This window comes from Onychomys torridus, unplaced genomic scaffold (assembly GCF_903995425.1).
Source record: "Onychomys torridus unplaced genomic scaffold, mOncTor1.1, whole genome shotgun sequence".
Taxonomy (NCBI): Eukaryota; Metazoa; Chordata; class Mammalia; order Rodentia; family Cricetidae; genus Onychomys; species Onychomys torridus.
Window position 1 is genome coordinate 2620127 of NW_023414046.1, and position 144179 is coordinate 2764305.

The window sequence follows — 144179 nt, forward strand, 5'->3', positions numbered from 1 at the left end:
GGGATTGTGAAAATGAAAATGCTTAGCTGGCATGCTACTGTTAACAAATGGAGGTCAGTGATCTTCAGGGTTATCCTTAATCTCCAAGGTGTCTGGGTGACACGTTCTCAAACATACTGAAAAAGCAATTACCATACATTACCTTCTGGAGAATCCATCCGCATGGCTGCAGTTCCTAGGCTTATGCTAATGCTTGCCAAAGCTGGCCATATTGGGCTTTCAATCCCCATTGGCATAGGAAAGGAAGAGTTTTTCCTGAAGACTCAATAGGTCTCTGCCATGTTGGGCTTCAGCTGCTGCCACAGGGCCCACATAGCACTCAGAAACCCAATGAGGAATCTCATTGTCCTGAGGAAAGACATAAGCAGAACTCCTGGCCCACATCAACACCAGACTGGTTCCCCTCCAAGTGTCAGTAGAAATGTCCTTCCATTGCTCCAGAGCGTGATTTGTAACAGGAGCCCTCCAGTGCTTATCTGTAGTGGATACTCCAACAGAATCCATTGATAAAAAATTTAAAATAGATAAAACAAGGGAAAGAATAGAATGTGGAGAGGAATGATGAGCACCTAATTTCCCCTTTTTGCTGTAGCAAAATATGTTTGTTTGGTTTTTTTTTTAATAGTTCAAATTTTTCTTTTTTTCTTTTTTAAATTCATAATTAATTTATTTCTCTATTATTAGGTTGATACAACATAATTTATTATCTTAATAGTGTAATGTTTCATTGAGGGTTGCTCAGTAATTGAGTAAAACCAAATCTTATTATAAGCAACAGTCATCCTAGGGTCCCCCATGCCATATATATAGCCTCCATGGTTCTGTGGGCTGCAATCTGATTGTTCTTTGTTTTATATCTAGAATCCCCTTATGAGTGAGTACATACCATGTTTGTCCTTCTAGGTTTGGGTTACCTCACTCAGGATGATTTTTTTTTCTAGTTCCATCCATTTGCCTGCAAATTCCATGCTGTCCTTGTTTTTCTCTGCTGAGTAGTACTCCATTGTGTATATATACCACAATTTTTTAATCCATTCTTCAGTTGAGGGACATCTGGGTTGTTTCCAATTTCTAGCTATTACAAATAAGGCTGCTATGAACATAGTTGAACATGTATCTTTGTGGTATGGTTGAGCATTCCTTGCATATATGCCCAAGAGTGGTATAGCTGGGTCTTGAGGTAGTTCAATTCCCAATTTTCTGAGAAACCGCCATACTGATTTCAATAGTGGTTGTACAAGTTTGCATTTCCACCAACAGTGGAGGAGAGTTTTCTTGCTCCACATCCTCTTCAACATTGACTGTCATTAGTGTTTTTGATCTTAGCCATTCTAACAGGTGTTAGGTGGAATCTCAGGGTCGTCTTGAGTTGCATTTCTCTGATGATTAAGGATGTTGAACATTTCTTCAAATGTCTTTCAGCCATTTGTGATTCTTCTTTTGTGAATTCTAGGTTTAGCTCTTTAGCCCATTTTGTAATTGGATTGTTCAGTATTTTGATGTCTAATTTCTTGAGTTCTTTATATATTGTGGAGATCAATCCTCTGTCAGATGTGGGGTTGTTGAAGACCTTTTCCCATTCTGTAGGCTGTCTTTTTGTCTTATTGACCGTATCCTTTGCCCTACAAAAGCTTCTCAGTTTCAAGAGGTCCCATTTATTAATTGTTGTGTTCAGTGTTTGTGCTGTTGGTGTTATATTTAGGAAGTGATCTCCTGTGCCAATGCGTTCAAGAATAATTCCTACTTTCTCTTCTATTAAGTTTAGTGTAACTGGATTTATGTTGAAGTCTTTGATCCACTTGGACTTGGCTACAGGAATGTGCATTGCTCCAAGCAGATCACTTGTAGAACATGTGCAAGTCCCTGGGTTCAATCCCTAGCACCTCAAAACAAAAATACACTAAAAATACAACAGAGAATTTTTCCTTTCCCTGTTTTGAAATCCTGACAGGCAGGAATATGCTTGGCTACTCTTTTTGAGAAAATTTTATTTTCTAAAATTTAGAAGTAAATGTTGCCTGGAGTGCTGGAGAAATGACTCAGTGGTTAAGATAATCTTGCAGATAATCTAATTGATTCCCAGTGCCCATAACCATCTGAAACTCCAGTTTGATGGGATCCAAACCCTTTTCTGACCTCTAAGCACACTGTACTCATATGGTGCATTGTCATACATGCAGACAAAATATTCCTTGAAAGAAAATATTGCCATGGAGCATTTTCTCCATATGTGGGTTTTGTGTGTGTGTGTGTGTGTGTGTGTGTGTGTGTGTGTGTGTGTGTTTTGTATGTGATGCATGTTTGTATGTATATTTTTGTATATGTGTGGGAATGTGCATGCACATTCCAAAGACCAGTTCAGCAGTGTTCATGTACATGGTGTTCTGTAAACATATTGATAGGGGATATGGATGAGCAAGATCTCTGTAATAAGATATGAAGTCCTTTGGTTATATACCAGGAGTGGTATATCTGGGTTCTATTTTATATTTTGTGAAACCTTTAATCTGATTTCCACAAAGGCTGCTCTAGTTGATACTCTCATTAATGTCAATGAGATTTCCTTTTTCCTTACATCCATGCCAAAGTTTGTTGTCATTTGTATTCCTGCTGATGGCCATTGGACATTTGAAATAGCTTCAAACTCATTTCTCTAGTGGCTAAAAATCATGCATATACACACATGCAGACATACACATATACATAAGTAAAAAAAAATTTTTTGAGCTAAGGATTGAACCCAGGACCTTGCACTTGCTAGGCAAGCGCTCTACCACTGAGCTAAATCCCCAACCTGTAAAAAAAAAATCTTTTTTAAATAAAAAATGGAAAGCTGTCAATTTCAGAAAAAGGATGCATTGAAAATAAGCTAAGAAACAGAAGTGTTGTGTATTCTTTCTCTCACAGCGGAGGTTAAAATAAAAACAATGAATGAAAATGAGGACATGGCCACTCCTAGATATGGTTGAAAAGAAGATTTTGATTGTAGATATGAGGGAGAATTCAGCCAAAGTAGAGAAGGTGGCAGATTGAATATGGCCTGTAGAAGAGACCAGGTCATGAGAGGAGAGAGGGTTAGGAAGAGCAAGAGAGGGAGAAAAAACAATGAGACAAAAAGGACAAAGACAAGAAACAAGATGGTGCATGGCCAACATGGTTGGGTTATATGAGAAGAGAAGCTGGGAGAAGGGAAACAAACCTCGGGAAGAGGAAGGGTTTTGGGTAGGGATGAGGGTAGAAGTGATGAGAGGTGCCAGGACTCTAAAAACAAGAACTCTTGATACTGAGAAGTCTGGAGGTTTGGTGTGTTAAATAGGCACCCCAGCCGTTTGTCCTGTGTTTCTTTGTGACCTGACAAACAACACCTGAAAATACTGGAGCCTTTCCTAGGCCAGGATAAGGGTGGCAGGGAGAAGACAGTACAATAGAGAGTAGTAGTGTGTGCAAATGATCATGTGAAATAATATAAACTATACATAAATAACTACCCTCTACAACTTAATGGCAAGACCCTGTTGGTGAAGCTGTCACATACTTAGGGACAGAACATATGGCGGAGACAGAGAATGGAGCTCTATAATAGCTTAGAGTGAAATCACAGAGCAGGAATGTATAATTTGGTTGTGGAATGGGAGGTCAATGTAGAGAAGGCAATACAGACAGGAATAACTAACACTACAGATCTCTTTAAAAAGTCTTATGAAGACCTAGACTATAGATGCTTCCCAAAATACATACACATATATACATATAAAAATATTTAAAAGTGAGTTACTCTGTAGCATGATAACAAAGCCCCTACTATACAGTACAGTCTAGAATTAATCAAAATTTCTTGAGTATTATAACAGGACCCCAGACTTTAGTAGGCCCCCAGCTTACAATTAACTTCATGATAGAAGTACCATTCAGGCTGTAAAACTCAGAACACAGACACCACCACCTTCCAGAACTAAAACAATGTCCTAATCCATTAAAGTCCATATAGTTCTGGGAAAGTCTCAAAATGTACTAACCTTACTTGTTAGCTTCTGCAGTTCTGCTTCTGGCTAACTGTTCTTGTTAACTAAAGTATGTCAACACAGAACATAGTTTTTATGCTTAAAATTTCACCCTGAGAAAGGTTCCATGCTATGCTGGGATCCCAAATACCCAGTGTGGTTGCCAGCAGGCTAATGAAGACTCTCTATTGGCTAAAACCCATGTCCAAGCATTCTTCTCTGATGAATAGTCCTTAACAGTATAATACAACATGTCACTAACTTCTTCCTTCTGTATTTCCTCTTTGCATTGATTATTCATCCTTTCTTTGTGACCTATGATAATTTGAAAAGACTCAAGCATATGTTGGCTGCTTCCCACATCTTAAAGTTCCACTTAAATATTTGCATTTAACACAGTTTTAATTTGAAGCTTAAGTATAGAAACATAGAGTGAAAATACATCCTAAAGGATCTTCATGTTCTCACAATAACTGACAATTGGGAAATCATTTTTAGATTTTCTCTTACATTTTCTCTTTATCTTTTGAACAAAATCCTACATTAGGAAGTTCATGGGCCTCTACAAATCTATTGAGTGCTATGTGTGTATTTGTAACACAAGTACCACATTTGAGATCGGTGTGATGTCTATTTTTTTTTCTTGGAATGTCATATTTTAAGACTATGCAAACTTTTGCTTCTGTTTTTAAAAACATTCCATGGGGCCTGGAGAGATGACTCAGCAGTAAAGAACACTTGATGCTGTCACAGAAGACCCATGTGGTGGCTTATAACTATCCACAATCCTGGTTTCAGGGGGATTGATGACCTCTTCTGTCTTTGCAAGGCAGTAAGGGTGCACATAGTGCACATGGATATATGCAAGCAAAACAGTTACACATATGAAATTACACAAATTTAAAATATAAAATAAACTTTTATCTAAAATGTTTGTTTTCTGAAAAGACTCCCTTTTCTTTTTCTGATAGCCAAAATTTACCCTTTAAATCCATGTCTCTTGTGTACTACAGCCTTGTCTCCATTCTGTTTTCCCCTGTTTCTTTCTGTAAGGGCAAATGTTATCCATGAACTTAAGACCTATAATTTGGAAAAGTTTAACACTCTGGCCAATGATAAATAAATATGCCAATACCCAATTACTGTAAAGAATGGATCTGTGTCTTCATGAGTGAGGCCTCATGTGACATGTAGGTTCAAGTGGAGGGTCTGTCAGGTGCCCAGAAACTGTTCTGTTTAATCTCACATAACTCTGGATGGGAATCATTGAGAAATTTGTGGAAAGGTAGAGTTAGGAAAGACCTACTCTCTTGCCTCCTAGTACTGACTACTTAAGCTTTCTAGGGAGCACAGAAATTGACAGACATATATGACTTGATCATGTCACAAAAAAGATATTTTTGTAAGTAGATTCAGATCACAGTTTGTTTCTTTTTTTGACCTTTATTGTCATGAAAGTGATAATGTGCCCATGTGTTTGTTGACATCTGGTATCTATTCGTCTCAGAAGAATTGCTGCTCTTACCATTCACTTGGTTAAGATATTCAGATGTAATTTACCAAATTAGAGAGGTCATTAGGTGATTTTTTTTTCTTTTAGGGGGGTGATGGGGTTGTCCTACTCCATCCTCTAACTCTTTATGTAGCATTATGTTGAATCTTTAAGTACTAATTTTCTTGAGGGCATGGACTGAGTGATGTACATAAGACATCACATTTCATGGAGTCCCTGTTAATTACATTCTTTTTTTATCTCTGTATAGAAGGAAGTCTTTCCTTATTTTACAGGTGGAGGTTCTGAAAATGGGCTTTTATTAATAGGTTCACATATCCATTTCTCTTCAATGGCACACATAAACATTTAACATTGCTTCTTTATATTTTCAGATATATGAAACAAGAATAATATATAATACTTCTATATGTAACATAAATTTGTGTTAGAGAATAGCCTAATTACTAAATAAAATAGAACAAAACTAACATAAATAATAAAATTATTATATTTGGACTTAATAGTTTGATTTGTCTCTTGAGCCATTCTGTTTTATAAGATTCATTTATTTTTAATTTCTCCATTTTTTTTCTTTTTTCTTTTTTTGCCTGCATATTTGTCCATGCTTCATGTATGTGTCACTGCCCATGGAGCATTATACCTCTGGAACTGGAGTGTGAGCAGCTATATGGGTACATAATTGAAACCAGGTCCTCTGGAAGAGTAGAATGTGTTCCTAACTACTGAGCTATCTCTCCAGCCCCCTTTGAGCCATTGTTATAAACAATGTAAAATTTGCAAAGCAATGTAGTGAAACTAGAATTCTCACATAATTTAATCTATTCAATTTATTCATAGAAAATTTTCTATTTTACACTTGAATGAGTCCATACTCACTTCATTTCATGGTTACATGTTTATTTGATTTTTTTTGTGAATGCCCTCATTTTATTTTCAATTCTTCACTAATGACATCATCTGAGAAATTTCTGAAATTGTTATTTGTCTATGTGTGTTGTGCATACATTTAGGGAAGAATTGGATAATCAATTGGATATAACGCTCACTTGTTATGTATTTAAAACTAGCCCAAATATTATAATAGAATAATTTCATGGACCATTTGATTTCATATGCTAATGTTTGTAGAGATGACAACATGCACTGTGGTTACCCTTTTTGTTACTATGGAAAAAACAAGAAAGAAAGAAAGAAAGAAAGAAAGAAAGAAAGAAAGAAAGAAAGAAAGAAAGAAAGAAAGAAAGGAAGAAAAGAAGGAAGGAAGGAAGAAGGGAAGGAAGAGAGAGAGAGAGGGGGGGAAGGAAAGAAGGAAGGAAGGAAGGAAGGAAGGAAGGAAGGAAGGAATTAAGGAGAGCAAGTAGGTGGATATACATGTGAAGGTTTGCAGGGAGGAAATTATATAATAATATTATAATTTCAAAATAAAATTTAACGATAGCAATATTTTTCTAGTTAAACGTAAAAAGTAATGATGTATTTCAAATGTAGAAACCTGAAGAATGTGACCAGACCCTTAAATAATCGTTCAATATCATTGTGCATCATAAAAATTCATGATTGAAACAAATCATGTAATTCTACACCATAATGCGATCTTTGTATCTATTTGTCAAATCTTTTATCTAGTGCTTAAATTGCAGACATGATAGAATGTTGATCCTGAAGAAAAACCTGAGGAAATCCTTCAGTCAAGACTCACCGGTTATAGGCAGGCAGCAGCAGTAGCTACACCTTTAAAGCCAGCACTGAAGAGGCAGAGACAGACAGACCTCTGCGACTGTAAGGGCAGCCTGATCCACAGAGTGAGTTCCAGGACAGCCAGTGCTAGACAGAGAAATCCTGTCTCAGGAAAAAAGAAAAAAGACTCCCCTTTTACTCACATTCAAAATAGTCATCCTCAAGCCAAACTGTACAACTTTAACAAGGATGTGAGAAACTTTATAGAGACAACTTGTGAATGTGACAGCACATGCCTGAGCATGCACAGCCAAGAGTTTCCCAATTACATGCTGAAAAATCATATTTAATTAGTCAAGAAAATAAGAGTAGTCTTTTGCCTACCTCCAAAGCACTAGGATAGACTGATACTAAAAATATTACACCACAAGATTTAAACACATTAGACAGGATGGTGCCCTATAGTGAGCAAAACCAAACTAATACATGGATTTGACATATATTTCATTGGAAGAGAATACTTATATTGGAGTAAATATAAAAATAATCTTTGGAAAATAATTTTTAATTTCAGGATTGGAGTTTGTTGATATGTGAAACAATTGGTTGTTTTGATCTGAAATAAACAGGTGCTGTGTTTTTTCCAAATGATTCTATATTAACTTTTATCCATTGTTGCCACATCAGAGCTGATGAAAATAAGACAGGATACAGGTAGTTATGGACTGGTCCCTAACCATCTGAGGACTCCAACCATCATGAGAGAGTTCTCATTTGCTTCATGGATGAAGGCCTCTTTGCCTGATGGATGATGATGATGGTTGTATGTGTATGGATGCTTTGCCTGCACATGTCTGTGCACCACGTGTTCTTGGTATCCACAGAGGCCAGAAAATAGTGTCATATCCCCCAAGACTGGAGTTACAAACAGTTGTGATCTTCCATGTTGGTACTAGGAATAGAATCTGGGTCCTCTGGAAGAGCAGTCAGTGCTCTTAACTGTTAAAACACCACTATATCCCATGGTTTCTATTTTTGAGACAAATTCTCTCTATATATAGCCCAGGCAATCCTAGAATTTACTTTGTAAATGAGTCTGGCCTTAAACATGGAGAGATATACCTACCTCTGCCTCCTTAGTACTGGGATTAATGTGCCACCATGACTAGCTCCTGCTAGGTCCATTCCAAAACCATTAAATATTAGAGTATTAAAACTAAGACAAAACACCCTTGACTCAAAGGACAAACCACAGCAATATCTCTTAAGGAAAGCAATTTAAATGATGCCCAAGATGTGTACAATTTTCTGCACCTGATACTAGGTTTCTCTGCTGACACAATAAGCATGAGCAAGCATTACTGAAAAAGCATAGCAGGTTTATTTGAGCAAAGCACTCCCAGGTAGGTTCTCTAGACCCAGAAATTAAAGCATGAAGAACCATGCTCACTAACCAAAGCAGGGAGACTTTATAGGTTGCAGATGAGCAGTGACGATGCATCAGCCACAAGCTGGGTTTGTGCCCAAATATGGTCAAAGGTTGAGCACTTCAGGCAGGGACTTGGGCAGCTGGCAACTTCAGCTGGCAACTTCAGTGAAGAAAACTGCAGTAGACACCAAGATACATAAATGGGCTTTTGGGCCCATTTCCTTTCTTTAGTGACATTATGAGTGGGTGGAGTGTAGAAAGAGAAAGAAATGGGGCTTTCCTGATCATGCAGGGGCAGCTGGATGTTCCAACTGAACAATAGGGAACTCAAAAACCAGAGTCATGTTAATGGATATCAAAGCATTTATACCATCTGAATCAATTCAAGGGAACAGGAACAAAATGATACCTAGGCAAGAAAACATTAGCAAATGATGGGTGGAGATGAGGACAATGTAGGATGTGAAAATTGGATTCAATAACAAGTTAGAAACACCAAAGAAATCTCAAACTGAAGTTAAAGAGGAAATGAAAAATACAATGAACCTAATAATAACTGAATCGGATTGTGTAAGAGAGAGAATATCAGGGGTTGAAGACAAGGTAGAGGAGCTGGATGGCTCAGTCAATGAAAATTGTGGATTAAAAGAAAATGCTCCATGTAAGTAGTACAGTTAAAGGTAAAAGGAAAGTTCCATCTGTATGTTCTTTTCTTATACTAGATATTCTATATTTTAGAACAGTAGCTCACTCTGAAGAGCTTTCTTGAGAAGCTGTATAAACACTTCATCACTACGTAAATGAAATACTACTGAGAATTCATCTTTATCATTCCCTCTCAGACCTCCATTATCACCAGTCAATTTCCAGAATTGCAATGTTAGCAATGTTGGCACAGGGGAAGACATGTCAGGAACTCAGGATTTGGGAAGGAAGTAGGTGTCTGAGGAAGTCCATGGTCAGTCAGATCATTGCTAAGAACCTGGTGTGAATTCATCCTGTGCCTTAACCCTTTCACCACTAGTTTGCTATAGTTGAGATTTACTCACTAAGAAACAGGCTTGTCTTCTGGGAGGCATGCTAAAGGTGCTTTGTCTTGTATAATATTTGAGGGACCAGCCTTTAATATTATACATCCCAGGGGCTCAGGAGAGAGAACTACAAACAGCAAGGACTATTTTCAGGAAATAGAATCTCATCACAACGAACTCTATAGTCCACTTGTTTTACTTATTTTATTTATTTATTTATTTTTGGAGCCGAGGATCGAACCCAGGGCCTTGTGCTTGCTAAGCAAGCGCTCTACCACTGAGCTAAATCCCCAACCCTAGTCCACTTGCTTTAATTCCTCTGGCATAACATCCTATTTACACAGCTTCAGTTCTGTTCTCGTGCCTAGCTCCTTTCTTGCCTGATTTCTCTCTATATTTATCTATTGCTCCCTCTAAGTTCTATCTTAATTCTCTCGTCTTAATTCTGCCTCATCTAGGTCCTTTTCATCTCGTTCTTACCCATCTAGTACTTCCCCATCTGACTTTTCATCATCTTCCATCTCGTCTACACGTTCTCTCTGGTCAAAATCCTCCTTATCCCTCTCCATTCTCCATCTCTTAGTTCTTCCCAAGTCTCTCAGGAGTTCATTATAAACCTAAGCAATAGCAATCCCCTGGTCAAGCAAGGTCACCAGGCTTGAACTCTACGGGGTCATAAAGGTAGTTAAGAGTTTTCCTCAGGCAGTGACCACCAGGCTTTCTTTTAAAATCCAAAATGGGGGTGATTAAAAAAAGAGGTCAACTGAGTGCTAATGACTGGTTAGTATATCAAAAAGTGTTCTATGTGCTCAATCTACATTCTGAGAAGTGGTTAGGTAAGAAGCTAGAGGTCTGTAAAGTTAGTAAGGCTGTAAGAAAGGAGGGTCCGAGCTGAATTGTGTAAAGCTATTATTTAAGGTCAACCTGACCTAGGCAGTGTCTCCTTGTGGAATTTACCTTAAATCAGGACACTACCATGTGATGGTCTGGACTGTTATTTCTGTTAGTCCTTAAAAGTGGCTAAGGGAGATATCGGATTCCAGTTCTGAAAGGGGAGAAACAGATGGGCTGGAGGGGAAAGAAGCATTTCCTGAGGCTGTTCTGCAAAAACCTTGAATGTATATGTCCAGAGAGTGATCAGTCCACACTGTTAGCACTTCTTAGGGAAAAATCAATTGGGAAAACTATGAGGGCACACATGATTGTCATAACAGAAGACAGCTGATATAGAACAAACCAAATAACACCATAAGGTCCTTGGAATTTGGCTTTCTCTGAAGGAATTCCTTGATCTCTTCAGGTAGTGGCTTTGCCATAACCAGCTGAGTTTTTATAATATTTTCCTGTGGCCTATAGCAGCTTTGAAGAAAGTTATGAAAAGATACATGTCATCTACTAAAACATCATGGCAAATCTTAATTAGAACAAACTATACATAGATGAATAGTAGAGAAATTATCCCTGCAAAGGAAAATTACAGACCACTTTCCAGGATGAAAATATGCAAAGAGATTTTTGTCTGTTATGCAGAAAAATAATTCAAGTCAATTTAATGTAATAGAGCAGTGGAAGAGCAATGAAAGATATCTTGATGGAGGGAGACATTATGGGGTAAGGGGAAAACCTAGTGCTAGGGAAATTCTTAGGAATCCACAAGGATTGCCTCATATTAGCAAGAATGGAGAGGGTGCCAGAACTGGCGAATACCTAACTGTCATCATTGAGCTTTCATCCAGTAACTGATGGATACATATGCAAAGATCCTCAGTTTGCTCTGGGAGTCCAATCATAGAGAGGGAAGAGGGATTTCATGAGCATGCTGGAGAAATCTACAGACAGAACCAAGCTCAAAGGAACTCTCAAACTTTAGACTGACAGCTGTGGAGTCTACATGGCATCACACTAGGCTCCCTGGAGTGGAATAAGGATCTATCCCTTATGCATAATCTGGCTTTCTGGAGCCCACTGCCTATGGTCAGATGCCATGTTCACCCTTGATGCAGTGGGGGAGGCTTGGTCCTGCCTCAACTGAATGTACCAGGCTTTGCTGACTCCCCACGGAAGGCCTTACACTTTTGGAGGAGGGGATAGGGGTGAGTCAGGCTGAGAGAATGCTAGGGGAAGCAGGAAAGGAATGAGAGGGATATCTGTGGTTGGTATGTAAAATGAATTTAAATTTTTTTAAAGAGAAAAAGAAAGTTATGAAAATACACATGTCATCTACTAAAGCATCATGGAAGATCATAATTAGAGCAAACTATTCATAGAATAATACAAGAGAAATTATCCATGTAAAGGAGAATCACAGAACAGGTTTCAGGATGAAAATGTCTAGACTCAGAGATGTTGTCTATGTTACACAGACACACAATTCAAGCTGATTTAATACAATAGATGTAAACTTGTTTCAACACATAAAAACAATTCAATATGTCATTACATATCTAGGCTCAATGAAAGAAGAAACATGACCATGCCAATAAATTCATCAAAATCCTGTGGGAAAATAACACATTATCCAGTATAAAAGCTCTAAAGGGGAAAACAGAAGGAATATGCTTCAGCATAATAAAGATAATGTGAAGAAATCCTAAAGATAACATTCCACAAAATTAGAAAAGGGGAATAGTGTCATGCTAGTCAAAAGAAAGACAATGGTGTCAACTCCCTCTACAGTAACTTATCAAAAGGCATCAGCTAATGCCCAGAGTTTAAAAAAAAAAAAGAAAAAAGATAGTTTTTAAGGGACATATTCAGGAATGTCAAAAGGATAGTTATACCAAATAAAATCACACAATTCAAAACATATAAATATGTCAGTGACGGTCATATATGTCTTTAGTCCCAGAACTCAAGAGGCAGATACAGGCTCTGTGAAGTGAAGCCCGCTTGGTCTACATAGCATGGCGTCTAAGGCACATCAATAAGAACATCCCCCCCCAAAAAAAACTGAAAGAAAATATAAATATCTCATGAGAAAGCTCAGATCTGATGACTATATTGAGAACATATAAAATTTCTATACAATATCATTTGGTATTTTATTTATTTATTTTTGATTTTTCAAGACAGGGTTTCCCTGTATAGCTTTGCGCCTTTTCCTGGAGCTCACTTGGTAGCCCAGGCTGGCCTCGAACTCACAGAGATCTGTCTGGCTCTGCCTCCCAAGTGCTGGGATTAAAGGCATGTGCCACCACTGCCCGACTCATTTGGTGTTTTAAATATGAACAAAAAGATGCTGAGAACTCAGCAGACCACTCCATTTTCTCAAAGTACAATGGACTCATTAGCAAGGGATTCACACTTGAAATATGGCTCTGCAGGCTGCTGAGACAGAACAATCACCAATGGCCTTATCAGATGCTGACCATGCATATTACAATACAAACCTTCCAGGCAAGGTATGTGTACTGCTGTAACAATGCCAAGACTATTGCATGGATTATGAACTTTGGCATTATGGATAACAAAGAATATAGTTACCTTTCCTAGAATTTGTCAATTAACCCAAATTTTTTTTTCAGAATAAAGACAACTTCGCCCATACCCAGCAGGAAGCAATTTTAAGAATACGACGCCTACATTCCCAAAGGGGTGGTGTGGGGTGGGTGGTTTTTTGGTCTTTTTATGGGTTTTGGATCTGGATAGTTTTCATTGTTTAGGAGGGTTGGTTACAAGTTGATGTTAAGGGTTATGAAAAGGGCTAGGCAAAAGGTGCTTGTTTAAAAAAAAAGAAAAAGAAAAAGACAATTACTAGTTTTAAATACTTTTAAAAAAAGGTGGGGGGGGGGCTGGAGAGATGGCTCAGAGGTTAAGAGCACTGGCTGTTCTTCCTAGAGGTCCTGAGTTCAGCTCACAACCATCTACAATATGAGATCTGAAAGAAAAAAAAAAGGTGAGATAGTTGTGGCTTATTCTGCTTCTCTGATCTTCCAGCATTCACCCCAATAACTGGTCTCAGGTTTGTTCTTATTAATAAGAACTCTCTTAGATTCGTACTATATCTGGTGCCCAAAGTTCAAGGTACGAATTCTCGAAAAAGCCTCTTGCCTGTGGCCTTGTGAGCCCCTGCTCAGACCTGAGCTATCCTCAGCCAGTTGTGGTGAAGCACACTGGTTGGATTTACTGAAGAAGGCAGAGGCAGGAGGATCCTGAGTTTGAGGCCAACCTAGGAGAAGCTGCGGCCAGGACCCAGCCACAGTGTCAGTGGGACCATGGAGGCAGTGGCTGCTGCTTTGAGTTGCCGGCTTCTTCTCATCATGTTGGTGACTTTGGTGATGCTGCTACCTGGAACGAAGAGTTTACTGCTGCTTGTTCAGAGAAGAATTGCCAGGGCCAGTGTGTTACAAGAAAGCATTGGCAAAGGTCAGTTTGGAAACGTTTGGCAAGACAAATGCTGGGGAGAAATTGCTGTGAAGATTTTCTCTTCTAGGGAAGAACGTTCATGGTTCCGAAAGACAGACAGACACGAGATTGTGATTGCTCCAAACCACAGAGGAGGCACACACACACAAAAAAATCTAAAGGGAACCATGATCATGCCTAACAGTGACTTTGAAATCTTCAAAAGGATGATGGGACTCCACAATGATGATGCCACATGGACTATGGTAAAGCCATTAGCACCACGGAAAGATCAACTTTGGACTACAAACTGCTCAGGACAATTTCGAGATGACTGGCTGAGATGATCCAGCCTGACAGACTACTTGAACAAGGACTTGAAACAAGCCCTGCACTTTATCATTATGCAACGGCTGGACAAATGATACAGGACTTGACAATTTAACCCAAAAATAGAGTTGAGGTTTAAAAAAAGAAAGGAAGGAAGGAAGGAAGGAAGGAAGAAAAAGGAGAATATAGATATGAGGTAGATCACTGAATCTACTCTGAGAAAAAAGATAAATAATAGGATAAATGGGTAGATCATTGAATCTACTCTAAAAAGAGAAAGAGAAAGATGACAAAAGGTAGATTATTGAATCTATTATGCAAAGAGAGAATATGGATATGATAAGATAAAAAGGGAGATTATAGAATCTTTTTTTAAAAGGAACTATTTGTTTTAAATAGCATAAGTAATGAAAATTTTTTTTGCCTGAGTTTATCAAATGTTACTGGACTGGACATTGTTAATATATATAATGGAGTTTTTATCTGAAATTTGTCAAATGTTAATGGACTAGACATTGTTAATGTAATTCTTGACTGTATATATTGTATATACTTATTGGATATGATTTTTCGTGTATTAGTTATAACCTTTTTTTAGTTTCAGACAAAAACAGGGGAAATGTTTTGGGTATTGTGTTCCCTGAAATATTGTGTGTTCCCTGAAATAACCATATCTGGGGTCAGAGAACAGACAGCCACTAGAACAGAGCCAAAAATGGTGGCTAGAAAATGGGTCAGAGTAAGCCCTAACAGAAGTTGGGCGGTGGTGGTGCACACCTTTAATCCCAGCACTTGGGAGGCAGAGCCAGGTGGATCTCTGAGTTCAAGGCCACTTTAGAAACAGCTAAGCATGGTGACCCACACCTTTAATCCCAGAAACCCAACCTTTAATCTCAGGGAGTGGGGGCAGAAAGAGAAAGGTATATAAGGCATGAGGGACCAGGAACTAAGGAGTAAAGCATGTAGTTAGTTAAGCATTTGGTTGGTTAAGCGTTCAGGCTTTGGAGCAACACAGTTCAGTTGCGATTCGTGTGGAGGAGGACTCAGAAGTTTCCAGCCTGAGGAAACAGGATCACCTGTGGAACTAACAAGGTGAGATAGTCGTGGCTTGTTCTGCTTCTCTGATCTTCCAGCATTCACCCCAATAACTGGTCTCAGGTTTGTTCTTATTAATAAGAACTCTCTTAAATTTGTACTACATCTTACAGGCTTTCTGGTTGGATGCACAGCTAGCTCCACAAAGTAAACACAGGCATGCCACTTGAAGTCTGGATAAAATTCTATGAATGGAAAGGTCAAAGCCTCTAGGAGGAAAGTCATTACTGATATTTTGTTACATGTACAAATTACTCAAAGTCTCTTTACATGGTTCTCTTCATAGCCCAGCCTAGAACTGCTTTCACCCAAAGTCAGAGAAACTTGTCACAATGTACAAGACTTTTTCAGAGATTCTTCATTAGTCCAAAATAGATAATAAGTAACTGCTGACTGCACAGCCTATAACGAGAATATCACATCAACACATTCAAACCACAGTGGACATACAGAAAAGACAACAAAAGACTGTAGAAGCTGGAAGTTGGAGAGTTGACCAATGCCAATGTGGGGGCTAAATTTGTTATTTTCAATATAACTCAGTAATTAGAATGGCCTCACAATGTTTTTAATGCTTGGTTTATTATTAAAATGAAACTGTAAACATAAACTATTTTTGTAAGGAAAAGAAAAAAGAAAGCAGAAGACCTCTAAAATGAAAGGTTTTGTTGACAAAAGGAATGAAAGATGAACTGCAAGCTGAAAAGTAGTCCCATACTTATGTAATACTGACACATTGATTGCATATATTCATTCAGAGAAGATAATGTAAAAGGAAGTATGAGTTCTGTAAATATGTGAAACAATTCCTATGAAAGTCCTCCATGTATTTTGTGAAGAAACAGCCAAAATAATCTGCAAATGATATAAAAATGTAAAAAAACAGAAAGCACTTAGAAACCCTGAGAGTAAGATCAAACCCATACATGACATGAAAATATATTACAATAATGTCATGAAAGGAACAGCAGGTATTCAATGGAAGATAAGGTACATAGGGTTATACTCTATGGAGTTACAATGCAATTCTTTTCAACTTAATTCTAAGAGAATCTGTAATAAAATAAAAATGTGCCAAAAAACTGACAGTTGGAAAAACTTGAGTGCAGCAAATTTTCAAAGTTTATACACCTATCAGCAGACTAATGGCAACCAGTCAACATTGTTATGAAGACATGGCCAGTGATATGAATGGAATGATGACAGCCTCATTCCTATGCAGTCAAAAGGATATTTCCTCCTAATATTAACTCTTATAGAGTATGTCTTCTACAACAATTCTCAATAGAACTCTCCAGAATCACTCCAAATGAAGCAGAATGTCACAAAACTGATTTCATGTCTGGTTTACAATGTCACTTTAACCCCTAAATACTGTTGCCTCAATGCTGCCAACATATCTGGATCTTTTGTTACTGTCTCCTCTCAATTCACAACCCACTGTTTTTTGTTTTTTTGGTTTTTTTTTGTTTTTGTTCTACTCAGAGAAAAGCGAGCCTGAGTCAGAAGTGTGAGAAAGGCATATGGAAAAGACATTCTTCAGAATGCACCTAGATTCACTAATGTAGAACTGTGCTCAGCAGATAAAAATTAAAAAAAAAATAAGAGGGTTCTAAAAATGATTTCTTACCAGACATATAGTTTGAAAAGACCAAAATTTATGAAGCATTTTAACCTTGGATATCTTGAGGCCCACTTCTAACTGAAAATCACTCAAAACTCAAGGGCATAAAGGAAATATCAGATTGTGATAATAATACTATACCTACTGAGTTTCTGAATTAATCATGAAACAAAAACAAAAGGAACCTAACACCTGACAAAAGACACACAAGACAGAGAATGCTTCATGAAGAGGTTCCTTGTCCTTTGAGAATTTGACTGTATTGGATGACACATGAGACTCACACACAGCTCATGCATATGTACATATGTAAAGTATTTGAAAGGGAACCCTGTGGAAGAACACAAAAGGTGGTGCACTCTGAAGACAGAGGCAGCCAAGGACAGCATGGTCTACATATTGAGTTACAGCAAATGGAGGGCTGTGTAAAGAGCAACGGTCTGAAAAGATAAGAAATGAAGAAAAAATGGGCACTTTATTGCTGGGCATAGTTGTGCATGCTTTTAATCCCAGTACTCAGGAGGCAGAAGCAGGTGGATTTCTTAGTTCAAGGCTAGCTGGATCTTCAAAGTGAGCTCCAGGACATCTTTGACTCTCACAAAAAGAAATCCTGTCTTGAAAAACCAAAAACAGCACTTTATTTGCAATATAATGGGCATACAACTTATGTAGAGCATCGAGCCTTGTGCACTGGAGAAGCCAGAAAGCTTAACACACAGCTTGCCTCTTCAACAGAATGAGTTGTGAAGCTGCTATTCCTAGAACACTAGGAATGATGTTGTTTTACAACCTGGTGATCCTTTGCTGTCTGATGAGACAGCCTCTGCCTTACCACAGAATATATGTTTTTACTTATCCAAGACCTTTCCCCTAAATCTTCAGCATTGATTTTAGACCATAAAACCCACTGTTATGAGTGAGGTCACTAGTGCTTTACAGTAGTGTAACTTCTATGTTATCTTAGGGTCAGGCCAATCGTAACGGCCATAGGACAGTTGTACTTTATAAGGTATCTCAATGTAAACATGTCTTAAATTTTTGAGCACTTGGGACTGAGTTAATTGTTATCTGAATACTTTTTTCAAATATTGTGCTGTGCTTAAATATGACTAAAGCAAAATGATCTGGGTCAGACTGTAGAAGTCCTGTTCCAGCACGAGTTACAATAAAATTGGGCTGAGCCCTGTTTTCATTCTTGTTTCTTTGTTGATCAGTTTTTCCATCCTGGTGTAAAGCCTGCAGGGGAATCACCACAGCTGGCACAATGTGGGACAGACAATCCTCAGAGAAGGTAAGAAAAGTTTTCTTTAAAAAGAAATTAGGGATTTAGGAAATTCACATCTCTCACCCAAGGTGTCGTGACCATAAATGAGAAAGTGAAAATTAACGGGTTCTTCACAGTCCTTTGAAACAAAGCATTTTGTTCAATTATAAAAATATTTTAGATCCAAAGGAACAAAATATTCAAAGCAAAAACTCTACAACTTTATAGCATATTCCATGAAAAGAGAGATAAAGTCCATGTTAATTATTTTACAAGTTGGAGTACAATAATGTATTGTTTGCAGCTACTCAGAAAAAAAGGGAGAGATGGAATTTTTCAGCCACAGATATGGGAAGGTCTTGGTAGGATGTGCCACAGTAGACTCCAGATGCTCAGGCTTCCCAAAAGTCACAGAGCCATAACACTCATTGAGTGATCTTGCTAGAACTCAAAGCCCTCGAACCTCCAGCTTTTATGACTGCCAGGGTTTGATGGAGCACAGTGAGTTCCAAGGAACGACCCACAGAACTCCAACACCACAACATGAGCTAGCTTGGCTGCCTCAGAACTTAATGTATTTATTTGAATGATTTGTTTCTCATAGCTGAAATAACTCAAAGTTAAAGGTCCTTTTATGGGAAATGTTTTATTTTTCACTCATAGTGGGAATAACTAATTTCCAATGGTCCCTTCATGGGAGAAAAAAACAAAGCCTAAATTACAATGTAGAAATAATTGCAATCAGGGAACAAAAAAGCACTAAGTCAATGAATGCTGTTTGAATTTCTAAGGGTATTATTCATATAATAATGGAGTATATTATCTTTTCTTGATCATCTAATTAATGCTTAAGTAAGTGCTTAACTTTCATGGTAAAAGCAAAAATTTTAAATTGAGTCTTATTATTAGGAATGCTCTTATCTGTTTAGTACTACTAGAGATTTGTCTCTGTTCTTTATGTTGCTTTCTGAACATTCTCAGTTAAATTCTATAACAAATGTACCATTTAAAACAGAACAGGCTATTAACTTATTAAATAATACAGTTGCCAAAGAGGTAATTCAAAATAGTCCCTTAAAGATAAATAGCCCATGGAAATCATTGTGCTGCTAGAAAAAAAATGAAGATCTTTTATTTGTTACACACTGATAGTAATTGAAGGGGTTACATTAACATGTTACTGGGATTCTATAAAAACTTATCCAAAATTTTCCCTGTTAGAATTTTGAAAATGACCCATAGGTATTGCAAAAAATATCTAAAAACTCTGTAGATTTGGGATTTTTATTTTATTTTTATTATTTATTTATTTATTTGTTTGTTTTTCGAGACAGGGTTTCTCTGTAGCTTTGGAGTCTGTCCTGGACTAGCTCTGTAGACCAGGTTGGCCTTGAACTCAGAGATCCACCTGCCTTTGCCTCCCGAGTGCTGGGATTACAGGTGTGCACCACCACTGCCCGGCAGATTTGGGATTTTTTAATCTAAAAGATACTGTTTTTAATGCTTTTTATAGATGACCCATTAAAGCGATAAGAACATATTCTTATTTAAATTCCACATATTTCTCAAAGATTGTTCCCATTCCAAGTGATATAGCTAAAAAGACTAAGCTTGCTACAATCAATCAGTTAAACTAGATGTTTCTCAGTGATTAAAAGTTTTAACTGACTTTGCTATCTCTTTAAATGTAGATGATTGTTTATTGGATGGACTAAGAATAATCAGTCTTATAGTCATAATGAGTAGTGTTGGATCCCCAGTTTATACATCTTCACCCAAAATGGGTATCTTAAAAAGATTAAGGTGCAATACTAACTGACCTCATGTATAAATTAGCACATAGAGGAGAGAGTTATCTCTCTGTCCTATAGACTCTTTATCTCAAAATTTATAAGTTCATTGGATATAGTTAAAAAATCTGTAACAAAAATTTAGCATAAAACATAACAAAAAGCTGAAAATTAAATCAATATATAGGTAATTTTAATTTACTATAATGAATATATATGTATGATTCCACTCATTTTTTAAAAAACTATTGGCCTACATCTTAACATATAATATTTTTTCATAACAGCCACATGGTTTGTCTTCATCTTAGCTGATGCCTAATCAGGATAAAAAGACTAAGTGCCTGCTAGCCATCTTTACTAAGGTTCAAAAATATATGCCATGTAATTTACCACCATCTTAATTTGACCACGTGGTATAAAACAGGTAACACAATACTCTTTTTTTGTTTTTGTTTTGTTTTGTTTTTCGAGACAGGGTTTCTCTGTAGCTTTGGAGCCTGTCCTGGACTAGCTCGGTAGACCAGGCTGGCTTCGAACTCACAGAGATCCACCTGCCTCTGCCTCCCAAGTCCTGGGATTACAAGTGTGTGCAACCATTGCCCAGCGACAATACTCTTAAAACTTAGTCTTACTAAGCCTTCTGTTTATGATATCTTTCTTTTTGAATAAAAATACAATGAAAAATCTCCAAGACATTTTGGATTAGAATGGATTTTTCTATGATAAATTCCTAAGGGTGTTGTACTCAGAAGTTTTCCTGGGTCCTGCAGGCACTTGATCCCAACTAAACACATACATGTTTATATATTAATTACAAACTTTCCAGTGTATGGCTCAGGCTAACAGTCAACTAGCTCTTTCATCTTAAATTCACCCATTTCTATTAATCTATGTATCACCACGTGTCTCCTGGCTGTCCCTGTGTTCCATTATATCTTGCTCCCTTGTCAGCACTCAGTGTCTCTCCTGACTCTGCCTTCCTTCTGCCTGTACCTTTGCTTTGATTTCCTGCCTGGCTATAAAATGTCTTGCCATAGGCCAGAGCAGCTTCTTTATTAACCAATGATAGCAATACATATTCACAGCATACAGAAAGACCATCCTACAGCACTTCACCTTTTCTGTCTAAAAAGAAAGATTTTCATTTTAACATACTAAAATTACATATAACGTAAGAGTTATCAAGGAAGAATTACAGTTACAATACCTAGTCTATTTGTATTTGGTAAAATTAAAGAGAATATCATCTATCCTACTTTTGTGAGTCTAAAGTTTCATATCTAATTTATCTTTTATCATAGCTAAGTAAAATTATAACTATCTAGTCTTCAACTACATCAAAGGCCCAGAGGCATATAAAATTATCTGAGTAAACAGGAAGTGCATTGGAAGCAACTTCTAAAATTCTAGAAATGACAGATATCTGGCTGCCTGGACAATCAACCAAAGTTCCTCTGTAATGTTGGGCATCTCTCTTCAGCCTACAGGCCTACAATCTCTGGAATACCTTTCAGTGAAGCAGGAAATTTGAAGGACTATTCTGCCTAATGGCAAGGTTTGTCAGTCACTTTCCTCTTTACTGCAGAATGTATGGCAGTTTCTTCTGCAAAGGAGGAAGTTTAAGGACAAGTCCACCTTGCTTTGGCAAAGTTCAGTGGTCAATTTCCTATGAGTCTTGCTTATTCAGTTTATACAACATACTGCAAGCAGTCCAAAAAAAGTGCAGTTTCTTACCCAAATGAATAGCCTTTTCCACATTTCAAGCAAACTCCATAAAAAGTTTTTTCAATATCCATCATCCTCTTTAAAATAACTGTTGCTGCCAGGAGTAGATGTGTCTCATTGTCTGGAAGTCTAAGTTCTTAAAAACATTTTAAATGTCCCACTCTGTAGGTCTTTGAAGTGTTTAAAGATGACCTAACTAATTGAAATATATCTTTGTATACCTAGAAAACTAATATGACTGTATGGTTATCATAGATAACTAAATATTAATCTGTATTATTTAATGATACAATTTTAAATGTGTTGCATAAACATAACTTAAACAAGAGTAGAAATATACATAGAGCATAACAAAATTTACCTTAAATTTGTATCAATACACTAAAATCCATATCAATGTATTTTAAGATTAAGAGTTGATTGATTGGAATTAAAGAAGATCCAATAATCTATTGTTCACCACTTCTATAACATATCCATCTTTTTTATTTAGAAAGAGATTGAGTATGACCATTAGGCATATATGATCAACCTCCTCTAAATGAAAACAAACTGTCATAAACAATACTTTGAGAATTTGAGTGCAGCTTTCCATACTACTTCCTACTGATTGGGGGTGCTGGCAAACTTATGGGGCTCCTGAGAAAATTTAGAATTATAGTTAAATCTTGGCTGTAGTAGTCTGTGAGGCTGTACTATTTCAACCAATTCCCTTGAAGATGTTCTAGATGTTGGATCCTCTGGGCCATGGTTGTCATCAGAGACCTTTCAGGGGGTCTTGCTTGATCAAACCATATAAACCGGGAAGCAATCCATAGGTTCTCATTATCTGTGGAAACCAAAACAGAACCTCTTTTCCAAAGCAACATATCTTTAGATTCAAATTTCAAAGACGACATACCTTTAAAATACATGTGTTGGTTTGACTTAGTAGGTCGCACAATCAAATGTCTCTCTGTAGTTAAAAATCCCAAAGTAAATGCCTATAACCCAGCAATAGAATTGGGAGAGCACTCCATAAAAATAGTGATGATTCTTTGCATCTAATAGATCCTCTAATTATTGCAGCCACTTCAGCCCTTTCATTGCCTATTCCAGAATGAATTTTGGAACTCATAGAGAAGTATCTAAATTGGTCTGTATGATTAGTAAAAATAAGTAAAACTACAAATATAACTAGAAAACTATTAGTAAAAAGTCAACCAAGATGAGTGAACTGGGGGCAACAGTATTATAATATAGTTATAGATTATTTGTTACTTAAAAATGATGTTGGTTGTCAACAATTACCTGGCATGTGTTGCTTTAATGTATCAGATTTTCTCATACTATTGATAGTCAAATCAATACCCTGTACAAGGAGATAGATAAAAAAAATCCCTAAAGTGACTTTTATAAGCCCCTTGTGACTAAGAACCTTTCCTGTTTCCTTGGTTCTGTTGGCTATTCTTATAATTCTCTTATGCTTGTATTAATTAGACTTCACAGAGTCAATGCATTCAACCAGAGCCTCTATTATGGCTGACATTTTTTCTTCAAAAACTTAGAAATGGGGAAATGTAGACAGAGCAATGTTTTGCACCCAGTGGACAATCAAGGAAAGTTAAACACATAGCATACCTCTTCAATGGACAGGCTCTGTCTTATCTCCCAGAATTTGTTTTGACTTATCTGTAGTAGAGGCTGGGCCCATAGGGTCGAGGAAATTGACTCTGATTGATTGCCAGGGCACGCACATGATGTACTTCCTTACGACCCAATTTGGAGTCTGCCTGAGGTATTAGCAACATGCACTGTTCCTGACCATACCTAGCCAATGAGGGACAACCATGCAATGCCACAAGATATATAAGGCGTTCTGTGTTATTAAATAAATAAGTTTGCTGTTTGCCTTCAACTGACTCCCAGTGTCTGTGTTGTTGATGCTGTGCCTTCACACACCCTATCCTTAGGGAGGAGTTAGGGTCCAGTAGCATCTGGCACCCAAAGTGGAGCTTCTGTTACTCTTTTCTGGGACAGATTCTTATTGTCTCCCTCCCTTCACTCATGGTGCTTGACAGCCAGCCCCCAAGATGGTGTGTTTCAGTTGAAGGGTCCTCAGTGTTGTGATCTTTTGGTCCGTTCAGCAAGGAAGCATTGGGACTCCCATATCTTTCCTTCTTTCATGTTGTCTGTCATGTTTGCCTGCCTGTCCTATTAGGGAGGCAATTTTTTTTTTCTGTTTGCTTTCACCCAGAACCTCACAAAATGACTTGACAATCCATAAATGGTGCCTGGAGACACCTTGTGGGCATAAGGCCTGAGGACTAAAAAGCTACAGAAGTGCCCCACAAGACAAGGGTGTGATACAAATTTTCACCCTTGTTAAAGGTCATCTTCTCTCTGTTGTTTGCTTCTTGTTTCTCTATAAAAGATGGATAATCTTTTCTATACAAACACCACTTCTACAACATCCAATTGTGAGGGGCCCTACAAAATTCATAAAGAAAAAAGCAGCTGTAATTAAGTCATGTACTGTTTCCCTCTCTGGTCTGCAGGCACCTATGCCACCATCAAGATATTCTTGGGGTGAGATACCTCACTACATGCCTCCCTCAGGAGGTGGATAGTCTTCCACAGGGCCAAGAGTCTTACAGGCCTCACAGCCTGTACCACTATCAGGCCATAGGCCCATAAAAGCCTTCCCAGTCAAGGTGGACAGCTAACACATGAAATTTTCCCATTAATTCAGAAAAGGACAGAGGTTATGGCCTTTGACTCTTTATTTCTTGAAAGGGTTTGACATGACATAAAAAGACTGTTAGATCCCTTCTGGATTTTAACTCATGTTTTGATTGGCAGGGTGGTGATTTTAATCTTTCTCCTTTTTAACAGTCTCTTATAGCACATCTGGCAATGGGCAGACACTAAAGCGACTCTACAAGTGTTAATGGCTCTTACACATTCAAATCACAGCCCTCCACTGCCGGTTGTACACTGCCTAGCTTTCTGAAATGGATAAGGCTGCTGACTGATGCTCCCCACTTGGGGAGACTCCCCAGGGATGAACACTCTTTGAGGGCTGATAGTCAAAGACAGGTAAGTGCTTGTTTGGCAAGCCAATCTAAGACAGGCACAATCTAATTGCTGAGCATCCAAGGTAAGGTAAAGATAGCCAGAGCATAGAACTCTGACTGCTGCTAAGCACACATGTAATAAATAAAAGTGTAGATATGTAGTGGGGCAGGCTCATTGGGTCGAGGAAATTGGCTCAAACCAGTTACCAAAGCAAGCACATAGTGTACTTCCTCATGGGCCCACCTGGATTCAGCTTGAGGGCCTAGTAACTGACACTGTTTCTTATATTTTATATATTGGTAAGGTCTCTTGTGCAAGAATACTCTGTCTTCTAAGACATGGGGGAACTGATAAAGAATTTTTGACATGTAGTACACATGAAGGGTTTCTCTCCTATATGGAATCTCTGATGTTTTCTATGAACTGAGCAACTGATAAAAGATCTGTCACATTCCCTACATTGGTAAGGTTTCTCAACTGTATGGGTTTGCTAATGAGGTCTAAGATGGCCTTTCTTGCTAAAAGATATGTCACATTCACTGAATTTCTAAGATTTCTCTCTTGTATGAATTTTCTGGTGACTTCTAAGATGGTCTTTCCGGGGAAAGGATTTGTCACATTCACTACATTTGTAAGGTTTCTCTCCTGTATGAAATCTCTGATGAGATCTGAGGTTGTGTTTATGGAAAAAGGATTTGTCACATTCACTACATTTATAAGGTCTCTCTCCTGTATGAATTCTCTGATGAATTCTAAGTTGTGAGGCGCTGGTAAAGGATTTGTCACATTCAATACATTTGTAAGGTTTTTCTCCTGTATGCGTTCTCTGGTGAACTGTAAGACGGTCTCTTTGTGTAAAGGATTTATCACATTCACTGCATTTGTAAGGTGTCTCTAATGTATGAGTTCTCTGATGAGCTCTAAGATGGCCATTCCGAGCAAAGGATTTGTCACAGTCACTACATTTGTAAGGTTTTTCTCCTCTATGGCGTCTTTGATGAATTCTAAGACTGAATAGCCTGGTAAAGTATTTGTCACACTCATCGCACTTGTAAGGTTTCTCTCCTGTATGTATCATTTGGTGAGTCCTAAGATAGTCTTTATGAATAAAGGATTTGTCACATTCACTGCATTTGTAAGGTTTCTCTCCCGTGTGAATTCTCTGATGCGTTCTAAGGTAGTCTTTGTGGACAAAGGATTTGTCACATTCACTGCATTTGTAAGGTTTTTCTCCTGTATGAATTGCCTGATGAATTCTAATATTGCTTTTATGGGAAAAGGATTTGTCACATTCCTTGCATTTATAAGGTTTCTCGCCTGTATGAATTCTCTGATGACTTCTAAGATGGTCTTTTGTGGTAAAAGATTTGTCACATTCACTGCATTTGTAAGGTTTCTCTCCTGTATGAATTCTCTGATGAATTATAAGAAAAGATTTATGGAAAAAGGATTTGTTACATTCAATACATTTGTAAAGTTGCTCTCCTGTATGCATGCTCTGATGAGCTCTAAGACTGACTCTGTGTGTAAAGGATTTATCACATTCACTGCATTTGTAAGGTTTCTCTCCTGTATGAATACACTGATGCAATTTAAAAGATGAGCCACTGGTAAAAGATTTGTCACACTCACTACATTTGTAAGGTTTCTCTCCTATATGAATTCTCTGGTGAGTTCTAAGATTGGCTTTCTGGGTAAATGATTTGTCACATTCACTACATTTGTAAGGTTTGTCACCTGTATGAATTCTCTGATGAGTTCTTAGATGTGAGGAAGTGGTAAAAGTTTTGTCACATTCAATACACTTGTAAGGTTTCTCTCCTGTATGTATTCGTTGATGAACTCTAAGACTGTTTCTCTGTTTATAGGATTTATCACATTCACTGCATTTGTAAGGTGTCTCTCCTGTATGAATTCTATGATGAGCTCTAAGATGTTTTTGCCGATGAAAGGATTTGTCACATTCACTATATTTGTAAGTATTCTCTCCAGAATGTATTCTGCAATGTCTTTTAAATTCTGATGTCTGGTAAAAGCACTTAGTACAGTCTGTACATTCGTTGGGTTTTTCTCCACAATGGAATTTGCAATGTACTTGGAGTTGTGACAAACATGTAAAGGATTTACTACATTTTGTACATTTATAGGATTTCTGTCTAGTATGAGCTCTCTGATGTCTACTAAGGCTTGGGTCTGTCTTGAAGCAGTTTCCAAATTTCCAGCTTTCGTGTGGTTTCTTTTCACTATTGGTTCTTTTCAGTGTGAGTCCATGTTCAGAGTCAAAAGATTTATCAAGCTCTGTATTTTTGTGTTCTTTCTTTCCTGTGTGGACTCTTTGATTTTTACCTGGAAAATTGTCACAATGAAGGAAAACAGGGGTTAAAGCATGTGTCAGAGATTTAATGATTGATTACCTTAAGTTTTCTATCACATATAAACTTCCAATTCTCAGGGATAGAGCTCTCCATAGAGGTCTATTCTGTCTCACATCATTACATGGATGTTCCAGTCTGACCTATGTCAAACCAAAAGGACCAATAGTGGCCTTCTCCTTCATATCTAAACTGTGTTCCTTGCAGAACACAAGACAAATAAGTGATCAAGCAATAATTAGAGGAGCTCCCTGAAGGATCATATGAATAATGTTTATCTATTTTCCTATATGTTTTTGAGACACAGCCAGACTGGATAGCTTTAATCAGCTAAGAACACATTATGTAACCCAGGCAGGTATGGAACACAACATATCCTTTTGCTTCTGCATCCCCATGGCTAGGAATAAAATCATGCTTTCTCAGGGCTAAACATAGAGAACACATTTCAAAAACTGAATAAATAAACAAAACAAACAAAAACCCATGGTAACTTCCAACAGCTCAATTTTTATTTAAAACCTCCTGAACTGTAAAAATCAGAAACAGGTGAACAGTTAAATCCAACAAGAAAATCAAACTATTCAAATTTTTGTGCATAATGCAATATTTCCATGTTCTGAACAGTCAATCTCCTTTGAACTATGAAGTTTTCTTTAAAAACTAGAGGAGTACTGGAGAGATCACTCAGAATATAGCATTGTTTATGCTTCTATGCAACACAGCAAAATGTAAAGGAAGGCACCATGAAAGAACTATGCTGATAACCAGAATTTCCCTTATTTCTGGGAGTGTCTAGACAGTTCAGAGAGATTACATATAAGTAAAATAGGTAAATAAAAAGGATGAATCATGAATTCTATAGAAGTGCATTCTTACCTAGAAAGACCAGATTGTTGTAATTCTCCAACATTACATCCATGTACAATGCCTTCTGAGCACAATCTAGACATTCCCATTCTTCCTGAGAGAGGTCCACAGCCACTTCCTTGAATGATAACAGACTCTGTAATGGGAAGTTACATATATATCATGTGCTGCTGGACAAAATGCTTTCCTAGGTAAAATAGACTAAAGAATTAGAGACACTTCTGTGACATAGATGAGGGATGGTAGTTGTTCAAAGAGTTTTCTAGCAGGGATATAGGAATGTGTTAGAGGTTAATCACTGCTACTCTTCATACACAATTTAATGAAAGATTTATTACATTGCTTCCATTCTTAAGGTCTCTATCTTTCATGAATTTGCTGATATTTTCTAAGACCTGAGCAGCAGATAAAGGATTTGCCACAACCGCTACATTTGAAAATGGTCTCTGCTGTTTGGATTCTGTAATGACTTTTAACGTCCTTTAAAAAGTAGTTTGGTTCAAAGCACCCTTGTGGCACTATACAACAGATTTTAACCCCAATTCCACGGGATCCCATGCTCACCTCTGAACTATACAGAAAAAAGGTACACAGTACACAATCACATGTTCAGGCAACAATACCCATATACATAAAATAAAACTAAAATTTAATTACAGTAAAACAGTAAAATGGTCATGTCTGTACTATATTTCCTATCCCTATAAAATGAGGATGACATTAATAGTATCACAGTCAGCAAACTTTTAGGGAATATAACACACATGTGAGTACTACATGCAGAAATTTACCTTTATGGTGTATGTGTTAATATCAAATAGGATCCCTAGGTCAATCTCAGGTGGTTAACTATAATGAGCAAAACTGAAATGTGCTTCCAAATTCTACAACTGTTGACCTCACTCAACTATAGGCATTGTATTTATCCTATCTGTAGCTGGGACACATCACACTAAATTCTACCATGGTCAATTGAGATCCTGAAGCCTAGGTGCAATGTTGCACCCTTTGTAAACCCAAGATATAGAATATGGAATGCAGAATCCATATATGAATTAAAACCACATTGTTTTCTTTAAATAGTAAGGAGTGTAACAGCAGCGTGTACATCCAATTTTCCAAACACATAAACTCAAATACTTTGTCCAATTATTTTGACAATATTTCAAAATGACCAAGTAAATAATCAGAAATAGACAGAATTATTATGTAAATTTTTATAAAAGTTGAGTCAACAGCACAGATAATAGCAATTTCATGAATTCCATATGGTGTTTCACAACAGGACATTTAGAAATATGTGTAAAAAATGGAATGTGTGACAATGAATTCAGATCAGGCAGCAACATTTTGTGATTGAAACATACGTATTTAGCTTTGTGAGAATCATACTAATTCTTCATTAATGGTGGATACATTACTACTCATGAGATTGGCTCAATTGAAAACTCAAATCTTTTCATTGCAATACAAAGGTGGAGACACTGGTACTTATACCCTTTTGAAAAATGAAAACAAAAGAAAATAATCATCGGTCTATTGACAACTTACAACTGAGTATTAAGAATCTCAATGTTCTTCCTATTCCCATGGGGTCTTCATCTATTATGGAATCTTTTTCCTTGTTTTCCCTCTCTGTTCTTGATCCAGCTGGGATCTCCCGCTCCTCTAGCCCTTCATTACCCAACCTCATGTCCAGTTTGCTCATGTAGATCTCATCCATTTCTCTGTCGTTGGGAGATCCCTGTGTCTTTCTTAGCATCCTCTTTTCTAGGTAGCCTCCCTGGAGTTGTGAGTAGCAGTCTAGTATCCACCTATGAGTGAGTACATACCATGTTTGTCTTTCTGAGTCTGGGTTACCTCACTCAGGATGATTTTTTCTAGATCCATCCATTCGTGTGAAAACCTCATGAGTGCTAGAGAGGTCCCCAGAAATCCACAAAGATACCTCCACAATAGACTACTGGCAATGGTCGAGAGAAAGCCCTAACTGACCTACTCTGGTGATCTGATGGTCAAACACCCTAACTGTCGTGGTAGAACTCTCATCCAATGACCGATGGAAGCAGATGCAGAGATCCATGGCTAGGGCCCGGTTGGAGCTTCAGGAGTCCAATGGGCAAGAAAGAGGAGGGATTATATGAGCGAGAATTGTTGAGACCATGCTTGGAAAAAGCACAGGGACAAATACCCAAACTAGTGGAAACACATGAACTATGAACCAATAGCTGAGGAGGCCCCAACTGGATCAGGCCCTCTGGATAAGTGAGGCAATTGATTAGCTTGAACTGTTTGGGAGGCCCCCAGGCAGTGGGACCAAGACCTGTCCTTAGTGCATGAGCTGGCTTTTTGGAGCCTGGGGCCTATGCAGGGACACTTTGCTCAGCCTGGGTGAAAGGAGGAGGGGACTGGACCTGCCTCAATTGAATCTACCAGGCTGAGCTGAATCCCCAGGGGAGTCCTTGCCCTGAAGGAGATGGGAATGGGAGGTGGACATGGGGGAGGGGGGGGGAGGACAGAGGAATCCATGGCTGATATGTAAAATTAAATTAAATTATATATTAATAAAAAAAATAAGAATCTCAATGTTCGAGGCCACCCTGGTCTACAAAGTGAGATCCACAACAGGCACCAAAACTACACAGAGAAACCCTGTCTTGAAAAACAAAAAGAAAAGAAAAAAAAGAATACTATCAGGACTTCACAGATGAGTAGATTTCCGATAGTAACACGCCCATTATCACTGTGTGATATTACATGTCAAAGGGAGAAACAAGTATACTTCAATTTGCATGTGAGCACAAACACTTTAATTTTATGGAAGAAGCCAGCAACTTATTCCTTCCATCATCCATACTATCTAAGGTGCTGATATATTTACTACTGGGATTCAAGACAGTGAATCTTTACTAATTCTACTTTTCCATAAATGGTTCAGTGATGTCATCAAAAAAGTCCATGTATATGCATGTCCACATTCATAAGCCCAGTTCTGGAAACCTTACCTGGCACATGAGAACTTCCTCCCTCATTAATATAAAAGGATGCAGTCCATCCTATGTAGATACTGGCCACCAATATATTCTTTGAGTACCATTTGCAATATCCTCTCTTTCAGAATAACAGGTCTTCAGTCTATGAAAATTTATGTCCTCAAAGTAAAACATGGAATGAAAATATAAGGAGAAAGGGCTATACTACATATGTGAAAGATCTACAGACTTACCCTTGATTATCAGAGAAGAAAAAGATAAATCATAGAAAACAGACACTTTTGATAACATTACCAGAGGTAGAGAATTCAAGTCTTAAACAGTTTCAATAATAAAAACAAATTTCAAGAAATATAAGCATGACACTGACCTCGGGAGCGTTCACTAGAGAAGCATTCATTCTTCTTGTTGCTCTTCTCTGAGTTCCTGTCCCTGGACCAAACACTGGAATTCTTGTTGAAATTTCACATTAAGGTATCAAAAATACAAAGTTAAAATTAATAAAACACTGCTATGAACAGTGCCAAACCACATAAAAGACCCCAAAATCAAAATGATACCAGAAATCTTTTCAACATTGCTACAGACAAGAGAACACAGTAGGATATATTTAAAGTGGAGAAAGAAAATGACTGTGAACTTCATCATTGCACCCAAAAACAACTGCTCCTAAAATTAATGGAAAAGGAAGGGCACATGAAGAAGTTTATGAAGTAACAAAGGTCATCCACTTAAGGTGCACTGCAGATCATAATTGGAGGCAAATTACACATACAAATAGCAGAATGAAATTAGTCCTCATGACATAGCAAATAAAGCATTTTACACAAGAAATTGACAAATAGGAGAGCTGTAGAGTACTAGACGATGCCCACCACACAGAACCAGCAGACTGCTATTTCTACCTAAAAGGAGTACATTAATATGGGCAATGTTACCAACAACAAAGAGAGGGAGAGATGGGGGAGAGGGAGGGAGGGAGGAGAGAGGGAGAGAGGGAGGGAAGGAGGGAAGGAGGGAAGGAAGGGTGGTGAATGAATTCACACAATACCAAATCCCTGTGATAAGAAAATAGGTAGGAAAGAATGGCACCCAGGTCCTTTTTAATGATGATGTGATCATACACACTTCTCTCTACACCATGTATTTCTGGTAAATAAAACAAGCTCTCATAGTTCAGCCTTTGTTCCATATTATGGTGAGAAACGAAGAAGCCTGTTCTCTATAACTAGGTTACTGACAGGCAATTTGGTCAGATGAAGAGTCTCTGTGAATAGATAACGAGTAGGACTTGCACAGATTAGACTCAAGGATGAAATTACAAAGTGCCTGGCCTTGTTAAATCACGATCATTCAGAGACTGAATAGCCCTGTTCTTTCCCCAACATAGGCTGATAAGGAGACTCAGTTCAGTGTTCACCTGCTCTGATCCTTTAGCAATTAACAATTTGTAGGAATATTCTAACAGTTCATGAAAGAAGATACGAGGCTCAATTAACCAACTGTCTATGTTTAAGTCCTGATATTTACATGATCAACAGGAAAAAGCTGACTAACCATGTCAGAGAAAAATAGCTTTATGCCTGGTTACAGTGAGAAAGGATACATAGATGGCCAGAATTGCAGGGAGATGGCCGGGCTTCACAGCACAGAACAAGAAAGTTACAAGGTTCCCTCCATGCTCTGGCTGCAGGATAGAAAATGTATTTTTATATCTGAGACATTTCTTCTCTGCCAGCCATCCTTTGGCGAAAGCCCTGATGTGAATCAATGCTGCTTACTTCCCCTTGTGATTTACATAGGTCACCATGGTTACACGTAGACATAATTCTGTCCATTGGTTATTTGCATCTGGGCTGCAGCAGTTCTCTCCTGCTGGAAGCTCCGAAGAGAAACTGACAGCTTTGCTACAGAATGTTAGCCTGTAATGTTAAATACACTTAAGAAATGTATACCGGGCGGTGGTGGCGCACGCCATTAATCCCAGCACTCAGGAGGCAGAGGCAGCGGATCTCTGCGAGTTCCAGGCCAGCCTTGGCTAACAAGTGAGTTCCAGGAAAGGAGCAAAGCTACACAGAGAAACCCTGTCTCAAAAAAACAAAACAAAACAAAACAACCCAAACAAACAAAAAAGAAATGTAGAGTACACAATTTTCTTACTTTTTCATTAGATCTCACAATAGTTTAGCCTTTTGCCCTTGTAACCTCTTAAGCTAATCATCTTAGGAAGTTAGTGTACAGCCAAATCTCCCTCTTTTACATCCACAGCTGCAGCTGCCCACTATCAGAAGCTGGCACTTATATAAGGAATGCTTTGTGACCCCGAGAAGAGTTTTCTGAAACCTTTTTTACTGCCTAAAGTTGCTGTTAAATGTGTATATAAGCTGTGAAGAAAAAGCTGAAGCAGAATAATAAAAGAACAGGACCCAAACAGTTCGTGTGTGAATTTATTCCATTTTTCTCCCTCAGATAAAGTGCCAAATTAGTTTTCGCTACACCGTGGTTTATTCTACAAATCCTGTGTGTAGAGCCTTAGAGCTGGACTCCACGGCATACTTTATATACCCAGACTTACAGGACACAATGGAAGTGATGCTAAGAAGGAAGTTCATAGCACTAAGTGCTCACATAAAGAAATGGGACAGATCTCACACTAGCCACTTAGCAGTACACCTGAAAGCTCTAGAACAAAAAGAATAAAGTTTACTCACGAGGAGCAGATTACAGAAAACAAACTGAAGACCGAAATCGCTAAAACAAAAACAAAGAGAACATTACAAAGAATCAGTGAAACAAAAAGTTGGTACTTTAGGAAAATCAACAAGATAGACAAACCCCTAAACACACTAACTAAAAGATGGATGAAGAACGTCCAAATTAACAAAATCAGAACCTCAGAAGGGGGACATATCAATAGACAGCAAGGAAATACAAAGAATCATTGGATCATAGTTTAAAAACCCATAGTCCACAAAATTAGAAACTAAAAGAAATGGGTAAATTTCTCAATAGCTATCACTAACCAAAGTTAAGTTAGACTGTTAGTAATGAGGAAACCTTCAACCTGTAATCTACCCTGCCTGCAAGATGGGCTGGGGCAATGGCGGTGCAGAACTTGTGGGAGTGGCCACACACATGCACAGTCAAATATATTTTTTTCCTAGTATGGATGCTTATATGGGAAGCCAATAACATGTACCATTAAATAATCTAGAGAACATTTTCAGTAGAATACTCTAAAACAGATGTTGTCAACCTGTGGGTTGCAAGCCTTTCTGGGGGTGGAGTAGAAATGGGGGTGGGTGAGGAGAGGGGAGGTAGAAAGACTTTTTCACAGGGGTTGCCTAAGACAAGAAGAAAACATTTCTGATGGCCTTACGAACTGAAATATCACTGCTGCATCCATCTCATGATTCTGCAAACAGAGATAAGCCTACATGAAAGCAGCTGGAACTGACTTTAAGTGTCGCAGCATTAGGAAGGTTGAGAACCATTGCTCTAGAATCATTTCCAGAGGAACAGAACGTGGCAAAAGCATTCTCCTATCTCAGTTGCACTTTCATTGTTTTTATTTTTTTTCTTTAGATTTTGTATGTTAGCTGAAGGGTATCAATGTTTTGCAGCATGTATGTAAGTGCTCTATATTTGTGCCTGGTGTGAACTGTGGCAAGGAAAGGCAGCAGGTCTCTGAAACTGAAGTTATAAATGGTTGTCAGCCTCCACACTGGTGAAGGGAAATGAACAAGAAAGGGCCATTAACTGTTGACTCACCTCAAAACCCCTACCTCCATGCCTTTTCCACTGTCACATGAACCCCTCAAAACCTCTACCTTAATACATCCAAAATACCTGGTATATTTGGTACTGTCTAATTTCTCTCTACCTCCCAGGTATGTGGGTTCTGCATAAAAGTGAGCCATTCTGGCATATCAATGAAACTACCTGAGAAAGAGATTCTTCAGAAAGCTCCTGGATTTCAATCACAGTATTGTACGAATAAAGAGAAAATGATGTAAAGGATTTTACTAATGGTTCACTAGGTCTTATCCAGTATATGAATACTGACAACAATTAGGGACCATTATCTCTTAGCATAATTTGAGTCCTTCTTCTATTCACAGCTCAATCAAAACGCAAGGGTGGAAACGGAACTGAATGATTGTGATGACAGAATTATACATTACTGTGTTTCTGAATTTATCATAGAATAATTAAAGACTAAGGCCTCCTAAAAGGACAAACGCAAAGACTACAGTATCGTGCAAAGCACTTTTTATAAGGCCCTCGAGGCCTCCAAGTGGCCATACACACCTTAGGACCTGCAATTACGAAGCTCTACCCACAGAACACTCTAAGTGTCCTAAAGTCCAGACACAGCTCCTCCAGATACAGGCACACACACTTCTCCCACCGAGTAAAAATCCCAAGCTCTGGACTTGAAACCCCACCAATCTTCACACTGGAAATCTCCACATGGAAAGTTCCACCCCTAAGAAACGCGATATAAACCCTATCTTCTGCTCAGCTCTCTGGTGCTTCCTGTCCAAGAAGAAGCATACACTCTTGGGTTTTCCCTCCATATAAAACTGAGGTTTATTGTGTCATGTGACTCTGAAAGAATACCTTTCCTTTCAGAGCCTTAACAGTTGCATTGGGTAATCTTTCCCATGGGAGCAGAGCTGTAACACTTGCACTGGGGAATCCTTCTGCATCAAAGCTTTACAGTTCCAATTCAGGAAACTTTTCCCCTCAGAGATGTAACACATTGATGCTCTGATTGCCATAGGCTCTCCTGCTGCCTGCCCTCCTCATCTGGGTTTAAGATGCACTTGGACCCTATCCCTCATCTCAGGTCCACGTGATACAGACTCACCATCACCTTCTGGCTCACAGATTGCTGGGCAACCCATCCACCAGAAGCAATTCACTGTGTTTCCCCTTTGGCTGGTGTAAATGTTTCTGTGAATCCAACAAAGTGACAGTTGCTCACAGGGCACCCCATTAATACTCTAGGAGGAGGAGGAGGAGGCACCTTGAGTCTTCAAGGCTATGGCTTGCCCTCTTCCCCCAACCAGTTCCCCCACCCTTGGAGCTGCAGTCCTGCAGTTTCTTTAGGCCCAACTGAGATATTGCACTGCTTCCTACCCTCTTCTCCCATCTCCTCTTTGGAGGTGCCCATCATCCCTACTTCCTCTAGACCCTTGTGGCTCTTGAGACTCCATTTCCCAGCCCTTGCTGTGATGAGAGCCTCTCCTGGAGCTCCTTTCACCCACCTTCTGCACCTCTTGCCTTCTGGCCTTGAGGAAAGCCTCGGTACCAGGTGCCCCGTCTCTCCTTCAGCTTAGCCAGTCTGTGAACCCTGCTGAATGCAGTAAGTACATACAGAACGGAGTGGGTTTTCCTCCGGCCCTGAGTCCTTGAGGATACCTGACACAACAGGCTACAGTGACATTTTTCCTCCCAGACCTCTCTCATCCATGGGAAGTATCTTCCATACCCTCTCATTTCCCCATTGGGATATCTTTTAGAAAATCTCCAGTCTTTCCACTAGATGCTGGATCTAAAGTCCCCAAATTTACTTGCTTTTGTTACCAACTCTGGCCTCCATACTGTTAGAATTCTGCCCTCACTCCAGCTACATGACTGCACATGAGCAGTTAAGCAAAGGGTCTTGCATCTTACATCATCAGTGTGCGCTGGTGACTACATGCATGCTGGCATGGTCACACAATCAGCACATGTGTGGGGTAGCTCCATAAGCTCCCTTCATGGGGATCCCTTAAAAGCCCCACCCTCTCTCTCTGCTCTCTTTCCCTCCACCCCACTATCTTTCCCTTTGCTCTCCCAGTGCTTCCCCACCCCCTTCCTCCTAGTAAAACTCTGAAACTAGCTGGGCAGTGGTGGTGCATGCCTGTAATCCCAGCGCTCAGGAGGCAGAGGCAGGTGGATCTCTGTGAGTTCGAGGCCAGCTTGGTCTAAAGAGCTAGTCCAGGACAGGCTCCAAAGCTACAGAGAAACCCTGTCTCAAAAAAACAAAACAAAACAAAAAAAACAAACCCAAAAAACAAAAACAAAACCTCTGAAACCAATACTGGGTTCTATTGTGACCGTGACCTATCCACAGGGTAGCCAGCCCCGTTTACCATTTATTTCACATATCCTTAGACAATCAACCCAAAGGGCCACCTAACAGCATCCTAGAACCTAACATTATCTAGAACTATTACAAATTCTGAGAGCAATCAGGGAAACTGAAAAAGATTCCCCATTCTCTGTTTCTCTTTGCACTGCCCCAAGTCTGTTTGTATTTGTCTGGTTCCCCCCTCTTTCATCTCACAGTATATAAATGTCCTGTTTTTCATTCATTGTTAATGGAACTGTATGATGTAAGCTGGGAGCCAGAAGCCAGACCTAGCAGGAAGGGGGAAAAAATCAAAGGATCAGGACAGCTGCAATATGCCCACATCTTACACACACTTCCCTAGCTTATAGTATCTCAACTCTCTCCTACAGTATCTTCTGTCTATACTCAGGGCTCAAAATTTACCTATCTCTAAGCCTTCTTTTTGTCTCAGCTCACTGAATTCAGTTTTACAGAAATTCAGATATCTTTTTGATATGAGTGGCATTAGCCTGCTGTTTTATGCTCTCCCAAGATGTAGAATATTATTTTAAGGTGTTACATTGTTTATGTTGTAGAATATTTGTTTAATCATTCAAAGATGTATTGCATTCTTTTATGTTTCAATGTTTAACTCTGTAAAGCTGTGTTACTTTGCCTGTCTAAAACACCTGATGGTCTAATAAAGACCTGAATGGCCAATAGCAAGGCAGGAAAAAGGATAGGCAGCAGTCAGAGAGTATAAATACAAGGAAAAATCTGGGAGGTGAATAAGGAAAGACATCAAAGCCAGCCACCCAGCTGCACAAGCTGGGAAATAAGAAATAATGAAAGGTATGAAGATATAGAGAAAAGCCCAAGGTGAAAGATAGACAGGGATAATTTAAGAAAAGTGGGCAGGAAACAAGGCAAGCTAAGGCCAGGCCTTTATATTTAAGAATAAGCCCCAGTGTGTGATACAATGGGAGCTGGGTGGCAGGCCCCCTCTTGAAGATGAAGAGCAAAAAATGACCAAATAACATTTTGGCATACTAATGTGGACTAAATTTCCATGTAGGTCCTGAGAAAGCTGGAAAGAAAGAAAGAGAGAGAGAAAGAGAGAGAAGAAGAAGGAGGAGGAGGAGGAGGAGGAGGAGGAGGAGGAAGAAGAGGAGGGAGGGAGGGAAGGAAGGAAAGAAGGAAAAAAGAGAAAAGAAAGAAGGAAAGGAGGAAGGGAGGGAGGAAGGAAGGAAAGAAGGAAGGAAGGAGAGAAAGAAGGGAAAAAGAGAAAAAAAGAAAGAAGGAAAGAAGGAAGGGAGGAAGGAAGGAAGGAAAGAAGGAAAAAGAGAAAAAAGAAAGAAGGAAAGAAAGAAGAAGGAAGGGAGGAAGGAAGGAAAGAAGGAAAAAAGGAAGAAAGGATGGAAAGAAAGAAGCAAGCAAGAAAAGAAGGAACAAAAGAAGGAAAGAAGGGAAGAAAGAAAGAAAGAGGACTCAATACTGTTCAGCTGGCAACGCTTAATAAAAATGCAAGCCAAGTAAAAACCACTTGTGGCAACAAAGGTACTGGCTACATATACCTAGAATGCAGTTCCAGGTCACGCACCACCGACCAAGCCACCTAAGATTGGCTTTCATGACCCAGGAAGCAAGTGGAGTTGGATAGAGCAGTGCAGAGGCACCAGGTAGTTTAGTAGTATAAAGTTTACTCATGAAATCAAAAAAGACTAGAAGTATGCACCAAAAGAGGTCCAGATGTAAAAAACAAAACAAACCAAAACAAAAAAAACTCTAAACAGGTGACAGTGTGTTTTACAATGTGCAAAGGTTTAAAAAAGAAAATGGGTATAGACAATTACAGAAAGAAAGAAATTGTTTTTAAAAATGAGTTCTTTAAAGAGAGGGTAAAAGTAATATAAAAAAGAATAAGAGGTGTAGAGATGGGAAATACAGAGTCTGGATCCTGTATGCTATTGTATTGATTTTGCATTTTTTGATTGTTAATAAGCAAACAACTGCTGGCAGATATGGGCTTGTAAATAGGACTGCAAAATTGAACCAACCTAGATACTTTAGGGCTATCTCAATTTTTTAAAAAAGTCAAAAATAAATTTGTCAAATGGAAATAAAAAATATGTTGGAGTTTTGTTCCCACAAGAGACAAGGGGTTGTGGAATCCTTCAGGAACGATATGGTTCAGGTTGGATCAAGGAAGACCTCATGAACCATTATGGGTGAGCTCTATTAACAAAGATTACAGCTGGTCTTCCCAGGACTTGGCCATTATCTCCAATTTTCTCTCTGGGACCTTAAAGGTACTTCATCCACAGACAGCAGAAAGCAGTCTAGAGAAAACACACCTACATTTTCAACAGTTGAGAAGTGTGGGAAGCTTTTGGTGATTTGGTGGGTTATGAATGTTTGTTATAATTTAGGAGAATATAGGATAAAAAACAACTATTAACCTCAGATATGTTGCAGAACATAGATTTCAGTATATTGATACAAATTTAAGATATTGTTGTTACACTGCATGTATATATTTCTATTCTTGTTTGGGGTATTATACTTATGCAGTTCATTTAAAAATGTATAAAAATGAGGTTATGCCGGGTGGTGGTGGCGCACACCTGTAATCCCAGCACTCGGGAGGCAGAGGTGTAGTGGATAGCCATCCCAGCATTGGCCTGGAAGTTCCAACCCCCATTGAGGCTTCAGTAATGATCACGCCCACAAGGCGGGGCAGAGGAGGGAGCGGAAGACTGAGGATCAAGAGGAGGTGGCTCTCTTGGTTCGGGGACGCTGGACGCAGGAGGTAGACCGAGCAGAGTTCTCCAGAGAACACCGCCGGACTGCGCCATACCTTTGCCAGACCCTGCAACCTACCCCTTCATTTGTAAGTTACCCTACAAAATAAACCTCCCTTTTAACTACGTGGAGTGGCCTTAATAATTTCACCAATATCTGGTGCCAAAAAAAAAAAAAAAAAGGTTGAGAGATTCTTCAGTCCCATATCAGAAGAGCCCTCTGGTGTGAGACAGAAGGAAACCAATTATAAGGGACCGTTATCTTCAAGATTCTAATTCTCCCTATGTTTACTCTTGATTTCTTGGAATCCTTTCTCACATGACATGACATCTTTAAATCCAAACCTTCCATTCTGATAAAAAATAAGTTTTTTTCCAATAGCAATCTCTGAAGTATCCAGAAGGAAGATGGGGCCCCAACAACAACAACAACTCTACCCAATCCAGAATGATGCCATGGTAATCATCATCATACTACACTTCTTGCCAGAATTTCAGACAATCTTACCCATTACTCTAAGAGTTGCTGCAGAATCTACAGTTAATCTAACTGAGATTTAACTATCTGAGCTTTCTCACAATACCCAACAGAGATACCATCGCCCCCTAAACAGCAGGAAGCAATTCTAAGAACACGACGCCCCTTATCCCTTAGGTTTCATATTTCTCAGGGTTATGGATAATGGTTCTGGGGTTGGGGGTGGAAGAAATGGTTAAACTCAGTACTCTCCTTAAGGAAAGACAATATGTCTCAAAAAAAAAAAAAAAAGGGAAAAGAAGAAATGGAGTGGATACGTATAAGATATTATGGTAGACTATCATATACATTAGTAAACAAATTTAGTAATATAGCAGCCTTTGCACTGTTATGAATTCTTATATGTTGATACAAATATGAGCTTTTTATATTCCTATTTAAGATAATTTGTATATTGATACAAATGCAGAACTATGTTTGTTATATTGTACACATATTTTTACTCTTATTTGAAATATTTGTATATTGATACAAATGTGAATTTATGTCTGTCATACTGTATGTATGTTCTACTGTTTAAGATATTCTGTATACTGATATATATTTAGGATTATTATCATATTGCATATTGCACTATACATTCCTACCTCTGTTAAAGATATTTTGTGTATTGTCACAATTTGAAGTCATTGTCCTTTTACTGTACATTTGCTTACAGACTGTTTGCCTTATTTATAGGAAGCCTTAGTCCTTAGGTTGTTTAGGTAGATGAGACTTACAGAGTTATTGTCACCTATGCTTGTTATCTCTATAATTATGTTAGTTACGTTATCCAGATTTATAAACACATAGGCCAGATGGACAGGTAATCTTCAAACACTTCATGGACCTAGAGAATATGGCATTTAAATAATTTAGAATTCTGTTGACGTGAGACACAATTGCTCCTGGCAGCACCAATTTGATCCCGAGAGAATGTTGGGCTTCTAAGACATTTCCATTTGGAAGTTTGTCTTCTTGGCACAAAATGGCCTACTGGGCAAAGAACTGCTCTTGCCACCTACCCATGCCCTAGACTTCCCTGGATTTTAATATGTGTTTTTTGCTTGATATTGTTTGCACTTATTGTAATTCCAACTTATCTAAGTCATTATCCCTCATTACTCCTGGACAATATTTGATAACCATCTCTTTGTATATAGTCTTGTATTAGGTTAGAACTTTCTTATTTAGACAAAAGGGGGAGATGTAGTGGATAGCCATCCCAGCATTGGCCTGGAAGTTCCAACCCCCATTGAGGCTTCAGTAATGATCACGCCCACAAGGCGGGGCAGAGGAGGGAGCGGAAGACCGAGGATCAAGAGGAGGGCACTCTCTTGGTTCGGGGACGCTGGATGCAGGAGGTAGACCGAGCAGAGTTCTCCAGAGAACACCGCCGGACTGTGCTATACCTTTGCCAGACCCTGCAACCTACCCCTTCATTTGTAAGTTACCCTACAAAATAAACCTCCCTTTTAACTACGTAGAGTGGCCTTAATAATTTCAACAATACAGAGGCATGTGGATCTCTGTGAGTTTGAGGCCAGCCTGGTCTACAAAGCGAGTTCCAGGACAGGCTCCAAAGCTACAGAAAAACCCTGTCTCGAAAAACCAAAACAAACAAACAAAACTGAGGTTAGTTAATGTATAATAAGCAAACTTGTAGTGAAATTAGGTATGTTTTCTAGGCGAAATAGATATATTTCAGATAGATAAATGATCTTCCTAACACTTCAAAGACATACAAAATATGGCATTTAAAATGTTTTGTTAGGGCTGCAGAGATGGCTCACCGGTTAATTCATGGAGACCTGAGGATACTCTAATAGAGTGTCAGAGTGAATGACAGCTCATGAAAAAGAGTGACATGGAAGAGGGATGACAAAGATACATCCTTGACCTGGGTCTGTTCAAACCCTCATACACCATTACAGCCATTCCTAAAACACCATCAAGAGAGACAGTGGACCAATGACTGTCCTCATGTCCTTCATGGTGTGAGTACACCAATGCGAGAGCACCCTAGGGTCTGAGATTACTGTAGGGCAGAAAATGTATTCTTAGATCGGAAATGTTCCCTTTTTTATGCAGCTAGCTTTTGGTGAAAATGCTGAAATGGATCAGCACTGCTTGCTCCCTCTTTGTTTATAAAGGTTGCCATGGTTATTCACTGTACCTGATCTTACAGGGAGCTACTTCTCCGTGGCCACCAAAAGAAGGTTGTTCTCCCTGCATTTTTGACACTTTACGTTTTTACAACCATAAAACCTTAGCCTGCACTATTAGTTACATTTAAAAAAAGTAATATAATGCACGTATTATTTGCCTTTTCCTTAGATCTCTCAATGATTTAGTAGTCTTCTGCCTTTGTAACCCATGCAGCAACACCTTTAAAAGATAGCCAGAAATTTTACAACGACAGCTGCACTGATAAGCTTTTGCTATGTGTGACTTTTATTATATCTTCAAAGAATGCCTGTGTTTCTGAGATATGACCTTGTAATCTTTTATTACTAACAACTTGTTAATGAATGTATATACATATGCTTCGGAATTTGTAACTGTAGAACAATAAAGAGCACACAGAATGAAGAGCATTTGCCCATGTGATGTGTTATAGAAATCTTTTCCTTCCCTTGATCCTGGAAGTTTTTCTCTGAGGTACTCTGGGTAAAGGCTGGGAGCTGGACTGGGACCCTACAGATAGTGTTTAAGACAATGGTATTAAAGCTACACCTCTATACATTGATATATATAAGAATGTACCTCTGGCTGCAGCTCAACTGCTTTTACACAAATCAAAGAAGTTAACCTTTGGGTCACCTATTACTCTCTACACTCCCGGTTCCAGCTTCTAACATACATAAGTCTCCAAACACTACTCCCTTCTGGAGTTCTCTTGTCTTCAAGTAGCATTAGTAGAAGTTGCCATAGTTACCTTCAGCCATGCAATGTCTCAACCCGTAAAACAGACTCAAGCCGCTGATTTGACTCTCTTTAAGGTGTATACAAATCATCTGTTTCTGCTAGCTTCAACCACCCATCTTATTTGGTTCCAAATTCTAGAGTTTGCCTCATCGGATGCCTATTCCTTCCTCCTGATCTAGCCATTCATCTCTCCTCACCTCCTCAGTAATTATCCTCTCTCTGTCTCCTGGAGCTTGCTATACTTTCTGGAGCCCCACCATATGGAAAAACCTCTAGTTATTAAGATACTTGCTCCTCTCCCTCTACTGGAACCAACCTCCTTATTTCCTTGCTTCCTCCACCAAGGAAAGGTCTGCTAGGCTGCACAGCTTCCTTAAGCCTCTGCAACCTGTCCCACTGTCTCTCAGCTCCAACCTGAAGTCTCACTACTTATCTATGCCATAAATGAGGCTTTTCTCTTAACTCTCAGCTTGAACTTGGAGCATGTAAAAGCTCCTTTGGATGGAGTTTGTTTTGCAACCCTGCCTCCCTTTCTCCATGGATGTAGATTTTATTAAAACCTTGTCCTGTTACTATAGTGTGGCCTCGGTACAGTTCAATGGCCACAATGGACATGTTAGATTTTCAATAGTGATAACTGCTGTAGAGACTTCAATCAATGAAGAGTGAGACAGAATTCATGGAGGCCTCAGGACACTGTAATAGAGCGTCAGAGTGAATGACAGCTCATGAAAAGCAGTGACATGGAAGAGGGGTGACAAAGATACACTGAGAAGTTTAGGGAGCACTGGACTGTTTGTAAAAGATATTTGTCCAGGGCTGGAGAGATGGCTCAGAGGTTAAGAGCACTGGCTGCTCTTCCAGAGGTCCTGAGTTCAATTCCCAGCAACCACATGGTGGCTCACAACCATCTATAATGAGATCTGGTGCCCTCTTCTGGCCTGCAGGCATACGTGCAGGCAGAACACTGTATACATAATAAATAAATAAATCTTTAAGAAAAGATATTTGTCCATAATAATGTGGCTGAGGGCTTACAAGCATAAGAATAAGTCAATCTGAAATGGTATACAGAAAGATATTTGAAGGATTGTGTAGAATTTAATGAAAGACAGACTAGACACAAATACAATGAGTCAAGGAAACAGACTTGTTTCTGTGACTTGACAAAAGGGATGGATGAAGCATTTTTCACCTAATCCAAACTAAAAGAATGAATCCCCAAGTAACAGAACTGGAGTTGAAAAAAGGACATTGCGGCATATCCCAATAACATATCAGACTTTCCTTATGGAGTACTCTGGAAAGGCAAACACAACAAATTGGAATTGAAGAAGAAAAGGACAAGCTCCTAGAAACAAGTGAAAAATTGCTAAGGCACAAAGCTAGAAAGGCATTACACAGTGCCAAGAATAAAGCAAGAACTTCCTTAACAGTGTCTGAGGACTGGACAGACTAGAATAAAATATTCCTTTCCTACAGACAAACCTTTTACTAAGACCACAAGGAGAACATCACATAAAACAGATAAAAAGAATGGTAGGAAGCCATCATACAAAGCCAGCTTTCCCTCAACACCAAAAGCAGGTGAGGCCAAATACCCAAAGCAGATGAGCTCAAACAAACAAAATCAAAGAAAATCCATAGACCAGATTCCAGGATCAACACAGACACAGGGATTGTCTCTAAATTACATGGAAATGGAATGAGAGGTGATTTAATGCCAAGAATGCAACACTGTTTCAACACATATAAATTAATTCCTGACACCAAATATGTAGACTCAGTGAGAGAAGAAAGATGATCATGTCAACAGATCCATGACAGATCTGTGGTAAAGTATAATATCTGCCTGTTATAAAAACTCTGAAGAATGTGACAAAAAAAAGGAATATATCTTTTTTTTTGTCATAAAAAAGACAATGAGGGGCTGGGGATTTAGCTCAGTGATAGAGCGTGGGTTCAGTCCTCAGCTCCTACAAAAAGACAATGAGACACAACCCTAAACCTAGCAATACAAAAGAACAGCTGGAATCATTTTGCCCTAATCAGGACAGAAAGGGGTCACTTCCACACTCAAAACATTGCATCAATGGTCACACATTTCAAAGACATAGGAAATTTTAAGCTGGGCGGCGGTGCACGCCTTTAATCCCAGCACTCGGGAGGCAGAGCCAGGTGGATCTCTGTGAGTTCGAGGCCAGCCTGGGCTACAGAGTGAGTTCCAGGAAAGGCACAAAGCTACACAGAGAAAAAATTTAGGGCTGGAGAAATGGCTCAGAGATTAAGAGCACTGATTGCGCTTCCAGAGGTCCTGAGTTCAAGTCCCAGCAACCATATGGTGGCTCACAACCATCTGTAATGAGATCTGGTGCCCTCTTCTAGCCTGCAGGCAGAACACTGCATACATAATAAATAAATTAAATTTTTAAAAAAAGAATGAAAATTTTAAAAGTGATAATATAGTTCAGTAATAAAGAAAGGGGACCTCTTCAATAAGAAATAGGATGCTGCAATTTAAAAGTGGAAATACTCATGAGAAAGCTAAGATCTCACAGACCTCCTCATATGCTGTATAATGCACATACAACATTACTTTTTTTGTTACATACTAACAAGAAGCTGAGAATTCAGCAGACCACTCAAAGGGTCTAAAAATTTAGACTCCCCCAGTGGTAGGATTTTATAGTGTCAAAAACTGCTATGCAGGCTGGGACAGGAGAGAGAGATATCAACGGCCATACCCATATATGGATCCTGTGTGTGACAATACCAACCTGCCAGGCAAGGTGTCATAGTGGCAAAACTATTTTATGGGTAACAGAAGGCTTTGTGGTTTCATCTGAAGCCAGCTCCACAGAAAGAAATACATGGATGGTACTAGGAACCTGGCCAAAAGCCAGTAGTGGTGAAGGTCACAGACCCTAGGAGGGAATCCACTACTGACATTTTGCTACATGTACAAATATGCAAACTGCATTTTACTGATTCTGAACATACCATGGCCTGGTGTTGCTTTCAGCCTGGATCAAGGAAACTTAGTTTTCAATGAACAACAGTTATTTCAGAAACTCCTAACTCATCACATAGTGAGAACAATTGCCTGCTTACTGCCCAGGCTATAATGGGAATTTCACCTTCTCATATCTAATTTGCAGAGAACATTACAGAAGAGATAAAAGATTTTAAGAGCTGGAGGATGGGAAAGTGACATGTGAAAAATTCTCTAGCCATATGACATGCCAGTTGGAATTATGGACACATTACGGCCTGGATACTCAGCCCAAATCTGCCCAAACCATACATGAAATATGAGGAGGACAACTGGGAAGAAAACATGTCTACCCTGCAATAGGACAAAGGGTAACAAGGGGTAATGGTGAGTGAATAAACCAATGCAATCATTAAATATCAATACGTAATAATTATAAACTTTATACAAACAGAATAAAAGGAGATATCAATGTTTTATTTGGTGGTAGAACTTTTGTTTGACACTATCTGATTTTGCTTCTATTTGATTAATTAAAACTGAACAGTAATAATAATAAAAAAATAGTTTGCAGCCAGCCAGGAAAAGTCCAGCAGGCAGGCCACTCCACCAACTGACCACCACCCATTGGACTCTGTGACCTATAAGACCCACACTGCCACCCAAACCCACCGACCCAATCATCCTCCCATGGCCAATCATCCTCCCATGGTCAATCATCCTCCCATGGCCAATCATCCTCCCATGGAACATCAGCAGCTCCTAGAGACATAAAGTCCACCTATACCAGTTGGAAAAACGAACCCACTCTGCCGCCCAATCCCACCTAACCCAGCAACCTCCCTGTGAACAGCCTTCTCCAGCAACATCAACAGACCCTGTAGGAACACACCAGTTGGAAGAACAGGCACCATAGGCACAGGCACAACACAAACCAGTTAGAACAGACCCAAAAGGCAGAAGCAGAGCCCACAAGAGCCAGAAGAACTAGACAATACACTGGATCTAGGCACACAAATGAACCTCAGCTGAGACAACCCTACTCAACCTAACAACTAGCCAATCACCACAACTCCTGGCCATTCACGCCAAAAGGCAACAAAGGAAACAGGCAATAAAGGAACAAAAGACCCATCCAATAAAGATGTCAAAAGAATCAAAACCAGGGTTGGGGATTTAGCTCAGTGGTAGAGGGTTTGATCCTCAGGTCAAAAAAAAAAAAAAAAAGAATCAACACCTGCACCTATAATTATCTAAACCCAGAAGAGTAAACGGAAGTGTAAGAATACATTCAACAACATAAAGAGCAATAAGGCACCACCAGAACCTAATGGTTCTACAACAGGAGATTGGATCATTTCTTTTAGAGTTCTTACTTTAGTTCCGTGCAGTCTTTTAAGTCTGCAGGCATCAGATACGCTCTATACTCCTGTCTCCTGATTAGGCTGTGCAGTTAGCCTGGGTACTTCTCAAGCCATGTTAACAAAAAATTCTGTGTACACAGCTATCAGGGAGATACAGTCTAAATTTCCTTAAAGATTTCATCTCGCCCGTCATAATGGTCATCACTAGGATAAATAAATTATGATATGAATGTTAGAAAAGGAACACTGTTACACACTACTTGGAACTATAAACTAGAGAAGCCACTTTGGAAAGCATTCCATATTTTTCTTTAAAAAACAAAACAAAACTAGGGCTGGAGAGATGGCCCAGAGGTTAAGAGCACTGACCGCTCTTCCAGAGGTCCTGAGTTCAATTCCCAGCAACCACATGGTGGCTCATAATCACCATGTAATGAGATCCGGTGCCCTCTTCTGGATTGCAAGGACACATGCAGGCAGAACACTGTATATGTAATAAATAAATAAATCTTTAAAAAGAAAAAAAAAAAAAACTAGAAATAGAATTATCCTATATACTATACTATTTAGCCATTTATCCATCAATGCCCCTCCGATTATTACATACAATTCTTTGTGTATACCCATGCCCATCTTATAGGCAGAGGAAAAGAGACTCCAGAATTACTCCAGCTCCTTTAGAAATTCTTGCTAAGAAATAGATTTGTCATGAGTATAATGAGGATCAGGTTGCTCTGGTTGGTATGTTCTGAGGTTTAAGCTGTGCTGTCATGTTCACAAGGTATAAATAGGCATCCCAGCTCTGCATTTAAGTGAGCACACAGAAAAACAAATGCATAGGTATGGTCTGTCCTTAAAGCACAGGGTTCGTTCTGAGCCCATGGGCACCTTTCACATGACAGGACTGCTTGTTTCACATTGTGGTGAGTTCTATTGCTTCTCTCCATATGGAAAAACAATGATGTCCTATGTAATAGATTCTCCATATGTGCATGGATTAAACACATTAGTAACTTAACTCCATGTCACAAACAATGCATCCTAGCTGAGTCAAGGAAAAAATGAAAGCATTTTTCCTTAGAGTCATTGAACTAAGAACAAGTCCAGATCTGAATTCTCTACTTGAAGCTCCCTGTCCCTTCCATCTTCTGGTTGTCTGTTCCATTAGTTTGAATCTGTGTCTGCCTGAAGGTTGTCTTGTGAATCTATCCCTGTGTGTCTATCTGCTGTATGTGTCTGTCTGTCTGTGTTCTCTGTATGTGTCTGTCTACAATAACGTGTTTTTCTGTCTTTATGGCATAGAATAGAAAGCACCACGTGGAGTAGATATGAGAAATCCTTAACAGACATTAAAACCCTTGGATCTGGAATATGGATGGTTACAAGCCACCACATGAGTGTAATGAACTGACTTCTGGTCCTCTGCAAGAGTATAAAGTGTTCTTTGTTGCTGAGCCATCTATCCAATCCCCAGATAACATTATTAAAACTGGAATTTTAAAGGTTTGCATATTCTCAATATATGACCTTCCCAGAAAAAAAAAATTGACATTACACTGATCTTGAATGTATTTACTAGAGAAGCAGCCATTTCTCCTGTTGCTCTGCTCTTGAGATCGTGTCTCAGAAAGAACGACCGGATCTCTGTTTGCCCTTTCAAATCAGAGTGTCAAAAGTGCTCATCATTGGTATTGACAACAAATACTGGAGACAATACAAGAGCAAGAACATGTATGTGCACACAGTGCTAGTAGGAACTGAACGTACTGCACCTACATGCAACTCAGCATGGAGCTTTTTGGAAAATAAAACAAACAAACAAAAAATGAGGCTGGGTGTGATGGTGCACACCTTAATCCATGCATCTGAGAGGCAGGACCAGATGGAGTTCTGTGTGTTGGAGAGCATCCTGGTGTGCATGAAAAGTTACAGGCCCCCCAAGCTACACAATGACAATGGAAATTAAAGCATATATTTCCCACAAAATATTCACTTCAAATCTGACACAAAACACTAAGAGTGAAGAATTTTAAATGACAAAAAGATTTGCCTTGTAAATTGGGGGGGGGGGGTACTTAGAAAAACACAATATTGAACAATAAAGCTTTGCACACTTCAGCACTGGGACGGTCACTGATTCAAAGCACCATGGATAGCTGAATGACCACACAGAGCCTCAGTGAGGAAGATGATGAGTAAGGCGACCATCAAACAGATGATACCGATACCCATAGCCTCAGACAGGGAAAAGCCCAGGACAGACAGAAGAAGGGTTGAACCTTGGAAGACTGTTTCCTGGCATAGCCAATAACCAACCTGCCAAACATCATATCAATGCCAGCTCCTGATCCAGCCATACCAGCTGTGGCAACAAATGCACTTTGCTGTGGTGTGAGTTTTCCAGGAGAACAGGTTAAGAATTACTGTTCTGGAACCTGAGTTATAAAAAGCTGTTAAGTCACAGGGCACATAAGGGGAACTGACCCAAGAAACTGCAAGAGCATCAAGTGATCTTAACTGCTGAGCCACCTGTCTAGCTCCTGGTTTATTCCTTAATTAGCTACTGTGACGACTTAATGAACAGTGAGACAGAATTCATAGAGTATTAAGGACACTTCTTAGAGTGCCAGCTCATGAAAGACAGTGACACAGAAATGAGGTGAGATTAAGGTTTAGCAGCAATAGGTGTTGGTTGTAAAAGACATCTGTCTATAATTATGTAGTTGATAGCTTATAAGCATAAGAACAGGCAATCTGAAATATTATGTAGAAAGATATTAGAAAGGTTGTGTAGGAAATAAAGAAATAGAGACCTAAAGATAATACAGTGAGTCAAAGCAATAGACTTCTATGAATTGACAAAAGTACTGATGAAATATGTTTCACCAAATCCAAATGACAGGAGAGTGAATCCCCAAGTAATACAAGTAGAATTGAAATGGGGACATAACAGTGTATGCCAATGGCACCAGCATTACCTTATGAAGTGCTGTGAAGAGTCACACACATAGAGATTGTAATTGAAGAAGAAAATGATGAACTCCTAGAAACAAATTTTCTTTAACACTGTCTGAGGACTGGACAGATTCAGCACAGAATTCTCCTTTCCTTTAGACAAACCGTCTAATGTCAAAAGGAGAAGAGTAAATGAAACACAAAGGAAGGGAATGCTAGAAAGTCATGACAAAAAGCAGGCTTTCTTTACCTTGACAGCCAGAGCAGGTGAGCCCAAACAAATACGTACAAAGGAAAATCACAGACCAGCTGCCAGGATGGACATAGACACAGAGACTGTCTCTAAATTACATGGAAATAAAATGCAAGCTGATTTGATGCCAAGAATGCAAGACTGTTTCACACCTATGACTTAATCAATGTAAGATGCCAAGTATGTAGAATGAGTAAGAGAAGAAACTGGATGGTGTCAACAGACCCATGAAAAGCCTGTGGTAGAATATCACAATACTCAGTATAAAGCTCTGAAGAATGTGAGAACAGAAGGAAGATGCCTCAGCATAATAAAGACAATGAGACAAACCTAAACCTAACACTGCCAAAGGAGGACAACCGGAATCATTTTACTATAATCCAGACAAAGAAGGGTGCCCAGTCCCTCCATACTAACTCCACCCAAAGCATCAGTGCACAGACAGTTCAAGAAGGACAGAGAAAAACTACAAGATGCTCCAAAATTCTAAGAGCAGGAAAAACCAAGAGGCATCAATTATCTAACTAAACATTATATTAAGATTATAATAATGAAAACATTTAGTATTGATAAGACACATCAATTATACGAATGGCACAGGGACAGCATCACTCACATGAAAAACCAAACTAAATTATATTTGCCTCTGAGCATTAATTCTTACATAGAGAGTCTTCTAATACTTACAAGAGGAATATTCTGAGATTATTCTCAGTGGAATTCTCTAGAATCATTCTGAATGAAATAGAATCTGGTGAAATCAAATTCATGCTCTGTTTCTGTCACTTGAGCCCTTCCCTACTCCTTCCTCAGTCCCGACCACACACCTGGATCCTTGGCTACTGCCTCCTGTCTTCACCATTCAGGGCTCTGTTCTGCTTCACAGGTGAGCAGATCTGGCTGAGCAGAAAGCACCTGGAACTTTTCACAGACCAAAAATAAGTGATGAGTAACACCTGCCAAAGGATAAACATGAAGGAGAGAAAATGTCACCTAAAAAAATGTTTCTCACCGGGCGGTGGCGGCATACGCCTTTAATTCCAGCACTCAGGAGGCAGAGGCAGGAGGATCTCTGTGAGTTTGAGGCCAGCCTGGGCTACCAAGTGAGTCCCAGGAAAGGTGCAAAGCTACACAGAGAAACCCTGTCTCAAAAAAACAAAAAACAAACAAACAAACAAAATTTCTTTTTGTCTGAGGATTTCAGTTTACTCTGTAAGATGTGAGGCTCATTCACACACAGCTCCCACACATGCAAAGTTTTCCCAAGAAGGAAGACTTCAAGAAAACCATTCTCACCCTCAGAATCCAGACCGCTGCACTTCTCCAACAGATCTCAGCTAAAAGCCCTGAGAGCAAGATCTAGACATTCCCATTCTTCCTACAAGAAGTGCACGGTCACAACAGTGAATGTCAACAAACCATGAAATAAAATGCAACAGTTTGGCTTTTTGAGACAGGGTTTCTCTGTAGCTTTGGAACCTGTTCTGGACTAGCTCTGTAGACCAGGCTGGCCTTGAACTCACAGAGATCCACCTGCCTCTGCCTCCCGAGTGCTGGGATTACAGGCGTGCTCCACCACCGCCCGGCCACCGCCACCACCACCCGGCCGGAGTGCTTTTCTTAAACCAAGGAGACATATTTCTGATACAGAGGAGTGACCATAATTATTCAAAAGATGCATTCTAATTTTGTTTTCCTCTAAAGTGAGTTTGCTAACTAGAAAATAGTGTGGCCTGATATGCTCTCACAGCCTATATACTAGGCTTGCTTGGACCTAAGTTATAACATAAGAACACAGCATAAGAAGGCACATTTCTGAATACTGTATTTACATTCTAGACTGCAATATCTCAGATGGAAAAATAATGGGGGTAAAAACTTTGCTGAGTAAATGTTAATGTTTTCAGCCATAACTGGCAAGTTCGATAAAGTATATTTCTGATTCAATCAAATCTGCAAGGGTTTCTCATACGATTACTATCTACAAAGCTCTCTGAGGAAGCTATTCCTCAGGGGCAAAAGCCACTCTATTGAATGGGCAAGTGGTCAAACGGGAGTTAGAAAGCATGAAATAAGTGAACTCTGTTTGCAAACAATGGACACTACAGATGCTCTACTAGATTATTTTAGGAATTATTTTATGGCAGAACAGTCTGGGAACAGTAAGGTAAGTGAAAAAATCACGATAAGCCCCACTTCATAGGATCTCAACCTTACCTACAAAAGAAATATACCCACAACAGGATTTTGAAAGCTGTGCCCTGAGCAGCCTCCGCGGGCACACCCCGTCCTTCCCTCCCGCGTCCCAGCCCCGCAGCTCCTCTGACCTGGGAGGTTCCAGGGCCGCCGGGCTGCGGTTCCCGCCACTGCGCTGTGACTGTGACTTTCCCAGGCCGCCCGCGCGGAGACTGCGGCTCCGGGAGGTTTCGTGTCCCCGCGACACCCCGCCGTGTCCTCCGCACCCAGGTCTGCACCACGTGATTCCCAAGTCCAACAGGGAATGGCGGAATTTCCTGTAACTCCCCTAAACACCTCGGAGCGACTCCTCCTGGACCCTCCCACTACAAACTCCACTTCCGGGCTTGTACCTGCGGTAAAAAAAGCCTACCTCTTTTTGATGATTAGTTTCCCAGGTCCACCCCGCTGTTTCTTTTTTCCTAAAGGCCAATGATCAGGCAGGTGTCCCCGCCCTTCTAGACCCGTCCCCCCCACTGGGTCTCAGGCTGCCTTCCACACAGCTCCAGCTGTCAGCTGCCCTGGACCCGCTCTGCACAGCCTCCCCACATGCTCGCTGCCAGCCTGGACCAGAACTGGATCTGGGAGGACGCTGCACCCCGGTATCTGACCCTGTGCTCTGACCCCATCAGATACAAGCTATCCCGCCTAAGTTCTCTTCTTGAGATACCAGCTTCCTGGGTTGAAAACACATAGCAAAAGACAACAAACACTCTAAATTTTGATGCTCAAGTCCCATTCCCAGAACAAATTAAAACTAAGGAAAGCAAGTTAAATGATATCCAATACACAGAACTCAAAAACCTAAGTCATGTTCAAGATGGTCAAAATGTGTAAAGCATGTGAATCAGCTCAAAGATAGAAATGAAATGATTTGTGGGCAAGAAAATAGTAGCAAGTAGGAAGTGAAGACAATATAGGATATAAAAATTGAATTCTCCCTCCTTCAATAAATGGCATTTGGCATTCAAAAGAAGAAGAAGAAGAAGGAGAAGGAGAAGAAGAAAAAGAAGGGATCAAGATCATGATGGGGAAACCCACAGAGACAGCTGACTGGTGCTAGTTGGAGCTCACTGACACTAGACTGACAGCTCAGGAACCTGCATGGGACTGAACTGGGCCCGCTGAATGTGGGTGACAGGTGTGTGGCTTGATCTGTTTGTGGGGTCCCTGGCACCAGGGCCAGGACTTATCCCAGGTGCATTAACTGGCTTTTTGGAGCCCATTCCCTGTGGTGGGATACCTTGCTCAGCCTTCATACAATGGGGAGGGGCTAGGCTCTCCTTCAACTTGGTATGCCAGACTTTGTTGACTACCATGGGAAGCCTTACCCACTCTGAGGAGTGGATGGGAGTAGAGAGGGAGGGAACTGGGAAGCTGAATAATGGTTTCCATCACTATGCAGATGAAGTGACACTAAAAAGCCATCTTTACCCTTTCCGCACAGACCTCCACTACTGCCACTTGGAATTATACTATTAGTGATATTGACTTGGGGGAAGACATTTCAGGAACTCAGGATTTTGAAAGGAAATGGGTGTCACGGGAAATCAGTTGTCAGCCCATTAACAGCCCAGTGCTGAATTCATCCTGTGCTATAATGCTTTCACCACTAAATGGTGAAATTTTTTTTTTTTATATAACTCAGAAAAAGTTTGTCTTCTGAGAGGCATGCTAAAGGGGTGTTTATATAAAGCATAGAAAACTCCTTTTGGAAACTCAGTAGTGAATGGAGAAACTTGCCAGACTAAATCAGTTTCATATATAAAAAATAAGGCTGAGAATGTCAAACTCACAGGTTTACATTTCTAACAGTCTTTGTGCTGAAAAAGACAAACACATAAAACAGGTTTCAATGAAATACAAACTTTTGTAAACTGCACAGGAGAGGCCTTGGCATGTTTAAGCCAAGGCAGATGGCAGGTGAGGGAGACTCACCATGCAGGCAAGGCAGGTGGTGGTGTGGAGTGGTAGAAGGTTACTCACACCATGCAGACACGGCATCCAAGCAGAAATTTTTTTTAGGTTGGAGAAAGGGAGAAGGGAAGAGAGGGAAGAAGAGAAAGAGAAAAGGGAAGAAAGGAAGAGAGAAAGTGTACACTAACTTATAGCAAAAGAGAAAGGGAAGAAGGGGGGTTCTTAAAGGAGACTTTATGTAAAATGACGTGGTCAGGACACTGGGCAGGTCTGAATGCTAACATTCCTCCAATTTTGATTATTATAAAAAGGTGAGTTATGGATAGCAAGGTGCGGGGTATGAGGGTGCTGAATTCTTGAGACTGCTTCCTGCTGATTTGGGGGCAAAGAGGAGAGGGGGAAGTTGGGAGTCACAGACAGCGGAAGGTCTAAATGAAGAAGCATTCAGTTAGCTATCCTCCTGGAGACCCTTGAGGGAGCTGAGAAGGCACGTTGCTAAGAAAAAAAAATAGTTGTTATCATTGGCTCGTGAGCAGGCCTAGCCATGGGAAGAGTGGTAACTGCCAGAAAGAATGGGAGGGTGAAGTGCTCTGGTTGTACAGAAGAGGCAAGGGTGGATGATCCAGATGAAAGAGCAAATATCCCCCTGAATCTGGAGTGGTACCAGGGTGAAATTCCAGGAGCTTAGGGGCATGGCATGCCAAATCAGGAGTACAGAAGCCATTCACATCTGCTGTTTCTCTGGAGTGGGAAATGCCTTTATCCATCCTATAAAAGTGTCAATGAATTAGGAGATAATGGAGTTTTTATGAGTGGGCAAGTGGGTGAAGCTGACCTGCTGGTATGTGCCAGGTTGGTGTTCTTAGCTGGGGAAGTGGCTGGTGGTGTATCTGGAGGGCCCCTGAGGGTCTGGCCTTGGCATGAGTTTGGCAGGAGGGGTGGATCTGTGCAGGAACCTGGTCTGTAAAACAACTGGAACAGATTTACATTGTGGTGTCATAGCAAACACTATGGCTTTGGGTTAAAAGGCATGGACATTTTCTAGTTTCAGCCCAAAACACACCATTAAATCTATAACCCAAGGAAATTTACTGAATGGAAGTGGCTGAGTGAGTGAAGGAGGAGAAGGGAGGCTTCCTTACACTTTCTAATGCTAACCAGACTCCAAAAGCTGGGATCAGTAAAGTCCACAGAAATTTAAGGACTCCCAAAACTGTCTGTAGTCAGTGCTCCATCAGCTTATCAAAACTGCATTTGTCAATGTTAGAACTCTCAACGTATGAAGTTACATCTGAAACCAGTTTATCCTGAATCATGAAGTCTATGAACGAGGCACACTTATCTGTCCCTTTAACAGGAAACTACCAAGTATTAGCTCTAAGAGAATGAAGCCTGTGAATTTTACATAGAGAATTAACAAGACAGCTGAAGCCTTGGTTGCTACTGTTGAACTGACAAAATCTGGTTGTCAAATGACATCAGAGATCTGAGAAGGATGAATTTTACCTGAGTTAATGATTGAAAGTGGCAGAGACTTACTTGCTGGCTAGCTAGGGTCCTCCATGGTCACTGAGGGCAGAGGTCTCAGGACAACAACATCAGTCTACAGCTGCCGGGCCTAGGCCCGCCAGGCCTCAGAAGATTTGACAGTTGTGGGGGAGGGACTTGTGGGGAGGACCAGCCTATCTTGTCTAGGCAAAAGTGAGGCAGTGGATTCCCCAGAGCCGTACTTCCCAGGATTTGAAGAGGCTCTGGCAGCAGTCAAGGCAAAAGGCAGTAGTTGAGGTGAAAGACCGTTTTTACTCAGTGGCTGGTGCTGCAACTCTGGAGTAAGTTCCGGACGGAGGTTCTTCTGTGTCCAGCCATCTTCTTTGGAAGAAATAAAGGTGCTGCCAGGAGCCAGCATGTCTTTCTATCATGAAAAGCTTTTTAACTAAACATTTTAAATGCCATATTCTGCAGATCTCTGAGCATTTGAGGACTGTCTGTCCATTAGGTATGAATGACTGACTGTCAACTTGTGTTCCCTAACAGTCTTTAATATGCTAGCAGCTTTCATAAGAATAGGAATTGCTGTCTCCTGAGAAATCAAAGAAAAGCAACAGGGGAAAGATGCCAGCACCCAATGGGAACAGGAGAAAAGGAGTTTGTGAGTCAAGGTGTGGCCCAACTCTGAGAAAAGGACCCTCTTGGGGGACCAGAAACTCCATCATAGAATATATATCTTGCCCATCCATCCTGGAACTCCCATTTGGACCAGAGGTGAGTGCCTGGGGTCATACCCAGAGAGATCTGTCCCTAGGTCCCAGGCCTGGGCACCAGCCATTCTGGGGAAGACCTGCCCAACTTGGCCCCAGGTTCTGGCCATAAGGCAGGACCCCCCACCCAACCCCACCGGGAAGGTTCCCCTTCTCCAAGACCCCCGGCAAACCCTACAATCTCCACGCCCTGCCCCCACACCCATCTGTCTGAGACCCCAGCTACTTCCTGAGGCTTAGAAACCAGCCCCCAGCTTCCATCCTGCCCTAAAACTCCCATCTGGACCAAAGGTGAGTGCCTGGGGTCATACCCAGAGAGGCCTACCCCTAGGTCCCACCCCTGGGCAACAGCCATCCCAGGGAAGACCTGCCCAACTTGGCCCCAGTTTCTGGCCATTGGCAGGCCCTCAGGAATGCTCCCCTTTTCCAAGACTGCAGGCAGACTCTGTAGTCTCCACACCCTGCTGCCACACCCATCTGCCTGAGACCCCAGCCACTTCCTGAGACTCAGAGACCAGCCCCCAGCTCCCATCCAGGCAGCAACCCCATCTGGACCAGAGCTCCCATTGGCCCAGAGCTTCCATCTGAACCAGAGAGAGGTTTCCTGAATCTGTCAGCTCTGTCTGGACCAAGTGCACTGAAAAGACCAAGAACGAACACAAGAGGAGATGGACAGACATCAAGGCAGAAGTACATACAACAAAATAAAGAGCAATACAGCATCACCAGAACCTAGCCCTTCTCCAACAGCTAGACCTGAACATCACGGAATGGAAGAAACAGAAGAAAACAACTTTATGAATAACATCATGAAGAGGCTAGAGACTTATATAGAAGAAATCAAAAATAAAGTGGAGGAACAGACAAACAAAAAATGGGAAGAACGCTATAAAAAACTAGAGGAAAGGACAAATAAAGCAGAAGAAAAAAATAAATCCCTGAAAGAAAATCATGAAAAAGCAATGAAACAGATGAGGGAAACAGTCCAAGACTTGAAGAGGGAAATAGAAAAAATGAAGAAGACACAAGCAAAGGGAATGCTGGAAATAGAAAATCTGAGTAAACAAACAGGAACTTCAGATGCAAATACAACCAACAGAATGCAAGAGATGGAAGAGAGGATCTCTGGTGTTGAAGATATGGTAGAAGAAATAGATTCATCAGTCTAACAAAACACTAAAGCCTACAAAGTCATGACCCAAAATGTCCAAGAAATTTGAGACACCGTGAAAAGACCAAACCTATGAATAATAGTGATAGAGGAAGGAGAAGAATACCAACTCAAAGGCACAGAAAATATATTTAACAAGATCATAGAAGAAAACTTTCCCAATTTAAAGAAGGAAATGCCTATGAAGATACAAGAAGCCTATAGAACACCAAAGAGACTATACCCCAAAAAAAGTCCCCTCGCCAGATAATAATTAAACAACTAAATGTACAGAATAAAGAAAGATTAAGAGCAGCAAAGGAAAAAGGCCAAGTGACTTATAAAGGCAAACCCATCAGAATAACACCCGATTTCTCAATGGAGGCTTTGAAAGCCAGAAGGACCTGGACAGATGTATTGCAGACACTAAGAGACCATGGATGCCAGCCTAGACTAATATACCCAGCAAAACTTTCAATCATCATAGATGGAGTGAACAAGACATTCCAAGACAAAGCCAGATTTAAACAATACTTATCCACAAACCCAGCCCTACAGAAAACACTAGAAGGAAAATTCCAACCTAAGGAAGTCAGATACACCCTTGAAAACACAAGCAATAGATAACATAACAGCAGTAAACCCCAAAGAAGAGAAGTACACACACACTACCACCAATAAATAAATAAGTAAGTAAGTAGTAAATAAATAAATAAACAAATAAATAAATAACAGGAATGAACAGTCCTTAATATCAATGGACTTAATTGACGTATAAAAAGACACAGACTAACAGAATGGATATGAAAACAGGACCCATCTTTCTGCTGCATACAAGAAACACACCTCAAATTCAAAGATAGACACTACCTAGGAATAAAAGGCTGGGGAAAGACTTTCCAATCAAATGGTCTTAAGAAGCAAGTGGGTGTAGCCATCCTAATATCCAGCAAAATAGACATCAAACTAAAATCAATCAAAAGAGATGATGAAGGACATTACATACTCATTGCAGGAAAGATCCACCAAGAAGAAGTCTCAATTCTGAACATTTATGCCCCAAACACAAGGGCACCCACATATGTAAAAGAAACATTACTAAAGCGTAAATCACATATAAAACCCCACACATTAATAGTGGGAGACTTCAACACCCCACTTTCACCTCTGGACAGATCTGCCAAAACTATTTTTTTTTTTTAGGTAAATCCAAGTCACATGTGATAGGGATTCCAATCATGCCCCCATGGTCGCACATGCCAGGTGGGACACTTCGTCATTTCCAGGCCATATGTCCTGCATAACCCATGCCCCATGGCTGTGCGGTCATGTAGTCATGTGGCATGACCAAGTGATCTATGCACATGCGTGGAGTTGCCAAATGGGCCTGTGTGCCCAGGTGCAAGCTGGCCCTTAAAAGGCAGGCCCCAAGTTCCCCTGCCCCCTTCTCACATGTGTCCTTCCGTAGGCCTGATCACAACTATCCGTTTCTCCTTGTCTTAATAAAACTCTTGCTAGTGGATTCTGTCGTGTTTCGTGACTTTTCCTCGTAGGGTGAAAACCATCAGCATGCAGATGCTCTGAGAGATATGTTATATAAGTAAATAATGTAAGTTGAGTGAATAAGAAGGAAGGGAGGAGAAAGAAAGTGGAGAATTTTCTCGGTTCCCTGACTGTCTGGCTCAACGAAATTCTGAGGCCAGTCTCACATCTAGGGGGATGGTCAAAGGTGGGTCAAAGGCTCCACCACAGACCCGAGTGGGGGTATCGAATAGAAGGCAAAGCTGCTAGTGAACAGGAAAGTAGACGTGTTACAGGCGTGGAGGAGCAGGTCTGTCACCAAGCAAACATGCCACATACAGCAGATCTGGTGGAAGAGGTTTGAAAGAGGAGGAAAGCAAGAGGGGAAGACTGCTTCAGAGTGAGGGCTTGGGAGGGCAGGCCCCGATCGCTCACCTTAGCCATGAATGTCCCCCAAATACAGCACAGGTCCCACGGATGACAGGAGGAAAAGGAGTCACTACAGCCTGTAGTCACGGGTGTCCCCAGGACTGAAGCGGGGGCTGAATGAGGATCAAACCATTCAAGAGGGGTGTCACCACACTCAAGGGCGGGGTGCACGGGGGCGGGCTTAACCTGGCCAAGCCAGAGGTGTCTCAGCACCTTTTTCAAAGACTTTTTCAAGAGGCCATTGTTAGTATTATTATGCGTCACTGTGTTAGTCATGTAAACGACACAGTTTACCACCAGAGAAAAGTCATGAGGTATGACAAAACCCATTATAAGAGTTTATTAAGAGAGGCGTGCTTAGGCCTATGGAAAAGGTTGTGCAGGGAGAGAGAGGAAAAAGAGAAAGAGGGGGGAGGAGTCTGTGACCCACTTTTTATGGATTCCCCCACCCGGTCACATAGCTGGGGGAATGGCCAGGAATTCCAATAGCCATGAGTCCAAAAAGAAAACTGAGCTCCAAGAGGGATCTCATCCATAGGAAAAGATCGGGATCTGCAAAAGCCATGGGATTTTGGGCAGTGGGATTATGGGCAGCACCCAGATGAAACTTACTTGATTGTTGCTGGTGAGCTGGAAGGGGAGCCTGGCAAGGGTAGACAGTACAGTCCAGAGTCCCAGCATACCTCAGATTGAGGAACTGCTAGGAGAGATGTAGCAGGAATCTTAAAAGTTCTTATTAATAAAATCAAACCTGAGGCCAGTTATTGGGGTGAATGCTGGAAGATCAGAGAAGCAGAATAAACCACAGCTACCTCACCTCGCCAGTTCCTCAGATGATCCTGTTTCCTCAGACTGGAAGCCTCTGATTCCTTATCCAAATGAATCTCAGCTGAACTGCTTCTTGAAAACTTGAATGCTTAACCAGGCTTCCTGGTTTTCATGCCTTATATACCTTTCTGCTTTCTGCCATCACTTCCTGGGATTAAAGGCTCACTTCGTGGGATTAAACACATGTGTCACCATGCCTGGCTGTTTCCAATGTGGCCTTGAACTCACAGAGATCCAGATGGATTTCTGCCTTTGGAATGTTAGGATTAAAAGCGTGAGTGCCACCATTTTCTAGCTTCTGTATCTAGTGGCTGTTCTGTTCTCTGACCCCAGATAAGTTAATTAGGGTGCACAATATTTTGGGAAACAACAATACCACCACAGAGAACCTGCTGAGTTTTCATGGCACTAATTTTGCAGATTAACATGCTGTTATTATTGACTAAAAAAAAATTACTCTTTAAAAAAATAATAAACTGGGCATGGTAGCACATGCCTTTAATCCCAGCACTAGGGAGGCAGAGGCAGATGAATCTTTGTGAGTTTGAGGCCAGCGTGGTCTACATAGCGAGTTCCAGGAAAGGTGCAAAGCCACACAGAGAAACCCTGTCTTGAAAAACCAAAGTAATAATAATAATAATAAACAACTTGTTTCTCAATGACTGCTCTCAGTAATCAAACACTTATTTCTCATAGTAAATGATTGGAAGTTTCCATATGAAAAAAAGAAAGATGTTTTAAAGGTTTAAATAACATGTATGTATGTTGTAAAGGTATAAGAAAGTGATTTAAAGATGGGCAGTGGTGGTGGCACATGCCTTTAATCCCAGCACTCAGGGGGCGGAGGCAGGAAGATCTCTATGAGTTCAAGGCCTACCTGGTATACATAGCTTTCAGACAGCCAAGACTAAATATAGTCCCTGTTTCAGAAATACAACCAAACAAAAACAACAGAAAAGCATGCCCCACCACACATAGCTTTCTCTATTTTAAAACCTCTCTTTTTTCGTAATTAGAAATAGTTAGAAAATAGTTTAATCCCATAGTAAAATCAAAATATTCCAATTACTAATTGAATTGTAATGTATATCCCAGCTCTGAACATTCAATTTGCTTTGACCTTTGATGTTCTCATTAAAACATAGGTAAGTGTGCTGGAGAGCTATCTCAGTAGTTATAGCATTGGTTTCTCTTGTAAAGAACACAGAAAAATGTAAAGGAAATACCATGAAAAATTCTGTTTATTACCAAAATTATTCTTATTTCTGGCAGTCTCTGACATTTCAGAGAGTAGGTAAGTGCAAGAATGAGTTTTGAATTCTCCAAGAAGAGCATCCTTATCTACATAGATTAGATTGCTGTAATTCTCATGATTTCCTTGATAAAACAGGCTCAACAAATTAGAGACACTTTTGTGATGTAAAAGACACTTTTGGTTTTGCATAACTTGAGTCCCACTTCTAATCATAGCCCAGTCAAAAACTCAAAGGCAAATATCTAGTTGTATAACCACATTGACAATATTCAATACTATTGAGTATTTCAATTGATCATGGAAAAGGCATGAAGACTGACATATCACAAAAGGGAAAAAATGAAGAGAGACTCTCTCTCTCTCTCTCTCTCTCTCTCTCTCTCTCTCTCTCTCACACACACACACACACACACACACACACACACACACACGCACACTGTCTTTTCATCTGAGCATTTCACTTTATTCTGTGAGGTGTGAGACTCAGTCACACAAAGTTCACACATTTGCGGAGTATTTTTCCAAGGAACCCTGAGGAGCAAGGGAGACCGCTAGGCAACTATTCTCACCCACAGAAACCTGACTGCTATAATTCTCAAACGGGGGCTTCTATGATCTCTGAGCAGGGTCTAGACGTTGCTCTCTCCTCCGAGGGGAATGCCACAGTCATATCACTGCATGTCAACAAATCATTAAACTAAAACAAAAGCTATTTGTCTGTAAGTGTAAGTCATGTGTGTGTAAGTCAGCATGCTTTTCTTGAACCAAACCAAACCAAACCAAACCAAATTTTCTTATGTAGGTGAATGATCCTAATTATTCAAAAGTGGCTTTCTAATTCTATGTTAATCTAGAGTGAAGTTTCTAACTGTAAAATTGTTACAGAGCCAGGCAATGGTGACACACACCTTGAATCCAAGGAAGTAATATGGCAGGACACAGAAAGGTATATAAGGCATGAAGAAACAGGAACTCGCTCTCTTGAGGTTGAAGATTTCATAGAGGTAAGCTACTGGCTGGCTGTTCTGCTTCTCTGATCTTTCAGCTTTCACTCCAATATCTGGCTCTGGGTTTTCCATAAGACCTTTTAAGATTCATGTTACACGTGTCAATATATGTTTACAGTCTAATACAAAGAAAACAATGTATAGAATTGCCCTTGACACTGTAACAAGACAAGGGTGCAGTTGTATTTAGCATGAGGATTTAACCTAGCTAGAGAGACTAGAGTGAGGCTCAGGAGTTTGGAGCACTGGTTGCCCTTCCACAAGACTGGGGCTCTAGAGCAATGCCCTCATGACAAGTCACAACTGTCTGTAACTCCAGCAACACAGAGCGGTCCCTGACGCCTATACCTCACCTGATGAATCCATTATCCTTATCAAGTCACCCTCTTCCATGTTTTGGATCTTTTGAGACACACCGAGTTTCATTTACACTGCTTTCAGGAGCATGGTGAAAAGATACTGACTGGAGAATTGGAAACTTACATGCAGCTCCACTTTCAAAGATAATGACTCCTTTTCCATCCATAACCATTAACTGTCAATAATTCCTCAGGAGAGGTGAGGCTGCATGAAGTTCTCACTTGCAGGTAACCACAGTGGTGGTCAGGTCAGGACAGTATTCTTAGCAGTCTTCTCAGTCTTGGGGCTTTTATGTTCTTTCACCTCTTCATCAGTGTTCCTGGGGCATCAGATATGGTGATGAAGATGTTCCAGACAGAGATGGCTGCACTGTGTGATATCAATAGAACAAGTCCTCAAGAGTCACTTATTGTCAGCACTGTGACCAGGAAAGAGTCTCTGAAATAACTACCACTCGCTGCATATAAAGAACCAACTCTGACCAAAAGTAAGGAAAGCACTAATCTGGAAAGAAGAATAAGTATTTACAGGGCAACATAACAATGAATCCACTTACAAGCATGTAATATTTCAATGCACAGAATCCATGACCTCTCCATTGATGTACTTTTGACTGTTTACAGTGCCATCCATGAATCATCGATGGTACAAATCCAGTGAGTAATGAGATGGTGGCCCCACGGGCCTAAAGACAGTGGGTATATACAAGTGGCACATCTTTTCTGGCAGTTGGTATTATGCCAGGCAGGGTCCACAGCTGGGTGAGATCATGAATAACTTCTCTCTTCCAGCATTAGTACTTTCAGATGCTAGGGGAGCTCGCCAGCAGGGGAGAAGCTTTCAGGCCAAGTGCAGCTTGAATGTTCTTTGCCTTGTAACAAGAATGCCATAATTCCTTCCACAATAGTTTTTTTTTTTTCCTCTTGTTTTTTGGTTGTTGTTTTTAATTTCAAGTTCTGGCAGGCAACCGAACACAATGGCAATAGCCTGCACTATTAAAGAGACCTCTGTGGACTCCTTGACCAACAAGATCTGGTAAATATCCCTAACCAGGCTTGGAATTTTCATTATAACTTATGGTCTCTGGTGGCAGCACTAACTACCTAAGCAAGATAATTCATTCGAATACTGCAAAAACCATATTTACTCATCACAGACTCACAAGTTTCCATGTTTTTTTTCATATTATTTTTGAGTTAACTTTTTACCCATCCTCTTAATCATGTATAATGAAATATCACCAGAGTTAGACTGTGTACACCCATATTCCCAGCTATTTGGGATGCTGAGACTGGATGTTTCACTGGGCAATACAGTAGGACCTGTTTTAATGAACGGACATATTCCATTTCCTCTTCTTTAAACTTTTATTGATTCTTTGTGGATTTCACCATGCATTCCCGTCCCACTTATCTCCCCGTTCCCTTGCATCCTATCTGCCCTCTGCCCTTGTAACCTCCCCCAAAACAAAACCAAGCTTAAAAGAAAAACCAAAAACCAAAGAAATAAAACAAAACAACAAAAACAAATAATCACAGTAACAGTAACAAAAAGAAAAAGGAAAGCAGAGGAATCTTGTAGAAGCTGCAGTGTGGCCCATTGAGACACATTTACCCTTTAGTGCATTCATCTTTACTTGGAAGTGTTCATTAGCAGGGTCATTGATCTGGCTCTAGGCCTAGGTCTCTGCCACGCCACTGACACTGAGCTCTCCCCGGTGCTCCTCACTGACACCCGGTCGTTGTCTGGTATCATAGAGATCATGCTTTGGAATCTGCAGGTTAGGCCTCAGTGGGATACAGGGCCTGTGTGTTGTGGTTGGTGTAGGGCAGGGTTAGTTCTGTCACTAGTTACCCCTGAGCCAGCTGTCTCGCCTGCCACAGGTAGCAAGCAGTGGAGGGGGGAAGGGCATCTTTCCCTCACCCATGCCACCATGATTGGGTGGGGTAGGCAGGGTCACTTTCTGACCCTCATGTCGTCAAGGTCAGCTCACCTGTGTCCCCGCCCCCAGCTCTAGTGTGCTATCCAGGTGAGGTGCATGCTTATAGTGAGGGGTGAGGCTATCTTTCTCCAGTGTGGAGGGAAGCTCTCCTCTGAGGAACAGGGCCAGCTAGCCTGCTGTGATATTCAGGGAGGGACAGGACCAGTCACCACAGGACCAGAGGACTGGGCTGGCTCAGCACAGCATAGTTCCAAAGACCCTGGTGTTAACATGGGCCATGAACTTCACAACAGGCCCCACCTGCAGCAGGACCATGGACCCAGATATGCACTCAGCAGCAGCTTCGAATATAACATACACATTTTAGGTCTAGATGCAGGAATGTGTCTTTATGAAATATGTGTTGATGTCAAACAGAATCCCAGTATCATTCTCAGATGGAAAGCTATAATCAGCAAAAGTATGCTTCAAAATTATGTAATTGTCAACCTTGCTTAAATATGCACACTTGATGGATACTGTCTGAAGCGGGGTTCACCTGATTACTCTAAAATTGATCAGTGATATCAGTGAAAAGGTCCATGTATTGGCATGTCCACATTCATAAGCTTGTTTCTGGAAAACTGACCATTCCAAAAATGCAAACTATGTGACACATGAGACCGTCCTCCCTCATTAATACAAAAAGACACAAGTCCATCTCATGTAGAAAATGGCCATAAATATATTTCTTTTACATCATTTACAATAGATTGTTTTAGAATTTCGAGTCTTAAGTCCATGGAAATTCATGGCCTCACAGTATAAAATCAAGTGAAGAGGGCTGGAGAGATGGCTCAGAGGTTAAGAGCACTGACTGTTCTTCCAGAGGTCCGGAGTTCAATTCCCAACAACCACATGGTGGTTGTAATGAGATCTGATGCCCTCTTCTGGCATGCAGGAATACATGCAGTTAGAAAATTGTAAACATAATAAATAAATAAATCTTAAAAAAAAAAAAAGGCCAGGTGGTGGTGGCGCACGACTGTAATCCCAGCACTCGGGAGGCAGAGGCAGGTGGATCTCTGTGAGTTCGAGGCCAGCCTGGTCTACAGAGCTAGTCCAGGACAGGAGCAAAGCTACAGAGAAACCCCATCTCGAAAAAACAAACAAACAAACAAAGAAACAAACAAAAAATCGAGTGAAAATATTATGGAACAATCTCTGCTATATAGGTGAAAGATTTAAAGACATAATCTTGACTATAAGAGAAGAAAAAACAGGTACATAAAGCAAAGTAAACACTTTCAATAACATTGCAAGTGCTAGAAAATTAAAGATTTGAACGGTTTCAACAATAAAAACAATTTTCAGAGAAATGTAGACATGACACTGATCTGGGGACCATTAACCACTGAAGCATTCATTCTTCTTGATACTCCTTTTTGAGTTTATCTGTCAGAAACAAAGACTGGAATTCTTGTTGAAATTTCAATTCAAGGTATCAAAAATGCAAAACTAAAATTAAGGTATAAATTTACAACTCAAGTTTCATTTGCTTTTGGGGTACCATCTTACAAGGACTCCAAATTGCAGTAAGGCTCGTTAAGGAAGGGAATGGCTCAGTTGCCTTTAGCCTACCAGCTATGGGTGGGTTAAGACTTCTGTTGGTCTTTTCTGTGTCGAACATACAGAATGCAAGCCCAGTGCCACTTAGGGATCTTTGGCAACAGTTAACTCTGCAGCTCTCACAGGATTGAGCCTGTATGATGAGTATTTAGAGACAGGTAATGCCTTCCCAGTCAATGTAGACAGCTAAAACACAAAACTTTCCAATCACAGTAGACAAGAACAGAGATTATGGTCTTTGACTCTTTATTTTTTGAAATTGTTTAGCAAAATTTAAAAAGCCTGGTTGATCCCTTCTGGATTTAATTTACATTTTGGTTGGTGGGGTGGTGCTTTTAAACTTTCTCCTTTTAAGTGTCTCTTACAGGACATCTGGCAACAAAGGGTGGCCACTAAGGGGACTCTACAGGTGTTAGTGGCTCTTAGAGATCTGACTCACAGCTCTCCACAGGATGTTATGCATGCCTGGCTTTCTGAAATTCACAGGCTGTTGACTGTCCCTCCACACCCACGGTGACTCCCCTGCGATGAATGATCTGCAAGGGCTGATAGTCAGGTTAAGAACCCTTTGGCAAGCCAACCTAAGACAGTTGCTGAGACCCCTGAGGCGGGACAAACAAGTTCACAGCATACTACTCTGACTCCCACTGAGCATCCACATGATAAAATAAAATCATTTTTTATTTTAGTAGGACAATAGGAGAGGCATATAAAACAATAAAAACCAGAGACAGATATTAGGGCAAAAGCTTAAAAATAAGTCAGAGAATCAAGGCAGCCATAATCACTTCTTACATATTAGAGGTGAGTGTGTGTGTGTGGGGGGGGGGAACCCTGTCTCCACCTGCCTTATATTCCTGTCTCTACCTCCCTAGTGCTGGGATTAAAGGCATGAGCCTCCACTACCATGCTCTTATGGGTAACTAGTAGCTAGCTCCACCATTTGATCTCCAGGCAAGCTTTTATTTGTCAGAACAAAGAAAATATGATACAACACCCCAAGGCTTTACATCCTATCTGTGTGGAGCACATTTAACTTAATTAAGTACTATTATGGTAGTAAACCTTTAGTAGTGAGCAAAAAGTCTTTCCTGCTTTAGTGGCGTAAATGCTTTCTGGTATCTATTATCTGTTGTACACCAAATTTGGAGGAACAATTGTTTAAGCACATGTTTAATGAGACACTTTTCCTGGGAAATGCACTATACCAGTGAAGCTACTCATCCAAACAGGGAACTGAAAAGAGAACCAAGTCAACCCTGTTAAACTCAGGAGCTTTATTAGGGTTAGTTTGAGAAATAGGGGAAAGTAGTTGCTTACTGGAGCAGAGGGGACTCAGACATTTTTTATCATGAAGCTCCAAACCAGCATGGGATATAACATATACATACATAACAATGGGAGCACACTGCACACCTGTAGGCTTATTAACTAGATAAAGAGCATCCTATCTTGGTGGATCATTTTGTCAAAACCTTTTCAAGGACTAGGATCTGAATTTCTTCATTTGATTTAAGCATACTGAAATCTGTAAGTTTCAGGGATTGCTTGAAAACTTTTTGAGGTTTTCTGACTCAGTTCCTGTACAACACACATGCCTGCAGGAACCAGGAAACTGTTACTTAACAGCACATTCTCCAGGTTTCTGTGTTGTATCTTCATTCTGAAGCATTTAATGTTGCATAAGCATAAAAAGTTCTAATGAAAATTTTCCTACATTTCAACATCTTTAGAATTTCCCTCAGTATAAATTCTGGATATATTCTAAGATTTGAATGTTACTGAAAAGCTTTCATATCTTTAGGTTGACAGACTTGAGAGACAGTAAAGGCTTTTCCTCATATAGTCATGGTAAACTTTCTCACCTGCATAAACACTTTGGTGTATTCTCAGGATAATTTTGTGGCAGATTTCTTGCATTTAATACCTTGGTAAGGTTTCTCTTGTGCATGAACATTCTAATTTATTCTAAGAGATGGGGCACATGTAAAAGATTTTTCACATCCAATTCATATGTAGGGTTTCTCTCCTGTATGAATTTGCTGTTTTCTATGGTCTGAGCAACTGATGAAGGCTCAGTCATATTCACGACATATGGTAAGGTTTCTCTCTTGTATAGATTATCTACAGAGATCTCAAATGACCTTTCTTGCTAAAGGATTTGTCACATTCACTAGATTTCTAAGGGTTCTTTGCTGTATGAGTTCTCTGATAAATTCTAAGATGGCCCTTTTGGAATAAGGATTTGTCACATTCACTGCATTTTTTTGTTGTTGTTTGTTTTTTTTGAGACAGGATTTCTCTGTGTAGCTTTGCGCCTTTCCTGGATCTCGCTCTGTAGACCAGGCTGGCCTTGAACTCACAAAGATCTGTCTGCCTCTGCCTCTGGAGTGCTGGGATTAAAGGCGTGCACCACCACCGCCTGGCACATTCACTGCATTTTAAGGTTTCTCACCTGCATGAATTCTGATGATTTCTAGGACAGCCTTTATCAATAAAGGATTTGTCATATTCAATGAACTTTTGAGGTTTCTCTTCTATGATTTCTCTAAGTTCTAAGATAGCTTTTGAGGTGAACTCACATTCACAGAATTTGTAAAATTTCTCTCCTGTATGAATTATCTGATGAGTTCTAAGTTTGTCTTTATGAATAAGGATTTGTCACAGTTGCTGCATTGTAAGGTTTATCTCCTGCATGAATTCTGTGATGAATTCTACGGTAGTTTTCATAAAGGATTTGTTATCTTCACTGCCTTTCTAAGGTTTTCTTCCTGCATGAATTCTCTGATGAAGTTTAAGATGTGAGGCGGTGGTAAAGGACTTATCACATTCATTGCATTTGTAAGGTTTCTCTCCGGTATGAATTCTCTGATGTCTTCTACATTCTGTGCAACTGACAAAGGATTTCTCACATATACTGCATTTGTAAGGTTTCTCTCCTGTATGAATTCTCTGATGAGTTCTAAGATGTGAGGCAGTTGTAAATGATTTCTCACATTCAATACATTTGTAAGGTTTCTCTCCTGTATGAATTCTCTGATGAGTATGGAAACTGCCTATATGGGTAAAGGATTTATCACATTCCTTGCATTTGTAAGGTTTCTCTCCTGTATGCATTCTCTGATGAGTTCTAAGATGGTCTTTCCGAGTAAAGGATTTGTCACATTCACTGCATTTGTAAGGTTTGTCTCCTCTATGAATTTTCTGATGAGTAGTAAGACTGAATATCCTGATAAAGGATTTGTCACATTCACTGCATTTGTAAGGTTTCTCTCCTGTATGAATTCTCTGATGAATTCTAAAATAGCTTTTCAGGGTAAAGGATTTATCACATTCCCTGCATTTGTAAGGTTTCTCTCCTGTATGCATCCTCTGATGAGTTCTAAGATGGTCTTTCCGAGTAAAGGATTTATCACATTCACTACATTTGTAAGGTTTGTCTCCTCTATGAATTTTCTGATGAGCAGTAAGACTGAATACCGTGATAAAGGATTTGTCACATTCACTGCATTTGTAAGGTTTCTCTCCTGTATGAATTCTCTGATGAATTCTAAGATAGCTTTTCAGGGTAAAGGATTTGTCACATTCACTGCATTTGTAAGGTTTCTCTCCTGTATTTATACTCTGATGAGTTTTAAGATGGTCTTTCTCAAGAAAGGTTTTGTCAGACTCACTGCATTTGTAAGGTTTCTCTCCTGTATGCACCCTCTGATGAGTACTAAGACTGCCTCTACGGGTAAAGGACTTATCACATTCACTACATTTGTAAGGTTTCTCTCCTGTATGAATTCTCTGATGAATTCTAAGATGTGAGGCAGTGGTAAAACATTTGTCACAGTCACTACATTTGTAAGGTTTCTCTCCTGTGTGCATTCTCTGATGTATACTAAGACTGCTTCTATGCGTAAAGGATTTATTACATTCACTGCATTTGTAAGGTTTTTGCCCCGTATGAATTCTCTCATGTCTTTTGTGGTCTGTACCACTTGTAAAGCATTTGTCACATTGACTGCATTTGTAGGGCTTCTCTCCTGTATGAATTCTCTGATGAGTTCTAAGATGTGAGGAAGTGGTAAAGGATTTGTCACATTCAATACATTTGTAAGGTTTCGCTCCTGTATGCATTCTCTGATGAGTATTAAGACTGCCTCTGTCGTTAAAAGATTTACCACATTCACTGCATTTGTAAGGTTTCTCTCCTGTATGAATTCTCTGATGATATGTAAGATGGATTCTCCGGATGAAAGATTTGTCACATTCAATACATTTGTAAGGTCTCTCTCCTGTATGAATTCTCTGATGAGTATTAAGAATACCTCTATGGGTAAAGGATTTATCACATTCACTACATTTGTAAAGTTTCACTCCTGTATGCATTTTCTGATGTATTCTATGTTCTGTGCAACTGATGAAGGATTTATCACATTCCCTGCATTTGTAAGGTGTTTCTCCTATATGCATTCTTTGATGAGTTCTAAGACGGTCTTTCCGAGTAAAGGATTCATCACATTCACTGCATCTGTAAGGTTTCTCTCCTGAATGAATTCTCTGATGAGTTCTAAGATTACTTTTCAGGGTAAAGGATTTGTCACATCCATTGCATTTGTAAGGTTTCTCTCCTGTATGAATTTTCTGATGTCTTTTAAGACGGTCTTTCCGAGTAAAGGACTTATCACATTCATTGCATTTGTGAGGTTTCTCTCCTGTATGCATTCTCTGATGAGTTCTAAGATGTGAGGCAGTGGTAAAGGATTTATCACATTCAATACATTTGTAAGGTTTCTCTCTTGTATGCAGTCTCTGATGAGTACGAAGACTACCTCTATGGGTAAAGGATTTCTCACATTCACTACATTTGTAAGGGGTGTCTCCTATATGAATCCTCTGATGAAGTCTAAGACTGAATATCCTGATAAAGGTTTTGTCACATTCAATACATTTATAAGGTTTCTGTCCAGAATGCATTCTGCGATGAGTTCTAAGATTCATTTTCTGAGTAAAGAATTTATCATAGTCACCAGATGCATAAGGTTTCTCTTCAGCACAAATTTTCTGATGCAAATGTCTTTTAAATTCTGAAGTCCGGTAAAAGAACTTAGAACAGTCTGTACATGTGCAAGACTTTTCTCCACAATGGAATTTGCAATGTAGTTTGAGTTGTGACAAACGTGTAAAGGATTTACTACATTTTATACATTTATAGGGTTTCTGTCTAGTATGAGCTCTGTGATGTCTACTAAGGCTTGAGTCTGTCTTGAAGCAGTTTCCACATTTTTCGCTTTGGTATGCTTTCTTCCCACTAATGGTTTCTTTCAGTGTGAGTTTATGTTGACAGTCAAAAGATTTATCAAGCTCTGTATTTTTGTGTTCTTTCTGGACTCTTTGATTTTGACCTGGAAATTTGCCACAAAGAGGGAAAACAGAAATTAAAGCATGAGTAAGAGATTTAATGACTGATTACCTTAAGTTTTCTATTACATATAAACTTTCAATTCTCAGGGATAGAGCTCTCATCAGAGGTCTATTCTGATTCATATCATTAAATAGATGATCAGAAGAAACTCCAGTCTGACCTATGTCAAACCAAAAGGATCGACTATGGCTTTCTCCTTCTTATCTAAACTATGTACCTTGCAGAACATAGGACAAATAAGTGACCAAGCAATAATCAGGGAAGTACTTTGAAAGATCATATGAATAATGTTTATCTATTTTCCCATATACATTTTTGAGACAGCCATACTGGATCGCTTTGGTCAGCTAGGAACACATATGGCAACCTAGGTAGGGATAGAACACAACATATACTTTTGTTTCTACATCCATACTGCTAGGATTAAAATAATCCCTTCTTGGGGCTAAACATAGAGAACACACATATCAAAAACTGAATAAATAAATGAAGCAAACAAAAACCCATGTTAACTACCAACAGATTAATTTTCACTTAAAACCTCCTGAACTGTAAAAATCAGAAGTTGGGGAGTAATTAAATTCAATAGTATAGTCACAATAATCCAATCATTGAGTGTGCGGCAATTTACTTCATGCTCTGAATATTCAGTTTCTTTTGAACTTTGAAGTTTTCTTTAGAAACTAGAGGGGAGGGATGGAGAAATCACACAGAATATAGCACTATTTATGCTCCTACAGAGCAGAGAAAAATGTACAGGAGGCACTATGAAAAAGCTATGTTGATAACCAGAATTTTCCTTATTTCTGGGAGTTTCTAGACAGTTAAGAGAGATTACATATAAACAAAGTATGTAAATAAAAATGATTGAATCAGGAATTCTAGAGAAGAGCATTCTTACCTACAAAGACTAGATTATTGTAATTCTCCAACATTACATCCATGTACAATGCCCTCTGAGCACAATCTAGACATTCCCATTCCTCCTTCGAGAGATCCACAGCCACATCTCTGAATGTTAACAGACTCTGCAATAGAAAAATACCTATACACCATTGCTGCTGTAAAAAAAAAAAAAAATGTGTTCCTAGATAAAAGACCCTAAAGAATTAGAGACACTTCTGTGACACAGATGAGGCATGGCAGTTGTTCAAAGACAAAGTTTTCCACAGGGCTACAGAACTGTGATAGATGTTATCATCGCTGCTTTCCCATAGACAATGCAATGAACAACTTACTACATTGCTTCCATTCATTCTCAAGGGCTCTCTCCTGCATGAATTTGCTGATTTTTCTAAGATGTGAACAGCAGATAAAGGATTTGCCACAACCAGTACATTTGAAAATGGTCTCTGCTATTTGGATCCTGTAATGATTTTTAGTCCTTTGAAACACAGTTTGGTCCCCAGAACCCTGGTGGTACTACACAACAGATTTTTACCAGCAATTCTATGAGATCCCAAGCTCACTTCTGAACTATACAGACTGGATATAGCCTAACACACTAATTTGTTCAGGTAATTATACCCACATACATAAACTAAAACTGAAATTTAATTATACTAAAAGAGTAAAATGGTCACAGTCTATATTATATGTTCTATCTCTATGAAGAGGATGACATTAATAGTATCACAAGCAGCAACCTTTTTTTTGGTTTTTCGAGACAGGGTTTCTCTGTGTAGCTTTGCACCTTTCCTTGAACTCACTTGGTAGACCAGGCTGGCCTCGAACTCACAGAGATCCTCCTGGCTCTGCCTCCCAAGTGCTGGGATTAAAGGCATGCGCAACTACTGCCCGGCACAATCAGCAAACTTTTAGGGAATATTACACACATGTGAGGTCCACTAGCAGAAATTTATGAATTATGTGTTAATATCAAAGAAGATTCCCTGGGTCAGTCTCAGATGGTAAACTTATAATGAGCAAAACTGAACTGTGCTTCCAAATTCTCCAATCCAGCTCAACTATGGACACTGGATTGATCCTATCTGTAGCTGGGCCACACCATACTAAATTCTGACATGTTCAGTTGAGATCCTGAGACCTACGTGCAATGCTGCAACCTTTCTAAAACCAAGATGTAGAGTTTGGAATGCATAATCCATATAAGAATAAAAGTAAGAGTGTCTTCTTTAAATAGTAAGGAATGTCACATCAGCACATATATCCAATATTCCAAACAAGACATAGACTCAAATATTTGGTGCAGTTGTTTTATGACAAAATTTTCATAACCAATAAGTAAATAGAAAAGTCAGAAATAGAATATTATGTAAATTTTTCTAAAAATTGACATAACAGTACACATAATAACAATTTCATGAATTCTATATGGTGTTTCACTACAGAACAGTTAGAAATACTGTGTAAAAAATGGAACGTGTGTGACAATGCATCCAGATCAAGTAGAAACATCTACTCTGATTGAAACAAATGTACTAAGTTTTGTGAGAATCACACTAATTCTTCATTAATTTTGAACTCATGAGATTGGATCAATGGAAAACTCAAATCTTTTCATTTCAACTTTATTCTTTGCTTCAGTATTTGAGCTTATCATCTAACAGGATTTTAGGTTACATAGTTAAGTGTCATTTTTAATTCCACTTTCCTTTCTCAAAAGCTAAAAGATGCAAGGTTCTACACTATCTGCCTCACGACTATACAACAGGAATGGAAACTGTGGGATTAGAGAAATGGCTCAGAGGTAAAGGCACTTGCTCTTCCTGCAGAGAAATCTAATTTAATTTTCTCTACACACATGGCAGCTCGTTAACAGTGTTTGACTCCAGTGCAAAGGCTTTGTTTTGAATTGAACTCAGGAAGGGATGCAGGTGAATAATGCATCATGCTGTGAGCATAAAAATATGAAGAATACACATATACTTAAATAAAATGTTATTCCTTCCATCATCCATACTCTCTAGGGTGCTGATATATTTACTGTTGGGATTCAAGACAGTGAATCTCTTCCAATTCTATTTTTCATAAATTGCTCAGTGATGTCACCAAAAAAAGTCCATGTATTTGCATGTCCACATTCATAAGGCTGGTTCTAGAAACCTGACCTGGCACATGAGAACTTCTTTCCTATGTAGATACTGGCCATCAATATATTCTTTGAATACCATTTGCAATATATTCTCTTTCATAATGTCATGTATTCAGTCTATGAAAATTTATGTCCTCAAAGTAAAACATGGAATGAAAATATAACGAGAAAAGGCTGTGCTATGTATGTGAAAGATCTACAATCTTACTCTTGATTATCAGAGAAAAGAAGATAAATCATAGAAAACAAACACTTTAGATAACATTACCAGAGGTAGAGAATTAAAGTCTTCAATGGTTTCAATAATAAAAACAAATTTCAAAAAATATAAACATGACACTGACCTGGGGAGCGTTTCCCAGAGAAGCGTTCATTGTTCTTGTTGTGCTTCTCTGCGTTTCTATTTCTTGAACAAAATCTGGAATTCTTGCTGAAATTTCACATCAAGGTATCAAAAATACAAAGTTAAAATTAAATCAGCTCTGTTCTGAACAATGGAAAACCACATTAAAAGATCCTTAAATCAAAATGATACCAGAAATCTGTTCACATTCCTGTACACAGGAGAGCACAGAAGAATATATTTAGAGTGGAGAAAGAAAATGACTATGGGACGGGAGAGATGGCTCAGTGGTTAAGAGCACTGACTGCTCTTCTAGAGGTCTTGAGTTCAATTCCCAGCAACCACATGGTGGCTCACAACCATCTGTAATGAGGTCTGGTGCCCTCTTCTGGTTGGTCATACATGTATACATATCAGTAAATCTTTAAAAGAAAGAAAGAAAGAAAATGACTATGAACCCGAAATCACTAGCTCCTAAAATTAGAGGAAAAGTATACATAGAAAAAAAATCGGAGTGAAATTAGCCATGAAGACACGCAAATACAGCATTTTATGTAGTAGCATGAATCTTTAAAGGTCTTATTAATAAAAACAGACCCAGGAGCCAGATATTGGGGTGAATGCTGAAAGATCAGAGAAACAGAACAAGCCATAGCTAACCTCACCTCGCCAATTCCTCAGCTGATCTCATTTCCTCAGACTGGAAGCCTCTCAGTCCTCATCCAAATGGATCTCAGCTGAACTGCTGCTAAAAGCCTCAAAACTTAACCAGCTCTAGTTCCTGGTCCTCATGCCTTATATACCTTTCTGCTTCCTGCCATCACTTCCTGGGATTAAAGGCATGTGTCACCATGCCTGGCTGTTTCCAGTGTGGCTTTGAACTCACAGAGATCCAGACAGATCTCTGCCTTCAGAATGCTAGGATTAAAGGTGTGTGTGCCACCATTTCCTGGCCTCTATGTCTAGCGGCTGTTCTGTTCACTAACCCCAGGTAAGTTTATTAGGGTGCACAGTATATTGGGAAACACAATATCCCCACATCATGTAAGGAAATTGACAAATAGAGAGTTGTGGGGTACTAAACTATAGCCAACGCACAAAACCTGTAAACTACAATTTCTACCTAGAAGGAAATACATTAATACTAGTAATTTTGCCACCAAGAATACTAACAATAAAGAAAAAAAAAAAAAGGAAGGAAAAAAAGGAAGGAAGGAACTAACTCACATAATACCAAATCCCTGTGATAAGAAATTCCCAGTAGAAAACTGAAATGCCATTAGGCAAACTTCAACAAATTTGACGATAAACTTCTAAAGGAAACAGGAAGAAATGGAACAAAGGTCACTACAGTAATGGGCAAGTGTGTCATACCAAGGCTAAGAGTAAAGAGAAAAGAAGAACAGTATTAGCAGGAAAACTATAAGGAGAGGAAGATGCAGACTCCCTATTCTTTAAAGATTTATTTATTTATTATGCATGTACGGAAAAGAAGAACAGTATTAGCAGGAAAACTATAAGGAGAGGAAGATGCAGACTCCCTATTCTTTAAAGATTTATTTATTTATTATGCATGTACGTCTGTAGGCCAGAAGAGGGCACCAGATCTCATTACAGATGGTTGTGAGCCACCATGTGGTGCTGGGAATTGAACTCAGGACCTCTGGAAGAACAGCCAGTGCTCCTAACCACTGAGCCATCTCTCCAGTGCCCCCATTCTTATTGAATCCAGAGCTATAAGAGTGAGCTAGAGAAATCTGAATAACAAAAGCAAATTAAGGAGAAATGGGTAGGAAAGAAAGGCACCAAAGTCCTTTATAATGAAGATGTGATCATACGCACTTCTCCCTACTCTGTGTATTTCTGGTAAGTAAAACAAGCTCTCGTAGTCCAGTGTCGTTACACATAATGGTAAGAAACTTAGAAGCCTGTTCTCTATAATTAGTTTACTGACAGGGCAATTTGGCCAGACCAGGAGTCTCTGTGGATAGATCACAAACAGGATTTTCACAGTTAAACTCGAAGATGAAATTACAAAGTGTCTGGCTTTGTTAAATGAAGGTCCGTCAGATACTGAATTGCCCTGTGCTTCCAACAATGGCAGCTGATAAGGAGACTCAAAGTGTTCATCTGCTCTGACCCCTTAGCAATTAACACTTTGTATGATACAAGATATCAGGCTCAGTTAACCAACCGTCTATGTTTAAGTCCTGATATTTACATGATTAACCGGAAAAAGCTGTTAAACGACTAACCATGTCAGAGAAAAACATCTTTATGCCTGGTTACAGTGAGAAAGGATACATAGATGGCCAGAATTACAGGGAGATGGCCTAGCTTCATAGCACAGAAGAAAAAAGTTACAAGGTCCCATCCCTGCTCTGGCTGCAGGACAGAAAATGTATTTTTAAATCTGAAATGCTTTTTTTTTCTGCTAGCCAGCCTTTGATGAAAGCACTGATGCAATCCTTCTAAATTCTTCGGCTTATCTCCTTAGGAAGACAGTGTAGAGGCAGAAACCACCCCCTTTATACCCACAGTTGCAGCCACCCACTATCAACAGCAGGCAAGCTTATGCTGCCTGTGTCTCTTATCACTTATACAAGGAATGCTTTGAGACCCTGACAAGAGTTTTCTTTAACCTTTTTTACTGCTAAAAGTTGCTGATAAATGTGTATATAAGCTGTGAAGAAAAAGCTGAAGTAGAATAATAAAAGAGCATGACCCAAAAAGTTTGTGTGTGAATTTATTTCATAATAAATAAAGTCCCAAATTAGTTTTCACTACACTGTGGTTTATTCTATGAACCCTGTGTATAGTCTTGGAGCTGGACTCCATGGCATACTTTATATCCAAACTTATAGGACACAATGAAAGTGGTCTTAAGAAGGAAGTTCATAGCACTAGGTGCCTACATAAGGAAACTGGAGAGACCACATACTAGCAACTTGACAGCACACCTGAAAGCTCTAGAACAAAAGGAAGCAAGGTCCCACAAAAAGAGGAGACAGCAGAAAACAAACTGAATACTGAAATCAATAAAATAAAAACAAGGAAAACATTACAAAGAATCAATGAAACAAAGAGTTGGCTGTTATGATAAGCTACACAAGAGGTCTTGGTGGGTTGGGCCAGGGTGCCCCAGGCAAGAGGGAAACAGACCATGTGGGCAGCAGCATGGTGGCAGGTTTCTCACACCAGGCAGACATGACATCCACGTGGAGAGTTTTATTATGAAAGGAGGAAGGGAGAGGGTATAGAGAGATGGAGTGAGAGAGAAAGAGAGGGGGGAAGAGGCAGAAGGAGGAGTTTTTTCTTAATGGAAGCTTTTATGCAGAAAGACGTCGGACACTGGGCAGCCCCAAGGGATGTTCAGAATGCTAACATTGGTTCTTTAGGAAAAATCAACAAGATAGACAAACCCCTAAGCACACTAACTAAAAGAAGTAGAAATTATGTCCAAATTAACAAAATCAGAAATGAGAAGGGGGACATATCAATAGGACCAAGGAAATCAAAAGAATCATTGGGTCATTGTTTGAAAACCTATAGTCTAATAATTAGAAACTAAAAGAAATGGGTAGTTTTCTCAATAGATATCACTTACCAAAGTTAAATCTGGACCTACAATTTAAATAAACTGTAACCCCAAAGGAAATGGACGCAATCATTAAAAGTCTCTCAATGAAAAAGCCCAGGGCCGTATGGTTTTGGCACTGAATTCTCCCAGACACTCAAAGAAATGCTAATACAAATACTCCTCCAATTACTACACAAAATAGAAACAGAAAGAACAGTGCCAAATTCATTTTATGAGACCATAGTCACCATCAAACTGAAATCACACAAAGAGTCAACAATGATAGAGAATTACAAACCAATTTCCTGTAGGAACAAAGATGCAAAAATGCTCAATAAAATACTTGCAAACCAAATCCAAGAAGACATCAAAAAGATCATCCACCATGATCAAGTTGGCTCCAATGCAGAGATGCAGGGATGGTTCAACATATGAAACTGTCAATGTAATCAACCCACCAGATAAACTAACCAAAGAGAGAAAACAACCACATGACAGTATCATTAGATGCTGAAAAATCCTTTGATAAAATCCAACATCCCTTCATGACAAAAGTATGAAGAGATTAGAGATACAAGACAACTACTTAAAATAAAGGCAATTTATAGCAATACTATAGATAACATCAAATTAGATGGAAAGAAACTCAAAGCAATTACACTAAAATCAGGAAGAAGACAAGGCTGTCCATTCCCTCAACATCAGTTCAAAGTGGGACTTGATGTTCTATAGGAATAAAACAACTGAAATAGATCATGGAGAAACAACTTGAAAAGAAAGAAGTCAAGGTATCATTATTTGCATATGTCTTGAAAGTATGGCATAGAGGGCATGGCAATCACTGCTGCTTGACAAAGTTCCTCTGTGGTGGACCCTAATAAAGCATATCTGAGGCTCAGAGGACAAAGCCAGCCACTATATTAAATATAGAGGTCAGGCAAAGGTAGTACACGCCTTTAATCCTAGCATTCAGGAGGCAGAGTTCCATCTGGATTTCTGTAAATTCAAGGCCACGCTGGAAACAGAGCCAGGGTGGTGGTACACGCCTTTAATGCCAGTACTAACCATGGAGGTCTGTACAGACAGACAGGAAGTGATGTAGCTGGGTGGAGAAAGGAAGTACGAGGGCAAGGACAGAAACGCGTATAGGTGTGGGTATACAGGAAGCAGCACTCTTTTAGGCTGAGGATTTCTATCAGTAAGAATGTGGCTGCCTTCTTTCTGCTTCCCTGATCTCCCAGTTTTTACCCCAATATCTGGCTCTGGGTAAGCAGCTGGAACTGAATTTAAGTGTTGCAGCATTAGGAAGGTTAAGAACCAGCATTCTAGAATCATTTCTAGTGAAACAGAATGTGCCAAAAGCATTCTTATCTCATTTGCACTTTCATTGTTTTTAAGTTTTTTCTTTAGATTTTCTATGTTAGCTGATGGGTATCAATGTTTTGCAGAATGTATGTAAGTGCACTATATTTGTGCCTGGTGTGAACTGTGGTAAGAAAAAGTACCAGATCTCTGGAATGGAAGTTATAGATGGTTATTAGCCTCCACATTGATGCGAGGAAATGAACCAGTGTCCTTTTCTAAATAAATAAGGGGTATTAACTGTTGTCTCACATCAAAAATCCCCCAACCATTCCATTTCCACTGTCATTTGAATCCCTCAAACCCTTATCTTAATACCACCAAACTACCTGGTATATTTTGTAGTGTCTTATTTCACTCACCTTCCAGGTATGTAGGTTCTGCATCAAAAGTGAGCAGTTCTGGCATAGCAATGATACTGCACCTGAGAAAAGAGATTCTTCAGATTCTCCTGGATTTTCACTCACAGTACTGTGCAAAGTAAAGAGAAAAAGAACATAAAAGGATTTTACAAATGATTCCCCAATCTAATCCAGTATCAGAATACTAAAAACAACTAGGGACCATTATCTCTTAGCATAATTTGAGTCCTACCACTTCTGATCACAGCTCAATCAAAACACAAGGGTGGAAATGGAACTAAATGATTGTGTTGACAGAATTATACACCACTGTGTTTTCAAATTTATCATAGAAAAATAATAAAGACTAAAATATTCTAAAAGGACAAACATGAAGTATATAGTATCATGCCAACATTTTTTATAAGGCCTCAAGCCTGAGGACCTTCAACTATGAAGCTCTACACACAGAACTTTCTTAACTGCCCTAAAGTCCAAACACAGCCCTTCCACATACAGGCAGTCTCACTCCTCCCACATAGTAAAGATCCCAAGCTCTAGACTTGAAACCCCACCAACCCTCACCCTGGAAATCTCCACATGGAAAGCTCCACCCCCAGAAACGCTATATCAACCCTATCTTCTGCTCAGCTCTCTTGCCCAAGCAGAAGCACACACCCTCTTGGGTTTTTCCCTCCAAATAAAACACTTGTGAGAAGTTCATTATGTGGTGTGACTCTGCAAGAAAACCTTTCCCTTCAGAGCTTTAACACTTGCATTGGGGAAATCTTCTCTGTAGGATCAGAGTTATAACACTTGCACTGGGGAATCCTTCCACATCAAAGCATTAACAGTTCCAATTCAGGAAAGCTTTGCCCTCAGAGCTATAACACTGCCATCTGGGAAGCCTTTCACTTCAGAGCTGTACACACTGATGCTCTGATTGGGACAGGGTCTCTTGGCACCTGCCCTCCCCCTCAGGGTCTAAGCTGCACTGGGACCCTCATCTCAGGTCCACCTGCTACAGACTCACCTTTACCTTCTAGCTCACAAAGTGCTTGGCAAACCATCCACCAGAGGCAATTCACTGTATTTCCCGGTAGATGGAGGTTCTGTTCTACTCAGTCCCACAGCCATTCAGTCCCAAATAAACACACAGAGGCTTTTACTAATTATATACTGTTTGGCCCATTGCTCAGCTTATAACTAGCTAGTTCTTATGCTTAATATAACCGATAATTCCTGTCCATGTTTAGCCATTTGGCTTAGTAACTTTTCTCAGTCCAACATTCTGATCTTATTTCCTTTGCCTCTGGCTGGAGACTCTGTCTCTCTGCCTTTCCTCTTCCCAGCCTTCCCCTAGTCTAGTCACCCGACCTACACTTCCTGCCTGGCTACTATCCAATCAGCCTTTTATTAAAGCAATAGGAGTAACAAATCTTTACAGCGTACAAGAGCATTATCCCACAGCATTTCCCCTTTGGCTGGTGTAAATGCTTCAGTGAATCCAACGAAGCGACTATGGCTCAATGAGCTCCCCACTAATACTCTAGGAGGAGAACATACCTCAGGCTTCAGGACTATGGCTGGCCCTCTCCTGATAACCCTTTCTCCCCCCGCCCTTGGAGCTACAATCCTACAGTTCTTTTAGAGCCAACTGAGCTATCACGCCCCTTCTTATCCTCTTTTCCCATCTCCCCTTTGGTGCTGCCCATCATCCCTAGCTCCTCCAGGCCCCTGTGGCTTTTGTGACTCCATTCTCCAGAATTTTTGGGGTGAGGCCCCTCTTCTAGAGCTCAGTTTTGACCTCACCGTCTGCACCCCTTGCCTTCTGGCTTCGGTGAAAGCCTTGGTAGGCTTTCGATGAAAACCAGGTCTCTCCAGCTAAGACAGCTAAGTCTGTGAGCCCTGCTGAATGCAGTAAGGACACATTGAATAGGCTGGGTTTTCCTCCAGTCCTGAGTCCTTGGGGATACCTGAGACAACAGGCTGCAGTGACATTTTTCCTCCCAGGCCTCTCTCATCATCCATGGGAAATGTCTTCCATACCTTCTCATTCCCCATTGGGATGTCTTTTAGAAATCTCCAGCCTTAGGCGGATCTCTGTGAGTTCAAGGCCAGCCTGGTCTTCAGAGCTAGTCCAGGACAGGCTCCAAAGCTACAGAGAAACTCTGTCTTGGAAAAAAAACCTTTAATCCCAGCACTCGGGAGGCAGAGGCAGGCGGATCTCTGTGAGTTTGAGGCCAGCCTGGACTACAGAGTGAGTTCCAGGAAAGGCACAAAGCTACAGAGAAACCCTGTCTCGAAAAACCAAAAAAAAAAAAAAAAGAAATCTCCAGCCTTTCTACCCAATACCCAATCTGAAGTCCCCAAATTTACTTGCTTTTGCTATCAACTTTGGCCTTAGACAATCAACCCAAAGGGCCGCCTCACAGCACCCAAGAACCTAGAACCCAGAGGAACTTTCAAAATACATAAAAATTGTAGTGATGCAAGCTGTGGAGTGCTGAAGACATACAATGGGATATCAAAGGAAAGACTATGTAGATGGAGTTTGATACTTGGCAGAGATTTTAAGCAAATCCTATCAAAATCCTTCATGCATTACTTTAGGAAATACAGAAATTACCCTAAAAGACACAGAACTTGAAGGAACTAAAGGATGCTCCCAAAACTCTGAATGCAAGAGAAACCAAGTAGTTTAAATGGTTCTAACTAAACACCATAGTAAAATTATAGAAATGAAATCACTTAATATTGGTTAAAAGAACACAGCTAGCGATGGGAATGAAAGACAGCAAGCATCACTCCCATGGACAGTCAAATAATCACATACACAGACTTCCAATGACTACAATAGGATAATCCTGAGATTATTCTCAGGGAAATTTCTAGAATCCCCGAGATTCTATATAAATAGAATATAAAATAGAATGTGGCAAAACCAATTTGATGTCCTGTTTATATTGTAACTTGTGTACTTCCCCATCCCTTCACCCCTTCCTCAGACCTTCTAACATACCTGGATCCTTTGCTAATAGCTCCTTTCTTTTCACCATCCAGGGTTCTCTGTTCTGCTTCATGGGGGGGGGGGGGGGAGAAGGACAGACCAAGCAATGTGAGACCTGCACAGGAGAAAGAGATTCCTCAGAAAACACCTAGAACTTTTCATGAAACAAAAACAAAAGACACTACAACTGTCAAAAGAATGAACACGAAGGAGAGAAAATATCAAGAAAGTTGTCTCTCTTTCTCTGAGGATTTCACTTTACTCTCTAAGATTGAGACTCATTCAGACACTGCTATGGGATGGTCTTTCTGTAATGCTGTGAATGTGTAGCTAGCTACTATTGGATAATTAAGAAGCTGCTCTGTCCTACGGCAAGACAGGTTATAGCCAAGGGGGGAAATCCAACAGAGACACAGGGAGAAGAAAGGGGGAGTCCGGGAAATGCTTAGAGCCGCCACGTAAAGCCATGAGACACACGGCCATACATACATGTAGGGCCCTGGCCTCCCAATTTGGGTAACTGTTGCCTGCTTGCGGACCTTGACCTTGATGTCCTCCCTATGCTGATTCTCTGCCCATCTCCACCCTCCTGAATGCTTAAGGGAAGTTCCTTGTCTGTGTGTCGTGCATTTGGGCATTTACAGCTTAGATGTAAGATTGTAAACATCAGTATCGAACTTCTGCCCTCCAGGGGTTCTCCCATTGTGCTGTAAGCCTATATTTAAGGTTTCCTCCCTCTTTCAATAAACAGCATTCGGCATTTTGCTGGCACGAATGACCCGCTGTCTTTTGTCTCTGTTTTTCTATCCACAGCCCCTCGCTCGGACATGGTGAATGGGTGGTGGTAGCATGGGCATTACCACAACAAATGGAGGTTCCACCAGTATCCGAGAAAGAAGGGATGTTGCTGATGGACACCCAGGTAAGGCTGGCCAGCATTTTAAAGAAAAAAGAGAAGGTAAGAGTGAATTGTCATGGGTGCAATAGGGCACCGAAGTGAAGAAAGGGCAAGATAGCTGAAGATTTCATGAAAATAAAAAAGAAATCTTCCCAACAGAGAAGAGGGAAGGAAAGGAAATCTCCTGTTAGAAAAGGGAGAAAAATTTTAATCAAGAAAAAGGACTTTTTCCGGTAAAAAGGGAAAAAAATTTTGAAACTGGGCCTAAAGATTTCGGGGCCCTGTAGAGGAAGGATGAAGGAAAGAGAAAAGCCTCTTCCCAGTGGTAATGGAGGAAGAAAAGGCTCTTTCCGATGTAGAAGTTTCAGAATAGCTAGAGCTCTGAACTCTTTCTGCCTGCCAGCGCAGAGCGGCAGCATCTGAATTACAGGAAGTCGGCAGGTGGGCCTCAATGATGCTGGTTGAAGAAGCAAGCAAGCCCAGAGGTTAGAAATTTTGTTGTCTGTTTGCTTAATTTTGGTTTAAATGGTTTTTATTGTTCCCTCAGAGTGGGAATAATTCAATATTTAGGATCCCTTCGTAGGACATGTTTTTCCCTTAATGGTGGGAACAACTCATTATTAGGCAGTCCCTTCATGATAGTAGGAAGTTTAAAACGGGAGTGCGTGTGTGTGTGTGGGGGGGCATACCCAGAGTGGCGGTGGACAAAGGCATATGCTGCAGTGGCACCCCAGATGGCCTGGAGCAGCGGGTGGGCAGTAGCCCAGAGGCCAATGAGGGGAATAGACTCGCGGGTGGACAAGCAAGCAGAGGCCTAAAGAGGGACAGGCGCTAAAAGTTTAAACAGGCCTAACTTCTGGTGAAAAATGGTTTTGGTCAGGACACGGAATGGTAAGTCAATACTGTTTGAATTTCCAGGAATATTAATCATTCAGTGTATAAAGGATGTTATGTTCTTCTGATTGTCTTAATAAATGTTTGGATGAATGTTTGATTCTCATGGTAGATAAACGAAAGGAACTGAATTCATAATTTTGAACTATATATTAGGTATGTTCTTGTCTGTTGATCATTACTGAAAACTTGGCTCTGCTCTTTAAGTTGCTTTCTAGAATTCTATAGAAATATAACACCTAAAATGGATTGGGTTGTTAGCTTATTAAATAATGTTGTTGCTAAGATAAACCCATAAAAAAAATCTCTTACTGATAAAGAGGTTACAAAATTATTTTTTCAGTAAATAAAGTACAGGTAAATTGTTTGGTCCACATTGTTAATAATTGTCTATTTGCATTAATGTGTTACTTGGAATCAATAAAAAAGGATCTTCTTTTTAAGATTTTATAAAAATACTCTAGAAAAGTATTACCTAAAGTTACCTCTTCAAATCCTAAGGAGATTGTATTTAATGCTTTTATAATTGGCATATGTAAAAGGGACCACAGAAATAGAAGCTGGTGATAGAATTGCTCAATTATTATTGTTTTCATATTTTAAATGCAAAATGGTGCCTATATGTAGAACTGGAGACTTTGAAAGTACAGGAGAAAAGGTGTTTTAACAAACAGTTATCAATGAAAACAGCCTAAATTAAAAATAAAATTATATGGGATTGAGATTGAAAGATTATTGGATTTGATTCTGGTGCTGGATATATCTAAAATTTCACAAGAATCCTGAGATCCCAACTGGCCTCTACTAGAAGTCAGGAAAATGGAGACTATTACAGGATCTTAGAGCTGTAAATAAAACCATGCTTCTCATGGGAGCAACACAGCCTGGTTTGCCTACACCTGTGGCAATTCCTAAACATTGGCATTTAATTGTGATTGACTTATATGGATAATATTTTATTGGCTGCTAAAGATACAATACTTGTTTTTGATGCCTTCTCTAAATTACAAGAGGTTCTTAGCCTGGCTAATTTACAAATAGCCCCAGTAAAGTTCAGGTATCCTTTCCCTATCATTATTTGGGTCATGAATATTTTGTTTTACTCATTCACCTACTGGAGTGTTTTGGCAAACAGGTCCTATTCTATGGGTACATTCCCCAGTTTCTCCAGCAAAAACCATTACTCGTTATCCTCAGGCTGTTGCTCAGATTATATTTAAGGGAATCAAGATCAGTGTTCAAACTTTTGGTAAGGAGCCAGATATTGTGGTGACCCCTTACACTCAGTCTCAAATAGCATGGTTGCAAGCTAATGATAATATGGCCATACTGACATGCTCCATGCAGGGTCAGTTTGATACTCACTACCCCTCCAATGATGTATGCCAGTTTTTTAAATTGCATCCTGCCATATTTCCCAAGATAGTACAGATGACTCCTATTCCTCAGGCCCATGTGGTATTTACTGATGGCACTTCACGTGGTTTTGCTGTGGTGGTTTCTGGTAACATAGTAAAGAAAATGAAAGTCCAGGGCACTTCTGCCCAGATGGCAGAGGTACAGGCACTGTTGCTTGCTTTACAGATGTTTTCTGATGAGAGTGTAAATATCTATACTGATAGCCAATATGTGGCACATGCAATTATGCCTTTAGAGACAAAAACCTATAGACTGTCCCAAAAACCTATATACCATCCATTTCCCCATATTCATGAATATTTATTGCAAGTGCAAGGACTTATATGGTCCTGCTGACATAACCTTTATATGGGTCATATTAGAGCTCATACCCAATTACCTGGACCTCTAAGTGAAGGTAATCAGAGGGCTGATGCCATTACACATATGGCTGTCACATTAATTTGTTCTGCCTTTGAAAAGGCTATTCAGTTGCATCAACGTTATCATCTTAATGCTGGATCTCTTCGTAATCATACTGGCATAACCCGGGAACAAGCCATCCAGATAGTTAAATCATGTCCTCTTTGTGCTGAATTTTTACCTGTTCCTCATTTGGGAGTTAATCCTAATCATGTGTGGCAGATGGACGTCACAACGTGCCTTCCTTTGGAAAATTACAATATGTCCATGTGTCTATTGATACATATTCCTCTCTAATTTTTGCCTCTGCCCATTCAGGTGAAAAGGTTAAGGATGTTAAGAATCATTGTCTTCATGCTTTTGCTTATATGGGAGTGCCTAAATGCATAGACTGATAATGGTTCTGCCTACAGCAGTATGGGATTTTCAAAATTCTGCCAAAATTTTTCTATTGTTAATAAAACTGGTATTCCTTATAATCCTCAAGGACAAGCTATAGTAGAACGCTGCCATTGTACCTTAAAAACATATATTGCTAAAGTAAAAAGTGGGGAGCTAGGGGCTCATCTCTCCTCTCCACATTCTATTCTTTCCCTTGTTTTATACATTTAAAATTTTTTTATCGGTGGATTCTGCTGGAGTATCAGCTGCAGATAAGCACTGGAGGGCTCTTGTTGCAAATCATCCTCTGGTGCAATGGAAGGATCTTTCTACTGGCACTTGGAAGGGACCCAATCTGGTGTTGGTGTGGGCCCGGGGATCTGTTTGTGTCTTTCCTCAGGACAATGAGGTTCCTCTTTGGGTTCCTGAGCACTGTGTGCACCCCGTGGCTGCTGCTGAATCCCAACATGGCAGAGGCTCTCCCCTTCCGATGCCAATGGGGAGTGAGAGCTCAATATGGCCAGCCTTGGCAAGCGTTAATGTAAGCCTAGGAACTGTAGTCATGTGGCTGGATTCTTCAAAAGGTAATGTATGGTAACTGCTTTTTCAAGTATGTTTGAGAACTGTCACCCGGACACCTTGGAGATTAAGGATAACCCTGAAGGTCACTGACCTTCATTTGTTAACACCACCATGCCAGCTAAGCCTTTTTCATTTTCGAAATCCTCTTCAAGCTGGTATAGTACCTACTTTTCAGGAGTGGCTCTGTGCAACATTTATTGGCCTCCTGAAATTCATTTAGCCTCCTTTGAAGATACCTTAAAATTTGTGAGCCTGAATGTAGCCATTATGATACCAATAGTTCTGCTCCTTGTTTGCTGTCCTTTTTAATTTATGGTTCTTAGTTGTTCTTTTATAGAGCTGCCAGCTTAAATTGTGCTGGGATCAAGAAAAATGGCCCTTGGTGGTTCGTGTTCCTGGAGCTGTGTCCATGCCAGTGAACTGTGGCAGTTAGACACAGATGATGCTCACACGTTCCAGAAGAGAATTTGACATCGCTGGTACCTTGTTGCTGTTATAGTGGTGGTGGCCACTGCTGCTATTGTTTCTGGGATTGTCATTTCACTACAGCTAGCACAATGGAGACCCTGGCAGCAAAAGTAGCTACCATAGTTAATTACTCTTTCATTCTATTGGGCATGATAAATTTAATTCAGTAGTTATATACATTTCGATTGGCTTTGAATGTTATACATTTATAAACTCAGATTCCATTTGCTTTTGGGATACCATCTTACAAGGACTCAAATTTGCAGTAAGGCTCACTAAGGAAGGGAATGGCTCAATTGCCTTTAGCCTACTGGCTATGGGTGGGTTAGGACTTCTGTTGGTCTTTTCTGTGTCCCACAGATTGCAAGGCCAGTGCCAATTTGAGATCTTTGGCAACAGTTAATTCTACAGCTCTCACATGATTGAGCCTGTATGATGAGTATTCAGAGATGGGTAATATCTGGGGGGCGCTCACCAACCTAAGACAGAGTGCCTGTGTGGCCAGGGCAGGTGTCTCCATGACCGGTAAGGTGACCTGCTGATGTCCCATGCAACCTAAGTCAGAAACTCATTTTTTAGTAAAAAGGGGGGACCTGTAGGACCCTGGCCTCCCAATTTGGGTAACTGCCACCTTGTTTACTGACCTTGACCTTGATGTCTTCCCTAAGCTGATTCCCTGCCCATCTCCACCCTCCTGAATGCTTAAGGGAAGTTCCTTTTTTTTTGTGTATCCTGCATTTGGGTGTTAACAGCTTAGATGTAAGATTGTAAACATCAGTAGCAAACTTCTGCCCTCCAGAGGTTCTCTCATTGTGCTGTAAGCCTATATTTAAGGTTTCCTCCCTCTTTCAATAAACAGCATTCGGCATTTTGCTGGCATGAATGACCCACTGTCTTTTGTCTCTGTTTTTCAATCCACAGACCCTTGCTCAGACATGGGATAGCACAGGCGCTACCGCAACACATAGATTAATAGAAATGGGTTAATTTAAGATGTAACGGCTAGCGAGCAATAAGCTTGAGCCACAGTCCAAACAGTGTGTAATTAATATTAATATTAAGCCTCTGAGTGATTATTTTATAAAGAAAGCTGCTGCCCGAGAGGGTCTGAGTGAGACCAAGAAACTGCAGTCTACAAAACACAGACCACATACTTGCAGAGTAGTTTTCTCAGGAACCCTGAGGCTCAAGGGAGCCGGCAAGAACACTATTCAAACCGTCAGAATCCAGACCGCTGCACTTCTCCAACAGATCTCTGCAGAACCCCTGTGAGCAGGGTCTAGGCATTCCCCCTCCTCCCACGCGAAGTCCACAGTCACAGCGCTGAATGTCAACGAACCCTGGAAGAAGAAAGGACAGTTTAGCCCTGTGTGCATGAGCAGAGTGCTCTTCTTCAAGCAAGGAGACATTTTCCTGATACAGGTGAGGGATCATAATTATTCCAATGAGGCTTTCTCAAATTTTGATTCAATTTTTAATGAGTGTGCTAACTATAAAATACTGTGGCCTGACAGACTCTCACACCATTCATCTTGGGCTTGTCTGGAACGAAGATGTGACATAAGAACACAGCATCCAAAGACACGTTTCTGAACGCTGTACTTACATCCCAGACTGCATTTATCTCAGAAGAAAAACCAATGGGGAGTAAAAGGTTTGCATCATGTCTACAACCATATGTGTGGGACTCTATAAAATACATTTCTGTTTAATTATATTTGTACTGGTTCCTCGTGTAATTCTTATCTGCTCTCTGAGAATGTCTAGTCTCAGGGACAAAGTCCTCTTGAAGAGGCAAATGGTAAAACGGGAGCTTGAAAGCATGGGTGAACTTAAATTCCAGGAGCTTTGGAACAGCCACCACAGCAGAAAGAACTCTGTTAGCAAACAACAGAAAATGAAAATACTCTACTAGGTTATTTGAAGAATTATTTTAAGACAGTCTGGCAACTGTCAGACAAGTGGAAATAATCACGCTAAGATCCACTTCCTGGGATCTCAAACTTACCGACCACACAAAGATTATCAACAGAATTTGGAAAGCTGTGTCTGTAAGGATAAAGCCGCGGGAAACCGGGTACCTCTGGAGGACGGCCATGGTGGTCAGGAAGAGAGCATGCCATGTGCAGCAGGTCTAGGGCCGGAGGTTTATTGGGGAAAGAGGATGAGCAAAAGAGCCAAAGGCCGACTCGGAGTGTGGACATGACAGAGGCAAACAGATAGAGAACAAGAGAGAGAACACTTGCGCGTGGCCCATAGGGAAGCACCCAGCTGGTAGTGAGTGGAAATGGCTGAGCCTGGCTGCAGGCGATGTAAACTACCACCTCCCCTGCCACCGACTCCGTCATGGGCGGCGAGAGCTGAGTGTCCTTCTGAGCAGCCTCCGCGGGCACCCCGGTCCTTCCCTCCCGCGTCCCAGCCCCGCAGCTCCTCTGACCTGGGAGGTTCCAGGGCCGCCGGGCTGCGGTTCCCGCCACTGCGCTGTGACTGTGACTTTCCCAGGCCGCCCGCGCGGAGACTGCGGCTCCGGGAGACTTCAGGTCCCGACCCCCGGCAGCGACTGCAGCTTAGGGTCGCCTTAGGGAAGTTTTCAGGTCCCCAAATACCCAGCTGTGTGTTCCTCACCCAGGGACTGACCACTGGGCTCCCGGAGTCCAACACAAAATGGTGAAATTTCCTGTAGCTTCAGGCTGGTTCTATGGACCTTCTCCTTGCCCCCGCCCGATATGCACTGGATTCCCGTTACGTATTTTCTCTAAACTTGCCTACCAGGATCTCTTTTTCTTAATTACTTGAACAATTCTCTCCCCTACACACACACCCCCAAAAACTCTTTTCCCATAAATCATTCTCATCATGCTCTGTCCCTGCCCCATCGGGACCCGTCCCTCCCACGGGGTCTCAGGCTGCCTTCCCCACAGCTCCAGCTGTCAGGCTGCCCTGGACCCGCTCTGCACAGCCTCCCCACATGCTTGCTGCCAGCCTGGACCAGAACTGCACCTAGGAGGACGCTGCACCCCGGTATCTGACCCCCACAGTGAGTTCTCAACCCTTCAGATACAAGTTATCCGGCCTAATTTCTCATCTTGGGAAAACATCCTCCGAGGTTATAAACGCACAGAAAAAGACAACAAACACTCTAAATTCCCAACACAAATTAAAACTAAGATAAAAAGCATCTGACTCGAATCATAAACCATACCTGTAACCCCAAAGGAGAGCAATTTAAACGATATCCAATATACAGAACTCAAAAAGATGAATCATATTCAAGGAAGTAAAAGCATGTAGAGCATGGGAATCAACTCAAAGAGGATAGGAACAAAATGATTCATGGGCAAGGAAATGATGGTAGAAAATGAGGACACTGTAGGATATGAAAATGAATTCATTGGTTAAACATACATAAACAAAAAACCAAACTGAAATGACAAGAAGTGAAAAATGCAATAAGCCTAATAATAATTCAGAGGTCAGTCAATCAGGTAGGAGGCAGAGTATCAGGCTTGAAGACAGGGCTCCTTATGAGCAGCTGTGGAAAGCCTGGCAGTTCCAGTCCTGCCCATTTCTCAGTGGCACCTCTCCTCTGACCTTGATAGTCGAGGACCTCCAGGATCCAGTTCTGGCCTGCTCACTGATGATGGGTGACTAAAACCAGGTCCCTCAGGGAACGGGGGAGTTTCCTGTCACTCTGGGCAGGATATTTAAGTGGGTCCCCCTGGACCTGCCCACTACACCACCATCCCAGTGGTTCCTCTAAACACTCATTCCTTAATTATTTTACAGATGCCACCCTGCATTTTTTTCTTTAACCTATAACTTTTCTGATCAGGTGTCCTTAACCCTCAGAGCCATGTCCCTCCCACTGGGTCTCAGGCTGCCTTCCCCACAGCTCCAGCTGTCAGGCTGCCCTGGACCCGCTCTGCACAGCCTCCCCACATGCTTGCTGCCAGCCCAGACCAGAACTGCACCTAGGAGGACGCTGCACTCTGCTACCTGACCTCCATCATGGGTCCTGAGCCCTTTCAATACTAGTTAGTCTGCCTAACTTTTCATCGTGGGATGCCAGCCTTCTGGGATCAAACCACACAGTCAAATACCACAGACAAGGTAAATTCTGATTGTTTCGTCCCATTCTCAACACAAAATATTAAACATGAGACAAACTGTCCGTGACTCATCACAACCATGGCTGTACCCTCTAAGGAGAGTATCCTTAAAGGATATGCAAAGAGGGAGAATAGAAAATCCAGAGTCATAATCAAGGGAGTCAAAGAATATAAAGCATGTGAATCAACTCAGAGGATAAGTACAACATGACTGATGGACATGGAAACACAAGCAAATGGCTGAAGGAAATGAGGACATTGCAGGATCTGAAAACTGAATTTAATAAATACTAAGAAATACCAAGAAAAAAAACTTGAAATGAGAAATGCAGTAATTGATTGATGGTAATAATCGATGGGCATGAAAACACTAGCCAATGGCTCAAGGACAGGAAGAAAATGTAGGAAATAAAAACTGAATTCACTCAGTAGTTAGAAATACCAAAGAAAAGAAAAGAAAAGAAAAGAAAAGAAAAGAAAAGAAAAGAAAAGAAAAAGAAAAAACTGAAATGAAACAAGAAAAGAAAATGCAATGAACCCAACAATAACTGAAACACATCAGGTAGGAGACAGAATATCAGGCTTGAAGAAAAGGTGGAGGAGCTGGATGGCTCAGTCAAAAAAATGATGAATCAAAAAAGTTCTCTTTGCAAGTAGCACTAGTTCAACATAAAAGTGAAATTACAGCTGCACATTCTCCTGTTATATAAAATAGTCTAAATTTTAGACACCATAACTCTGGAGAGCTTTCCTGGGAAGCTGGAAAATCATTTCCATCACTACACAAATGAAGTGACACTAAAAAGCCATCTTTATCCTTCCCTCACGGACCTCCACTATTGGTGGTCAAATGTCCAGAATTACACTATTAGCAATACTGATCTGGGAGAAGACATTTCTTTTTTTTTGAGCTGAGAATCGAACCCAGGGCCTTGTGCTTGCTAGGCAAGTGCTCTACCACTGAGCTAAATCCCCAACCGAGAAGACATTTCTCAAGGAACTCAGGATTTGGAAAGGAAATAGGTGTCCCAGGAAGTCATGGTCAATCAGCTCACTGCTAACAGCCTGGTGTTGATTTCATCCTGCACTGTTCTGCTTTCACCACTAGATGGTGATATTGCAAGGTATATGGTCACAGCCTTAAAAAAGTAAGTTATGGGCTGGAGAGATGGCTCAGAGGTTAAGAGTGCTGCTTGCTCTTCCAAAGGTCCTGAGTTCAATTCCCACCACAACCATCTGTAATGCGATCTGGCCTGCGGGGATATGTGCAGACAGAATACTGTATACATAATAAAAAATAAATCTTAAAAAAAAAGTGAGTTACACCATGCCATCTAAGACTCTGGGAACATGCCTTTCCCTTTTCCGCTCTCTCTCCTTCTGCACTCTCCTCCCTGTGCGCGGTCTCTTGGTCTCTCTCTCTCCCTCTCTCCCCCTCTCTCCCAATAAAGCTATAGAAAGGTAAAAAGAAAAAAAAAAAGACTCTGGGAATATTGAGGAAGAGGCTATGGAAGGGAAATAAGGGGAAGAGAGGGACTGGGCATGACATGCCACTCTCCAGACTCCACACAACTATAGTAATCAGTAACCCAGAGCAAATGTACTCACCTGCACTGACCTCACTTTGACCTCACTAGCCACAGTCTAGGAAGGGGAGAGGCTCGCAACACCCCACCCATCCTTTACCTCTCACTCACTGTGACTATGGACAGTGAGCAATCACGGTCTTCAGTTGTGTTTCCTCTGCTGAGCTCAACCGCTCCAAACACAGCTCCAAACCCAGTTTCATAGGTGGCCCTGGTTAATCTTGGTGGATCAAAGAACAAAATGAACATAAGAGGTGGGGAATAAATAAGAGAGAGAGAGAGAGAGAAGGAGAAAGAGAGAAGAAGGGGGACAGGGAGGGAGGGAATGAGGGGAAGCCAGAGACTTGCCGCCACTATGGATGAGGACTGTGGGAGTAGGAAATGTGAGTGTACACTATGCGAGACATATCATGTGAAATGGCAAAATAATAATAAACTTGTAAATGACCACTTCAGTGTGTTCTTTCATTTTTGTGTCTTTATCTGGTTTAGTATTAGGGAATACTAGCTTCATAGAGAATCTGGAAGCCTAGCTTCATTTTTAAATCAAGGAACACTTTAAGAAGCTTCAGTATCTATTATTCTATAAAGTCTTGACAGAGTTCTGTGTTGAATCAATCTGCTTCGGGGCTTCATTATAATGGGGTGCATGAATTGCTGCTTCACTGCAGTTGCTGCTTAATCATCCATTTTATTTCAGGATGGTGTAATATTGGCATTTGGTACGAATTGAGATTTGTCCACTTCTGTTAGAGTTTCAAAACTGGTTGTCTAGAGGTCTTTAAAGTCAGTAGGCACAAGATATGTTCATATGCACTTATCTACTGATTAGGATGTGCAGCTATCTTGGGTACTTCTCAAGTCCTGTTGATAAAAAGTGTCCAGTGAACATAGTTATCAGGGAGATGGCAACTAAATCTCCCTTAAGATTCCACTGCACCCCAGTCAGGATGGCTATCACCAAGATAAATAACAAAGTCTGGCATGAATGTAAGGAAAGGAACAATATTATACACCGCTTTTAGGGGTATAAACTAGGGTGAACACTATGGAAAACAGGCTAGATTTTTCTCAAGAAAGGAGAAATAAAAGTACCATATATGCTACATTGTTTAGCCATTTATCCAAGATGGTCTCCTGGTTGTTCTCTATAGTTCTATATGTGCACCCATGCCCATCAGCACAGGCTAAAGAAAAGAGACTCCAGAATTCCCAGATCTCTTTATAGATTCTAGCTAAGAAATAGATTTTTCATTATTATAATGAGGATCATGTTTCTCTGGTGTGTTCTAAAGATCAAACTGTGCTGGCATTATTGTGACAAATAAAAAGGCAGTCCAGGACTGCAGGAGGGTGAGCCCACAGAAATACAAACCCAGACCTAGAAGTCTGTTAGTAGAGCACAGAGTTCTGAGCCCACGAACACCTTTAGATGATAGGTCTACCTTTTCACATTGTGGTACATTTTATTGTTTCCCTGCATATGCAAAAGAAAAATCAATGATGGCACCAGGTAATAGATTTTATGTATGTGCTTAGACTAAACACATTAGTGATTAATACCTTGTAACCAATGATGCATCCTTGTTGAGTCAAGAAAGAAATGTAAGCATTTTTTCTTAGAATCATTTAACTAAGAATGAATCCAAATTGGAATTCTATACTTGATGTTCTCTGTGCCTTCCATTCTGTCTGTTGCATGAATTTGAATCTTTGCCTTTCTGAAGAGTGTTCTGTGAATATCTCTATGTGTTAGTCTATTCTCTCTCTCTCTCTCTCTCTCTCTCTCTCTCTCTCTCTCTCTCTCTCTCTGTGTGTGTGTGTGTGTGTGTGTGTGTGTCTGAATGTGTCTCTCTGACCCTAACAAGTCTCTGTGCTCTGTCTTTATTGAACAGCATAGAAAGAATCACATGCAGAAGGAATGGGATACTTAACTAAAATCTTTAACAGAGTTTTATAAGGGATTAAGTCATTGGCTCCAACTGACACCATCTGATCAAGATAACAAACACTATCACAAACATCACTGTTTATCAATCAATACATACAGGTCATATTCATTTTAGAAGGTTAATTTCAGCCTCTGTGTTTGCTACTTTGAGCAAACAACACAAGTGCATTATCTGGGTCAGGGGCATGGAAAAGTCCGTAACCTAACACTATGGCTATGCTTTACCTTAGGTTATAACAGTTGACAACATGAGAAATCCAAGGAAAATAAGGTTTATTTTTACATTGTTTTCTTAAAAGCATGGTAAACAAAGAAGATGAATATACAGTAGCATAGCATGGTTAAGTCTCATATTTCCTCAGGATGTATTATTAACTTTGGCTGTGGGGTCCAGCAACAAGTTCTAGTCTCTTAGAAAGTAAGTTATTTTCATAATATTACTGGCTACTTAATGATTCTGACAATGGGCAATAAAAAAAACCCTACAGCTCAGCTCCATGCAGTACTCTTGCAATTCTCTGATGTTTGTAAGAAGAACAAGAATTGCCAAGTGCTCTTGTGTAAATATATGAAGGTGATCATAATGGAATCTCCAAATCATGAAGGAGATGGAGTCCCAGTTGGCCATCTCTAGTCACCAAATAAAGTTTCCAGTACCAGGACTAGGTTACATCCAATTGAGTTCTTGGCTAAAGGGGTCCCATGGAAATCCTCAAATGATCCAGGCTGCTGCCCAAAGAAGAGGTTGTTCCCCACAAAGTGACAGCAAGGTTCTAATACTGAAGACAAGACCCACACACTCATTAAACATGGAGAGGTGTAGCAGGTGCCTACATAGAACATTCACCACTATGTTCTAGTGTCCTTGGTACAGGAAAGTACTGTGTAGGTTACCAAAAGAGAACCATGTGCATTAACCCAGCCACAATTGGCCACATCTTTTATCTGCAATCTGTCCTGCCTACAAAATATTCTAAGACAATGATGGCAGAAAGCTTCTGGAGTTTGGGAGTAACCAACCATTATTCAATTTGACTCAAGGCCCAATCTACTAGATGGAACACATACCCTACACTGCTCAGGTGATCCAGAGACTAGATAGCACAGACACCTATGATAAAGCCAAATATTACTGGTCTAATTAAAAAAAAAAAAGAAAAGAAAAGAAAAGAAAAGAAACACTAGTAGAACAACTCCTAATGATGTTCTGCTGTACTCAAAGATCTGTGCCTTATTCAGCCATCAGAGAACCTTCCTCCTGCAGCAGCTGGGAACAAATACAGAGACCTGCAGCAAGACAAAACACAGAGAGACTTTGGAACACACAGCTCTAAATTGGATGCCTTCATCGAGTATCACAGCTGAGGGAACCTCACAAAAGAGGATGCAGAAAGAGTGTAAGAGCCACAGGGGACGGAGTATACCAAGAGGACAACTGGGCAAGGATCATACGAACTCAGAAACTGAAGCAGCAAGCACGGAGTCTTCGTGGGTTGGCACCTGGTCCTCTGTGTATATATTAATAGCATTGAGTTTAGCAATTCTATGGGATTCCTGGGTGTGTGAATGAGTGGGACTCTGATTCTTGTGTCTGCCCTTGGAACTCCTTTGTTTTTACTGATCTGCCTTGTCCAACATCGTCGTCGTGATTGTTTTTATTTTAGCTTATTATATTTAATTTTGTTGTGTTTTGTTGTTACCTCTCAAAGCCTGTGCTTTTCTAATGAAAGCCAGTAAGTGGACCCAAAGTGAGAGGAGGTGGGGAGGAACTGGGAGGAGTAGAAGGACAGGAAACTGTAATCAGGATATATTGTGTGAAAAAAGAATATTTTTAATAAAAGGGGGAAAAAGAAGAGAGCTGTCTTATAAAATCAATAAATTTCATGATGTCCCTTTAAAATGAGAATACCCAAACAAAATATGACTGGTGACTTTAATCTCTCCTTTTCTTTGGAAGGCTTCCCAACTCCGTGTTTTTCCTTTTCTTAAAACTATGGATTACGTATGTTGAGATTCTGAACAATTATTGCATTTGACAGGTTTCCATTTCTTTATAATGATAGTTTTATTTAAGTATGTGAGTGTTCATCTGCATGTTTTTCTGTGCTATGCATTGCATGCCTACATGATGGCCATTGAGCCCTACAGTTGGTACCAAACCTTTGGCATTGGAGTCAGGTACTGTCTTGAGCAGCGCTGCATATGGAGAGAATGAAGTTGGGTTTCCACGCATAAACAGCAAATGTTCTTACTGCACAGATACCTTACCAGCCACCAGGTTCACATCAGTGCTACACATTTGCTATGCAGCTAATAACTAACCTATTTTTTACAAATGAAGGAAAAATCATAAATGATACTATGTCTATGAAATCTAAAATCTTGTTAGACAACTGAGCTCAAATACTAAAGAAAATAGTTGAAATGTGAAGCTTCAAGTTTTCAATTGAGCCAATCTATTTAAAATTAATAAAGACAGTATAATTCTCACATAGTTAATACATTCATTTCAACCACAAATCTTTCTATTTCATCTGAACACACTGACATATAGTACATTCATTTATATCATTCTCAACATTCAGCAGTATAACCACATATGTAATTTTGAAAACATTATTTATCAGTAATCATTGTGCCTAGTCTTAGAAAAATTTAGAAAATATTAGTGCTGTCAAATGCTGATTTTTCTATTTGCTTCATGATTAACAAAATATTCCTATTAGTAACTTCACAAAATATTTGATTCTATTCCATGAGTGGGAACATTGTTTATATGCACTGAATTTACAGTCCCTACTGGTAAAAACAACAACAAACAACTTCTTTGATCTTTATTTATTCTATGGCTTCTGCATTCTGTATTCTCTTCATTCTGGAAAAAGTACACTATTGCCCTAGGGCTCAGAATCTCAACTGAGCATATGTTAGACTAGAACCAGGTGAGGCCCAGCTGCAGACAGGATTGATCCAGTGTCCATGTTTGATAAAGGTTAACAGCTGTAGAATTTAAAAACACAGTTTCACTCATCATAACTTTTACATCTGAGATGTGACACTGGGATGCTGATTGATGTCAACATACTCTTCCTAACAGTACAGTCCTGCCTCTGGATCCATATTATGTATCTTATATTCCCAACAAGTTTGCTGATGATGAGACCACAATACCAATGTAGAGTATAGTAAAAACAATACAGAGTATGACTATTCCAGAAAATATCTCTTATTAAAATTAACTTTCATGTTCATTTTATGTGGCTGGGAATATTTGGCTAAGTAAATATGTCACTGCTATCTGTACCCCCTGCCTATGGAGTTTAGAAGAGAGTATCGGTTCCTTTGGACTGGAATGGTGCCCTAGAGTGCTGGGAACCAAACCATGGTCCTCTAGAAGAAGAAGCCAGTATCCCTAACTGCTGAGTCATCTCTGTATTTAGAAAGCTTGTCTTTGACTAATATTCATACCTCACTTATATCACTAAAAGTGCCTCTAATTGCTTATATGTCTTTTACACAGGAAAGCATTTTGTCCAGGAACTCATGGTAAATGGGTAATTTTCCACGATAGGGTCTGGTGACATTCAAGGATGAGAATGTCTGGACTCTGCTCAGAGGGCTTTGTACAAGGGTGTCATGTTGTAAAGAAGTAAAGCAATCTAGTCTTTGTAAGTATGAATGCTCTTCTTACAGAGTTCCTGAATCATCCTTTGTATTTACCTACTTTGCGCATATTTAAACTCCCTGAACTATCTAGAGACTCCCAGAAATAAGGGAAATGCTGGTTATCAACATGACCTTTTCATGGTTCTTTACATGTTGTGTGTGCTTTAGAAGAGTAACCAATGTTATATACTGCCTGATCACTCCAGCCCTCTTATCTAGATTTTAATGAGAACTTCAAAGAAAAAGGAATATTCAGAGCAAGGAAATGCAATGCAGTATACATAGTTATTAGAATGTTCTGTTTTTACTATTGGATTAAACTATTCTATTTCTAATTTTAAAAATGGAAAGCTTCTAGATTACAGAAAGAGCTTTTGGTTGTGTGCATATTGTTCTTTTTTCTTTTATTATTTTTTGAGATGTGGTCTCTATATTTAGTTCTGGGACAGCATGGTTTTAATCATAGCACTAGAGAGGCTGAAGCAAGAGGATCTGGTCAGTTCCATGACAGCCCAGGTTAGTTATATAGTTCTTAGCTGACCAATACTATATATAACAATTGTGTCTCAAAAGCATACACAACAAGAAAACAGAGAAATTTCTTTCATATGATCCTTCAGAAAGCTCTTTCCTCAGAGTTCATTATTCCTCAGTTACTTAACTGACCTTCTGCAAGATGTGCAGTTTAGCTAAGAATGAGTTTATTATCATTCCTTGTGGGTTGAGTGGAGGTTCTCCTGAGCTTACTTTTAAGGATAGTGAAACACAAAGGTCCTCTGATGAGAACTCTATTCCTAAGAAGGGCTAGCTTACTTTTCTTAAGGAAACAGCAGTTATTGCATCTGTTACTTATGCACCAATCCCTATTATCCTTAATTGCGCTAATTTTCCAGACAACAATCACATGTGTGTTAAATAGAAGAAGGTCCTGGATCACAGCTCAAAGCATATTGTGCATCAGCATGTGAATATCCGAGAGAAATCTTACAACTGCAATGAACTTGGCAAAATGATTCAGGAATCCTCCCAGTGTACACTTTACAACACAAGTGATACTGCAGAAAACTCCAACAAGTCAGATTTGGAAACCACAGAGATGCTTCTATCTCTGAAAATCAAACCTAAACAGCCATAAAAGTGGGAACATTAGAGAAGAACTTTTCAAATATAAAGACTGTGTAAAATGTTTAAATTTGTGTTCTAGCCTTAGTCAAATCCTACAAATCCACTAGAAAGATGAACACAAAAATACAGAGAATGATAAACACACACTAAAAACCACAGAGGAAAGAAACCTCGGCAATGCCAGAAATGTAGAAAATGCTTCAAAATATACTCAAACCTCAGTAGACGGAAAGGAATTATACAGAGGAGAAACCTTATAAGTGTACAGAATGTAGTAAGCCTTTGTGTGTGTGTGTGTTTGTCACAACTCAAAGTAAATGACCAGATGCATTATGGGAAAACCTTGAAGAATGTACAGAATGTGGAAAAGTGCTTTTCTCATTCATCAGCCTTTAAAACACATTACAGAACCCTTCTGGAGAGAAACTTACAAATTTACTGATTATGGCAAATCCTTCACTTGCTGCTCACATATTAGAAAGCATCAAAATATTCCTACAGGAGCAAATAATTACAAATGTAATGAATGTTTCAAAGAATTTATCCAGAAACAACATCTTAGGATACTGTATACATGAGAGGAGCTGTACACATGCAGTGCATGTGAGAAATCCCTGACCAGCAGTTCACCAATGAATACCAGTGCTCCCTAAGGAATGTAGTTTGAATGAAATTCAAGATACAGAACTCAAAACACAATTCAAAGTCATTTCCACAAAGTTAAGGGACATAAAGAGGAAACAAGCAGCTGAACTCAAAGAGAACAGAAACAAACTTACTGAAGGGCAAGGGAACTCCAGCAAATAGCTCAGGAAATAAGGAGGATGAGGCAAGATGTGAACACTGCAATCTAGAGATAGAAATCTAAGGAATCCTCATCCTGCAATGAAATAAGAAACAAAGAACTCTGTAAGCCTAATACAACCCAATGGAGAGCCTGTCCACCAGGATACAGCAAGTATAAGACACACATTAGAGTTTCAGTACAAGGCTAAGGAGCTGGCTCACTCAATGAAAAAACCCATAGGTCAAAAAAATGAACTGAAGTCTTGCTGCATTCTAGCAGCAATATTAAAAGATAAAAGTGAAATTCAAGCTTGGCACAGGGGGGTAGGTCTTTAACCCCAGCATTCAGAAGGCAGAGGTGGGAAGATGCATATGAGTTGGAAGCCAGACTGATCTACATATCAGGTTATAAGCCAGTCAAGGATACAGAGCAAGACCCTATCCCAGAAACAAATGGAAAATCCAAACAAGAAATTAAAGTTTTATTTTCTACACTGATTTAAAATCCTATAAAATGTGCCTTTCAGTACAATTACAGCATGAATATTAGGAGGTCGACTGTATGGTTTGAACTACAGTGTCTCCCATTGGCTTATGTATTTGAACGTAAGTCCCCAGTTGGTCAGTGTTTTGGGAAGTTTAGTCATTGGAACATTGTTGCATAAATTATGAAACTGGGGACAGGTTCTGTGAAAAAAAGAACCTCAGGCCACCTTATTTCTCTCTTTCCCTCCTAAGTGACTATGCTTGAGGATGTGATCTCTCAGCTTCCCATTCTACTCACATGGTTGCTTGCTGTCCAACCTTCCTGCCATGATGGACTCTTGCTGTGGGATGACTTGCTGTATGCTGTGAATATGTGTTGCTCCCACTGGTTAATAAATACAGTTGCATTGGCCTATGGCAGGGCAGGATGGAGCCAGGTGGGAAAATCCAAGACAGATAGTGAGAGAAGAAAAGAGAGTGGGGACACTATGGGCTGCTGCCAGGAGAAACAAGATGTGAGAGAACAGGTAACAACACCACGAAGCTACTTGTCAAGAGACAGATTAATAGAAATGGGTTGAGTTAAATTATAAAAGCTCGTTAATAATGAGCCTAAGCTATAGGCTCTACAGTTTGTAAATAACCTAAGCCTGTGTGTTTACTTGGGACTGAGCAGCTATGGCACTGCGTGGGACACAAGAAAACTTCCAACTCCAGACTCGGATCCCTCTGAAGCAGTAGACAAAGGTTGCCTTGGTCATGGTGCTTTAGTAAAGCAACAGCAGTGGGGATGATGAGAAGTTTGTGGCAACAAGAGGCATTGGTTATAAAAGGCATTTGTTCCTAATTATGTGCCTGAAGGCTTACTAGCAGAACAAGTCAATCTGAAATATCATGTAGAAAGATGGTAGTAAGGTTATGTAGAAATTAATGAAATAGAGACTCAAAGAATAATACAGTGACTTAACATGGCAGATTTATTTCTGTGAAGAGACTAAACAACTGGCAAAGCATTGTTCACCTAATCAAAACTAAAAAAAGGGAATCCATATGTATTAGAACCCGAGCTGGAAAGGGGACATGAAATGTATGACAACAATGTCAGTGTTACCTTATGCAGTGTTGTGGAAAGTCAATCACAAATCAATCAGAACTGAAGAAGTGATGAATTCCGAAGAAACAAGTGAATAATCGACCATCTTTATTACAAAAGTAAAACACGTATTAAGCAGAGCTGAGTCTGAAGCAGCAAGAGTTTCCTCCAACAGTGTCTGAAGACTGGACAGATTCAGCACAGAATATTCCTTTCCTCTAGACAAACCTAATGCTAATGCCAAAGGGAGACCAGTAAATAAAACAGAAAGAAAATGAACACTAGAAAGTCATCATAAAGAGCTGGCTCTACCTTGACACCCAAAGTAGATGAGCCCAAAGTACTATGTGAAAAAACAAACAAAAGCATAGAACAGTTGATGGGATTGACGCAGACACAGATATTCTCTTTATATTACAAGGAAATGGAAGAAAAACTGAGTTCACAACAAGAATTCAAGACCTACAAATCAATGAATGTAAAACAGCAAATATGTGGACTCAGTGAGAAGAAAAAACACTATGTCAACAGATACATAAAAGCCCAGTGGTAAAATATGACATTTGCTCAGTACAAAGCTCTCCAGAATGTGAGAACAGGAGAAACATACCTCAGCACAATAAACATGGAGACACAAAGCTAAACCAAACAGTACAAAAGAAGGACAACTTGAATTATTCCACTTGAATCAAGACTAACTCAACCCAGGGCATCAGTCAAGAAAGACAGAGAAAAGTTTAAAGAGCACGACATAGGAGAGTCAGAAAGCAAGGGGACCTTCTTGAGAAGGCTCAGATCAGACCACTCACACTGTCTATAGATACCTTGAACTCCCTTGTCATAGCATACGTATTGTCAAAACTTACCATGCAGGATGGGGCAGGGGCACAGTTATCAATGGCCATAACCAGATTTGGATCCTGTGTGCAATAATCCCAATCTGTCAGGCAAGGCATGCCCACAGGTGTCATAGGGGCAAGATTATTTTATGCATACCAGGTTTTCCGGTTCACTATGAGGCAAGCTCCACAGAAAGAAATCCATGGATGGACCGGGAACCTGGAATGTACTAGTCACAAATAATGATAACGGAGATGACAAGGCCTACACAGACACAGACTACTGACATTGGCTACATGTGCAATATTCAACCTGCCTTTAAATGGCTCAGGTCACACCCATATCCAGGGTGCTTCTTTCAGCCTGGGTCAGAGAAACATTGTTTTCAATGGGCAACAGTCATGTCAGGGACTCACAACTTTTCCAATAATGAGAACAATTGACTGTTTACTACACAGTCAATAATGGGAAATCCATATTACAACATCTAGTATTTTTTTCAGTGAAATTTTCCATAATCATTAATGAAACAAAATCTGCCAAAAACAGTTTCATATCCTGTTCCCACTGTCATTTGACACCTACCCCAGCCCTTCCTCACTCCTTCTGGCATACCTGGATCCTTTGCTACTGTCTCCTCTCTCTTCACCATCCAGGGTTCTTTGTTCTGATTCACAGCTGAGCAGGACTCACTGAGCAATGTGAGACTTGCATATGGGAAAGGGATTCTTTAGAATGTACTTGGAACTTTTCATGGAACAAATCCAAAAGAAGGTAACACCTGCCGAAGGATAAGCATGAAGGAGAGAGAAAATATCATGAAAAATGTCTTCTTTTCTGAGGATCTCACGTTATGGGATGTGAAACTTCATTCACACACAGCTCACACACATGCAGAGTGCTCTGTCCAAGAACCCTGAGGGGGAGCAAGGGAGACTGCAAGAAAACTATTCTGACCCTCAGAACCAGACTGCTGCACTTCTCCAAGATGAGATCTCTGAAGAAAATCCCTGAGAGCAGGGCCGAGGATTCCCACTCTCCTGCAAGTCCACACACACAGCACTGAATGTTAATAAACCATGAAATAAAAAACAACAGTTTTGCCACATGAGCATGGGCAGTCTAGTTCTTGAAGGAGATATTTTTCTGATGTAGGTGTCCAATCATAGTTATTCAAAAGGTGCTTTCTAATTTTGTGATCATCTTAATGAGTTTTCTATCTTTAAAAATAGTGTGGTCTTCTCACATGTATACTGGGCTTGCCTGGACCTTGTCAGGGGGCAAAAAACTCATGACAAATGGCAAATGGCTAACTGAGGTGCCAATTAACATATCAAAGCAAACTTTAAAAAATTTTTTTTTGCTTGCTATGTGCTCTTTCGGCCTTTAGGCTCCAGTTGGCCTCCACCTCTCTCCCATCTTCTCTTCATTTGTCTCTCCTTTTCTCTCCCCTCCCATGGACCAGTTCATTCTGGAACCTTCCAGATGCCTCTGCCTATTTTCTCCCTCATATCTACAATAAACCTTCTCCTCAATCACATCGTCTGTCCTCATTCATCATTCAGACCTAAGGTGTGATATCAACAACGAAGCATATGAAGACACATTTCTGAGTTCTGTGTTTACAACAGAGTGCATACATCTCAGGTGGAAAATTAACGGCGAGTAAAAGTTTGCTGAGTAAATGTTAATAGGTACCGCATATAACTAATATCTACAAAGATCTCTGCGAAGCCAATTCCCCAGGCCACAGGCCACTCTATTGAATAGGCAAGTAGTGGACCAGGGTCGTTAAGAAACGGTGGATGAATTTCAATTCTAGAAGCATTGTAATTGGTATAGTATCAAAGAAAACCCGTTAGCAAACTACAGACACTGCAGATGCTCTACGAGATTATATGGTGACAACATTCTGGCATCTATAAAAGAAAAAAATCACGATACACCCCACTTCATAGGATCTCAACCTTATCAACAACGGAAAGATATCCACAACAGAATTTTTGTTTGTTTGTTTGTTTTTGTTTTTTGTTTTTTTTTCGAGACAAGGTTTCTCTGTGTAGCTTTGCCCCTTTCCTGGAACTCACATCTGTAGACCAGGCTGGCCTCGAACTCACAGAGATCCACCTGCCTCTGCCTCCTGAGTGCTGGGATTAAAGGCGTGCGCCACCACCGTCTGGCGCACAACCGAATTTTGGAAGCTGTGTCTTCTGAGCACCTCCGCGGGCACCCCGGTCCTTCCCTCCCGCGTCCCAGCCCCGCAGCTCCTCTGACCTGGGAGGTTCCAGGGCCGCCGGGCTGCGGTTCCCGCCACTGCGCTGTGACTGTGACTTTCCCAGGCCGCCCGCGCGGAGACTGCGGCTCCGGGAGGTTTCAGGTCCCCGCGACACCCCGCCGGGTCCTCCTCATGCAGTTCGGAACCGCGCGGCGCCCAGAGTCCAACACGGAATTGTGAAATTTCCTGTCCCTTCAGCTTAGATGCCTGAAAGGGCTCCGCATGGCTCCGCCCAATACATCTCTGCTTCCGGTTACGTGCTTCTTTCAAAACACCAACCTCCGGCTCTTTTTCTTAATTTTTATCTAAGTCCACCCCGCTGTTTCTTTTCTCCTAAAGGCCACTGATCAGGCAGGTGCCCCATCGGGGACCGTCCCTCCCACTGGGTCTCAGGCTGCCTTCCACACAGCTCCAGCTGTCAGCTGCCCTGGACCCGCTCTGCACAGCCTCCCCACATGCTTGCTGCCAGCCTGGACCAGAACTGCACCTAGGAGGACGCTGCACCTGGTATCTGACCCTGTGCTCTGATCCCATCAGATACAAGTTATCCCGCCTAAGTTCTCTTTCTGGAATACAAGCCTCCTGGGTAAAACCCACAGCAAAAAGAAAACAAACACCCTAAATTCTGTTTCTAAAGCCCCATTCCCAAAACACATTAAAACTAAGATAAAACACCCTGGGTTCAAAACACAAACCATGTCTGTATCCCCTAAGGAAAGAAAGTGAAATGATACCCAATATACAGAACTCAAAAACCAGAGTCATGTCCAAAATGCTCAAAACATGTAAAGCATGTGAATCAACTCAAAGAAGACTGGAACAAAATGATCCGTGGAAAGAAAACACTAGCAAAAGCCTGAAGGATGCAAAGACATTGTAGGGTATGAAAATTAAATTCAGTAAGTACTTAGAAACACTGAAAAAAGAATCCAAACAGAAATGCAACAGGAAATGGATAATGCAATAAGTATAATAATAACTCAAAGAGATCAAGCAGGTAGGAGACAGACTATCAGGCTTGAAGACAAGGTAGAGGAGCTGGATGCCCCACCCCAAAATTAAAGAATTAAAATTAAAATGCTCAAGCAAGCAGCACTAGTTAAAGGTAAAAGAGAAGTTGCCTCTCTATATTCTACTCTTATATGAAATATTCTAAATTTTAGGCACAGTACCTCACTCTGGAGAGCTTTCCTGGGAAGCTGGATAATCGTTTCCATCACTATGCAAATGAAGTGACACTAAAAAGCCATCTTTATCCTTCCCTCATGGACTTCCACTACTGCCAATCAAATATCCGGAATTACACTGTTAGCAATGTTGACTTGGTGGAAGACATTTCAGTAACTCACAGTTTAGAAAGGAAATAGGCAGTTCAGGAAGTCAGTGGTCAGTCAGACCATTAACAGCCCAGTGCTGAAGTCATGCTGTGCTGTGAGATGGGGATGTTGTGCTTGTGCTAAGATAGAAACAAGTTGGTCTTTCGGGAAGGATACTGGAAGATGCTTTTATAGAAAACAGAAAATTCCTTTTGAAAACTCAGTGGTGAATGTACAAGCTTGTGGCTGTTCAAGATGCATAAAATAAGCCATTGAAATGGGCACAGCCTTAAACAGCTCAGTTACACTATCCCATCAAAGGATCTGGGAATATTGAGGAAGGGGCAGTGGGAAGGAAATAAGAAAACAACCATGGGGACCGGCCAGGACACGGCATGCTCGAGACTCCACACAGCTGTTGTAATCAGTAACCCAGAGCAACTGTACTCACCTGCACTGGGCTCAGTCAAGGCCAGCCCTGGACACAATCAGTCTAGGAAGGGGAGAGGCTCACAGGACCCCACCCTTTACCTCTCAACTGTGGCCATGGAGAGATTTTAGGAGAAGGGGAATCACTGTCTTTACTTGTGTCTCTTCTGCTGAGTCCAACAGGCTCCAAAACAGCTGCAAACCCACATCCTCACAGATGGCCCTGGTTAATCTTGGTGGGTCAAAAGCAAAATGAGTAGAAATGAACATGAGAGAGAGTTATGGAATGAGGGAGAGAGGGAGATGGGGATAGAGAGGGAGGGAGACAGAGAGAAGGATGTGTATGGGCCAGGACTGTAGGGAGTAAGGGATCAGAGTGTGCCCTAAGCAAGGTATATCACGTGAAATGGCAAAAAGTTAACAATAAAAGCTAAAATTTTTCATTTTTCCACTTTATCTGGTTTGATATCAGGTAATTTTAACTTCATAAGGAATCTGGAATCGTTGCCTTCATTTTACATCACGGAGTACTTCAAGTAGCTTCAGTTCCAGTTATCCGCTGATATTCTGACATAATTCTGTGAGGATCCAATCTGCTTCTTGGGTTTTCTTTTTCATCAGGGTGCATTTATTTCTGCTTCATTGTTGTTGCCACTTATAAACCTCTCAAATTAGTTCATGTTGGTGTAATTTTGGTGGGTGGTATGAATCAGGAGAAGTGATCATTTCTTTTAGATTTCCTGAATCCATGCCTGAAACTGCTCAGGTGACCAAAAACCAGAGACTACGGTAAAACCAAAATACTACTGGTCTAAAACAACCACAACAGAAGGACTCCTTTTGCTACACTCATAAACCTGTGCCTGATTCAGTCACCATCAGAGACGCTTCCTCCTGCAGCATATGGGGACAAATACAGAGACTCATAGCCAGACAGTAAGCAGAGACAGACCTTGGAACACACAGCTCTAAATGGGTTGTCTCCAGCAAATCCCACTCCTCAGAGCCCAGGTAACCCACAGAAGAGGAGGCAGGAGGAGTGTAAGAGACAGAGGGGATGGAAGACACCAGGAAAAACAAGATCTCCAAATAAACTGAGCAAAGGTCATAAGAACTCACAGAGAATGAAGGCACAAGCACAGGGCCAAGGGGGATGTTCACCAGGTCAGCTGCTGTATTATATCTTTCACTTCAGTGTTTTTATGGGAATCCTAAGAGTGTGAACCAGTGGGTCTCAAATCCCTGCATCTTCTATTGGGGTTCTATTGTTGTGGTTTATTTTCAGTGTCCAATTTTGAAGTGGTGGTTTTATTTTAGTTTATTATAATTTGTTTCATTATGTTGTGCTGTTGCCTTTTAGAAGCCTGTTATTTTCTAATGAGAGACAGAAAGGAAGTTCATCTGGATGGGAGGCAAGGTCAGGAGGAACTGGGAGTAGAGGGTGGAGAAATTTTAATCAGTATATATTCAGTGAAAAAGTATTTTCAATAAAAGGGGAGAATAGAAAAATGCTACATTTAAGAAATTAGTGAAGTTCACGATGGCCCTTTAACATGAAAACACCAAAAGAAAATTTCTAAAGGGAGTTTTTTTCAACTTGGGGGAAATAAACTTTTTTATGTTCTAAACAGTGTTTACATGATTAAATTCTCTATAGACTGATTGTGTGTCCAAAATAATCCCTAAGCAAGGCTCAGTTGCAGGAAATCATTCCTGAACATCCCTGAACTGATTGGCGACACCCTATTTCAGACCTGGAATTTCAGTCGTGTACTGGTTTTCTTCTGTGTAAAATGGGAGCCAAAACCACAGAATTTGCATAAAGAGAAGCTGAGCAGTTGAGATATGGGAATTCTGGGCCATGACTGGATTAGAGCACCGGCCCTCCTGGATCATCAGGCAAGGATTCAGTTTGAATTAAAACTACACCATGGGATGTGGTACTTCGGAAAAGCAGTCTTTTGTAAAGTTTTTTTTTCCCCTAATAAATCATTACATTTTTGTAATGATGTTGAATCATAAGGATCTAACCATGAGTTCAATGTCATTCACTGATACAGCAGAGTTTGTCACTTACAGAATTTTGTAGCACACTTTCTTTCTGTCTTCTGCAAGCTCCAAAGTACTTCGTTTTGTCTCCCCTTATGCCATATCAAAGAAACCATCTGATTTGGGGCTAAAACCCTGGAGCAGCGAGCCCAACAGTATTTCATTTGAATTTTAGCTCACTAATTATGCCATTGATCAACGTATCTGTTTTTTTTTTCCCCTCAATACCATGATGTTTTTATTGCTATAGCTTTGTAGTGCAACATCCCACAGTTCTTTTATTATTCAGGTTTGTTTTGACTGTCCTGGTTTTTTTGTGTTTCTATATGAAGCTGAAAATTGTTTCTTTAGGACCTGTGAAGATGTCTGGCAGTGGTGACACATGCCTTTAATTCCAGCACTCTGGAAGCAGAGGCAGGGAGATCTCTGAGTTCAAGGCCAGCCTGGTCTACAAGTGAGTTACAGATAGCCAGGGCAACAAAGAAAAAAACAAATACCAAAAGCAAAAACAAAAACAAAAACAACAAAACAAAACAAAACAAAAAACTATGTCAGGATTTTGATGGGAATTTTAATCTGTTGTTTACCTTCATTAGGATGAACATGTTTCCTATATTATTTGAACCAATCCATGAGCATGAGACATATTTCCATCTTCTGAAATCTTCAATTCCATTCTTTAATGACTTGAACTTATTTTCATTTGCTACCTTTTATTGAAATACTTTTCATATCATGTTTTGATCAAATTTATATCCTCCCAAATACTCCAAATAGTCCACAACTCCCTATGCACTAAACATTATGTTTTCTCTCTTTAAAAAAAGAAACAAAAAAAACCCCAAGAAACAAACAATTACAAAAACTCAAAGATAAAAATCAAAACAAAAAAGTCCAATAAGCCAGGATTAAAGGTATGTGTCACCATTTCTATTTCATCTTTCATGATTTAGTTATCTTTATTGAATTTCTGTCACATCACGAATGTGTTCCTTAAGATATGCAAGTGTTTGGGATTTCACTGAATTCCCCCAGGAAGTAATTGGTGCCTCTTTTATATTATGGCACATTCTCATAACCATTCTTTGAATTCTGTTTAATATGTCATTGAGTTTACTCACCTAAGTGCAGTGCTGTGGCATTTTGAGTCATGACATATTGATATCCTCACGTGTCTTTTGTTTCTGCATTGAAATAGGCATACTGGGAGTGGGGCATAGATGGGTTTTTTCAGTCCTCCTTCCAACTGATGGGTTTGTAATGTTGACATGTGGCCAGTTTGGGCAGGCTTGAGATTTACTTCTCTCCTCTGAGTGCTTTTGTAGGTCAATCGCTATATTTCTGTCCATGAGTCCTGTTCTCTGAGATCGATTCTCCTTATCTCTCTGAGAACATGACAGTCACATTTGATTTCACTCTATCTGAGCAACCTGAGCTAGCACATCAGATTAAACTGAAGGTTTTCCTGAAGCTAAAGCCTTTCAACACACAACTTTGAAGTCAGGCAGTGCTGAGTGAATCTATAAAACCAGACACATTAGAAACATACCTTAAAGTTCCCAGGGAAACACAAAACCAGTATTTCATTTGCAGAACTCTCGAAAGGCAAATGTATATTCATTCCAGTACCTCTTCACTCAGATAAAGAAACTTAACACCTCCTTGTTTGTTTAAAGGAGCCGTGCAAGATGGAAGGGACAAAGGAAGAGTCATCTGCTGACCAGTTTCTCTATGGGTTAGGGTTGGGGGCTGGAGTGATGGCTCAGTGGTCAGAAGCATTTGATGTACTTTAAGAGGACGCAGGTTTCATACACAGAACCTACAGAATGAGTCAAAGCTGTCTCCATTTCTAGGGGATGTGAATCCCTCTGATATTCACAGGCGTCAGACAGTCATGTGGAGCAGAGACACACTTGCAGGCAAATCATCCATGCACATCAAAAAGAAAAACAAATTTAATTTAACCCAAGTTTATAATTCATAAAATATCTAAAATGAGCCATGAAAATTTTAATGTATATTTAGATACATTTGCCATTGATGAACTCCTGGCAAAAAAAGCTTAAATAACATTTTATAATATCACTTAGTGGCCTTCATGCTTTTTCTTTTCTCCAACACCATACTTACAATTAGCCTCAATGTCTTTAACATCCGAATGATAGATTCAGCAGTAGAGAAGAAAACCACTGTGCAGTAATCATAATGGTACAGAGAATATTGTTGTATACATGCCTGGAATCCTCAAATAATAAATAAAAATTCCTATTAAAAGAGGAAATAAAAGAAGAACTCATTTCTCAGAGATCTGCAAATGAAATGTTGAAGACCCCAAATGCATTTTACAGCTATTATTTCTACTATGATAGTTCTAGGAGAGCAGAAATTGATTATTACTTGACAATCTGCTTCAGTTCAATGAGTAAGAAGCACAAATGGCCCCACTTGACAGTGGTCAGAGCTGGGGAGTGTAAACCAGTACTGTTAGGTCAGACTGCCCTATCCACTTCTGTGGCACACTCTACCATGTATAAACAGATAAATAGAGCTGTTGACCATGTGGAAGATATTGGTTAAACTTTCCTATTTTCACCTTAAGTCTGAGACCATGTGGGAAATTCCAAATCTGGAAAATATCATAATCTGCCTTCAGGATTTCTTTCTGGTCAAATTCACTCCTTCTCCAACAGGATTATTGAGTGGGTCTTCTTCAGAAAGGAGCTCATCTAAAAGACAAGGGGTATTGTACAGTACAGTGCACCCCTAATTAAGTCAGGAAATCTATTCTGATTTCATCTTATTTTCTTTCATCCCTCCTGCAAAATAAAGTGTAGCAAATGTGCCCAGAAGGGAAAAGTGGGGGAGGGGCACCATTTTCATTCAGACCAGCAGAGGGTGGCTTCTAAATCCAACTCAGCTCTGGCTGACACAGGTAGTCTTGCAATTCAGTTTGCTCTGGGATCCTTTGTCTCTGGATTCCCAGACTTAATTACAGGCAGCCTGTTGTGCTAACATGCATTCTTGGTTCCTTATTCAAGATCTACATAACTCCTTAAGCATGGTGCTGTCTCGTCAGGTGTGGCGTTCTGATTCCTGTAAGAGGCCAGCCTGGAAAAAAAGGAAGGAGAAAGATGGGAATAAGTAAGTTTCCCTCTCTTGAGTTCCTTGTCCCTTCTCTTACTTCACTTACCTCAATAATTCTTCCCATTCCCTTCATTTTTAAATCGTTATGTGCATTTTTGCATGTCTGTATGTTTGTGAACCGCATGCATGCCTGGTGTGTCTGGAAGTCAGAGGAAGGTATTACATCCCTAGATCTGGAGTCACAGCAGCTATGAGTCTCCATGTGGGTGCTGTGAATTGAACGTAGGTGCTTGGGAAAGAGCCTCAAGTGCTCTTAACCTCTCAGCAATCTCTCCAGCCTGGCCCCATTCCTTTCTTGCAGAACAGGAGTTTGCCTGTTCCAATATCAGCTGCCTGCCTTCTCCTGATTACAGGGATACATAGACTGGTGCCTCCACTGTAGATACAGGAGGCAGGCAGATGGTATTTGTGAGCAAAGACTTCAACAATTGCCAGCAAGGCTAGTGAGGTAAATGGGTCATAAAGCACTGACCTAGTTTTTTGGTTCCTGGGTTTGACCACCAACACTACAGAACAAACAATTAGTAACATTAAAAACCAAGGTAGCAGGCAGCAGTGTGTTAGATTACTCACTGTAAAACCAAGGCTGTGTTGAGCTCAGGTTCCTCTGCTAAACCCAGATAAATAAAATATACTTCTTTTTCTCCTCCTATGCCTGAATCAGGAAGTGAAAACATCACCCCAGATGGTTCCACTGGGCTTTTTATATGATTATTTATTTTTATTTTATGTGTTGGGTGTTTATCTGCATAGATGTCTTTGGACCCTCTGCATGGAGTACTCATGGAAACCAGAAAAGGCCAATATTTCCCCTGGACTGGATTTACAGATGGTTGTGAGCTGCCATGTGGGTGCTGGGAATAGAACCTGTGTCCTCTGAAAGAGCGGCCAGTACTTTAACCACTGAGCCACCTCTCCAGCCCTCAGACATGCTTTTCTGAGGTAGGATCTCACTGAGTATCCCTGCTGGAATTCATTATGTAGACCAGGCTGGTCTTGACTGACAGGGAGCAATCTGCCTCTGCCTCCAGAGTGCTGGGATTAAAGACACGCACCACCACTTGTGGATTTCACCAGACATTCTGAAATTTACAAATAAGTGTGAGAAATGTAAACAGAATTTGTTGTCTTTTCTGACAAGGACTGAAATAAGACACAATTCCATCTCAGAAAAGTGTGACTTATGCTGCTTGGGAGAATTTTAAATTTCTCAAGGGTCAACAACACTTTTTTGGTCAAAATGTTAAATAACGGTTTCATTTGGTGCTCAAAATTGTGTTCAGGTTTTCAACCGCGTTGTTTTAAATTAGCCACTGTCAAAAGTATGTGAGGTGAGCTCTGACCAGTCAGACTTTTCAGTTAGGAACAAAGTCCTGGTCGGACCCTTGCTGATCTGTTTGCATGCTGCACTTGGCACAGCTATGCTTGCTCCCACAGAAGTAAGAATTTTCACCTTGCCATTATTTTGAGATGCTCAGACCCATTCCTAACATTAAAGTAGCTTAATGTTCTAGTTCTGTTTTAATGTCATCCTTTGCCTGAGTGTAATGGTGTACTCACTTTTTATATTGTCTCACGTTTGAATATAAACATGCTAGTAATGCACCGGTTTTTACTGGTCATTTATGCATTTTATTTTCTTTCTGTTGTTGATATTTGCATTCAAGTTACGTAAGAAAATAAAATATTCCAGCACTTATCTTTGCTAAGTTTGAACACTTGTTCTCTAATTCTTTTCCCACACTGGAGAATGCTCCTTGGAGTTAGGGCACACTGGGCATCTTCTGCTGTTGTGTGGACGATTCTCTAGACTGCCGGGCATTATTCATTTTCTGTGCTGTTCGTGGTCTTCTTTCTCACTAATATTCTGTTGGGTTTCACTATCTGTCACTAAATGTTAGACGTTGAAGTTCCCAGCATTTCTGTCCATTTGCTCCCTACCATTCTACTAGTGATTGCGTCATGTGTTTGGAAACTGTTGAGTAAAACGAACCCAGGCTGATAATATAGCCTTCTGGCAAACACTACATTTTATCCTTGCTCAGTATTTTTTCTTTGTGCATTTTGAGAGTTTTGTGTTGGACTGTCTGCTACCTTCCAAAATTGTGACTACCCATCTTCTTTATTGCTATCCAGGTTCATGACATTCCTTTTAAAACCTTCCTTCACACTCAACATTTGGTGTCCTTAAGATCAGGCATGAAAAGGGCTAAATTGATAAGGGCTAGATTGAAGTCATGCAGACCAGCAAGAGGGTGCTTATTTCTCCAGTTCTGACCCTCTCCTTTACCAGCAGCCTAATCAGACTGCTGTCTGCCTGGCTTCTTTGCTGACCAGAAATCCCACCTCAGCAGCCCCCTGCACATCCCTTCTCCAGCAGATGGGATTTACAGACCAGTGTGTCCTGCTGGGATACTCACTCCACAGCAGAGTGAATTTGTACTTGGGCTGTCAGAGTTGATATGGCTGGATCAGGGATCAGGGGCTGGCATTGATGTGGTGTTTGCAGCTTGGTTATTGGCTGTGCCAGGAAACTGTCTACCAAAGAGAAACCCTTCTCCTGTTCTGTTCTGGGCTTTTTTTGTATAATATTAGAGGGACCAGCCTTAATACTATACATACCAGGGGCCCTGGAGAGAGAACTACAATAGTGGGGACTATTTTCAGGAAATAGAATCTTAGCACACCAAGCTCTTAGTCCAGTCATTTACTCTTCCAAATCTTCTTCTCCATCCTCCGTGCCCTGGGAGTCCCAGTATACATACACTTACAAGAGGTAATCCCTTGGCATTGCAGAGCCAGGATGCCAGGGTCAAATGGAGGGGTGATAAGAATCACATAGAGGGCAGTAATTGTTAATTATCATTTGCAACCCAAAAGGGAAGTGACTAATGAAGAAATGAATTAACTAAAGGCTAAATTCAGGTAATATCTAAGAAGAAAGATCTTATGTGCTCAACTATAACCTTTAATGTGATTGGTAGAAAATGTTAAGAATCTATAAGTTGCTAGTTCAATGGGAGAAAAAAAAAAAACCTGCCTTCTTTTTTCTTGTGGTTCCTATCAGTCCAAGCTATTTGCTGTTTTTCTGAAGGGTGTGGGAGAATGTGCACAGTCGCTAGGCAACTAGTGTACAGCTAGATGCCTCTGGTGATAATTAAAGGGAGATCTGGAACTAGAGGTAAGATTTGGGAAAGGAGGATGTAAAGCTTAATTGGCACATCCGCCAGGCCTTCTCAAATAGGTAGCCTAGATGCTTAAGTCTGTTCTTAGAGAGTACAGAGGTGTCTCTGATAAGGTACTTTCCTCCATCTGGGGATGGACCTGGCCGGATGCTGCCAATGACGATAATTACAGTGCAGAAGGTTATCTAAATATTCCTAGAAGTGGTTAGGTGAGGAGTTAAAGGTCTATAAAATTAGTAAGACTGTAAGAAAGGAGGGTCTGAGCTAAATTGTGTAAGGCTATTACTTAAGGTCAACCTGACCTAGGCGGTGTCTCCTTGTGGAATTTATCTTGAATCAGGAGACTTGCATGTTATTGCTTCTGGTCCTTGAAAGTGGCCAAGGGAGATATCTGATTCCAGAGAAAGCCTTTCCTGAGGCTGTTCTCCAAATCCCTGGAATGTGTATGTGCAGAGAGTGATCAGTCCACACTGTTAGCCCTTCTTAGGGAAAAGTCAATTGGGAAAACTGACTTAGGGAAAAGTCAATTGGGAAAAAAGGCACACATGATTTTCATAACAGAAGACAGCTGATATATAACAAGCCAAATAACACCAAAATCTCCTTGGAATTTGGCTTCCTCTAGAGGAATTCCCTGATCTCTCCAGGTAGTGACTATGCCCTAACCAGCTGAGTTCTTATGATATATTCCTGCGGCCCGCAGCAGTGGCCCTCCACAAGAGCAGGGTCTAGACATTCCCACTTCTCCTACAAGAAGTCCACAATCACAGCACTGAATGTCAACAAACCATGAAATAAAAAACAACAGTTTTGCCACATGAGCATGGGCAGTCTTTTTTAAACAGGATTTCTCTGTGTAGCTTTGCACCTTTCCTGGATCTTGCTCTATAGACCAGGCTGGCCTCTAACTCACAGAGATCCACGGGCCTTTGTCTCCTAGGTGCTGGGATTAAAGGCGTGCGCCCAGAGTCTATTTCTTGAAGGAGACATTTTTCTGATGTAGGTGTCCAATCATAGTTATTCAAAAGGTGCTTTCTAATTTTGTGTTCATCTTAATGGGTTTTCTATCTATAAAAATAGTGAGGAGTGATGTCTTCTCACATGTATACTGGGCTTGCCTAGACCTTGTCAGGGGGCAAAAAACTCATGACAAAGGGCTAACTGAGGTGTCAATTAACATATCAAAGCGGACTTTTTTTTTTTTTTGGCCTGGTGCTCTCTTGGCCTCCACCTCTCTCCCATCATCTCTTTATTTCTCATTCCCCTCCCATGGACCAGTTCATTCCGGACCCTTCCAGATGTCTCTGGCTATTTTCTCCCTCATACCTACAATAAACCTTCTCCTCAATCACATCGTGGAGCAGTCTGTCCTCACTCATCATTCAGACCTAAGGAGTAACATCAACAACGAAGCATATGAAGACACATTTCTGAATTCTGTGTTTACAACAGAGTGCATACATCTCAGGTGGAAAATTAACGGCGAGTAAAACTTTTCTCAGTAAATGTTAATATTTACAATTATAACTGTGGTGTTTTGTAATGTACATTTTCTGATTCAATCAAATCTACAAAGATACCGCAAATGACTAATATCTACAAAGATCTCTGCGAAGCCAATTCCTCTGGCCACAGGCCACTATTGAATAGGCAAGTAGTGGACCAGGGGCGTTAAGAAACCGTGAATGAATTTCCATTCTAGGAGCGTTGTAACTGGTACAGTATCAAAGAAAACCTGTTTGCAAACTACAGACACTGCAGATGCTCTACGAGATTATATGGTGACAACATTCTATAAAAGAAAAAAATCACGATACACCCCACTTCATAGGATCTCAACCTTATCAACAACGGAAAGATATCCACAACAGAATTTTGAAAGCTGTGTCCTTCTGGGCAGCCTCCGCGGGCACCCCGGTCCTTCCCTCCCGCGTCCCAGCCCCGCAGCTCCTCTGACCTGGGAGGTTCCAGGGCCGCCGGGCTGCAGTTCCCGCCACTGCGCTGTGACTGTGACTTTCCCAGGCCGCCTGCGCGGAGACTGCGGCTCCGGAAGGTTTCAGGTCCCGAGTACCCTGCAGGGTCCTCCTCATTTTCTGTCCCTTCAGCCTGATTTACTGAAACCTATGTGTTCGGCCCGGCCAAATACATCGCTGCTTCTCGTTATGTATTCTTTCAAAACACCAACCTCCGGCTCTTTTTCTTAATTTTTATGAAAGTCCACCCGCTGTTTCTTTTCTCCTAAAGGCCATTGATCAGGCAGGTGCCCCATCGGGGACCCGTCCCTCCCACTGGGTCTCAGGCTGCCTTCCACACAGCTCCAGCTGTCAGGCTGCCCTGGACCCGCTCTGCACAGCCTCCCCACATGCTTGCTGCCAGCCTGGACCAGAACTGCACCTAGGAGGACGCTGCACCCCGGCCTCTGACCCTGTGCTCTGACCCCATCAGATACAAGTTATCCCGCCTAAGTTCTCTTCTTGGAATACAAGCCTCCTGGGTAAAACACACAGCAAAAAGAAAACAAACACCCTGAATTCTGATGCTTAAGTCTGATTCCCAAAACATAAAAACTAAGATAAAACACCCTGGGTTCAAAACACAAACCATGTCTGTATCCCCTAAGGAAAGAAAGTGAAATGATATCCAATATACAGAACTCAAAAACCAGAGTCATGTCCAAAATGCTCAAAACATGTAAAGCATGTGAATCAACTCAAAGAAGACTGGAACAAAAAGATCCGTGGACAACAAAACACTAGCAAATGCCTGAAGGATGCAAAGACATTGTAGGGTATGAAAATTAAATTCAGTAAGTTCTTAGAAACACTGAAAAAATAATCCAAACTGAAATGCAACAGGAAATGGATAATGCAATAACTCTAATAATAAGGTATATCATGTGAAATGTCAAAAAGATAATAAAAGTTAAAGTTTTTCAATTTTTCTCTTTTTCTGGCTTGTTATCAGGTAATATTAACTTCATAAAGAATCTGGAAGCCTTGACTCCATTTTATATCAGGGAATACTTTAAGTAGATTCAGTATCAATTATTCCCTGAAATTGTGACATAATTCTAGAATGAATCCATCTGCTTCTAGGGTTTTCTTTTTAATCAGGGTGCATTTATTTCTGCTTTATTGTTCTTGCTGCTTATGAGCCTGTCAAATTACTTTGTTGATGTAATTTTAGTACATGGCATGAATCTGAAGTGATCATTTCTTTTAGCTCTTCCTATTTAAGTTCCATGAAGGATTTAAAGTCAGTTGGTATCAGGTATGTTTGTACACTCATGTATCCTGATTAGGCTGTGCAGTTAGCTTGGGTACTTCTCAAGTCATGTTGACAAAGAATTCTGTATACTTAGGTATCAGGGAGATGCAGACTAGATCTTCTTAAAGATTCCATCTCACCCCAGTAAGAATGACTATAACCAGGATAAATAACGAATTCTGGCATAAATGTTGAAAAATCGACAAAGTTATACTTTTCATTGGTGCGTAAAACCAGAGCAGCCACTTTAGAAAGGATTCTATATTATTTCCACAACACTAGGAATAGAACTATCATACATGCTATATTGATTAGCCCTTTATCCATTCATCTGATTGTTGCCTACTTTGCCCGTGTACACCCATTTCCATCTGTATAGACTGAGGAAAAGAGACTCCAGAATTACTCAAGCCCCTTTAAAAATTCTCACTAAGAAATACATTTGTTGTGCTTATGAGGACCAGGTTTCTCTGGTGTGTTCTGAGGTTGAAGCTGTCCTGTCATGACTATGACAGGAAAATAGGCATCCCAGCTCTGCCTGGAGGTGTGCACACAGAAAAGCCAATGCAAAGACAGGGATCTGTCCTTAAAGCACAGGGTTTGGAGCCCATGGGCACCTTTCAGATGACAAGACTGCTTGTTTCACATTGTGGTGAGTTCTATTGTTTCTCTCCATATGGAAAAACAATGATGTCACTAGCTAATAGATTCCGCATATGTGCATGGATTAAACACATTAGCAATTAACTCCACATCACAAATAATCTTAGCTGAGTCAAGTTTAAAAAAAAAAAAAAAAAAAAAAAAAGCATTTTCCCTTAGACACATTAACTAAGAACAAGTCCAGATCTGAATTCTTTGCTTGAAGTTCCCTGTCTCTTCCATTCCATGGTTCTCTGTTCCATGAGTTTGAGTCTGTGTCTGCCTGAAAGTTGTCTTGTAAATCTACCCTTTGTGTCTGTTCTCTCTCTCTCTCTCTCTCTCTCTCTCTCTCTCTCTCTCTCTCTCTTTCTCTCTCTCTCTGTATATGTGTGTGTGCACACGCATGTGTATGTATGTGTGTGTGTGTGTGTGTGTGTGTGTGTGTGTGTACTCTCTCTCTATCTGTCTGTAACAGTGTTTTTCTCTGTCTTTATTAAATAGCATAGAAAGCATCACATGGAGTAGGGATGAGACATTAAACCCCTTGGAACTGGAATATGGATGGCTATAAGCCAACACATGAATGCCATGAACTAGCTTCCAGTCCTCTGCAAGAGTATAAAGTGTTCTTTGTTACTGAGCCATCTCTCCAACCACCAGGTACTATTTTCAAAACAAGAGTTTTAAAGATTTGCATAGTCTCAATATATGACAATCCCAGAAAAAAATTGACATTACACTGATCTTGAATGTATTTATTGGAGAAGCAGCCATTTCTCCCTGTTCTTCTGCTCTGAGATTGTGTCTCAAAAAGAATGACTGGACCTCTTCTTGCCTTTTCAAATCGAAGTGTCAAAAATGTGCATACAGGCGGGTGGTGGTGGCGCACGCCTTTAATCCCAGCACTTGGGAGGCAGAGCCAGGCGGATCTCTGTGAGTTCGAGGCCAGGCAGGTCTAAAAAGCGAGTTCCAGGAAAGGCACAAACCTACACTGAGAAACTCTGTCTCGAAAAACAAAGCAAACAAATGCACATATAAACTACATTGATATTAACAACAGACACTGGGACAAAACAAGAGCAATAACACACACCACAGTATTAGTAAGAGTCCGACTTACCTCACCCACAATGCAACTCAGCGTGGAGCTTCTTGAAAAATAAAACAAACAAACATGAGGCTGGGTGTGAGAGGCAGGGCCAGGTGGAGCTCTGGATGTTGGAGGCCATCCTGCTGTGCATGAAGAGACATAGGCCAGCCAGGGCTAAAAAGTGAAAATAAACTAAAGCATATATTTCCCACAAATCATTCAAATCTGACACAAAACACTGAGAGTGAAGGATTTTTAAATGACAGAAAAATGTGCCTTGTAAATTTATTTCAGGGGTTCTTAGACGGACACTATATTTAACAGTAAAGCTTTTCACACTTCAGCACTGGGACGGTCACTGATTCAAAGCACCAGGGATTGCTGCATGACCACACAGAGCCTCAGTGAGGAAGATGATGAGTAAGGCAACCATCAAACAGATGACACCCAGGGCCTCAGACAGGGAAAAGCCTACCGGCCGCAGGAATATATCATAGGAACTCAGCTGGTTAAGGCAAAGTCACTACCTGAAGGGATCAGGGAATTCCTTCAGAGGAACCCAAATTCCAAGGAGCATTTGGAGCTAACAGTGTGGACTGATCACTCTCTGGACATATACATTCAAGGTATTTGGAGAACAGCCTCAGAAAAGGCTTCCTTCCCACCCCACCCCCACCCCCAGCCCATCCATTTCTCCCCTTTCAGCACTGGAATCAGATATCTCTCTTAGCCACTTTCAAGGACTAACAGAAATAACAGTCCAGACCACCACATGCTAGTCTCCTGCTTTAAGGTAAATTCCACAAGGAGACACCGCCTAGGTCAGGTGGACCTTAAGTAATAGCTTTACACAATTCAGCTCAGACCCTCCTTTCTTACAGCCTTACTAACTTTATAGACCTCTAACTCCTCACCTAACCACTTGTAGGAATATTTAGATAACCTTCTGCACTGACAGCTATGCTCAGCCAGAACCCCAGTTCAAGCCTCCCTGTAATTATCGTCATTGGCAGCATCCGGCCAGGTCCATCCCCAGATGGAGGAAAGTACCTTATCAGAGACACCTCTGTACTCTCTAAGAACAGACTTAAGCATCTAGGCTACCTATTTGAGAAGGCCTGTCGGATGTGCCAATTAAGCTTTACATCCTCCTTTCCCAAATCTTACCTCTAGTTCCAGATCTCCCTTTAATTATCACCAGAGGCATCTAGCTGTACACAGGTATGTAGTTCAGGGAGTTTAAATATGCACAAAGTAGGTAAATACAAAGGATGATTCAGGAATTCTGTAAGAAGAGCATTCATACTTACAAAGACTAGATTGCTTTACTTCTCCAACATGACACCCTTGTACAAAGCCCTCTGAGCAGAGTCCAGACATTCTCATCCTTGAATGTCACCAGACCCTATCGTGGAAAATTACCCATTTACCATGAGTTCCTGGACAAAATGCTTTCCTGTGTAAAAGACATATAAGAAATTAGAGGCACTTTTAGTGATATAAGTGAGGTATGAATATTAGTCAAAGGCAAGTTTTCTAAAAACAGAGATGACTCAGCAGTTAGGGATACTGGCTTCTTCTTTTAGAGGACCATAGTTTGGTTTCCAGGCCCTAGGGCACCATTCCAGTCCAAGGGAACTGATACTTCCTTCTAAACTCCATAGGCAGGGGGTACAAATAGCAGTGACATATTTACTTAGCCAAATATTCCCAGTCACATAAAATGAACATGAAAGTTAATTTTAATAAGAGATATTTTCTAGAATAGTCATACTCTGTATTGTTTTTACTATACTCTACATTGGTATTTTGGTCTCATAATCAGCAAACTTGTTGGGAATATATAATCAAACATGAATTAAAATCCAGGAGGGATCCGGGTGTTGGTGGCACACGCCTTTAATCCCAGCACATAGGAGACAGAGGCAGTTGGATCTCTATGAGTTGAGGCCAGCCTGGTCTACAGAGTGAGTTCCAGGAAAGGTGCAAAGCTACAAAGAGAAACCGTCTCGAAAAACCAAAAAAAAAAAAAAAAAAAAACCAAAAATAAAAAAAAATCAAAATCCAGGAGGGATCAACAGCCTTTTTACATCATTCCAAACCTTTTCAGAAAACAAAGAGTCAAAGGCTATAACCTCTGTCTTTGTCTGACTTAACTGGAAAATTTCATGTGTTAGCTGTCCACCTTGACAGGGAAGGCTTCTATGGGCCTACAGACTGACAGTGATGTAGGCTGTGAGAGTTGTAAGATACTCACCCTGTGAGAGAGTAGTCACCTCCTAAGGGAGGTGCATACTGGAGTATATCAGCCAAAGAATTCTGTGGTGTGGGCATGGCTGCCCACAGTGGTGGTGGAGCAGAAGCTGGAGCAGCACATGATTTAATGACAGCTGCATTCTCCTTGACACATTTTACAGGGCTCAAACTGACTGTCTTCTTATCATTGACTATCATAGAGATATCTGACATGGAAGTGGTGGGGGTGATGAAAAGGTTACCCATCTTTTAGAGGGAAATAGAAAGCAGACAATAGAAGATGACCCTTATGTCTTGTGCTTAGTAGGGCACTTACGTGGTTTTTTTAGGTGATGGCCTTATGCCCACAAGGTGTCTCCAGGCACCCCTCTTGGATTATCAGTCCTTTTGTGAGTTGTTAGTTGAATGGAAACAGAAAAAATATGCCTTCTTAATGGGATGGTCAGACAAACGTGATAGACAACACAAAAGAAGGAAAGAAATGGGGGTCCCAATGTTTACCTGCTGAAGGGAACAAAAAAACACAAAACCAAATGTCCTTCTCACCAAAACACACCATCTAGGGGGTGCTGTTAAGCCCCATGAGTGAAGGGAGGAAGATGATCAGAATCTGCACTGGGAAAGAGAAAGTAACAGAAACCCCATGTTGTATGCCAGATGTTGCTTGACACATCTCCCTTGCTGTGAATATGTGTTGCTACCATTGGTTAATAAAGAAGCTGCTCTGGCCTATGGCAAGACGTTTTATAGCTACACAGGAAATCTGAGCAAAGGTACAGGCAGAAAGAATGCAGAGTTAGGAGAGACACTGAGCGCTGACAGGGGAGCAAGATATAATGGAACACACGGATAGCCATGAGACACATGGTGATACATAGATTAATAGAAATGGGTGAATTTAAGATAAAAGAGCTAGTTACCTGTAAGCCTGAGTCATACACCAAACAGTTTGTAATTAATACAAACCTCTGTGTGTTTACTTGGGATCAAGTAGATGCAGGACACAGGAAAACTCCCGACTACAATAGCCTTAGTAATTTATCATACAAAAATCCATTCTTATCCAAAGTAACTTGGTGAATTTTCATTGTGTCTTTAGCATAAAATGATGATGTAATAAACAGAAGGCTTTAAAAGTCTTGTCTTAATTGTTTTATACCATGTGGTCATATTAAGATGTTGGTAAATTACTTGGCATATATTTTTGAACCTTAGTAAAGATGGCTAGCAGCACATGTTCTTTTTATCCTCATTAGGCATCAGCTAAGATGAAAGACTGTTATGAAAAATACTATTTTCTATGTTAAGATGTAGCAGGCCAATTTTTCTAAAAAAAAATAAAGGTGAATCATATGTGTGTGTATATATATGTGTGTGTGTGTATGTGTTTATATACATACACACACACATATATATACATACATATATACATTATAGTAAATAAAAATTACCTATTTATAGATTTAATTATCAGCCCTTTGTCACAAGTTATTTTTGTTTTTTGTTTTTTTTGTTTTTCAAGACAGGGTTTCTCTGTGTAGCTTTGTGCCTTTCCTGGAACTCACTTTGGAGACCAGGCTGGCCTTGAACTCACAGAGATCCTCCTGCTTCTGCTTCCCAAGTGCTGGGATTAAAGGCGTGCGCCACCACTGCCCAGCTGTTAAAAAATTTAAGTTAAAATTTTGTTACAGATTTTACAAATTTTTTAACTTTACTCAATGAACATATAAATCTTGAAATAAAGAGTTTAGAACAGAGATAATTTTCTCTATTTGCTAATTTATACATGAAGTCAGTTAATATTGAGCCTTAATCTTTTTAGAATACCAATTTTGGATGAAGGTCTAAAAACTGGAGATCCAACACTACTCATAACTATAACACTCTAATTCTTCTTAGTCCATCCAATAAACTTTTCTTACCTTCTCTGAAGGTTGTGTATCTCATGTTTTTGTGCCAGCTGTGGTGATTCTCCTGCCGGCTTTATAGCAGGGATGGAAAAACTAATCAATGAAGGGACAGAATGAAACGTTAGCTCAGCCCAATTTTATTGTAATAGGTGCTGGAACAGGACTTTTAGAGTCTGACCCAGATCATTTTGCTTTATTCATATTTAAGTAAAACACAAATTTTTTTTAAAAAAGTAGTCAGATAACAACTGAATCCCAAGTGCACAACAATTTAAGACATGTTTACATTGAGATTCCTTATAAAGTACCACTGGCTTCTTTCACAAGAATGGGTACTGTTGATGCAGCAATAGTGCCCAAGATTTAGAGTATAGGAAGTTTGACTGAGGCGAATACATTGCCTATGGCTGTTAGGATTGGCCTGACCCTAAGATAACATAGAAGTTACTCAGACTACTGTAAAGCACTAGTGACCTCACTCATAACAGTGGGTTTAATGGTCTAAAAGCAATGCTGAAGATTTAGCGGAAAGGTCTTGGATAAGTAAAAACATATATTCTGGGAGGTAAGGCAGAGGCTGTCTCATCAGACAGCAAAGGATCACCAGGTTGTAAAACAACATCATTCCTAGTGTTCTAGGAATAGCAGATTCACACCTCATTCTGTTGGGCAAGCTGTGTGTTAAGCTTTCCTGGCTTCTCCAGTGCACAAGGCTCGATGCTCTACATAAGTTGTATGCACATTATATTGCAAATAAAGTGCCGTTTTTGGTTTTTCAAGACAGGATTTCTTTGTGTGAGAGCCAATGATGTCCTAGAGCTCACTTTGAAGATCCAGGTAGCTTTGATTTAAGAGATCCACCTGCTTCTGTCTCTTGAGTGTTGGAATTAAAAAGCGTACACAACTATGCCCAGCAATAAAGTGCTCATTTTATGTTTTTTTTTTTCTTACCTTTCCAGACAGTGTCTCTTTACACAGTCCTCCATTTGCTGTAACTCACTATGTAGATCATGCTAAACCTGTTGCCTCTGTCATTGGAGTGCAGGGATTAAAACCTTGTGCCACAATGCCCAGCTTTTGTGTTCATCCACAGGATTCCCTTTCAAACTACTTTACATATGCATGAGGTGTGTGTGAATGAGTCTCATGTGTCATCCAATACAGTCAAATTCTCAAAGGACAAGGAACCTTGTCATGAAGCATTCTCTGTCTTGTGTGTCTTCTTTTGTCAGGTGTTAGGTTCCTTCTGATTTTGTTCCATGATTAATTCAGAAACTCAGTAGTGTATAATATTGTTATGACAATCTGACATTTCCTTTATGCCCTTGAGTTTTGAGTGAATTTCAATTAGAAGTGGGCCTCAAGATATCCAAGGTTAAAATGCTTCATAAATTTTGGTTTTTTCAAACTATATGTCTGGTAAGAAATCATATCTAGAACCCTCTTATTTTTTTATCTTTATCTACTGATCACAGTTCTACATTAGTGAATCTAGGTGCATTCTGAATCATATCTTTCCCATGTGCCTTTCTCACACTTCTGACCCAGGCTCGCTTTCCTTGGAGTGGAACAAAAAACACTGGATTGTGAATTGAGAGGAAACAGTAACAAAGGATCCAGATACATTGGCAACACTGAGGCAATGGTAATTAGGGGTTAAAGTGACATTGTAAACCAGACATGAAATCAGTTTTGTGACATTCTGCTTCCTTAGGAGTGACTCTGGAGAGTTCTATTGAGTATTGTTGTAGAAGACATACTCTGTAAGAGTTAATATTAGGAGGAAATATCCTTTTGACTGCATAGGAATGAGGCTGTCATCATTCCATTCACATCACTGGCCATGTCTTCATAACAGTGTTGACTGGTTGCCATTGCTAACTGTTAAATGTAGTATAAACTTTGAAAATTTGCTTCATTCAAGTTTTTTCCAATTGTCAGTTTTTTGGTACATTTTTATTTTATTACAGATTCTATCTCTTTTAGAATTAATTTTCCATGTCCTAAAATAGTACTTACAGGATTTTGGAAAGAATTGCATTGTTTCTCCATAGATTATTAAACCCCAACTACCTTGTCTTCCATTTGCTACCTGCTGTTCCTTTCATGACATTATTGTAATGTATTTGCATGTCATGTATGGGTTTGATCTTACTCTCAGGGTTTCTGAGTGCTTTGTGTTTTTTCACATTTCATATCATTTGCTATTTCTTCACAAACTACATGGAGGATTTTCATAGGAATTGCTTCAGATATTTACAGAACACAAATTCCTTTTACATTGTCTTGTCTGTTTGAATGAATATGTGCTAGTAATGTGTCAGTATTCTATGAGTGTGGGAGGACTTTCAGCTTGCAGTTTTCCTTCATTGCTTTTGACAATCAAACCTTTCATTGTAGAGGACTGCCTTCAACTTTCTTTTTTCCTTTCCTTACACATACAGTTTTTGTTTATGGATTCATTTTAAGAATAAGCCAAGCATTAAAAGTACATTGTGAAGCCATTCTAAATACTTTGTTATATTGAAATTTACAAATTTTGCCCCCAAATCAGCATTGGTCAACTCCCCGTCTTGCAGCTTCTACAATCTTTTGTTGCATCTACTGTAATGATTCCTGTGGTTTGAATGTGTTGATGTGATAATCTCAATATAAGCTATGCAGTCAGCAGTTACTTGTTCTCTCTATTGGACTAATGAAGAGTCTCTGAAATAGTCTTGTACATTGTGACAAGTTTCTCTGACTTTGGGGGAAAGCAGCTCTAGGCCATGCCACAAAGAGAACCATGTAAAGAGAGTTTGAGTAATTTGTACATGTAACAAAATGTCAGGAATGATTTCCCTCCTAGGGTCTTTGAACATTCCACTCATAGAATTATATCCAGATTTCAAGTGACATGCCTGTGTTTACTTATGTGGAGCCAGCTGCAGATCCAGCCAGAAAGCCTGCAACCCATAAAATAGTCTTGGCACTGTTACAGCAGTACACATACCTTGCCTGGAAGGTGTGTATTGTAGTATGCATGGTTAGCATCTGATAAAGCCATTGGTGATTCTTCTGTCTCAGCAACCTAGAGAGGCATATTTCAAGTTTGAATGCCATGCTAGTGAGTCTATTTATTGAGAAAAAGGAGTGGTCTTCTGACTTCTCAGCATCTTGTTGCTATGTAAAAAACCAAATGATACTGTATGGGTATTTTATATGTTCTCAATATTTTCATCAGATCTGAGCTTTCTCATGGTATATTTGTATTTTTGTTTAATTTAATTTAATTTATTCTAGAAAAATGTTCTTATTGAGGTGCCTTAGATGCCATGGTACATGCTGTGTAGACCAACTTGGCTTCACTTCACAAAACCTGTATTTGCCTCTTGAGTTCTGAGGCTAGAGACATAGTTGACCATCGCTGGAATATTTATGTTTTGAATTTTGCAATTATATATGGAATAACAATATTTTTGACATTCCTGAATACATCCATTAAAAAGCATTTTTTAAAACTCTGGGCACAAACTGATGCATTTTTTTTTGAGTTATGACAGATACAGAGAGAGAGAGAGAGAGAGAGAGAGAGAGAGAGAGAGAGAGAGAGAGAGAGAGAGAGAGATGCCACCATTGTCTTTGTTCTGATTAGCATGGCACTATCTCCATTTTCTAATTTTGCGAAATGTTAGCTTTAGGGTTTCATTGTATTATCTTTATTATGCTGAAGCACATTCCTCTGTTTTCCCATTTAGAGCTTTTATACTGAGAAATGTGTTATTTTCCCACAGGGTTTTGATGAATCTATTGGCATGGTCATCTTTCTTTGTTCATTGAGCCAAGATATGTAATGACATATATTGATTTGTTTCTATGTGTTGAAATAATCTTGCATCTATTGCATTAAACCAACTTGTATTCTGCTTCTGTATAACATAGACAGAAACTCCATGTCTATTTTCATCCGGAAACCTGGTCTGTGATTTTTTTCTTTGCCTGGATAATTTCTCTTGTATTTTTCTATGTATGATCTGCCATGGCGCTTTAGTAGATGACATGTGTTTCTTCATAACTTTCTTCAAAGCACCTTTAGCATGCTCCCAGAAGACAAGCCTGTTTCTTAGTGAGTAAATCTAGACTATAGCAAACTAGTGGTGAAAGAGTTAAGGCACAGGATGAATTCACACTAGGTTCTTAGCAATGATCTGACTGACCATGGACTTCCTCAGACACCTACTTCCTTCCCAAATCCTGAGTTCCTGACATGCCTTCCCCCATGTCATCATTGCTAACATTGCAATTCTGGGATATTGACTGGTAATAATGGAGATCTGAGAGGGAATGATAAAGATGGATTCTCAGTAGTATTTCATTTACATAGTAATGAAGTGTTTATACAGCTTCTCAGGAAAGCTCTTCAGAGTGAGTTACTGTGTCTAAAATATAGAATATTTAGTATAAGAGAAGAATATACAGGTGGAACTTTCCTTTTAACTAGTACTATTTATATAGAGCATTTTATTTTAATCCACTCTTTTCCCTGATTGAGCCATCCAGCTCCTCTACTTCGTCTTCAACCCCGATACTCTCTCCCTTACATGATCCATTTCAGTTATTATTAGGTTCATTGAATTTTTCATCTATTCCTTAATTTTAGTATGAAATTTCTTTGGTGTTTCCAACTTTTATTGAATTCAATTTTCATATCTTACATTGTCCTCATCTCTACAACACTTGCTAATGTTTACTTGCCTAGGTATCATTTTGATATTTCCTTGAAATTGATTCAGATGGTATAAATGCTTTGATCTCCTTGAACATAACTCTGGTTTTTTAGTTCCATATTGTTCGGTTGGCACCTTCAGCTCCCTCTGCATGATCAACCAAGCCTCATTCCTCCCTCTCTGTCTGTCTGTCTCTCTTTAGAACCCACCCCTCAGAGTGTCACCAGACAAAAGAAATGGACCAAAAAGCCTATTTATGTATCTTGGTGGCTACTGCAGTTTCCTCCCCTGAAGTTGCCAGCTGCCCAAGTCCCTGCCTAAAGTGCTCAACCTTTGACCATACTTGGGCACAAACCCAGCTTGTGCCTGACACATCGTCACTGCTCACCTGCAACCTATGAAGTCTCCCTGCTTTGGTTAGTGAGCATGGTTATTCATGCTTTGATCTCTTGGACTAGAGAACCCACCTGGGAGTTGCTCTGCTCAAATAAACCTGTTACGCTTTTTCAGTAATGCTTGCTCATGCTTACTGTGTCAGCAGAGAAACCTATTATCAGGTGCAGAACATTGTATGACATATCTTGGGCCTCATTTAAATTGCTTTCCTTAAGAGATATTGCTGTGGTTTGTCCTTTGAGTCAAGGGTGTTTTGTCTTAGTTTTAATACTGAGCATCAGAGTTTACAGGGTTTTTTGTTTGTTTGTTTTTTGTTTGCTTTTGTCTCTGTTTTGCTGTTCACTTTTAGCCCAGGAGGCTGGTATCCCCCAATGAGAAGAGAGAAGGTATAAATTGTGTCTGAAGGGGTTAGAACCCAGAATGTGGGCTAGGTAACTTTTTGCAGTATCCTACTTGATCCAGTTCTGGTCCAGGCTGGCAGCAAGCATGTGGGGAGGCTGTGCAGAGCAGGTCCAGGGCAGCCTGACAGCTGGAGCTGTGTGGAAGGCAGCCTGAGACTAAGAGGGCAGAGTGGTCCCTTAGGGGGTACATGGGGACACCTGCCAGTTCAGGCAAGTTTTCAGAAAAAGAAAAAAGAGTTGTAGACTTGAGAAATCAATTAAGAGATATTGAGTGCCATAGGCAAAGTTTTGAAGAGTGTGTGAGACCAGAAGTAACTTGGCTAAGTGACAGGAAATTTCAACATTCTCTGTTGGACTTTGGGGATCTGCACAGTTCATAATTCAGTATGAATGATCACTGTCAGGTATTCTGAGGACTTGAAAGCTCTCCTCAGCTGCAGTTGACCAACTCTGTGGCTTGGGAACTTGACCAGTCAGCAACCAGTGGCATGAACCACAGCCTGGTGGCTCTGGAACCTCCCAGGTCAGAGGAGCTGCAGGGCTGGGACGCGGGAGGGAAGGACGGGGTGTGCCCGCGGGGGCTGCCCAGAAGGACACAGCTTCCAAAATTCTGTTGTGGATATCTTACTGTTGTCAATAAGTTTGAGATCCTATGAAGTGAATCTTAACATAATTTTTCATCTACTTTTACAATTGCCAGAATATTCAGTTATAAAATAATCTGATAGAGCAATTGTATTATCTATTGTTTAGAAACAGGGTTTTCTTTGCTATTGTGGTAATTCCAAAGTACCGTAAATTTAAATTCATCTATAGTTTCTAACTCTTGTTTTACCACTTGCTTATTATAGAGAATACCTTTGGCCCTGGGGAATAGCCATTCCCAGAGAGCTTTGTAGATAATAATTACATAAGGAACCAGTTCAGATTTTATTGATTAAAAATATACATTATCCAGTGTACCTTTTATGGCTAAGAACCTTAACATTTACTAAGAAAACTTTTTACTGCCCGTTAATTTTCTATCTAAATGTATGCAGTCTAGGATGTAAATACAGCATTCAGAAATGTGTCTTTATATGCTGAGCTCATATATGCAAGCCCGGTATGCACACTGTGAGAGGATATCAGGCCACATTTTTTTTTTATGATGAGAAAACCCAGTGTAGGTAAAAATAAAATTAGAAATCATCATCGCCGGGCGGTGGTGGCGCATGCCTGTAATCCCAGCACTCGGGTGGCAGAGGCAGGTGGATCTCTGTGAGTTCGAGGCCAGCCTGGTCTACAGAGCTAGTCCAGGACAGGCTCCAAAGCTACAGAGAAATCCTGTCTCGAAAAAAAAAATTAGAAATCATCACTTGAATAATTATGATAAGTAACCTACACCCGAAAAAATGTCCCCTTGGTTCAAGAAAAGCTCTTGCCTGTACACACATGGGCCAAAGTGTTCTTTCATATTTCAAGGTTTGTTGCCCTTCAGTGCTGGGACTGAAGTTGGAGAGAGAATGCCAAGACCCTGTTTTCCAGCCTTTCTACAGATAGCTGCTTTTGCAGGATTCTAGCAGTCTGGTGGGTGGGAATTCGCTCTGCCAATGACCATGGGGTATTTGGCCCGATAGAGGTGTGGGTTTCTCTGGGTACGTGACTGCTAAAAACTGAGGAGGGGTGCACACTAACACTCTCTTCAGGTGGTCGGAGACTGGACAGCTGGTCCCATGGTCCCTCAGGCAGAACAGAGGACGATAGGTATTTACTTTGTTCTGTAACCATGAGTGTATTTCTCCCCATTTTATATCTTAATATATCCATTGATGCCCTTTAACAGACTCTTACGGATTCACTTAACATGTGGTGCTCATGTGGTCAGACCCTACTGGGGCACACTGCCTTGTATGGCAACGGTGGGGATAGCTTAATAGCCCTCACCGGCAATCCCCCTTCGAAGCCCAATTTCCCGATAGGCTCGATTTTCCCGATTCGGGTCTGAACTCGAATCTCTTGAATTTCCTGCCCCTCCTCTGTTCGGCTTGGTTCTGGGTCCTGCCTTGGCCCAGGAGCATTTCTGCCACTCCCCTCCGGCAATTGCCTTGCAGTTCCTGGGCAAGCAGCCCAATCAGGTCTGCTAGGCACACACAGGCAGATTCTCACTGCAAGGCACGTTTGAACAGTGTGCCGCTAAACTGCCCCATCCCAGCCCCCTTGTGTTCCACAGTCTCTGCAGGGTTTGAGCAGTGCCTCCTGTTAGCCGGTCCCTCAGCCAAGTGGGCCTGCTCTGCAGTGTGGCCACAGCTCCTTTCTTCTCTGCTTAAGCACGGAGGGCCACAGAGGCCAGCGGCGGCAGCTGCATGTCCTTCTGCACCTGGAGGTCCAAAAGTGGAATGTTGCCTATGGTAGATTGGCCTGCACTATCCGTGTTCCATCTCGCCAGCTATCCAGCTAGTGCACGCCCCACTGGTCCCTCCCTGCTCTGAGTGGGCTCCAATTGCTGCCTGAAATTCACTGCAGGGAGTTGCTGGTACATTATGCCCACTCATGAGTGACCAGCGGCCCCTCAGCACCTGCTGGGCATGAGTGCCAGCGGGCTGCTGTTTTTCTTTTTCTCTCTAACCAAAATCTGTTCAGTGTGTTGCTTTCAATTCAGTGTAGTTTCTTAGAGCTTACAGGCCAGTCCACTTCAGAAATGCAAGTCAGAGCAGAGCTTGTGTCCCAGGACATCCTCTGGTGCTACACCAGTGACACCTGGAGGCCAAATGTCATCATTATGTACTAAAATTATCCCACAAACCAGCCATCCATACCTGCCTAAGATTTTTATCTGAGTAAAATTACATAACTTCACACATTAAACTGATAAACATATATATATATATATATATATATATATATATATATATATATATATATATATATATATATTTAGAATTTGTAAACTTTTTCTAGAGCAATGGCAGATAATATTACCATCAGGGAATTTAAAACTTTATCATTTCTGCAATGGATGGAATTTTAAAAGAACTATGCGACCTCCCTGAGATGTATAAATTTTTAGCTATAGTTGCTATCAGTCTCTCAATTCACATCATATCCTTTAAAAATTGATAAAAGTGCCAAAGATGAAAACTAGTTGATATGATACAGACTTTGCAAAATGATAATGATAAATTGGCTGAAAAAATTTTTTCCATTGAAAATAATGACAAATTTGCTGAAAAATTCATTTCATGAAAAATGATACTGATAAATTGGCTGAAAAATTTATGCCATGGAAAATGATAGTGATAAATTGGCAAACAAAGTTATTCCATGGAATATGGTAGTTATAAATTTGCAGACAAAATTTATTCCATGGAAAATGATTAAGAGAAATTGGCAATTAGAACATTGCTTTTGGAAGGCAATTTCCATGCCATACAGACAGTCTCTAAGGATGGCAAAGTAGCATTGATGGATAAGACAATATCTTTAGAATTTATACAATTGATGAAAACAAGAGACTTGATTGATCTAATGAAGTCTTTGGAAGCATTCACTGTTCAAGAGTTCCAGACCCTACAGAAGGCAATTACAAGTAGATTCTAAGCCTTAGAAGAACTTGTAAAAACTGATAAAGGAGAGTTAAGGTACAGATGAAAAGTTACAGTGGATTTAACTTCACCAATACCTTACACAGTTAGAGATGAGCTTCCTAGATTGGTCAGTTCACCTGCTATTATTAATCCTGTGAACTGTTTTTGAAATGTCAGCAAATCATAGTTATCTAGAATGATATGCAGATTGTAAATGGGAACCAATACGTATGAAATATTTAAAAGATATTAAGGAGGCAATAGTCTCCTATGACATGCATTCAGCATATGTAAGACAGATGTTGAATAGTCTTCTGGTAATAGAATCACTCAAAATGACTGAAATCAATTAGTCTCAGTAGTATTAGAATATAGTCATAAGTTTCAATGGAAAAGCTGGTTGAGAGAAGAAGCTAAGGCCCTTGAACAGCAAGGTAAGATTAGATAGAGGTTTTGAGATTTCCCAAGATAAAATACTTGGTGAGGGCTGTTTTGCTGACATAAATAAGCAGGCTGCCTTTGATGAGCACACCTTGTCCCCATGCCATATGGCAGCCTTAAATGCTTAGGATAAGATTCAAGAATCAGGAAAAAGAATTAAGCCATTTACTAAAGTGATACAAGGCTCAAAAGAACCCTTTACTGACTTTTTGCAAAGATTGACTAAAGCAGTAAATAGAGCATTATCAGATCAAGAAGTTAGGTGAGTACTAGTTTGAATCCTTGGCTTTTGAAGATGCTAATTTACAATGCAAAAACATAATTGCATCTTGAAAAGTCAGATCAACAACCATAGAAGAATGGATCCAACAATTAGGCAATATTGAGTCTCATAACTATAGTGATGAGGCTTGGATAGGAGAGATGATTTCCAATGGCCTAAAAAGACATCAAAGTGCCAAATGTTTTAACTGTGGTAGAGCAGGCCATATAAGAAGAAATTGTATACAGGGTACTCCTAGAATCAATGGTTCTTCTGGGAATGACCCCAGTAGAGTGCTCCAACATTCTGGACTATGCAGAAGATGTGGCAAAGGCCAACATTGGGTGAACGAATGCAGATCAACAAGAGATAAACAAGGCAATCCTTTACCATTGGGGACTTCCTTGGGTGGCCTCTTGCAGTCCCTCAAATCAAACTTGGTCCAGTCATTTCCAGACACAGGATCAGATGTGACTATAATGACACCAGAATCATGGCATCTGAATTGGCCTCTTCAGGAGTTAGATGTTCAGTTCCTAGGGATTAGAACCCTACCTCAGGTAAAACAAAGCACAAGATGGGTTGAATGCATAGGGCCAGAAGGAAAGTTCAGGTCATATGTGGCTAATGTAGCAGTGAATCTATGGGGTCTTCATTCATTGCAGCAATGGAATACCCAGATTAACATTCTTCCAATCTCAGAAACAGTCCATAAACCAATTCATGTTTCTAGGAATAATATTCTAAGACACTATAAAAAACAGTCACTGTCCATTCAGGGTGTGCAAAAACAGGGCACAACAGCTATTGAACTCTCAGAGGTATTAGCAACCCTACCCTTCAGAGAAACTACAGGCCTTAGAACACCTGGTTTAGAAGCAGCTAAATGCTCGACATATTGAAGACTCTACCAGCCCCTGGATTCTCTTGTATTTGTTATTAAAAAGAAATCTGGAAAATGGAGAATGCTGAGAGATCTGAGAGTCATAAGTAAAGTAATTGAACCTATGGGCTCTCCACAGCCTGGAATGCCTCTGCCTTCTTTGTTACCTAAAGAATGGCCTATTGGGCTTGGGGACTTAGCTCAGTGGTAGAGCGCTTGCCTAGCAAGCACAAGGTCCTGGGTTCAGTCCTCGCTCTGGCAAAAAAAAAAAAAGCCTAGTTATTGACTTAAAAGATGTAAAGACTATGTTTAAAAGATTTCTGATTTGATTTTAAAAGAAAAACTAAGACTCTATAAATTGACAGGAATGGACCCAGCAGAAATTGTTGTACCTTTAACTAATGAGGAAATTTCCTCTTTGTGGAAATATAATGAATATTGGAAAAGAGCTTGTAGTAATTTTTTGGGAGAGATTAAAATAGTTATTCTAAAAATGAGAGATATAAATTCATAAAAAGAACCAGTTAGGTCCTTCCTCACATTGTATAGAGAACACCAACCTCTGGAGTCCCTACATTCCTTATTGATGCAAATAAATCAGGAAAGACAGGATATAAATCAGGAAATTTAAGTAAAGTGACTCAAAGCCCTTACAATTCTATGCAAAAGAAAGAATTGTATGCCATTCTTATGGTACTAATGGACTTACAGAACCTCTCACTATAGTTGCTGGCTCTCAATATGCAGAAAGAGTTCTTTTACATATTGAAACTGCTGAATTTGTTCCTGACAAATCAGAATTAACTTCCGTACACATACACTGCAGAAAATAGTCAAAATAGGAATTATAAATATATATATCACATCAGATCCCATACTGATCTGCCAGGTCCTCCAGCACAAGGTAATGATGAAATTGATTGCTTATTAATAGGAAATGTATGGAGGCCTCAGAATTTCATAAATCGTCATGTCAATAGCAAAGGTTTAAAAAAAGAAATTTTCTCTCATTTGGCAACAAGCCAAGGAAATCATAAAAAAAAGTCCTTGTTATTCTTTCTTCTATAACCAAACTCCATTACCTGCAGGAAGTAATCCTAAAGGTATACAAAGGAGTGAAATTTTGCAAATGGATGTGATTCATTTTGCAGAATTTGGAAAATTTAAATCTGGGCAACTGCTTTGAGTTCTGAAAAGGTTGACTGTATAATTACACACCTATTAGAAGTTATGGCCACAATGAGTATACCTGTATAAATTAAGACTGACGATGCTTCAGCATGTGTTTTCTGCAAAGTGATGCAGTTTTTTGCATATTATAATATAATGCATATTACAGATATACCACACTATTCTACAGGACAAGCAGTTGTAGAAAGATCTGATCATACCTTAAAAGGTATGCTTAAAAACAGAAAAGGGGGAACTAAAACCCCCAAAGATAGATTGTGTAGTGCCTTATTAACCTTGAATTTTCTTAATGCTAATGAGAAAGAAACAACAGCTGTGGAGAGACATTGGACAACATAAAAAACTACTGAGTTAAATCAGTCTGTGTACTTTACAGATGTGTTGACCTCAGAATGGAAACCAGGATGTGTTATATTGGGGAAGGGGTTTCATTTTTGTTTGCACAAGAGAAGAAAAGCAATGGATAGCATCAAAATTAGTAAAGATTTGATTAAAACAGGAGAAACTTCTTAATAAAGGGAAGTGAGAGTTCATCCACACTGTGACAATTCTACAAGTTGTAAGGAAAACTCACCACAAGGGTCGGGGCAGGGTTCTGTTTTTGTCTTTACAGGAAAATAGAAATACTCATCTTCAATAAATCAAAAGACCTTGGACATCTAGACTTCTAAAGAAGAAGTAAAGACATCCAGAAAAAATTACCAAGCAAGGAAAAACCAGACCTAATGGTACCAATATTCTCTACAGGGTAAAATCTCATTGCCTAAACATCCATATCCTTTATTTCTAAGAAAAGTTGTAGTGCTAACTCAAGTATAAACCAAAGCTGGCTGTGGAATTGGAGCATGGCTCTCTCCTCTAAATCCAAGCACATGCATTTAAAAGAAACAATTAAGAGTTTCTGTCTCATATCAGAAGAGTTACATGGTGTGGGACAGAGGAAAACCAAAGATCTAGGGACTATTTTCAAAATTCTATTCCTCCCCATACTTATTCTTGACTCTTTGGAAACTTTCTTTAGATATATAGTGCTTTCCTAAAATTTAAAATTTCCATTTTGATATTAATGATGTTTAAGTTTTCCATAATGGACAATAAATTTTTATAACAGTGATATCTGAAGTATCCAGAAAGAAGATGGGGCTCCATAATGATTTTACCTGGTCTGAAATGATGTCATTGATCCAATAAACATCACTCAAAGATCATCATTGGACTATAAACTGTTCAGGACAGTTGCAAGGTGGCTAGCTGAGATGGTCCACCATCTTTTACCTCTAGCCAGAACTTCAGATAAGCTTTACCAATCACTCTGAGTCTGGCTACAAATGATACAGGTAGTCCTAATGAGACTTAATCATTGTTTTAGTTTTTTACAGGATCCCACAGAGATACCATTGCCCCGATATAGCAGCAAGCATTTCTAAGAAGAGGACATCACCTTTCCTAACAAGTTTTTGTTTTCTCAGGGTTATGGATAATTGTCATGTGTTCATGGTTGGTTATAAGTTGTAATAGTGTTGGGAGTGAAACAATGAAGTTTAGGCTCAGGAATCTCTTTTGGAAAAGAAAGAGGGGAATAGATAGAATAGAATAATAAGGTAGATCATTGTATCTACTTGTATACTAATTTAGCAACTATCAGCTTTAGGTAATTTGCCTTGGTATGGATACTTGTATATTGATACAAATGTAAAATTATTTTTCTTTTCCTGTTTAAGATAATTTAAATATTGATACAAATACAAAACTGTATTTGTTATATTGTTCATATGTTCCTACTCCTGTTTAAAATTTTTTGTGTATAATTGATACAAATGTAAAATTATTTTTGTCATACTGTTTATATGTTCTAGTTCTATTTAGGATATTTTGTATATTGATACAAATTAAAGTATTGTCATGTTGCACTATATATTTCTACCTATGATTTAGATTTTTGTATATTGTCACAAATTTGAGATCATTGTCCTTATACTGTACATCTGTCTACAAATTATTTTTATAATGCCAAGCCTTAGTCTTTAAGATATTTAGGTTGGTAAGAATTACAGGTAAATATTTACTCATACTTGCCATACTTACAGTCATGTTAGTTATGTTTTCTAGACATACAGAGATATATGTCAGATGGATAGGTAATCTTCAAACACTTCATAGACCTAGAGAACATGGCATTTAAATGTTTTAATAACTTATAATTCTGTTGATCTGAGACACAATTGCTCCTGGTAGCACTGATCTACTCCCAAGAGGATGATGGGCATATGGAGTTTGTCTTCTTCTTGGGAAAGTAGCCTGTTGGGCAAAGAACTGCCCTGCTGACAGTACGCATGCTTTCCAATCCAGAGGAGCAGGACAAAGGAAAAAGCAACTGCCAAATCTTGCCAAGACAGAGTAGACAGTCTTTCAAAATTTCCTGCTTCTGAATATGGTCTCATATATTCTAGGCCTGTATCCAATAGTGGTTGCTGCAATGTTGCAGAGAAACATTGGGTGAATGTCCAAGCAGCCAGCTGTTTCTGTCACACCTTGCATGTTTTCCAAGTTGTTTGTTTATACTTCCAACTTACTCAGGTAATATTATTTTCCTTCTTAGGTCTTTGATGGGGTTAAAGACTAGGTAATTATAGTTACAATCCTCTCATATTTTAACTAAGAACATTTCAGGTACATGATTTAGATTCTTCATAATAGGACAGATAGTGGAAGAATCTCTGTAACTTGCCAATTACCCTTGGCCTGGACATTTAGTATATGCTCCTTGCTTGATGTTGTTTTTGTTGGTTGTAGTTCCATTTTTGTTTATCTTATTACCTTTTCTTTCTTCTAGACAATACTTGATAATTGTTCCTTTTGTAGATAACGTTGTATTAGGTTTAGAACCTTCTTATTTAGACAAAAAGGGGAAATGTAGGAATTTGCTCCACTAATGGCCTTGGCCCATTAGAGGTGTGGATTTCCCTGGATATGTGACTGCTTAAAACTGAGTAGGGGCCATGCACTCATGCTCTCTTGAGGTGGCTGGAGACCGGACAACTGGTTCCATACTCCCCCGGGCAGAACTGAGGATGACAACAGCTGTTTAATACTTTGTTCTGTATCTGTGAGTGTATTTCTCCCCATTTTATATCTTAATAAATCTATTGATACCCTTTAACAGACTCTCATGGATTTGTATAATAGTCTGGTTTCTGTGGGTGATCATCAGTCTCCATTGCTGCTTCTCAGGGTTCATGGGAAAACATCTCTCCATGCCTATGAGCTATGTTTGAATGAGTCTTACATCTCTTAGAGAAAAGTTAAATATTGAGAGGAAAAGAGACACATTTTGTGATATTTTCTCTCTCCTTTCTGTTTATCCACTTGGTAGCTGTTCTGCATCTTCTATTTTTGGTACAAGAAAAGTTCCAGGTGCTTTCTGAAGAATCTCTTTATGCTATGGTCTTACATTGCTCAACAAGATCTGCTCACCATTGAAACATAACAAAGAGCCCTGGATGGGAAAGGTATCAGAGAGAGTAGCTAAGAATCCAGGTATGGTCAAAGGATCAAGGAAGTCATAGGGAGGAGCTCAAGGGATAGGAGAAACAGGACATGAAAATGCAAGACTATATTTCATTTAAAATGTTTCTAAAGAATTCCACTGAGTATAGTATCAAATTATTCCTATTGTAGGTATTAATTCCTATTGTAGGTATTCTATGTAAGTATTTTTTTAAGATTTATTTATTTATTATGTATACAGAAGTGGGTGTCAGATCTCATTATAGATGATTGTGAGCCACCATGTGGGTGCTGGGAATTGAACTCAGGACCTCTGGAAGAACAGTCGATGCTCTTAACCTCTGAGCCATCTCTCCAGCCCCCAACTTTTAAACTTTTTTGTTTTTTTGGTTTTTTGAGACAGGATTTCTCTGTGTAGTTTTGCACCTTTCCTGGATCTTGCTCTACAGACCAGGCTGGCCTTGAACTCACAAAGATCCGCCTGCCTCTGCCTCCCAAGTGCTAGGATTAAAGGCGTGTGCCACCATCGCCTGGCTTTAAGTATTAATATACTCAGAAGCAAATATAATTTTACTAGACTTTGCATGTGAGTGATGCTGTCCCTCTCCTATTCACATTGCTGATCATGTCTTCATATGAATATTAAATGTTTTCATCATAATTTCAATATAATGTTTAGATAGAATAATTGGTGCCTCTTAGCTTTTCTGGCTCTTAGAGTTTTGGAGCATTTTGTAGTTCCTTCATGTTCTCTATATTTAAGGTTAATTTCTCCATTTCCTAAAATAATTCCAACAGGATTTTGATAAGATTTGCTTAATATATCCCCGCACTGGGAGGCAGAGCCAGGTGGATCTCTTTGAGTTTGCAGCCAGTCTGTTCTACAGAACTAGATCCAGGACAGGCACCAAATCTACATTGGGAAACCTTGCCTCAAAAAACAAACAAAGAAAAAAAGGTTTGCTTAATGTCTTTGCAGAGTATTAAACTCCATCTATATTGTGTTCCTGTTGATATCCTATGTCTTCATGTCAGCTCTCAATGTTTTGCATTGCTATAATTTTAAATTTTTTTTAAGTTTTATTTATTTATTATGTATACAGTATTCTGTCTGCATATACACCTGCAGGTCAGAAGACGTCACCAGATCTCATTATGAATGGTTGTAAGCCACCATGTGGTTGCTGGGAATTGAACTCGACCTCTGGAAGGGCAGCCAGTGCTGTTAACCTCTGAGCCATCTCTCCAGCCCAATTTTAAAATATTTTAAAATTAACTCTTGATTTGAACCTTCTCTCAAAATTTTTGACCTCTGCATGATTTTGCACATTTTAGGAAGATTTCACTTTTTATGTTAAAAAAAATGCCTGTAGCATTTTTTAGTTTAGATTCTTACAAACATGCTTTCATATTCTTCATATGTTTGAATGAGAACTTGCCATTAGGAATTCAGTGTTCTCATATCTCTTATGTATTCTTCAATTTTCTGAATACTGTTGCTTTCAGCATTCCAGGTTCTTGAAGAAGACACTTCATTTTTCTGTTTTTCAAGACAGTAGTCTTGGAGAAAACACTTCCCCATTTTTCTTCAGTACTCAAAATTGAATCATGTATGCACTTGGGGATTTTTTTTTTGTTGTTTTTGAGATGGATTTCTCTCTATAGACCAGGATGACCTTAAACTCACAGAGACCCACCTGCTTCTGCCACCTGAATGCTGAGATTAAAGGCCTGCACCAACATTGCCTGGAGAGAACACACTTCTTAAACATTGCTATTTACTAGGATTAAGGGACTATTTTGGTTTTTATGTTTGTTTGTTTCTTGGTGTCTGTTTATTGCCCTTTTGAGAGGCTTTCTCTCTGTAGTCCTCTGACATGACTGTTGCCCATTGAAATCATAGTTTGAATTAAAGACTGAAAGCATCAC

General features: G+C 40.1%; 1 protein-coding gene and 1 pseudogene across 1 annotated transcript; both read right to left on the reverse strand.

Moving 5' to 3' along the window:
* Window positions 1-24634: 24634 nt before the first annotated feature.
* LOC118576652 lies at window positions 24635-51978 on the reverse strand (annotated as a pseudogene).
* A 17944-nt stretch (window positions 51979-69922) lies between these two features.
* LOC118576651 (zinc finger protein 420-like) lies at window positions 69923-107811 on the reverse strand. The gene is given in 9 exon segments (XM_036176842.1): window positions 69923-70480; window positions 70482-72937; window positions 73859-73985; window positions 76357-76442; window positions 81660-81768; window positions 84661-84763; window positions 90847-91032; window positions 105950-106115; window positions 107609-107811. Coding segments are annotated over 5 exon segments (2925 nt in total). The 5' UTR covers window positions 81706-81768; window positions 84661-84763; window positions 90847-91032; window positions 105950-106115; window positions 107609-107811; the 3' UTR covers window positions 69923-70270.
* Between the last annotated feature and the right edge of the window lie 36368 nt (window positions 107812-144179).